This window comes from Anguilla anguilla, chromosome 1 (genome assembly GCF_013347855.1).
Source record: "Anguilla anguilla isolate fAngAng1 chromosome 1, fAngAng1.pri, whole genome shotgun sequence".
Taxonomy (NCBI): domain Eukaryota; kingdom Metazoa; phylum Chordata; class Actinopteri; order Anguilliformes; family Anguillidae; genus Anguilla; species Anguilla anguilla.
This window is the reverse complement of record NC_049201.1, coordinates 49,276,100-49,406,764: the sequence shown is the minus strand read 5'-3', so window position 1 is coordinate 49,406,764 and position 130,665 is coordinate 49,276,100. Positions and strand designations below refer to the sequence as shown.

The 130,665-nt window shown below is 40.6% G+C and overlaps 4 protein-coding genes and 2 long non-coding RNA genes across 10 annotated transcripts in view; 5 read left to right on the top strand and 1 right to left on the bottom strand.

The window, feature by feature from the left end:
• The window catches only part of LOC118226149, a 10,243-nt gene extending 7,548 nt beyond the window's left edge, over positions 1-2,695 (top strand). For 4 of the 5 annotated variants that reach the window (XM_035415556.1, XM_035415531.1, XM_035415547.1 and 1 more), the window contains exons 11-13: positions 1,572-1,839; positions 1,997-2,148; positions 2,543-2,695. In XM_035415556.1, the coding sequence (XP_035271447.1) occupies positions 1,572-1,839; positions 1,997-2,148; positions 2,543-2,547 (425 nt within the window). In that variant the 3' untranslated portion in view covers positions 2,548-2,695. The remainder of the gene's footprint in view (positions 1-1,571; positions 1,840-1,996; positions 2,149-2,542) is intronic. The other variant, XM_035415540.1, reaches the window with a different exon arrangement.
• A 16,099-nt stretch (positions 2,696-18,794) lies between these two features.
• On the top strand, positions 18,795-70,848 carry LOC118228382. The gene is made up of 28 exons (XM_035419903.1): positions 18,795-18,935; positions 19,054-19,130; positions 20,271-20,550; positions 20,653-20,798; positions 21,537-21,584; positions 41,487-41,766; positions 43,099-43,247; positions 43,525-43,563; positions 43,945-44,037; positions 44,873-44,923; positions 46,488-46,550; positions 48,116-48,398; positions 48,556-48,707; positions 54,386-54,462; positions 60,223-60,293; positions 60,414-60,490; positions 61,600-61,879; positions 61,982-62,127; positions 62,901-62,948; positions 63,549-63,828; positions 64,706-64,854; positions 65,125-65,163; positions 65,546-65,638; positions 66,473-66,523; positions 68,085-68,147; positions 69,717-69,999; positions 70,157-70,308; positions 70,702-70,848. The coding sequence occupies exons 1-28, from the start codon at positions 18,886-18,888 to the stop codon at positions 70,704-70,706; spliced, it is 3,525 nt and encodes a 1,174-aa protein (XP_035275794.1). The 5' UTR covers positions 18,795-18,885; the 3' UTR covers positions 70,707-70,848.
• LOC118226170 (fucolectin-like) lies at positions 22,376-27,578 on the top strand. The gene is made up of 6 exons (XM_035415567.1): positions 22,376-22,520; positions 23,354-23,502; positions 24,828-24,890; positions 26,461-26,743; positions 26,901-27,052; positions 27,426-27,578. The coding sequence occupies exons 2-6, from the start codon at positions 23,412-23,414 to the stop codon at positions 27,428-27,430; spliced, it is 594 nt and encodes a 197-aa protein (XP_035271458.1). The 5' UTR covers positions 22,376-22,520; positions 23,354-23,411; the 3' UTR covers positions 27,431-27,578.
• LOC118226181 lies at positions 31,453-33,029 on the top strand. The gene is made up of 3 exons (XR_004764976.1): positions 31,453-31,536; positions 32,031-32,223; positions 32,527-33,029. It is a non-coding gene; the product is annotated as an uncharacterized LOC118226181 (long non-coding RNA).
• LOC118226177 lies at positions 51,867-52,386 on the bottom strand. The gene is made up of 3 exons (XR_004764974.1): positions 52,332-52,386; positions 52,002-52,237; positions 51,867-51,906 (listed from the first exon to the last, which is right to left on the bottom strand). It is a non-coding gene; the product is annotated as an uncharacterized LOC118226177 (long non-coding RNA).
• Positions 70,849-88,426: 17,578 nt separating the features above from the next.
• On the top strand, positions 88,427-90,652 carry lratd2b (LRAT domain containing 2b). Its single transcript, XM_035394989.1, has 2 exons — positions 88,427-88,639; positions 88,831-90,652. The coding sequence occupies exon 2, from the start codon at positions 89,045-89,047 to the stop codon at positions 89,861-89,863; it is 819 nt and encodes a 272-aa protein (XP_035250880.1). The 5' UTR covers positions 88,427-88,639; positions 88,831-89,044; the 3' UTR covers positions 89,864-90,652.
• Positions 90,653-130,665: the final 40,013 nt, after the last annotated feature.

Genomic DNA, 130,665 nt, shown 5'->3' with positions numbered 1-130,665 from the left:
AGGAACAAAACACAAACGGGTAACAAACGCAGGCAGGTACAATGGGTTTGCAAACAGAGATTGGAAACAAACACAAGCAGGCAGGTACATGTACGTCAGGTAACAAACACACAGTCAGGCACAAAATACAAGCAGGTACAAACGGTTTGCAACATCGGAAACAAACACAAGGAACCAGCACCCGAGTCAAGGGAACAGAGAACTTAAATAGACAGGGGTAACAAGACAGGTGAACTCAAAAAGCAATCAAACCAAAAGGAGGGGATAAGATACAGGTGGGAACAATGATGGGATAACGAGACAACCAATAAAACAATTAACAGGGGGGAACAGGACACAAAACAGAAGTGCCACCATCTGGCGGCCCAACAGGGAAAACGCAGACAGGAACACCGAAACATGACAAATGTGTGGAATACCCTGCCAGGTGACGTAGTAGAGGCAGAAACTCTAGGGATTTTCAAGACTAGGCTTGATACAGTGTATACTGAAAGGGTGACTTTTTTACTTTGAAGAAAATTAAATAACTAAAGACTAAACCAAATGGGCTGTTTTATTCTCTGCTTGTGGCAGTACATTATACGGTCTGGTTATGGACTTGATAGCCCCACGGAAGCCCTCTGAAGTGCCTTATTTGGAAATCATTACATGTGTCAGAGATCATTTTAATCCCAAGCCCAATGGAATAGTCTAACATTTTAAGTTTCAGTCCTGTGTCAGAAGCCCTGGGGAAGCAGTCACAGCTTATGCAGCTTGCCTGAAACATCAGGTTTCTTGGCGTGAATTTGCTGCAACATTTGAAGAGCTTCTTCCAGATCAACTTGTCTGGGGCATCGGATGTGAACAGACACAGCGGCACCTTTTGGCCCCGGCTGACCTCTGATTTATACACGAAACACTACCTTTAAAAAAGAAAAAAGAAAAAAAGGAGAGCAGACAAGCCTGCCCTCCTCAATATTTTTTGCTTCATTCAAAGAGGGAGCAAGCAGAGAGGGTAACAGATAGAGCAAGGATGCTAGCTGAGAAGGTGCCATGGTAGAGATCAAGCCCCCATGGCAGGGATTCATTCATGGCTCAGGAATCAGCCACCTTACAGACTGCGCCACATCTCGCCACCATCCACCTTTTTTCAGCAAAAGTAATCAGACAATTTAAGACTTTCCTTTTGAAAATGAGAACGAGACTAGCCATAGCTAGGGAAGGAGGGTTATAGTCATGATCGATCTTGAACCTGCAGTCTGCCTGCAGAACATTCCACTGGAACAATGATGGCATGGTCTACTGAAAAAGTGGCTGCTAGCTACATGCATTTCTGAGGATTCATGTACATGCTAAGCCCTGCTTAACTGATAGATAACATTTCAGTGATGGCGTGAGCCTACAAGTATAACTTTGAATTCAAATTTGAGAGGAAAAGAAAATTTGAGGTTAAAACGATGTTAAAATGGAATGATGTTGAATTACAAAGTGATACTAGGGATAAACAAGCAAAAAAAAAAAAAAAAAAACCATTACTACAATGTGAATAATAAAATTTGGTATGACTTAATTTTTTCCATCCTTTCTTGAAGAGAACCTTGCTACTGGTGGCCAAACTACCCAATCAACGGGGTGGGACGATTCTGGTTATGCAACCAATGCCATCGACAGGAATCGCCAAGGATTGTGCACCCACACAAAAGCTGAAACAAACCCCTGGTGGAGAGTGGATCTGCTGAAATCGTACAACATTACTTCTGTGGCCGTTTCTAACCGAGAGGACTGCTGTTCTGAGAGGATCAATGGAGCTGAGATTCACGTCGGAGACTCACTGGAAAACAATGGCAATGATAATCCAGTGTATGGTGACCCACTGCCACATCCAACACACACAGACAAAACTTGTGTCAGATATATTCACGATGGGCATACCTCCATATCTTTCTACAGTTACAGTAACACCAATAATTCAACACCTGAACCACATGCCTCAATTAAATTTGCTTTTATGTTGTAGGTGTGCTGTGATTCCCTACATCCCATCAGGGCAAACCAGAACCTATCAGTGCAATGGGATGGTGGGACGCTACGTCAGCATTCTTCTCCCTGGGAAATCAAAATACCTGACTCTGTGTGAGGTGGAGGTGAACGGCAATGCGATTGGTAATGGTACTGACCCATCAAAAAAACATACGTTCAGTAAACCATATTATGCCCCATTGGGGCTTTAGCTAGAGGCCTCCAAATCCAACAAAAGAAGTCTGGTTTTATGCAAATAGAACTGAGCAGGCTTGACAAGGCAAGAATAGGATGGAATCTAGTTCTTGCACTCTGGCAAATAATGTGTGGAACATCTGAAGTGATGCAATAGTATAAGAACAGTTGCAAACCACTAACCACAACTTTAACACAGGAATGCAACCAAAATACAAAGAAATTCAAAAACCACCGAACCACACATGTGAATTTTCATAATTGTTTTTAAAGAATGGCATGAATTTTAAACATGTTCGCAAATTCAATTCAAGACTTTTACCCACCAAGGTTTTTTTTTCTCTTTCAGAATGAGCAGGTTTGTCTCACTGGTGCCTGGGCAAGAAACCCTCGAGACTGCTCTGTCGTAACCAACACACTGGAGAACTGTTCAGATAATGAAGAACTGTTTCTGGGAGAGCTGTCTCTCCATGGCTTCCAATAAAATTTTGCAACATATGAATGGCTGAGTCTTTCATATTCACCATTTGCAAGTAAAGCTGCTAGCATGTTGGTATCACACATGTATTATATATACCTATGGAAATGACGTCCTTCCCATAGTTGTTAAAGGGGAATTCCCCCACAAAACAACATTTACATCACTTAACTAGCCAAGGGCTAACTGCATAAAGGCTCTATCTTACACTCAGTGCACAGTGTCTTTGCTAGTTTTAGAATGACGCAGTTGTAATCTTCCTGTCCGCCACCCACATTGTTTGTATTGCAAATGAATTTGCGCCCATGAGGTGGGGTTGGTTGGCATATTGCTATTTTGATGAAGCTACAAGCATTAGTGCTAAGACCGTCAAAACCCTGGTCTTAAGTCATGTCCCAGTTGTTTCATTGTTTTTTTAAGAATGCAATATTACGATAGAAATGTGCGACTACACAATCCGCATACAACTCTCCCGTCTGTTACACGCACACAAGCATTCATAAAAATATCTAGATTATAATGTGAAATATTGCAATTGTGTATATCAAATATGCACTATAAGAAATACAACATGTCATAATGATAAGTCATAACATTGGTCTGAATTAGATAATTGCCGTAATGATTAATAAAGTTGCCTAATTATTCGCTTTATTATACTATACACATCGGTATTTTTTTCATCTCCAATCCAGCCCAAATTTTAAATGCCTAATTTGCAATGTTTGAAACTCATGGTTTCATCTCTATGAACTGTTTTACAGTACCAATTTTTTTGCCACTACGGTTTCTTATTTTGTAACAACTGAGGTGGAAAAACAAGCTTAGAGGTTCCTCACCTTCTTTGCATTTTGGAACTCAATGACACAGGCCTACAGCTCAGTGATGTGAAGTGCTGCTTCAGACAGACAAGTTTCTGTTTCCTGGGATACATTATCACTGCTGATACTCTTCCTGACAAGGAACACACCGAGGCCATCCTGAACGCACCTGTATCTGCTCCTATGCTGCACTCATTCTTGGGATTACTGTCCTGGTACTACAAGTTCCTCCCAGTAGGTGAGCCAATACACGCATGTGTCATTCGAGAAACAGACTTTGAATGGACAGACCGTGCACAAGAAAGTTTCATGGAGGTGAAACGTCTACTGGTCGTGGGCCCTGTACTCACTCTGTTCGACCCTGCCTTGCCTAGAGTTACATCCACTGATGCTTCTGATTATGGATTAGTAGCTGTTTTCACACAGATACACCCAGATAGTACAGAAGGAACAGTGGCTTTTTCATTGAGGACTCTGTGTCCCACGGAGTGCTAATACTCAAATGTTTGGGCCATGAAGAAGTGGTGCACACATCTGTGGGGTTGTCACTTCACACATCAAGCCCTGACTACTTTGCTGACCACCAGAGGACTTGGTAATGTTGGCATGTTGGTCAGCCGGTCATGTGATTTACCACCCTGGTTCTGAAAACTACTTACTACTTAATTATGATGTGATCTATTGTCCTGGTTTGGAAACCTATAGCCTGTCTCGCTTGCTCCTGCTTGCTCATCATGACCCTGCCATGGATATGGAGACTGAGATGGTGTTGCTAATTTCCAATACTGTAAGTACTCTCTCCTACTGACTTTCAGACTGCTTGCTCTGCCTGCATTGTTGGCTCATTTGTGACAGCCAAATGGGACTGTCATTATATGATCACCCACACTGACCACTACAGTAAGTGGTGTGACATTGCTTATACCCCTACTATCACTACTGAGGCTGCTATTACTTTTCTTAAGTGAGTTTTCTGCCGACACAGTGATTGTTTGTCTCTTTCCTCTGATAAAGGACCACAATTCTGTTCACCTGCCTTTGTCACAGTCCTAACACCATCAACCACTGTGTTGCTCTGTCTACTTTCCATTATCTAATGGAGCTATTGAGCGAACCAAGTGTTAAAAGAATGTGTCCAAACCGTGATTGCTCAGGGTACCCCCTGGAAAGCTGCTGTCACTCACTTCCTACACATCTACCATCCTACAACCCATGCTAAAACTGGTGTATGACCATTTCAAATGCTCCATGTTCACAAGATGCGCACCAGTCTAAATGTGCTACCCCAGATCCCTGCTTCATCCACTACCGGAGCTGGTGCACACGCACGAGTGCACAATCAACAGGCGAGAATGAAACGCTACGTGGATGTGAAACATGGTGCGTGTGCTCCTTCTTTCTGAGGGGGAGAGTGTGTACGTGTCAAAACACCTCTTTGTGCACCCAAAGGACATCCCAAGTATGGAAAGACTGTCACCGCACAGAAGAAAGTGGAACCAAGTGTGTATGTCCAGAGACAGTTGCTTCTCCCAAAGCAAAAGTCAGACCTAGCTGGCTAAAAGACTATGTAACAGACAAAGTCAGTCATGGACTGTGAATTATTGCTCTCATTCACGTGAGTTATTCCAAATGCATAATTTTCTCTATTACACTTGTTGCTATACATCACTCGTGATATTGATTGAGCTGAATAACAGTGAATAATAGCTGATGCTGTCATTGGTTATGCTTGCCTTGCTATAGTACTGAATACCAAAGGTATTGTTGCTATACTGTTATACGGGTTACATTATGTTATTACATAAAGTTGATACTGAGGCTACAGCATAGGCCTTCTGCTATTGCTGATCTACTGGAAGTAGAATTCTTTCATGTAAGATTATTATGGGATGGAGCGTAGCACAGTGGGTAAGGAACTGGGCTCGTAACCGAAAGGTCACAGGTTCGATTCCCAGGTAAGGACACTGCCGTTGTACCCTTGAGCAAGGTACTTAACCGGAATTGCTTCAGTATATATCCAGCTGTATAAATGGATACAATGTAAATGCTATGTAAAAAGTTGTGTAAGTCGCTCTGGATAAGAGCGTCTGCTAAATGCCTGTAATGTAATGTGTCCAATAGTATCCACTAGATCAGTGGTCTCCAACTCTGGTCCTGGAGAGCTAAAGGGTCTGCTGGTTTTTGTTTTCACTTTAAAATCAGCACCCAATTGAGACCCAAGACACCAGGTGAGTTGAGTTAACTGTGTAATCAACTGCTCTAATTGATTCATGAAGTGCAGAGTCACCATGAAACCCAGCAGACCCTGTAGCTCTCCAGGACCAGAGTTGGAGACCACTGCACTAGATGTTGCACTCTAGTGTGCTGAATGTCATGTGTTGCATACTGTTTCCTGTGGCACTTCCTGCAGAGATATACACTCCTGGGCAAAAAAAATGGGCCATGCCCAAAATGGCAAAAAAATTAAGCTTTTAATGGTCGTAACAACAAGTCATTGGTCAGAAAATTAGCAAGAATTAAACAGATGCACTCCTGTGAGAATCACAATCAGGGACTCTCCCAAAGCAGTAAAACATCAACACACTCAAAGAACTAAGTCGTCATTCAAGGGTATTCATTTTCCAGAAATATTTCATAACTATAAAGATCTTTAGGTAAATGGTTAAATTAGAAAAAAATGAAAAATAAAGCACTCACCAGGAAATTTTACAAAGTGTGGTCAAAGGGCTGATGGTAGCAGAGATGACAACAGTATTTGAAAGACAGGCCCACCCACTAAGCAAGAGTTAACTAATAAAATTTCTTCTGCCTCAGGGATAGAACTGCCTTCAGAACATGTTTGATTCTGAATTTGGCCAATGTGTGGATATTTTTTAAAACTACATAAGAAAAAAATTACTCCTAAAAATCATTCCTATGTGAGAGCTCATCTATCAGAAGTAATAACTCCTCTGAACTCAATATTGAATGTGTTTCAATATGCATGTGTGCATCTGTCTTAGAGTGACTGTAATACTGTTGTTCACAAAAAGGTGTCTTTGTGCCTGATAACCTGAAGAAGCTCACAGTCACTGAATTTGAAGTGATGCGTCTTTAGTTTTTTAATGGATTTGAAGAAGGTAAGACTCATTACAAGATGCCACAGGAGCCTCTTTCCAATCAGGAGTGCACCCTCTCTTGCGTAACTTCGGCACCAGCTAATGGTGTAGCGATACGCACGCTCACGCACACACACACACACACACACACAGGGTTCCGTTGCTGATAATGGCATTTTAAGTTTCAAGGTCGAGAGCCGCAGAGGTGTTCTGATTGGACGCCGATGCTCAGGGAAACACAATACTGTTTCTACGCCTCTGTAAGGTGAACTCTGACCCCAACCAACTGAACATCGGTGATTAAATTCTCCAGCTGACCCTTTCTGCATAAGGACATGTGGCTGTGGAAGATTCAATGTCTGTCTGTGTATTCTGTACCTGTTTTGCACTCACTCTCTCCATCAGTCAGGGAGGGCTTTGGTCATTGTATTGGTTTCAGTTGAACTGCAGGGTAATATTGTTAGGAGACAGACACATTACTGCTTTGCTATGATTGTGTTGTCTGCATATTTATAGAGCTTATACTGCTTATGGATATTCTGTTTTGAGCAATTAATTTCATGCCCAGGTTTGTGTTTAGCGTATTTTCTGAATTTGTAGTATGTTCGTAGTACTTTCCAAATGCCAGCCCATCACTGCCGACAAGTGAGCCAGTATCTGTGGCAGCCATCCATCCATTATCTTTACCTGCTTATTCCTAGCCAGGGTCACAGGTGGTGCTGGAGCCTATCCCAGCATGCATTGGGAAAGAGGTAGGAATACACCCTAGACAATTCGCCAGTCCATTGCAGGGGACACATACCGTTCACTCACACACTCATACCTAGAGGCAATTTGGACTCTCCAATTAACTTAGCCTGCATGTGTTTGTACTGTGAATTGTTTGATTACACATCTAAATTGTGGAGTACAGAGCCAGAAAAAAAGTCTTTATGACACATTATGGAGCTTTGCACATACACATTATGTATATGTGCAAATGCCAAAATACCACATGCGGCTATACAGTCTGCCCAACAAGGAGTACAAACTTTCAATAGACAAGGAGAAATTGCCTGGTGTTCTGACAGGGGTATTCTGACAGAGTTGGGCATGGGCCTCTTTCTCGTCTCTCAGCCTTTTACTGACATAATCCTACAGTAGTGACATGGCCCTTCTCAAAGGCCAAACCCGTATGCTTATAGCCTCCATCTGTATCATGTGCTCGCTCAGCCAATGGCCTCCATCCCTCCTGCTGTTTGAGAGGTCCAGGCTGGAGAACCAACTGGGGCTCTACTGGATGAGTCCAGTCATGCTTTATTTCGAAGGCATTTGTAATGAATATTAATCCTGTTTGACCTACGATTACCTGCTTAAAACTGAGTTAGGGTGAGTTGTGGTCAAGCGAGGGAAGGGGGGGGGGGGTCTCCTTGATGACATATCCAGATGAAACGCAGTGTGGTGACAAGTTGCCTTGTTCCCAGCTCCAATCTTGAATATAAGCAGTACAGAATCTTCATGTCTTTGGAGGACATGTCCAATTGCGTGCACCCCCCTCTATCTACAGAGAAGACTTAGTTATGGTTTGGCATTTCAAATGGAGACATACAGCTAAAAGTATTATTTTTAAATAAATAAAATCCTTTTTTGACTTACATTTCCCTCTAAGAGTGACTTAAAGTCTTATACCCGTGGTCCCAACATGAAACATACTGACCACACTCAAGGCTGCCTGACTCATTCTGCTGTCAGAATCATACACCTGCATTTGTGCACCAATTAAGCAAAAAAGGCTGGATGTTGATAGTGGCAGGAATAAACCGGTTGAAAATCCTTGATTCAGTGGGGTGAGCTTGTTTGTATGTCCTGAAGGTACAATTTGTATTCATTGCCTGAAACAGATTCATAAGCAGAGATCAGCATAAGCAGAAGCAAATGGAAATCTCCATCACAGTAGGTAAACATCACAGCAGCACATTTACATACCTTTCATGTCTCTTTCTTTCCTCTTCGAGCGTGAGATCGATAGTCTGATTTCCTATATAAAGCAGGGATCCTGTGAATGGTGGTCTGTAATTCTGACTATCAGTCAGCAACCCGTACATTTAATGGTTCGCATTTTCACCATTGGTTAGTTAAGATTAAAGTAGAAGTTGTTTTTTTTTGTCACATGCATAATTTCTTTTTTAAATGCTCAAAATGAAATAAGATATATTTAATTTTTCAGACACATCAATTGAAACATCATACAGCGCACTTAGAAACTCAAAATTTAAACTTCAGTAAACACTTTCCTTGTTGAAGACGTGACTAAACTGCATGTCCACAACACAGCTTGTGTCTGCAGTCACAGAGGTGCTCCTTCTGCTATCAACATGAAGTAGGAGGTGATGTATGAGTTCACAAGGGGCTTAATCACCCAGCTTCGCTCCACTTATGTGGCTTCCATTCCAGAATTGTGTCTTGACTGTGTCTATACTGACTGTGGCCAGGAGATGGGGCAGGCCATAATAAGTTATAGCTTCACACAGGGAGGGAGGTTTATGGTAGGCAGAGTTTCTTGCAGCACATCACACAATAGACGCTTTCAACGGTAACAACATAAACAAACATTACAACGCATGTGCGTTGTTCTGGCCCTAGCAAAATAAATAACAAGTTACGTTAGCTAGCTAGTTAAAACTATGTCTAACCAGTATTATTTGAGGTTACCAGTCGAAGAAAAGAACCGTTACTTGGCCAAACTCCAATGCGATAACGTTACACTACCAGAATAACAAGTGACAGAAACAGATAACTCTTGACAGTGTTGCACCTTGCTGGGCATCACATTCCTTGCATAATCCATAACTGTTCTGGGTTACATGGACATTCCTGTGTAAAAAGTGCACTCTTTCTACGATATTGCTTAAAAACGATTAGAGACACAAACTGGGGCTAGTGGGCAGCATGTGTACCCAATGCAAATACTGTAGGTTATTTATTTGTATAGCATGCATTGATGTTAAAACATCGTGGCTCTTAATAGTTTGGGTCATCTTGCTACTAGGTTACCACAACAAAAAATGATTAGGCAATGTAAAGCTGTCAAGTCATTGGAAACAGGTATCATAACGTTAGTAAAACGTAGCTAAAGCGTGTCAACTACTAGCATTGATCTAACGTTGCTGTGCTAGCTAGCTACAATCAATTTAGTTAGCTAATTCATAACTATTGCAGGCTAATTACTGGTCAGCTAGCTATCAGCTATCGCTTATCATGAGTTTGTTACCTGAAACGAAGTCAGTGCTAGAGTGAGAGCACCTATTCGACCACCTTCGTTCGAGAGACAGGAAAGCGTGAATTGATTTGCAACTATATATGAAATAGGCGAAATATCGGTAACAACCTGTACCTAGTTATGTATGGATAGAACGCCCTTGTTATCCTCCTGTGGTTATTTTTTCAGTACTTTCATGATTTTTTTCCTGTGCCGGCAAATAAGTCAGAGGTGGTCCAGGGCTAGCGTTTGGTTGCTAGGAGTAAGAGGACGTGTATCGACCACCCAATATAAATGGAACTTTTCTAGTATCCTGTCGCGCGTATTTGCGATCAATATGAGAAAGGATGGTCTCTATCAGCATGTCTAGGAATCCGTACATATTCACTGTTGTAACCCAAGTCGCAGGATGCAAAATAGCCGTTAGGAAAGCAGTTTGAAATTATGAAGCAACGTCTGCGCCATTGGCTTTAATGGGTCGCAATGAGATAATTAAGAGCGCGTTGCTTGTCTTAAAGTTGATATAGTAAATAAGGCTGTATTAGTATTACTAAATGTGTGAAGGGGATTTTTAATACAGTTTATTATGTGTATTTTCACAGGACTTACGTTTTAATAGGTAAGGATGTCCAGTTATTTCTCAAAAATGCAACGTAACAACGGGCAAGCACCAGCTATAATTGATTGGCCAGCCTTGGGACAATCAGTGGACCTGAAGGGCAGCAGTGGGATGGGACTTTCGGCCAACCCGAGGGCTTCATTACACGCCTGGCAGAATCCTCTGATCGCCAGAAGGTAATCTCGGCCCCCTCTTTACCAGGTCCCTTAGTTTGGTTGAGAGGGGTATGGTTCCCCAGCCCAACACAAAGAGATACATGCCAAATGCTGAGCGGCCATAATCCAGCATTGATGGAGAGCAGCCGCTGCAGAAATCCACAGAGAAAGGGGTCTTAAGGGGCTTACTATTAGCTTCTTAAAAGTCTTCTAATGTAAACAAAGCACACGCCATTGGAAACAAAAAGAGCTGTGTGGTGAATTTATTTTGTTGGCTCACGGCCGGCCTCACCGGGCATCTTTTTTTTCTTTTCTTTTATTTTGCAGACCAGCTTTTGACATTCATGAGTACTTCTGAAATACTGTGCAGGGGTACAGCTTGCTGCTGATGTCTGTGGTGCTGCTTTATTCTGGTAATGAAGTAGATCACCAGCCCCATCCCCACACCCATGGCTTCTGTTCACGGCACTAATGTTGCATTGTGCACCACAGGTGTGAAGCAACAACTGCAGGATGCTTTGGTTTAAGGAACTGAGACATTTGCAGTTGCGTTTCTTCTGCCTGAATACAAATGTTTGCATAACACCACAATATGGTGGCCTCTTACAACAGTAAATATCTTCATTTTCTATTTGTCAGCACTTCATCAACTTAATCTCCAAGATAAGCCACTTTCACTGATATTACATTATAGTAGTACAAGCATCATCAGGCAAAATGCTTCAGATAGTGAAGGGACTGAGTGACTCATCAGGCTGGTCTACATGTCTGTGGGGGACTGCAGATCTGCACCAGTACAGACTGGGAAATGGGTTTACACAAAATGTAAATGCATGACACAAACATTATTCTTTTATAATAAGTAAATAGGAAATTATTATAATTTTTTTTAAATGTCATAAATAAAACTCATTTTGTTTTTTTGGAATATATCTTGTGGTCCCTGTACTGCTAACTAAAATGTTATCTTACCAAGCATTCTAAAATGTTCTCATTCTCATTTGATTAGAGAGATGGCTCCATCTTAATAGCACACTAGCATCTGTGACAAATGGGTTAAACACACCTTTCTTAAGAATAAAACACAATTATATGCCTAAAAATGACAATTTAAGGGCGAAATCAGCAGTGTTTCCTTTTAATGGAAATGACAAACACAAAATAAATTTGTTAACATGTGGACATATCTACAATGTATCAGCAGATTTGATGAAGGGAGAGTCAAACCACTCTGTAAAGTTTTCTCCAGCACATCCCAAACACTTTCATTGGGGTTAAGGTCAGGACTCGGGTGGCCAATTCATGTGTAAAAATGATTCCTCATGGTCCCAGAACCACTCTTTCACAATTTGAGCCCAATGAATCTTGGCATTGTCATCCTGGAATATGCACATGCCGTCAGGGAAGAAAAAATCCATTGATGGGATAACCTGGTCATTCAGTACATTCAGGTACTCAGCTGACTTCATTTTATTGCTGCATAATGTTGCTGAGCCTAGACCTGACCGATTGAAGCAACCCCAGATCATAACACTGCCTCCAGAGGCTTGTACAGTGGGCACTGTCCAAAAAAATCCAAATGGCGACTTTTTTTAGCCAGGCAGTGTATATGACTTATTGAACAATACATATAATTTTATAATAACTGTACAATACAATTTGAACAATGCAAGGAACTTATTTTAATATGTTAATAGTAACAGCAAGCTATTCACATTACCTTCCTCACATATGACTGCAGACTTCATTGCAAAATTTGAATGGGTGCTTTTGCCAGTCAATCGTCTGATTGCAACCTACAATCAGACAATTGAATGGCAACAGTGTTACACAAGAAAATGTTCATGGGAGCTTGTGTAACATTTCTCATCTGGAAATAAAAGATTAAAACTGGTGAGCTGGGCTATGGGATGAGTGTAACTTCCTTTCATGTGTGTTTTGCACTTTGAGGAGGACAGCTACTTCTGCATAGGGAGTTTGGTCACAAGGAGCTATCTTGAAATTCAGTCCCATTGAGTTTTTAGTATAACCGGAAGAAAACTAAAACAAGGGACAGAGCAACTTCAAGGTGAGCTGGATTTTTTGAGGTGAAGAAAGAGGGTTAAATGAGCGTCAAATGTACAAAATATAAAAATGATAAATAAGCCTAATCTATCAACATATTTACGTAATCTTTGCATTTTATCTATGTGCACATTATCCATTGACTATCCTCAAAGTTCAATGTGTTCAGTAAGCGCATGTATGCCTGCCTATGTGCTGTGCTAGGCTAAACATCACGTCACTGGCTGCAGGAGTTCATAGAATTTTGTTCTTTCCGTGCTAGTTATGCTGATAGTGACAATGCCTTCGCATTCTGCTTTTAATTGTAAGATACTACTAACCGGATACAAATGTTAATTTTTTTAGGTGAATGTGCAATTTCTTAGCACATATTTCATGATAAATGAGCAGCACCCATAGGACTCCATGGAACTGTTATATGGTAGCTGTCTCCAGTTCTTGTATATCTCGATGTCTGCCCTCCAAAACTCTGACCATGGACTTTTTCCAAGTTAATATTTGTCTCCTCATTTCCCACTCTTTATCTGCTCAGGAGGTTTAGCCAATCAAAAATGTTAGAAAAGAACTTCAAAATGAATAATGTAATTTAACTTAGTTCTGGTTGATTGGACAACACAAAAAAAGGAGACAGACCAGAATCTGCTCTCACGCTACAGTATATTTGCCATAGCCTGCCTGTCATTTGAAAGATAGTAACCCACAGTAAAAAAATTAAATAAATAAAACTAGGAGAGGCTTGTTCAGCTGCATGTTTATCTAAGTTATCTGCATGAGATTAACCCTTGTGTTGTCTTTGGGTCAAGTTTCTATTGTCCATTTTAACTATTTATGAAGCAATCATAATGAAAAGTGATCAGCAAATGTTGTCTTACACATTATCACAAGTTTGACTCTTCTTTTTTGAATTTTTTTAGAATTCATTTAACAAAAATTATACCACCCAATTTTGAGTTAAATAAGCACAATTTATAAATTGGTTTCTGTTTAGTATATACCAATGGAAAACACATTGAGAGATTATCACAGACTGGTATATGTCAAAGCCTACCCAGGATACTTGTTTTGAAACATTTATAATTTTGTAATGGTGGCGCATAATGACATGTGCTGTGTTTCTGGTCAAAACTGACCGATGAAATTTTATTGAGAAAAACTGTCATATCATCAGAAGTAACACTAGATGGCCAAAAGTATGTGGATACCTGACATCCTGCACATCATCATATTTCACAGATTTTTTGTCTTTCAGACATAAGAACGCACACACTAGACGATTTGGCCAAGAAGGAGCATCACACACTGAACGTTTATACTCATGCCCATGAGTCTTGACTCTCAGAACCTGGGATCTCACAGAAACTCACTTTGCATAAAAACAAACATTTCACTTCCCAGTCAGGTTGGCTCTCACTAGCTTTTGTGAGTTTCTGTTCGAATTCCATCACCATTCCCCTCATACTGCAGGATAATCTAGGCAGATAATCAATTTGGACCCGCCCAAAATCGGCAACGTCCTGGCGATTGTCTCGAGGGGTGAATTGGCCCCAAAATCGGCCTGCTTATCCTATAGTATGCACCAAGTGTTTGGAGAGCCAAACAAATTGTCTGTGATTCATCTTACAAATGGAGATCACACTTTATTGGTCTCTGTGAATCTGCAATGTTTCTCACCTCTTCTATGAAATGGTCAAGTGCAAGACGTACAGAACATCAAGCCCACGTTGGGTCGCATTTTATTTGTAAACATCATCAATTCAACCTCAATACAGATTATGGGATAACATGAACAGTCCCATTTGTGTGGGTGTTTGGGTGTGCGGTTGTTTTCCATCAGCTGGATGAACTCTGCTGGATGTCTTACTCACTTGTTTCCGATGGCCAAACATATTTGACCAGAAACACCACAGATGTACAAAATTTGAATAAACAACTAATATGCAATGAAAATGGTGATCATTACTTTCATACGTTCAGAGATATTACTATGTATTCAGTTGACTTTCCAAACATTCACGCAGTTAACAAGGGTTGATGTCTCTAAAGATCAGGCATAAATCAAGGCACAAGCAAGATGGAGACACAGGTATAGGTATTGAAGAGACATTGAGAGAATATTTCCAACAAGAATCATACCATTTAAACTCCCCAAACAAGAAATCATCAAACAGTACAGATTACACAGTCACACTCACTGACCCCCTGTGACAACTTCACGGTCGCAGGAGGGCTATGGAACTGCCAGTCTGCTACGCGGAAGGCTGACTTCATTTCGGCCTACGCATCCCTCCTCTCTCTACATTTCCTTGCCCTCACCAAGACCTGAATCACACCAGACAACACTGCAGCCCCTGCAGTCCTCTCCTCCTCCTTCTCCTTCTCTCACACCCCCCGCCCGTCTGGCCGTGGTGGGGGCACAGGTTTGCTGATCTCTCCCTCCTGGAAATTCTCTGTTCTCCCCCTCTCTCACCTCTCCATCTCTACCTTTGAATACCACTCTGTCTCAATCACCTATCCTGTTAACTTGTATATTGTTGTTATCTATCGTCCTCCAGGGCCCCTGGGAAGCTTCCTCGATGAGCTCGACACCCTGCTCAGCTCCTTCCCAGAGGATGGCACCCCACTGATCCTCCTGGAAGACTTCAACATCCACCTAGATGCCTCCCACTCCGCAGCCTTCCTGCCCCTACTCCACTCATTCAACCTCTCCCTGATGCACTCCCCACCAACACACAAGGCTGGCAACCTCCTAGACCTGGTCATCCTGAGGAATTGCTCCTCCTCCGATCCCACGGTGACCCCTCTGCACCAGTCTGACCACCACTTCATTTCCTTCTCCCTCCCTCTTGGTCCCCTCCCTCCTTCCCTCCCCTCCATCCACTCCTACTGTCATGGTCCACCGTAACCTCCGCTCCCTCTCTCCCTCCTCTCTCGCTTCTAGTGTCACTGCTTCACTCCCCCCTCTTGAATCTTTCTCCAATCTTCCAACTGACTCTGCATCTTCTGCTCTGTCTTCGTCGCACTCCTCAGCACTCAACTCTCTCGGTCCTCTAGTCTCCAGGCCGGCACGCTCGTCCCCTCCCAGTCCGTGGGTGTCTGACCCCCTCTGAACCAACCGGGCCAGCCTACGTGCAGCGGAGAAGAAGTGGAGGAAATCCATGGCTCCATCTGACCTGTCTGCCTACAAGTCTCTGCTAGCTGCATTTTCTACTGCTGTAACCTCTGCTAAAATTAATTATTATCAAACAAAAAAACATAAATCTGCCTCTAACCCTCATCAACTGTTCTCTATTTTCTCTTCTCTCCTCAGCACACCTCCTCCACCACTTCAGTCCTCCCTCGCTGCAGATGACTTCGCAGTTTTCTTCGATGAGAAGATTGCAGACATCTGCAGCACCTTCACGTCCACCGCCGCCCTTCCCCACTCCCCCCTCTCTGTTCCCTCCCCTTGTTTCTCCACTTTCTCTCCCCTCACTGACTGTGATGTTTCCCAGCTCCTACTCTCCCACCGCCCTACCACCTGTGCTCTCGACCCTATCCCTTCCTCTCTCCTCCAGACTATCACACCTGACATCCTCCTGTTTGTCACCTCCCTTGTGAACTCCTCCTTGTCTTCTGGATGTTTCCCCTCTTCCTTCAAGCTGGCCCACGTCACCCCACTGCTGAAGAAGCCCACTCTGGATCCCTCCGTCATCCAGAACTACCGTCCTGTTTCTCTTCTCCCTTTTTTATCCAAAACAATTGAACGAGCTGCTTCTAACCAACTCTCCTCTTTTCTCTTGCAGAACAACCTCCTAGACCCCCACCAGACCGGCTTCAGACCTGGCCACTCGACAGAGACCGCACTCCTCTCGGTCAGTGAGTCGCTTCACGCCGCACAAGCAGCCTCCCGTTCGTCCGTCCTGATCCTCCTAGACCTTTCTGCTGCCTTCGACACAGTCGACCACCCCATCCTCCTGTCCTCCCTGGCAGCTATGGGGATCTGTGGCACAGCACTAGACTGGATCGAGTCCTACCTCTCTGGTCGCTCCTTCCAAGTCGCCTGGGCCGGTGCAGTATCGGCGTCTCACCCCCTTGCCACAGGAGTTCCCCAGGGCTCAGTCCTTGGTCCCCTCCTGTTCTCCCTGTACACCCAACCTCTTGGTCCTGTAATCTCTGCCCATGGTTTGTCTTATCACTGTTATGCCGATGACACCCAACTCTTTCTCTCCTTCCCCCCCTCTGACACACAGGTCTCCGCTCGCATCTCTGCTTGCCTGAGGGACATCCAGAGCTGGATGGATAACCACCATCTTAAGCTGAACCCAGGTAAGACAGAGATGATCTTCATTCCTGCCCCATCCTCTAACCTCCTTGACTTTTTTATTTCCCTAGGGGACACCATGGTGTCATCATCACCCACTGCCAAAAGACTGTCCCCAAAAGACTGTCCCTCTACCAGAACATCGCGGCGGTGAGTCGAACGTGCAGGTTCTTCCTGTAAAACATCCGGAGAATCCGTCCCTCCCTCACCACCTATGCAACCCAGCTCCTGGTTCAAGCGATGGTCCTGTCCTGCCTGGACTACTGCAACTTGCTGCTGGCTGGTCTGCCAGCATCCGCCATCAGACACCTGCAGCTCATCCAGAATGCTGCAGCTCGTCTGGTCTACAACCTCCTCAGACATTCCCATGTCACCCCCCTGCTCACTGACCTCCACTGGCTGCCTGTTATGGCTCGCATCAAATTTAAGACTTTGGTGCTTGCATACCAGGCAGCTGAGGGGTCAGCACCAGGATACATCCAGAGGATCATCAGACCGTACACACCAGCCAGACCTCCGTTCTGCCACCTCTGGACGCTTGGCACCTCCCCCTCTTTGTGTCTGTACTTCCCATTTGTGTCTGCTGTCTGTCCTGGCCCCTCGCTGGTGGAATGACCTTCCCGTGGCGGTCAGAACAGCAGAGAATCTGACTACCTTCAAGCGCGGACTAAAGACTCATCTCTTCAGGCTGCACCTCTCCCCACGCCTCCCTAGCCTCTAGTTTAGCTCAATGTACCTAGTTAGGCTAATGCGATCTCATTAGTTTTGTATTTGGAAGGATTGTTTTGTTGATTCTGATTAGGCAAATGTGATTTCAGTGCTAGTTTTGTACTTGGCAGGATTGTTGTTTATTTGCTGAACAGGTTACCCTACAGGGTTGGAGTCCTGATCTGTGGTCATTTCTGGCACTAAGATCTTTACTTCACTCTAGTGTGTTTTTCTGCACCTCTGCACTTTGAACTGATGCATTTGTTGTACGTCGCTCTGGATAAGAGCGTCTGCTAAATGCCTGTAATGTAACGTAATGTAACAATAATTAAGGCTGGGCGTTTGTCATGAAAAATATTGGCTAAATTCATGAAGCAGTCAAGGCAAATTTGTCAAACTGAAAAAGAAGTAGAAATCACACAATTTTCAAAAACAAAGAATTTGTTAAATTAGCCAATAGATCTCACAAGCAGAAGTGTGAAACCAGTAGCACTGTACAATGCAAGTGGCTGCAAGGGGTTACAAAACTAAGAGCACTGTCTTGCTAGAGGTTTGGCACCTGCAACACCTTGTACTTTACCTACACATGTATAGTGGCCAGGGCTGTATGTCTTCTGATAAATAATTGAAAATGAACTGAGTTAGAACATGCTCATCCAGTATACTCTAACTAAATGTCCTGGGCAGAAACAAAACGAAACAAAAGGATACAATAATCAAAACAACGACGTCTCCACCCAAACAGATATTTTTCAGGATATCATAAGCTACAGTGTGCGGACTCTGTTCCTTATCATATAGTTCAAATAAAATGCAACACACACACAAAATAGAAAACATCTAATGCAAATATTGGGAAATAATATTTACACTGGACAGTTCAGGGTAAAGTTCAGACTAAAGTGCCTATTTAATTGAGCAGGAGTCTCTTCTGACATCAAAATACATGACAAATTCCATCGGTTGACACACTGCTTTTCATTGGGTTACTGAATACATAAATTGTTGTATATTTGTGAACATCTCTTTCTCATAGTAGTCTTTAATCAGTGTCCTGGAAAATATTTGATCTACAAAGCATAAATTGATGGAAAATTAAGGTAGGTTCTAATGCTGATAGTTTTTCTTATTGCAAGGCTACCCATTTTAATTTGGAATTTGATATGCAGTTATAAAAAAATCTGAAATAGGGGGTAGTACAAAAAGGTTGCATGTTGCAGGGAAATTGCATGTTTTTCACAGAAGAGACCTCAACCTTAAGGTAGGCTGGAATTATAACTGTTAACCAGAAGATTTGTTCCCTTATGATATTTAGAACATTTCATTAAACAAATTCATACACAGGTTTGAAAGTGAAGATCATTGTTCTTCTGTTCTAGGATGAAGGGAGTAACAGTAATTCTTCTGACTGCAGTCCTTGCGTTGGGACGATGTGAGCACCACGAACATACACTAGGTAACCATCAGTGAGGGGAGGGGAAATATTTAATTTTCCTGTCCTGGGGCCTCATTTATAAAATGGACTTACAATCAATTTTGATCTTAAGTATGACTTACGCAGAAAACCACATACAAGTAGTTATTTATAAAACCTTACTTTGACGTAGAAATGATCTTATCTCTACACAAAGTCTAGACTTGACGTAAGTGGTTTTCCTGCTGGTATTGTAGGGGTATTGCAGTTTGGGATGTTTATGCGTCCAATGCTAACTTTGCATTAGCTTTTTGCTGCCCCACCTCGTTCACTGCAGCGGCGACACACTCCCAAGCTACCTGTTTGGCTTTGTTTGTCAACCCACTATTTAGTCCGCCGAATAATACGTGTTGCCTGTCTTCAATCTCCTCTACCATCGCCGTGATCTCGTCTTCCAAAAAGTTTGCTTTTCTCTTTTGGTTCATGGTTATTCCTGACTAAACCCTCATTTGTGCTAGCATTATATAAGAGGAAATCGCTGATTGTAAGGCACGTTTATGTGCCGTCAATTTTAAGTTAATTTGAGATTTATAGATCACAGGTGCGTAAGTTACAAATGGGCTTCTTAGAACATGCGTAAGCAAGGTTTTTTATGCTCAGTATTTTTTAGGAATCGAACGGAAGCACACCGTCGGAAATTATCTTAAGACTAAGTTCAAGTATAAATCTAAGAACATTTTTATAAATGAGGCCCCTGATTGGCACTAAGAAGAGCTCAAACAAGCACATTTTGAGCCGTTGTTTTTAATGACAGTTGCAAATAAAAATGTTTCCTAAATGTAAGGAATTTTTGCATTGTTGGCTATGTAACTGTTATTGTTAATAGCTACACTTTATGAATTTTCATTGCTTTAACTTCCTGGTCGACACTGCACTTTAAAAAAGTCTGCATTATTTTCAATGCATTGATAGACTGCATTATTGCCAATGTATTACATTTAGGAAGGTATTAATTGTGAAATGTGGACTAGAGGCTTTCTCTTACACAACTCGGACATATTACTCTTACATATTTCAGGGTTAAACAAAGCAGAATGACGGGCAGCAATGTACGGAAAAGCTATTCATGTGACACAAAATTTTGTTGGCTCTGGCTGTCACAGTCTTTGATTATTCCTATAGAGAATGTGGCCTTGAAAGGAAAGGCTGTTCAATCTTCAACATATGGCAGTGCTTATGCTAGGAGGGCTATTGATGGAAACCGCGATGGTGACTACTATCATGGATCCTGTAGCCATACTGAGGGTGAAACTAACCCCTGGTGGAGAGTGGACCTGCTGGGTGTGCACAGAGTATCCTCAGTGATCATCTCTAACAGAGGGGACGGCTTCTCTGAGCGACTCAATGATGCTGAGATTCACATTGGGAACTCCCTGGAGAACAATGGCAATGACAACCCAACGTATGTCGTTCTCGTTCTTCCCACCACTTTTGGTCATAAAAGATCATTTGTTGGCCATTACAGGACTGAATGATTTGTCTCCCTCCTCAATCTCCATTTCAGGTGTGCTGTGATCTCAACCATTCCACCAAGGGAACCCGTCAGTTTTAATTGCAGTGGGATGGTGGGTCGCTACATCTACGTTCTTCTCCGAGGATACACCCAATTCCTGACTCTGTGTGAAGTGGAAGTCTATGCGAGTCCTGCAGGTATGGACCAGAACATAATATCAGGGCAAAATGACACTGTCGCAGTCGGTCCGCCTGAGAGGCGGATTGGTCTCGGCTGTGTCGGCTGGTGGAGAGAGCACACACACCTGGGCTGCGTTGGCCCAGGTGTTTAAAGCTGTTCTGCTCTCCACAGTTCGGGGCTGAGACCGGGAGCTAACACCGAGAGCGCAATTATGATTTTCGTTTCGTTTTATTTTAAGCACTAAAGACTGAAAAGGAAGTAATCCTCAGCTGGGATGCCGGGAAGGCGGGTCAGATACAGAGCAGGCGAACTGAAGTTGCTGCTCTGTTTTACTTTCTTTTGTCTTTGTTATTTTAGCTTGTTGTTTTAACTAATTGTTTTTGCCCGTAAGAGGAACCCGTAAGAGGGAAGGGTGAAGTGGTCCGTTTATTTTATTTCGTGTTTGCATGTGTGCATTCTCTCTCTCCGTGCGACACAAACGGTGTTCCCGGGTATTGTCGCATCTCCCTGCCCGGTGTGTCACGCCTGACGTGTGACAGTTGGTGCCGAAACCTGGGAGGGAGCGGTTTCGGCATAAGCTGAATTAGCCTTCGGCTGAATTCTTGCGTGGAAGGTGTGTGGCAGTCAGTCCGCGGATTGGCGGATTGGTCACGGCTGTGCCAGCTGGTGGCGCCCCTTGCTCCCGGTTTCGGCCCCGAACTGTGGAATCAAAACATCCCTTTTAATTGACAGTGAATTCATTACATTTTTTTTAGAAGACATCGGAATAGCTTCCACCTTGGGACCCAGTATAACACAAAAAGGTAAATTAATCTTCTTCTGAAAATAACTGGTTTTGGGAATATTCTATCACAGTATATTTGATATTGGTAAAGAATGATGATTATTATTATTAATCACTGTTTATTAATTATTCTTTATTTATCTCTGACTTTTGCTCTCAGTTTTAAATACCCAATTCTATTTATTTGCCCATCTCCTACAAAAGGGCATGCGGCAGTACCACTACTTTTCAGTCCACTGCCCACCAACTGAAACCCTCAGTCCTTGCACTGAAAGAGTACACTTCATGCATGGCAATTACCCAACTACCTACAGATATAACTCTTGATTGGCAGCCTGGAATTCAAGTGATAACCTCAGGAAGAATCAAAACAGCAATCCACGGCAGCATTGTTGTGTGTTCTATATCTGATTGTATGATTTAGTTTCTAAGAACTACCTGTTATGACAAAAACCAATCAAATACAGTTTAAACACTTAAAACTATCCTTTGTGCATTAATCCACCACCTTATCTTGATGTCAGCTTTTCTTGCCATTGTGACATACGCTCAAAACATGCAGCAAATTAAAATGTGCTTTTTATAAGGTTTTTAAGCTGCTATGACATCACACTTTCTTCTTCCTTAAGGGAATGTTGCTTTGCGGAAAAAGACGCGTCAGTCATCATCCAAGTCTCGGGGCCGGGCTAGCAAGGCCGTTGATGGAAAACGCAGCACTCGGTTCCAAATGGGATCTTGCACTCAGACCCGCACTGAAGCTGACCCCTGGTGGAGAGTGGACCTGGAGAAAGCCTATAATGTCACCTCTGTAACCATCACCAGCAGAGAGGACTGCTGCGCAGAGATGATTGATGGAGCTCAGCTCCGAATTGGAGATTCCTTGGAAAACAAAGGCAACAACAATCCAATGTAAGGCAGCAGACCGCTGCTTTACAGCTTTGTCTCAAAAATCCTGGTAATTTAGGCCGCTGAATGTTGCAAACACATCCAGGATTTGATAACACAATGGGCTGTTTTCTTAAAAATTCACTTTGCAATTGTACATTTACTAAATTCTGAAAATAATGTTATTTGAAGTGCTCAAGCATAAATTATAGTAACCTGGACCAAAGTGCCCTTCTTGCTAATTTGCATGTCATGATTGGTGAAAAGACACCAGTTTTACAAGTATGTACATAAAACTCTCAGTGCAGAATGTAGCCTGATGAGACTACAGTATGTTAGTGTGTGTACACAGTCTACTCGTGTTATTTTAAGACTACAGCCAATTATGCAGTCATCAAATGGGAATGCCCATTAATCACATTTTGTACATTGGGCCCTTAGTCTATTGTATTGCAGTGACAGAGCAGGTCCTGATCCAGTATATTTAAATATGATTGTATATTTTTCAGGTGATTTCTCATGTGAAATATTTCTGCATAAACATCCTTCTAAAGAAAGTACACAATAAGTATGTCACTATCCATTATAAAGATCAAGGCTTGCATCCCTGCTAAAGCAGAAATGGGAACCCCACTTTTTTTTATCCCTTAGATCTTAGCTCTTGACAAGATAGTATTGGCTCTTTTTTGACCCCAATTTTAAGCTGGCTGTTTTTACTGATGCCATGAAGTCATTTGCATAGTCTAAGACCAACAGTTGTCCTATCAGCTCAATTTCCTTTTCATCTTAATAAAAACAAATATTTTCAACCTTTTTTTAAATAATGATAAAACTTTTCTTTTTAATAATAGCAATTGGGGATGTTTTATTCACATTGCCTAAAATCTGCAATTCCTCCCACAGATGTACTGTGATTTCCTCTTTTCCTGCATGGGAGACCTTGACCTTTCAGTGTCATGGGATGATGGGACGTTACGTCAACATCTTCCTCCCTGGCTGCGATAAATACCTGACTCTGTGTGAAGTGGAAGTCCATGCAGAACCTGATCCTGGTTCGTACAGAGAAGGACATATCAAAATGTTATATGACAAGAACAGTAGATTCCAGTAGCCTGTTAACTTCAAAAAAGAATGAAACCAAGAGTAAACATCATCAGATATTAATTACACAAACCAATCAATGTTCCTATGCACCAACAAAATTTTCTTGACTTGTACCAGTGTCTCACTGTCAAGCATAGCTGACCTACAGCTGAAGTTTCTTGTTGTGCTTTATGTCTACAGTAATAAAGCACTGCAAAGGGCAACAGAGGACTAAACTGCACACTTCATGACATCTGTGCATTAATTCAAAGTGCAAGGCAAACCAATCGATCACAGATTACCTGACCACAAACTGAACCCGGGAGCAAGAGCAGCCAGTTTCATCCAAAATAGAGATGGCCCAGCAGCCCTTACAAAATCGAGCTGATTTGTAAATATGTACTATTTGTTTGACGTTTTCTTAGAGCATGTGAACATATTTATCTGTGCTTTTCATGGCATATATTTTGCCTTTCATATCAACTATTTTGTTTTCTTTTTTGAAAATATTTTCAGAACAGAGAAAGAGTTTCTCCCGGCCAGCATGTGGCGTGTTGCGAGTTGTTGCACAGGCGAATTGGTATTTCCGCCATATATTTTGACATACTTGAATGCTTTGGTAATTTCGTGACTCGTCCTGTGCTGAAGTGGGGGGTATGTCAGCCAATATTTCATGGCGTAGTGCAATATTGGAAGATAGTCGGAATTTCTGAGTCAGTCCAGTCTTTCACTTGCGCTGTTCGCCACCCGCCTGCCCAGACCATGTCTAAGGTGTATGGCACAGGCCATCCTCCAGCAGGTTACTAATTTCAGGGCTTTCCCATGCAGTGTGTGGATGTTTCACTGTCTATTCAAAAGGCAATCAACGGTTTCCGTGGATCAAATGCTGTCAAATTTGACTTTGATTTAAATCACAGAAGCAGGAAAATTGCATACTTTGCATTTATTGTTCATCGTTCTTTCTTATAAATGTAACTCCTGTGTTTCTTTCCTTTTTTAATTGTTTATGGTAGTTTTTTACTGCATCGTGGTCCTGTATTTCTTTCATTCTTACACTCGTCTGTAATGAGAAAAATGACAATAAATGCAACTCTTTTCATTTCAATTGACTGTAGTTAAAATGTTAGCAACATTAGTGGCATAAATTATGGATAGACTGTCTTTATAAACAGAGTTTGATGAATAATGTGATATTTTGCAATAGTCTCTCTTTTTTGCATAATAAATGTAACAAGTCATCCTGCTTTAGCGTTTATCATAATAAATTCATATTTATTATTGCTCTTTTCCCCAGCGTTCGCTGAAGAGGATGAAGTCACACGAGACAGACAATGTACTGCGAGTAGGACAGTTCAAGGTAGGACAGCTCAACTCAACTCGTATATTGGGCTTATAAGATGTTTTGCCATATCACAGTGTCTTAACTTTGAATGAGTAAGATAAGTGAAATACAAGAGATTCTTCAGGTTGAGTTCTGTTAGTAGAACAAGGGGACATAGATGGAAATTAACAAAAGGTAGATTCCATACAGACATTAGGAAGATTCTTTTCACAGAGAGAGTAGTCAATGTGTGGAATACCCTGCCAGGTCATGTAGTAGAGGCAGAAACTCTGGGGATTTTCAAGACTAGGCTTGATACAGTGTTAGATACTATCTAGTCTGTACCTCTTTCTACAGCAAATCTGCCACCCGCTGGAGGTGAAATGTACTACAATGTAATTGATATTGAAAATCTGGCCAGAATGCCGGAGTTTTGGGTTATATGATTATGGGACTTTTTGGGACAATTGTCATTTTTGACCCAGCTGCTGAAACATGGAGCAGATATACTGAAAGGGTGACTTTTTCACTTTGAAGAAAATTAAATAACTAAAGACTAAACCAAATGGGCTGTTTTATTCTCTGCTTGTGGCAGTACATTATACGGTCTGGTTATGGACTTGATAGCCCCACGGAAGCCCCCTGAAGTGCCTTATTTGGAAATCATTACATGTGTCATCATTTTAATCCCAAGCCCAATGGAATAGTCCAACATTTTAAGTTCCAGTTCTGTGTCAGAAGCCCTGGGGAAGCAGTCACAGCTTATGCAGCTTGCCTGAAACATCAGGTTTCGTGGCGTGAATTTGCTGCAACATTTGAAGAGCTTCTTCGAGATCAACTTGTCTGGGGCATCGGGTGTGAACAGACACAGCGGCACCTCTTGGCCCCGGCTGACCTCTGATTTATACACGAAACACTACCTTTAAAAAAAAAAAAAAAAAAAAAAGGAGAGCAGACAAGCCTGCCCTCCTCAGTATTTTTTGCTTCATTCAAAGAGGGAGCAAGCAGAGAGGGTAACAGATAGAGCAAGGATGCTAGCTGAGAAGGTGCCATGGTAGAGATCAAGCCCCCATGGCAGGGATTCATTTATGGCTCAGGAATCAGCCACCTTACAGACTGCGCCACATCTCGCCACCATCCACCTTTTTTCAGCAAAAGTAATCAGACAGTTTAAGACTTTCCTTTTGAAAATGAGAACGAGACTAGCCATAGCTCCTAGGGAAGGAGGGTTATAGTCATGATCGATCTTGAACCTGCAGTCTGCCTGCAGAAGCAGCGTAAAGGGTACATTCCACTGGAACAATGATGGCATGGTCTACTGAAAAAGTGGCAGCTAGCTACATGCATTTCTGAGGATTCATGTACATGCTATGCCCTGCTTAACTGATAGATAACATTTCAGCGATGGCGTGAGCCTACATGTATAACTTTGAATCCAAATTTGAGAGAAAAAGAAAAATTTGAGGATGAAACGATGTTAAAATGGAATGATGTTGAATTACAAAGTGACACTAGGGATAAACAAGCAAAAAAAAAATATATATATATCATTACTACAATGTGAATAATAAAATTTGGCATGAATTTTTTCCATCCTTTCTTGAAGAGAACCTTGCTACTGGTGGCCAAACTACCCAATCAACGCGGTGGGACGATTTTGGTGATGCAACCAATGCCATCGACAGGAATCGCCAAGGAGTGTATTTAAAGGGGTCCTGCAGCCACACAAAAGGTGAAACAAACCCCTGGTGGAGAGTGGATCTGCTGAAATCGTACAACATTACTTCTGTGGCCGTTTCTAACCGAGAGGACTGCTGTTCTGAGAGGATCAATGGAGCTGAGATTCACGTCGGAGACTCACTAGAAAACAATGGCAATGATAATCCAGTGTATGGTGACCCACTGCCACATCCAACACACACAGACAAAACTTGTGTCAGATATATTCACGATGGGCATACCTCCATATCTTTCTACAGTTACAGTAACACCAATAATTCAACACATGAACCACATGCCTCAATTTAATTTGCTTTTATGTTGTAGGTGTGCTGTGATTCCCTACATCCCATCAGGGCAAACCAGAACCTATCAGTGCAATGGGATGGTGGGACGCTACGTCAGCATTCTTCTCCCTGGGAAATCAAAATACCTGACTCTGTGTGAGGTGGAGGTGAACGGCAATGCGATTGGTAATGGTACTGACCCATCAAAAAAACATACGTTCAGTAAACCATATTATGCCCCATTGGGGCTTTAGCTAGAGGCCTCCAAATCCAACATAAGAATTCTGGTTTTATGCAAATAGAACTGAGCAGGCTTGACAAGGCAAGAATAGGATGGAATCTAGTTCTTGCACTCTGGCAAATAATGTGTGGAACATCTGAAGTGATGCAATAGTATAAGAACAGTTGCAAACCACTAACCACAACTTTAACACAGGAATGCAACCAAAATACAAAGAAATTCAAAAACCACCGAACCACACTTTAAAGAATGGCATGAATTTTAAACATGTTCGCAAATTCAATTAAAGACTTTTACCCACCAAGGTTTTTTTTTCTCTTTCAGAATGAGCAGGTTTGTCTCACTGGTGCCTGGGCAAGAAACCCTCGAGACTGCTCTGTCGTAACCAACACACTGGAGAACTGTTCAGATAATGAAGAACTGTTTCTGGGAGAGCTGTCTCTCCATGGCTTCCAATAAAATTTTGCAACATATGAATGGCTGAGTCTTTCATATTCGCCATTTGCAAGTCTGTTGCTAGCTGCTAACATGTTGGTATCACACATGTATTATTTATACCTATGGAAATGACGTCTTTCCCATAGTTGTTAAAGGGGAGTTCCCCCACAAAACAACATTTACATCATTTAACAAGTCAAGGGCTAACTGCATAAGGGCTCTATCTTACACTCAGTGCACAGCGTCTTTGCTAGTTTTAGAATGACGCAGTTGTAATTTTCCTGTCCACCACCCGCATTGTTTGTATAGCAAATGAACTTGCGCCCATGAGGGGGGGTTGGTCAGGCGCATTGTTGGCATATTGCTATTTTGATGAAGCTACAAGCATTAGAGCTAAGACTGTCAAAACCCTGGTCTTAAGTCATGTCCCAGTTGTTTCATTGTTTTTTTAAGAATGCAATATTACGATAGAAATTTGCGACTACACAATCCGCATACAACTCTCCCGTCTGTTACACGCACACAAGCATTCATAAAAATATCTAGATTATAATGTGAAAGATTACTATTGTGTATATCAAATATGCACTATAAGAAATACAACATGTCATAATGTTAAGTCATAACATTGGTCTGAATTAGATAATTGCCGTAATGATTAATAAAGTTGCCTAATTATTTGCTTTATCATACTATACACATCGGTATTTTTTTAATCTCCAATCCAGCCCAAATTTTAAATGCCTAATTTGCACTGTTTGAAACTCATGGTTCTATCTCTATGAACTGTTTTACAATACCAATTTTTGTTGCCACTACGGTTTCTTATTTTGTAACAACTGAGGTGGAAAAACAAGCTTAGTGGTTCCTCACCTTCTTTGCATTTTGGAACTCAATGACACAGGCCTACAGCTCAGTGATGTGAAGTGCTGCTTCAGACAGACAAGTTTCCGTTTCCTGGGATACATTATCACTGCCGATAATCTTCCTGACAAGGAACACACCGAGGCCATCCTGAACGCACCTGTATCTGCTCCTATGCTGCATTCTTGGGATTACTGTCCTGGTACTACAAGTTCCTCCCAGTAGGTGAGCCAATACACGCATGTGTCATTCGAGAAACAGACTTTGAATGGACAGACCGTGCACAAGAAAGTTTCATGGAGGTGAAACGTCTACTGGTCGTGGGCCCTGTACTCACTCTGTTCGACCCTGCCTTGCCTAGAGTTACATCCACTGATGCTTCTGATTATGGATTAGTAGCTGTTTTCACACAGATACACCCAGATAGTACAGAAGGAACAGTGGCTTTTTCATTGAGGACTCTGTGTCCCACGGAGTGCTAATACTCAAATGTTTGGGCCATGAAGAAGTGGTGCACACATCTGTGGGGTTGTCACTACGCCTCTGTAAGGTGAACTCTGACCCCAACCAACTGAACATTGGTGATTAAATTCTCCAGCTGACCCTTTCTGCATAAGGACATGTGGCTGTGCTTTGGAAGATTCAGTGTCTGTCTGTGTATTCCGTACCTGTTTTGCACTCACTCTCTCCATCAGTCAGGGAGGGCTTTGGTCATTGTATTGGTTTCAGTTTAACTGCAGGGTAATATTGTTAGCAGACAGACACATTACTGCTTTGCTATGATTGTGTTGTCTGCATATTTATAGAGCTTACACTGCTTTTGGATATTCTGTTTTGAGCAATTAATTTCATGCCCAGGTTTGTGTTTAGCGTATTTTCTGAATTTGTAGTATGTTTGTAGTACTTTCCAAATGCCAGCCCATCACTGCCGACAAGTGAGCCAGTATCTGTGGCAGCCATCCATCCATCCATTATCTTTACCTGCTTATTCCTAGCCAGGGTCACAGGTGGTGCTGGAGCCTATTCCAGCATGCATTGGGCAAGAGGTAGGAATACACCCTAGACAGTTCGCCAGTCCATTGCAGGGGACACACACCGTTCACTCACACACTCATACCTAGGGGCAATTTGGACTCTCCAATTAACTTAGCCTGCATGTGTTTGGACTGTGAATTGTTTGATTACAGATCTAAATTGTGGAGTATAGAGCCAGAAAAAAAGTCTTTATGACACATTATGGAGCGTTGCACATACACATTATGTGTATGTGCAAATGCCAAAATACCACATGCGGCTATACAGTCTGCCCAACAAGGAGTACAAACTTTCAATAGACAAGGAGAAATTGCCTGATGTTCTGACAGGGGTATTCTGACAGAGTTGGGCATGGGCCTCTTTCTCGTCTCTCAACCTTTTACTGACATAATCCTACAGCAGTGACATGGCCCTTCCCAAAGGCCAAACCCGTATGCTTATAGCCTCCATCTGTATCATGTGCTCAGCCAATGGCCTCCATCCCTCCTGCTGTTTGAGAGGTCCAGGCTGGAGAACCAACTGGGGCTCTACCGGATGAGTCCAGTCATGCTTTATTTCAAAGGCATTTGTAATGAATATTAATCCTGTTTGACCTACGATTACCTGCTTAAAACTGAGTTAGGGTGAGTTGTGGTCAAGCGAGGGAAGGGGGGGGGGGGGCTCCTTGATGACATATCCAGATGAAACGCAGTGTGGTGACAGGTTGCCTTGTTCCCAGATCCAATCTTGAATATAAGCAGTACAGAATCTTCATGTCTTTGGAGGACATGTCCAAATGCGTGCACCCCCCTGTATCTACAGAGGAGACTTAGTTATGGTTTGGCATTTCAAATGGAGACATACAGCTAAAAGTATTATTTTTAAATAAATAAAATCCTTTTTTGACTTACATTTCCCTCTAAGAGTGATTTAAAGTCTTATACCCGTGGTCCCAACATGAAACATACTGACAGCTTGTGTCTGCAGTCACAGAGGTGCTCCTTCTGCTATCAACATGAAGTAGGAGGTGATGTATGAGTTCACAAGGGGCTTAATCACCCAGCTTCGCTCCACTTATGTGGCTTCCATTCCAGAATTGTGTCTTGACTGTGTCTATACTGACTGTGGCCAGGAGATGGGGCAGGCCATAATAAGTTATAGCTTCACACAGGGAGGGAGGTTTATGGTAGGCAGGGTTTCTTCCAGCACATCACACAATAGGCACTTTCAACGGTAACAACATAAACAAACATTACAGCGCATGTGCGTTGTTCTGGCCCTAGCTTAACTTCCGGCAGACTTCTGCAAACAATCAATAACAACAGAGTCCCTCTAGACAATTTCTGATAACAAGCAAAATAAATAACAAGTAAATTACGTTAGCTAGCTAGTTAAAAAATGTCTAGCCAGTATTATTTGAGGTTACCAGTCGAAGAAAAGAACCGTTACTTGGCCAAACTCCAATGCGATAACGTTACACTACCAGAAAAACAAGTGACAGAAACAAATAACTCTTGACAGTGTTGCACCTTGCTGAGCATCACATTCCTTGCATAATTCATAACTGTTCTGGGTTACATGCAAATTCCTGTGTAAAAAGTGCACTCTTTCTACGATATTGCTTAAAAACGAATAGAGACACAAACTGGGGCTAGTGGGCAGCATGTGTAGCCAATGCAAATACTGTAGGTTATTTATTTGTATAGCATGCATTGATGGAAAAACATTGTGGCTCTTAATAGTTTGGGTCATCTCGCTACTAGGTTACCACAACAAAAAATGATTAGGCAATGTAACGCTGTCAAGTCATTGGAAACAGGTATCATAACGTTAGTAAAACGTAGCTAAAGCGTGTCAACTACTAGCATTGATCTAACGTTGCTGTGCATAATTATACAAAGTTAGCTACGTTTAGCTAGCTACAATCAATTTAGTTAGCTAATTCATAACTATTGCAGGCTTATTACTGGTCAGCTAGCTATCAGCTATCGCTTATCATGAGTTTGTTACCTGAAACGAAGTCAGTGCTAGAGTGAGAGCACCTATTCGACCACCTTCGTTCGAGAGACAGGAAAGCGTGAATTGATTTGCAACTATATATGAAATAGGCGAAATATCGGTAACAACCTGTACCTAGTTATGTAGGGATAGAACGCCCTTGTTATCCTCCTGTGGTTATTTTTTCAGTACTTTCATGATTTTTTTCTGTGCCGGCAAATAAGTCAGAGGTGGTCCAGGGCTAGCTTTTGGTTGCTAAGAGTAAGATGACGTGTATCGACCACCCCATATAAATGAATGGAACTTGACATAGATTTTCTAGTATCCTGTCGCGCGTATTTGCGGTTAATATGAGAAAGGATGGTCTCTGTCAGCATGTCTAGGAATCCGTACATATTCACTGTTGTAACCCAAGTCGCAGGATGCAAAATAGCCGTTAGGAAAGCAGTTTGAAATTATGAAGCAACGTCTGCGCCATTGGCTTTAATGGGTCGCAATGAGATAATTAAAAGCGCGTTGCTTGTCTTAAAGTTGATATAGTAAATAAGGCTGTATTAATATTACTAAATGTGTGAAGGGGATTTTTAATACAGTTTATTATGTGTATTTTCACAGGACTTACGTTTTAATAGGTAAGGATGTCCAGTTATTTCTCAAAAATACAACGTAACAACGGGCAAGCACCAGCTATAATTGATTGGCCAGCCTTGGGACAATCAGTGGACCTGAAGGGCAGCAGTGGGATGGGACTTTCGGCCAACCCGAGGGCTTCATTACACGCCTGGCAGAATCCTCTGATCGCCAGAAGGTAATCTCGGCCCCCTCTTTACCAGGTCCCTTAGTTTGGTTGAGAGGGGTATGGTTCCCCAGCCCAACACAAAGAGATACATGCCAAATGCTGAGCGGCCATAATCCAGCATTGATGGAGAGCAGCCGCTGCAGAAATCCACAGAGAAAGGGGTCTTAAGGGGCTTACTATTAGCTTCTTAAAAGTCTTCTAATGTAAACAAAGCACACGCCATTGGAAACAAAAAGAGCTGTGTGGTGAATTTATTTTGTTGGCTCACGGCCGGCCTCACCGGGCATCTTTCTTTTCTTTTTTTTTTTGCAGACCAGCTTTTGACATTCATGAGTACTTCTGAAATACTGTGCAGGGGTACAGCTTGCTGCTGATGTCTGTGGTGCTGCTTTATTCTGGTGATGAAGTAGATCACCAGCCCCATCCCCACACCCATGGCTTCTGTTCACGGCACTAATGTTGCATGGTGCACCACAGGTGTGAAGCAACAACTGCAGGATGCTTTGGTTTAAGGAACTGAGACATTTGCAGTTGCGTTTCTTCTGCCTGAATACAAATGTTTGCATAACACCACAATATGGTGGCCTCTTACAACAGTAAACATCTTCATTTCCTATTTGTCAGCACTTCATCAACTTAATCTCCAAGATAAGCCACTTTCACTGATATCACATTATAGTAGTACAAGCATCATCAGGCAAAATGCTTCAGATAGTGAAGGAACTGAGTGACTCATCAGGCTGGTCTACATGTCTGTGGGGGACTGCAGATCTGCACCAGTACAGACTGGGAAATGGGTTTACACAAAATGTAAATGCATGACACAAAAATTATTCTTTTATAACAAGTAAATAGGAAATTATTATAATTTTTTTTAAATGTCATAAATAAAACTCATTCTGTTTTTTTGGAATATATCTTGTGGTCCCTGTACTGCTAACTAAAAATGTTATCTTACAAAGCATTCTAAAACATTCTCATTTTCATTTGATTAGAGAGACGGCTCCATCTTAATAGCACACTAGCATCTGTGACAAAAGGGTTAAACACATCTTTCTTAAGAATAAAACACAATTATATGCCTAAAAATGACAATTTAAGGGCGAAATCAGCAGTGTTTCCTTTTATTGGAAATGACAAACACAAAATTAATTTAACATGTGGACATATCTACAATGTATCAGCAGAATTGATGAAGGGAGAGTCAAATCACTCTGTAAAGTTTTCTCCAGCACATCCCAAACACTTTCAATGGGGTTAAGGTCAGGACTCTGGTGGCCAATTCATGTGTAAAAATGATTCCTCATGCTCCCAGAACCACTCTTTCACAATTTGAGCCCAATGAATCTTGGCATTGTCATCCTGGAATATGCACGTGCCATCAGGGAAGAAAAAATCCAATGATGGGATAACCTGGTCATTCAGTACATTCAGGTACTCAGCTGACTTCATTTTATTGCTGCATAACGTTGCTGAGCCTAGACCTGACCGATTGAAGCAACCCCAGATCATAACACTGCCTCCAGAGGCTTGTAAAGTGGGCACTGTCAAAAAAAATCCAAACTGTGACTTTTTTTTTAGCCAGGCAGTGTATATGACTTATTGAACAATACATATAATTTTATAATAACTGTATAATACAATTTGAACAATGCAAGCAACTTATTTTAATATGTTAATAGTAATAGCAAGCTATTCACATTACTTTCCTCACATATGACTGCAGACTTCATTGCAAAATTTGAATGGATGCTTTTAAAGACTGATACTGTTGCCAGTCAATCCTCTGATTACAACCTACAATCAGACAATTGAATGGCAACAATGTTAAACAAGATAATGTTCATGGGAGCTTGTGTAACATTTCTCATCTGGAAATAAAAGATTAAAACTGGTGAGCTGGGCTATGGGATGAGTGTAACTTCCTTTCGTGTGTGTTTTGCACTTTGAGGAGGACAGCTACTTCTGCATAGGGAATTTGGTCAGGAGCTATCTTGAAATTCAGTCCCATTGAGTTTTTAGTATAACCGGAAGAAAACTAAAACAAGGGACAGAGCAACTTCAAGGTGAGCTGGATTTTTTGAGGTGAAGAAAGAGGGTTAAATGAGCGTCAAATGTACAAAATATAAAATGATAAATAAGCCTAATCTATCAACATATTTTACGTAATCTTTGCATTTTACCTATGTGCACATTATCCATTGACTATCCTCAAAGTTCAATGTGTTCAGTAAGCGCATGTATGCCTGCCTATGTGCTGCGCTAGGCTAAACATCACGTCAGTGGCTGCAGGAGTTCATAGAATTTTGCTGAAGTTCTTTCCGTGCTAGTTATGCTGATAGTGACAATGCCTTCGCATTCTGCTTTTAATTGTAAGATACTACTAACTGGATACAAATGTTAATTTTTTTAGGTGAATGTGCAATTTCTTAGCACATATTTCATGATAAATGAGCAGCACCCATAAGACTCCATGGAACTGTTATATGGTAGCTGTCTCCAGTTCTTGTATATCTCGATGTCTGCCCTCCAAAACTCTGACCATGGACTTTGAATAATCAAATATTTTTCCAAGTTAATATTTGTCTCCTCATTTCCCACTCTTTATCAGCTCAGGAGGTTTAGCCAATCAAAAATGTTAGAAAAGAACTTCAAAATGAATAATGTAATTTAACTTAGTTCTGATTGGTTGATTGGACAACACAAAACAACACAAAAAAAGGGAGACAGACCAGGATCTGCTCTCACGCTACAGTATATTTGCCATAGTCTGCCTGTCATTTGAAAGATAGTAACCCACAGTAAAAAAATTAAATAAATAAAACTAGGAGAGGCTTGTTCAGCTGCATGTTTATCTAAGTTATCTGCATGAGATTAACCCTTGTGTTGTCTTTGGGTCAAGTTTCTATTGTCCATTTTAACTGTTTATGAAGCAATCATAATGAAAAATGATCAGCAAATGTTGTCTAACACATTATCACAAGTTTGACTCTTCTTTTTTGAATTTTTTTAGAATTCATTTAACAAAAATGATACCACCCAATTTTGAGTTAAATAAGCACAATTTATGAATTGGTTTCTGTTTAGTATATATCAGTGGAAAACACATTGAGAGATTATCACAGACTGGTATATGTCAAAGCTTACCCAGGATACTTGTTTTGAAACATTTATAATTTTGCAATGGTGCCGCATAATGAGATGTGCTGTGTTTCTGGTCAAAACTGACCGATGAAATTTTATTGAGAAAAACTGTCATATCATCAGAAGTAACACTAGATGGCCAAAAGTATGTGGACACCTGACATCCTGCACATCATCATATTTCACAGATTTTTTGTCTTTCAGACATCGGAACGCACACACTAGACGATTTGGCCAAGAAGGAGCATCACACACTGAACGTTTATACTCATGCCCATGAGTCTTGACTCTCAGACCCTGGGATCTCACAGAAACTCACTTTGCATAAAAACAAACATTTCACTTCCCAGTCAGGTTGGCTCTCACTAGCTTTTGTGAGTTTCTGTTCGAATTCCATCACTATTCCCCTCATACTGCAGGATAGTCTGGGCAGATAATCAATTTGGACCCGCCCCAAATCGGCAACGTCCTGGCGATTGTCTCGAGGGGTGAATTTGCCCCAAAATCAGCTTGTTTATCCTGTAGTATGCACCAAGCGTAATAAACAAATTATTTGTGATTCATCTTACAAATGGAGATCACACTTTATTGGTCTCTGTGATTTTGCTATGTTTCTCACCTCTTCTTTGAACCTCAAGCCCACGGGTCACATTTTATTTGTAAACATCATCAATTCAACCTCAATACAGATTATGGGATAACATGAACAGTCCCATTTGTGTGGGTGTTTGGGTGTGCGGTTGTTTTCCATCAGCTGGACGAACTCTGCTGGATGTCTTACTCGTTTCCGACGGCCGAAAACATTTCCCCAGAAACACCACAGATGTACAACATTTGAATAAACAATTAATATGTAATGAAAATAGTGATCATTACTTTTATACGTTCAGAGATGTTACTATGTATTCAGTTGACTTTCCAAACATTCACACAATTATGATGGAGACACAGGTATAGGTATTGAAGAGACGTTGAGAGAATATTTCCAACAAGAATCATACCATTTAAACTCCCCAAGCAAGAAATCAAACAGTACAGATTACACAGTCACAATAATTAAGGTTGGGCGTTTGTCATAGAAACTATTGGCTAAATTCATGAAGCAGTCAAGGCAAATTTGTCTGAAAAAGAAGTAGAAATCACACAATTTTCAAAAACAAAGAATTTGTTAAATTGGCCAATAGAACTCACAAGCAGAAGTGTGAAACCAGTAGCACTGTACAATGCAAGTGGCTGCAAGGAGTTACAAAAACTGTTTTGCCAGAGGTTTGGCACCTGCAACACCTCGTACTTTACCTACACATGTGAGGGAGTTGGAGTTTTGGGAGACCAACCGCGACTGAACAGGGGGTTCTTTAAGCTATTAACCAGAGGTAAAATGGCCACAAAGTCTCAAGAGACAAGGGAAAGGAAAACAATACTCCTTAGGGAGAGTATCCCAAAGAAAAGCTCTACACAACCCACGTACTGGGTAAAAAAAGAACTAAGGCTTAAGGAGTATGAAAATAAAACAAAACTGCCAGAGCAGAAAACGGGGCAACTCAAAGAAAAGACCTCAAACCGAGGCTGAAAAAGTAAAACCCTAAAGAAAGAATACTGAGCTTAGATTGTGGCACTAACTTGTTGCCAACAATCTAAAAAAGCTAAAGACTGTTGTGCTAATTTTATAGCCACAACAATCCAATATCGCAGCTCAATCCTTTACCTTTACCTTTACCTTTACCTTTACCTTTACCTTTACCTTTACCTTTACCTTTACCTTTACCTTTACCTTTACCTTTACCTTTACCTTTACCTTTACCTTTACCTTTACCTTTACCTTTACCTTTACCTTTACCTTTACCTTTACCTTTACCTTTACCTCGCTTGACAGAATACCAGCTCTCGTGCAACATAAGTGACACTGAAGCAAAGCTTATCGGCTTGCTCAGGGTTTAAATAGAACACCAACAGGTGCAAATTGTAAAAGGAAATTTGCACGTGTATAATTCAATCAACTCAATGGCCGTAATAACTGAAGAAAAGGTGAATGAAAAAACCAATGGCCGTAATAACTGAAGAAAAGGCGCAGGAAGGAAAAGAAATGGTGGCATCAGCCAAAACCATGACAACACATGTATAGTGGCCACGGCTGTATGTCTTCTGATAAATAATTGAAAGTGAACTGAGTTAGAGCATGCTCATCCAGTATACTGTAGCTAAATGTGCTGGGCAGAAACAAAACAAAACAAAAGGATACAATAATCAAAACAACGACGTCTCCACCCGAACAGATATTTTTCAGGATATCATAAGCTACAGTGTGCGGACTCTGTTCCTTATCATATAGTTCAAATAAAATGCAACACACACACAAAAAAAGAAAACATCTAATGCAAATATTGGGAAATAATATTTACATTGGACAGTTCAGGGTAAAGTTCAGGCTAAAGTGCCTATTTAATTGAGCAGGAGTCTCTTCTGACATCATAATACATGACGAATTCCATCGGTTGACACACTGCTTTTCATTGGGTTACTGAATACATAACTTGTTGTATAATCGTGAACATCTCTTTCTCATAGTAGTCTTTAATCAGTGTCCTGGAAAATATTTGATCTACAAAGCATAAATTGATGGAAAATTAAGGTAGGTTCTAATGCAGAGAGTTTTTCTTATTGCAAGGCTACCCATTTTCATTTGGAATTTGGTATGCAGTTATAAAAAAATCTGAAATAGGGGGTAGTACAAAAAAGTTGCATGTTGCAGGGAAATTGCATGTTTTTCACAGAAGAGACCTCAACTTTAAGGTAGGCTGGAATTATAACTGTGTTAACCAGAAGATTTGTTACCTTACGATATTTAGAACATTTAATTAAACAAATTCATACACAGGTTTGAAAGTGAAGATCATTGTTCTTCTGTTCTAGGATGAAGGGAGTAACAGTAATTCTTCTGACTGCAGTCCTTGCGTTGGGACGATGTGAGCACGAACATACACTAGGTAACCGTCAGTGAGGGGAGGGGAAATATTTAATTTTCCTGTCCTGGGGCCTCATTTATATAATGGACTTACAATCAATTTTGATCTTAAGTATGACTTACGCAGAAAACCACATACAAGCAGTTATTTATAAAACCTTACTTTGACGTGGAAATGATCTTATCTCTAAGCAAAGTCTAGACTTGACGTAAGTGGTTTTCCTGCTGGTTATGTAGAGGTGTTGCAGTTTGGGACGCATATGCGTCCAAGCCTGTGGTAAACTTTGCATTAGCTTTTTGCTGCCCCACCTGCAGCGGCGACACACTCCCAAGCTACCTGTTTGGCTTTGTTTGTCAACCCACTATTTAGTCCGCCGAATAATACGTGTTGCCTGTCTTCAATCTCCTCTACCATTGCCGTGATCTCGTCTTCCAAAAAGTTTGCTTTTCTCTTTTGGTTCATGGTTATTCCTGACTAAACCCTCATTTGTGCTAGCATTATATAAGAGCAAATCGCTGAATGTAAGGCACGTTCACGTGCTGTCAATTTTAAGTTAATTTGAGATCTATATCTATAGCTTCTTAGAACATGCGTAAGCAAGGTTTTTTATGCTCAGTATCTTTTAGGAATCGAACGTAAGCACACCGTCGGAAATTATCTTAAGACTAAGTTCAAGTATAAATCTATGAATAAACGAGGCCCCTGATTGGCACTAAGAAAAGCTCAAACAAGCACATTTTGAGCCGGTGTTTTTAATGACAGTTGCAAATAAAAAATGTTTTCTAAATGTAAGGAATTTTTGCATTGTTGGCTATGTAACTGTTATTGTTAATAGCTACAATTTATGAATTTTCATTGAACTTCCTGGTCGACACTGCACTTTAAAATCTGCATTATTTTCAATGCATTGATAGACTGTATTATTGCCAATGGATTACATTTAGGAAGGTATTAATTGTGAAATGTGGACTAGAGGCTTTCTCTTACACAACTCGGACATATTACTCTTACATATTTCAGGGTTAAACAAAGCAGAATGACAGGCAGCAATGTACAAATTTTGTTGGCTCTGGCTGTCACAGTCTTTGATTATTCCTATAGAGAATGTGGCCTTGAAAGGAAAGGCTGTTCAATCTTCAACATATGGCAGTGCTTATGCTAGGAGGGCTATTGATGGAAACCGCGATGGTGACTACTATCATGGATCCTGTAGCCATACTGAGGGTGAAACTAACCCCTGGTGGAGAGTGGACCTGCTGGGTGTGCACAGAGTATCCTCAGTGATCATCTCTAACAGAGGGGACGGCTTCTCTGAGCGACTCAATGATGCTGAGATTCACATTGGGAACTCCCTGGAGAACAATGGCAATGACAACCCAACGTATGTCGTTCTCGTTCTTCCCACCACTTTTGGTCATAAAAGATCATTTGTTGGCCATTACAGGACTGAATGATTTGTCTCCCTTCTCAATCTCCATTTCAGGTGTGCTGTGATCTCAACCATTCCACCAAGGGAACCCGTCAGTTTTAATTGCAGTGGGATGGTGGGTCGCTACATCTACGTTCTTCTCCGAGGATACACCCAATTCCTGACTCTGTGTGAAGTGGAAGTCTATGCGAGTCCTGCAGGTATGGACCAGAACATAATATCAGGGCAAAATGACACTGTCGCAGTCGGTCCGCCTGAGAGGTGGATTGGTCTCGGCTGTGCCGGCTGGTGGAGAGAGCACACACACCTGGGCTGCGTTGGCTAATCAGCCCAGGTGTTTAAAGCTGTTCTGCTCTCCACAGTTCGGGGCCGAGACCGGGAGCTAACACCGAGAGCGCAATTATGATTTTCGTTTCGTTTTATTTTAAGCACTAAAGACTGAAAAGGAAGTAATCCTCAGCTGGGATGCTGGAGGAGCTCGACCTGGCCGAGAAGGCGGGTCAGATACAGAGCAGGCGAACTGAAAAGTTGCTGCTCTGTTTTACTTTCTTTTGTCTTTGTTATTTTAGCTTGTTGTTTTAACGAATTGTTTTTGCCCGTAAGAGGAACCCGTAAGAGGGAAGGGTGAAGTGGTCCGTTTATTTTATTTCGTGTTTGCGTGTGTGCATTCTCTCTCTCCGTGCGACACAAACGGTGTTCCCGGGTATTGTCGCATCTCCCTGCCCGGTGTGTCACGCTTGACGTGTGACAGTTGGTGCCGAAACCTGGGAGGGAGCGGTTTCGGCATAAGCTGAATTAGCCTTCGGCTGAATTCTTGCGTGGAAGGTGTGTGGCAGTCAGTCCGCGGATTGGCGGATTGGTCACGGCTGTGCCAGCTGGTGGCGCCCCTTGTTCCCGGTTTCGGCCCCGAACTGTGGAGAGCAGCGCCCCTTTAAGCACCTGGGCTGATTAGCCAACGTAGCCCAGGTGCGTGTGATCCACTGATTTTACGCTCATATGTCTGGATCTACAATATTTGAAAAAAAAAAAAAAAAAAAACGTGGAATCAAAACATCCCTTTTAATTTACAGTGAATTCATTACATTTTTTTTAGAAGACATCGGAATAGATTCCACCTTGGGACCCAGTATAACACAAAAAGGTAAATGCATCTTCTTCTGAAAATAACTGGTTTTGGGAATATTCTATCACAGTATGTTTGATATGGGTAAAGAATGATGATTATTATTATTAATCACTGTTTATTAATTATTCTTTATTTATTTCTGCATTTTGCTCCCATTCTATTTATTTGCCCATCTCCTACAAAAGGGCATGCGGCAGTACCACTACTTTTCAGTCCACTGCCCACCAACTGAAACCCTCAGTCCTTGCACTGAAAGAGTACACTTCATGCATGGCAATTACCCAACTACCTACAGATATAACCCTTGATTGGCAGCCTGGAATTCAAGTGATAACCTCAGGAAGAATCAAAACAGCAATCCACGGCAGCATTGTTGTGTGTTCTATATCTGATTGTATGATTTAGTTTCTAAGAACTACCTGTTATGACAAAAACCAATCAAATACAGTTTAAACACTTAAAACTATCCTTTGTGCATGAATCCACCACTTTATCTTGATGTCAGCTTTTCTTGCCATTGTGACATACGCTCAAAACATGCAGCAAATTAAAATGTGCTTTTTATAAGTTTTTTGAGCTGCTATGACATCACACTTTCTTCTTCCTTAAGGGAATGTTGCTTTGCGGAAAAAGGCGCGTCAGTCATCATCCATCTCTCGGGGCCAGGCTAGCAAGGCCGTTGATGGAAAACGCAACACTTGGTTCCGAATGGGATCTTGCACTCAGACCCGCACTGAAGCTGACCCCTGGTGGAGAGTGGACCTGGAGAAAGCCTATAATGTCACCTCTGTAACCATCACCAGCAGAGATGACTGCTGCGCAGAGATGATTGATGGAGCTGAGCTCCGAATTGGAGATTCCTTGGAAAACAACGGCAACAACAATCCAATGTAAGGCAGTGGACCGCACCCCTACTTTACAGCTTTGTCTCAAATTCCTGGTTATTTAGGCCATGGAATGTTGCAAACACATCCAGAATCTGAAGACACAATGGGCTGTTTTCTTAAAAATTCACTTTGCAATTGTACATTTACTAAATTCAGAAAATATTATTATTTGAAGTGCTCAAGCATAAATTATAGTAACCTGGACCGAAGTGCCCTTCTTGCTAATTTGCATGTCATGATTGGTGAAAAGACACCAGTTTTACAAGTATGTACATAAAACTCTCAGCGCAGAATGTAGCCTGATGAGACTACAGTATGTTAGTGTGTGTACACAGTCTACTCGTGTTATTTTAAGCCAATTACGCAGTCATCAAATGGGAATGCCTATTAATCACATTTTGTATATTGGGCCCTTAGTCTATTGTATTGCAGTGACAGAGCAGGTCCTGATCCGGTACATTTAAATATGATTGTATATTTTTCAGGTGATTTCTCATGTGAAATATTTCTGCATAAACATCCTTCTGAAGAAAGTACCGTTAGGATATTTTACCCTTATTCGTGGAGTCAAATGCAGGACGATGAAGAACACGCTGACAAAGTTTCCTCAGAGGATTTGATGTTTAATTCAATGCGCAAGGGAGAGACAGACCCAGCACATTCGGGCGCTGCGCTGAGAGAATCTCTGCCGATCACGCTGTGTGGTGTCTGGATATACAGTTTGCAGTCATGGCCTACATATCAAAAGGTTGAGTTAAGTGGCGGGCCGGAGACAAATGGTCTTGTCCCTTCCTGGGGACCCTCGCAGCCATTTAGCATAGGAATGTGACATCCTTGCCGCAGACACTAGAGGTGTTATACTGAGACACACTACAGAGGGGCTAGACACAGAGGCATGCAAACTACAGACACAGTAATGGCAGAAACGGAAACACAATACACTACATATAATATATATATGTATACTAAATAAAACTGGGAACCTATCAGTACACAATAAGCATGTCACTATCCATTATAAAGATCAAGGCTTGCATCCCTGCTAAAGCAGAAATGGGAACCCCACTTTCTTTTATCCCTCAGATCTTAGCTCTTGACAAGATAGTATTGGCTCTCTTTTGACCCCAATTTTAAGCTGGCTGTTTTTACTGATGCCATGAAGTCATTTGCATAGTCTAAGACCAACAGTTGTCCTATCCGCTCAATTTCCTTTTCATCTTAATAAAAACAAATATTTTCAACCTTTTTTTAAATAATGCTAAAACTTTTATTTTTAATAATAGCAGTTGGGGATGTTTTATTCACATTGCCTAAAATCTTCAATTCCTCCCGCAGATGTACTGTGATGTCCTCTGTTCCTGCATGGGAGACCTTGACCTTTCAGTGTCATGGGATGATGGGACGTTATGTCAACATCTTCCTCCCTGGCTGCGATAAATACCTGACTCTATGTGAAGTGGAAGTCCATGCAGAACCTGATCCTGGTTCGTACAGAGAAGGACATATCAAAATGTTACATGACAAGAACAGTAGATTCCAGTAGCCTGTTAACGTCAAAAAAGAATGAAACCAAGAGTAAACATCATCAGATATTAATTACACGAACCAATCAATGTTCCTATGCACCAACAAAATTTTCTTGACTTGTACCAGTGTCTCACTGTCAAGCATAGCTGACCTACAGGTGAAGTTTCTTGTTGTGCTTTATGTCTACAGTAAGATAACTTTTAAACCTGTATATTTTTCTCTTCACAAAATCAGTCTCCCTGCCAGAAGTCACGACAGACGGTCCACCATTGGGTAAGTACAGCATCAACGCTTTTGGTTTTTTATTTTTGTATTTATCAAAGGAAATTATTGTTCTTTCCATATACTGATTACTCACATACATTCTTCAGATCAATATACTATCCATGGTATTACCACAATAATGTAAACTATGCTTAGTTCTTGATGTTACATTATGAGAGCGCATGTGGTGTTGAACAGTCAGATGCTTGCAGACACTTTCTGAAGGAGCTCTTTCAAGAACATTACACGCAATTCATCTCTGCAAGTGTATATCATATGAACATGATCATGTGAACTGTTAATATAATTACAGTCTATCTCTGCATTTTTTGGAACATCTGAGGAGTGAAATAACAATTACGTAAAATTCATGTTTTTTGCTTTTGACAGTTACTGAACCAGACTCATCAGAAGAATTTGAAGAAATCCTGTCATTCGCCTTTGACTTCATGCAATCCATTCAACAATTATTTGGCACAATATGTAATTGCATGTTTACATTTTTGACATTTATCAAAGAAAATTATTAAATGTGATTTACTCTTAAATGTGAAATCAGGCATTTCAGGAATTTTTCACTCTTGCCTTGTGGCAAGAATGCAGTTATTGTTAATTTCATATTCAAATTATATGTACACAATAGGGATGAGTCAGAATATTCAAATAGTTATGAATGTGTACTCTGTTCAATTACCTGACAATCATCAATTTAATTTAATCATCTATTTTATTTCTTATTGTAAATTGAACTGTACATCCCTTTTTAATATTGAAAGTGTTAAGAGAAACAAACACCTGGTCTTAAAGGAATAGTTCACCTACGGGAGCTTTTCTACATTTATTTCAGTTCTCCATTGGCCCAGACAAATTTTGCGTGAATTTTCTCAGGGGCATTTGTGGGTTTGAGGTCTAAGTTAGAGGTGGGCAACAAGGGCCTTATCTGTTTCTATCTGTTTTTGCCATTGCATTACTGGCATTAATCAATTTGGCATTACTGGCAAGATCAGTTTTGTCAGTTAGCCTATTGATACATCAGCTACATGCTTGTGTTATTTTATGATGACCATACATTTTTAGTAATAAGACAATGTTTATATTAGTCATTTAAAACCAAAATATTGAAATAATATTGTATACATATTAGTGTTTTTGCTGACTTAGTAATGGTTTATTTAGACTGGAATGCTTATTTTCTGTTTGATTAAAAAAGGATGTGCTCTTCCAGCAAGCATAATGAGTCAGCTGTAGGATGTGAGGAATAAAGTCACATTAAGATAATATAGTAGTAGAATGATTCAGTCTTTCTTTCTCTTTATAGATCCCGACTCTACCCAAGCAACTGAACACCTGAAAGAAAATGTACTCTTGGGTAAGCATAAAATATTTATTTGCATTCAAAATTCTTTACACTCCCCTGCAAGAGCTCGTACATAGTCATTACCAACAATCATCTACATGGGCCTATGAACACTGGGTTGGTAGGTAGGGGAAAAAAAGTTGGGAAATTTGAAAATGCCTCCCCAAGGATTCAAGAGAGATTTTCTGCATTGTTATAACATTCAAGCTGTAAAATAAGCTTCAGTTGGAAAATTGCCAGTGAACAAAAATGTAAACTAGGAAGAATAATGCTACCACACACATAGGTAATCAGGTGATGTTGATAATGCTGGACATGCCTGGATGGCGATAATTATGGCTAAAATGGCTGCAAGAAGAGGCCTCAGTCACTGAAAGAGGGGTGATAGCTTGGGCAGAATCTTGAGTGACCAGGACAACTCAGCTTGCTGATGCTTCTGAGGCATGGAACTCTGAGGGAAAGGCATCATCAGCAAAGGGCAACAGAGGACTAAACTGCACACTTCATGACGTCTGTGCATTAATTCAAGGTGCAAGGCAAACCAATCGATCACAGATTATCTGACCACAAACTGAACCGGGAGCAAGAGCAGCCAGTTTCATCCAAAACAGAGATGGTCCAGCAACCCTTACAAAATCAAGAGCTGATTTGTAAATATGACTATTTGAAGATATTTTTTGTACCTTACATATGTTTGACATTTTCTTAGAGCATGTGAACATATTTATCTGTGCTTCATGGCATGTATTTTGCCTTTCATATCAACTATTTTGTTTTCTTTTTTGAAAATATTTTCAGAACATAAAGAGTTTTTCTCCCAGCCGGCATGTGGCGTGTTGCGAGTTGTTGCACAGGCGAATTGGTATTTTCGCCATCTATTTTGACACACTTGAGTGCTTTGATAATTTCGTGACTCGTCCTGTGCTGAAATGGGGGGTATGTCAGTCAATATTTCATGGCGTAGTGCAATATTGGAAGCTAGTCGGAATTTCTGAGTCAGTCCAGTCTTTCACTTGCGCTGTTCGCCACCCGCCTGCCCAGACCATGTCTAAGGTGTATGGCACAGGCCATCCTCCAGCAGGTTACTAATTTCAGGGCTTTCCCATGCAGTGTGTGGATGTTTCACTGTCTATTCAAAAGGCAATCAACGGTTTCCGTGGATCAAATGCTGTCAAATTTGACTTTGATTTAAATCACAGAAGCAGGAAAATTGCATACTTTGCATTTATTGTTCATCGTTCTTTCTTATAAATGTAACTCCTGTGTTTCTTTCCTTTTTTAATTGTTTATGGTAGTTTTTTACTGCATCGTGGTCCTGTATTTCTTTCATTCTTACACTCGTCTGTAATGAGAAAAATGACAATAAATGCAACTCTTTTCATTTCAATTGACTGTAGTTAAAATGTTAGCAACATTAGTGGCATAAATTATGGATAGACTGTCTTTATAAACAGAGTTTGATGAATAATGTGATATTTTGCAATAGTCTCTCTTTTTTGCATAATAAATGTAACAAGTCATCCTGCTTTAGCGTTTATCATAATAAATTCATATTTATTATTGCTCTTTTCCCCAGCATTCGCTGAAGAGGATGAAGTCACACGAGACAGACAATGTACTGTGAGTAGGACAGTTCAAGGTAGGACAGCTCAACTCAACTCGTATATTGGGCTTATAAGATGTTTTGCCATATCACAGTGTCTTAACTTTGAATGAGTAAGATAAGTGAAATACAAGAGATTCTTCAGGTTGAGTTCTGTTAGTAGAACAAGGGGACATAGATGGAAATTAACAAAAGGTAGATTCCATACAGACATTAGGAAGATTTTTTTCACAGAGAGAGTAGTCAATGTGTGGAATACCCTGCCAGGTCATGTAGTAGAGGCAGAAACTCTGGGGATTTTCAAGACTAGGCTTGATACAGTGTTAGATACTATCTAGTCTGTACCTCTTTCTACAGCAAATCTGCCACCCGCTGGAGGTGAAATGTACTACAATGAAATTGATATTGAAAATCCAGCCAGAATGCCCGAGTTTTGGGTTATATGATTAAGGAACTTTTTGGGACAATTGTCATTTATGACCCAGCTGCTGAAACATGGAGCAGATATACTGAAAGGGTGACTTTTTTACTTTGAATAAAATTAAATAACTAAAGACTAAACCAAATGGGCTGTTTTATTCTCTGCTTGTGGCAGTACATTATACGGTCTGGTTATGGACTTGATAGCCCCACGGAAGCCCCCTGAAGTGCCTTATTTGGAAATCATTACATGTGTCATCATTTTAATCCCAAGCCCAATGGAATAGTCTAACATTTTAAGTTCCAGTCCTGTGTCAGAAACCCTGGGGAAGCAGTCACAGCTTATGCAGCTTGCCTGAAACGTCAGGTTTCTTGGCGTGAATTTGCTGCAACATTTGAAGAGCTTCTTCGAGATCAACTTGTCTGGGGCATCGGGTGTGAACAGACACAACGGCACCTTTTGGCCCCGGCTGACCTCTGATTTATACACGAAACACTACCTTTAAAAAAGAAAAAAGAAAAAAAGGAGAGCAGACAAGCCTGCCCTCCTCAGTATTTTTTGCTTCATTCAAAGAGGGAGCAAGCAGAGAGGGTAACAGATAGAGCAAGGATGCTAGCTGAGAAGGTGCCATGGTAGAGATCAAGCCCCCATGGCAGGGATTCATTTATGGCTCAGGAATCAGCCACCTTACAGACTGCGCCACATCTCGCCACCATCCACCTTTTTTCAGCAAAAGTAATCAGACAGTTTAAGACTTTCCTTTTGAAAATGAGAACGAGACTAGCCATAGCTAGGGAAGGAGGGTTATAGTCATGATCGATCTTGAACCTGCAGTCTGCCTGCAGAAGCAGCGTAAAGGGTACATTCCACTGGAACAATGATGGCATGGTCTACTGAAAAAGTGGCAGCTAGCTACATGCATTTCTGAGGATTCATGTACATGCTATGCCCTGCTTAACTGATAGATAACATTTCAGCGATGGCGTGAGCCTACAAGTATAACTTTGAATCCAAATTTGAGAGAAAAAGAAAAATTTGAGGATAAAACGATGTTAAAATGGAATGATGTTGAATTACAAAGTGACACTAGGGATAAACAAGCAAAATATATATATATATATATCATTACTACAATATGATAATAAAATTTGGCATGAATGTTTTCCATCCTTTCTTGAAGAGAACCGTGCTACTGGTGGCCAAGCTACCCAATCAACGCGGTGGGACGATTTTGGTGATGCAACCAATGCCATCGACAGGAATCGCCAAGGAGTGTATTTAAAGGGGTCCTGCAGCCACACAAAAGGTGAAACAAACCCCTGGTGGAGAGTGGATCTGCTGAAATCGTACAACATTACTTCTGTGGCCGTTTCTAACCGAGAAGACTGCTGTTCTGAGAGGATCAATGGAGCTGAGATTCATGTCGGAGACTCACTGGAAAACAATGGCAATGATAATCCAGTGTATGGTGACCCACTGCCACATCCAACACACACAGACAAAACTTGTGTCAGATATATTCACGATGGGCATACCTCCATATCTTTCTACAGTTACAGTAACACCAATAATTCAACACCTGAACCACATGCCTCAATTAAATTTGCTTTTATGTTGTAGGTGTGCTGTGATTCCCTACATCCCATCAGGGCAAACCAGAACCTATCAGTGCAATGGGATGGTGGGACGCTACGTCAGCATTCTTCTCCCTGGGAAATCAAAATACCTGACTCTGTGTGAGGTGGAGGTGAACGGCAATGCGATTGATAATGGTACTGACCCATCAAAAAAACATACGTTCAGTAAACCATATTATGCCCCATTGGGGCTTTAGCTAGAGGCCTCCAAATCCAACATAAGAAGTCTGGTTTTATGCAAATAGAACTGAGCAGGCTTGACAAGACAAGAAGAGGATGGAATCTAGTTCTTGCACTCTGGCAAATAATGTGTGGAACATCTGAAGTGATGCAATAGTATAAGAACAGTTGCAAACCACTAACCACAACTTTAACACAGGAATGCAACCAAAATACAAAGAAATTCAAAAACCACCGAACCACACATATGTGAATTTTCATAATTGTTTTTAAAGAATGGCATGAGTTTTAAACATGTTCGCAAATTCAATTCAAGACTTTTACCCACCAAGGTTTTTTTTTCTCTTTCAGAATGACCAGGTTTGTCTCACTGGTGCCTGGGCAAGAAACCCTCGAGACTGCTCTGTCGTAACCAACACACTGGAGAACTGTTCAGATAATGAAGAACTGTTTCTGGGAGAGCTGTCTCTCCATGGCTTCCAATAAAATTTTGCAACATATGAATGGCTGAGTCTTTCATATTCGCCATTTGCAAGTCTGTTGCTAGCTGCTAACATGTTGGTATCACACATGTATTATTTATACCTATGGAAATGACGTCTTTCCCATAGTTGTTAAAGGGGAGTTCCCCCACAAAACAACATTTACATCATTTAACAAGTCAAGGGCTAACTGCATAAGGGCTCTATCTTACACTCAGTGCACAGCGTCTTTGCTAGTTTTAGAATGACGCAGTTGTAATTTTCCTGTCCACCACCCGCATTGTTTGTATAGCAAATGAACTTGCGCCCATGAGGGGGGGTTGGTCAGGCGCATTGTTGGCATATTGCTATTTTGATGAAGCTACAAGCATTAGAGCTAAGACCGTCAAAACCCTGGTCTTAAGTCATGTCCCAGTTGTTTCATTGTTTTTTTAAGAATGCAATATTACGATAGAAATTTGCGACTACACAATCCGCATACAACTCTCCCGTCTGTTACACGCACACAAGCATTCATAAAAATATCTAGATTATAATGTGAAAGATTACTATTGTGTATATCAAATATGCACTATAAGAAATACAACATGTCATAATGTTAAGTCATAACATTGGTCTGAATTAGATAATTGCCGTAATGATTAATAAAGTTGCCTAATTATTTGCTTTATCATACTATACACATCGGTATTTTTTTAATCTCCAATCCAGCCCAAATTTTAAATGCCTAATTTGCACTGTTTGAAACTCATGGTTCTATCTCTATGAACTGTTTTACAATACCAATTTTTGTTGCCACTACGGTTTCTTATTTTGTAACAACTGAGGTGGAAAAACAAGCTTAGTGGTTCCTCACCTTCTTTGCATTTTGGAACTCAATGACACAGGCCTACAGCTCAGTGATGTGAAGTGCTGCTTCAGACAGACAAGTTTCTGTTTCCTGGGATACATTATCACTGCCGATAATCTTCCTGACAAGGAACACACCGAGGCCATCCTGAACGCACCTGTATCTGCTCCTATGCTGCATTCTTGGGATTACTGTCCTGGTACTACAAGTTCCTCCCAGTAGGTGAGCCAATACACGCATGTGTCATTCGAGAAACAGACTTTGAATGGACAGACCGTGCACAAGAAAGTTTCATGGAGGTGAAACGTCTACTGGTCGTGGGCCCTGTACTCACTCTGTTCGACCCTGCCTTGCCTAGAGTTACATCCACTGATGCTTCTGATTATGGATTAGTAGCTGTTTTCACACAGATACACCCAGATAGTACAGAAGGAACAGTGGCTTTTTCATTGAGGACTCTGTGTCCCACGGAGTGCTAATACTCAAATGTTTGGGCCATGAAGAAGTGGTGCACACATCTGTGGGGTTGTCACTACGCCTCTGTAAGGTGAACTCTGACCCCAACCAACTGAACATTGGTGATTAAATTCTCCAGCTGACCCTTTCTGCATAAGGACATGTGGCTGTGCTTTGGAAGATTCAGTGTCTGTCTGTGTATTCCGTACCTGTTTTGCACTCACTCTCTCCATCAGTCAGGGAGGGCTTTGGTCATTGTATTGGTTTCAGTTTAACTGCAGGGTAATATTGTTAGCAGACAGACACATTACTGCTTTGCTATGATTGTGTTGTCTGCATATTTATAGAGCTTACACTGCTTTTGGATATTGTTTTGAGCAATTCATTTCATGCCCAGGTTTCTGTTTAGCGTATTTTCTGAATTTGTAGTATGTTTGTAGTACTTTCCAAATGCCAGCCCATCACTGCCGACAAGTGAGCCAGTATCTGTGGCAGCCATCCATCCATCCATTATCTTTACCTGCTTATTCCTAGCCAGGGTCACAGGTGGTGCTGGAGCCTATCCCAGCATGCATTGGGCAAGAGGTAGGAATACACCCTAGACAGTTCGCCAGTCCATTGCAGGGGACACACACCGTTCACTCACACACTCATACCTAGGGGCAATTTGGACTCTCCAATTAACTTAGCCTGCATGTGTTTGGACTGTGAATTGTTTGATTACACATCTAAATTGTGGAGTACAGAGCCAGAAAAAAGTCTTTATGACACATTATGGAGCTTTGCACATACACATTATGTGTATGTGCAAATGCCAAAATACCACATGCGGCTATACAGTCTGCCCAACAAGGAGTACAAACTTTCAATAGACAAGGAGAAATTGCCTGGTGTTCTGACAGGGGTATTCTGACAGAGTTGGGCATGGGCCTCTTTCTCGTCTCTCAGCCTTTTACTGACATAATCCTACAGCAGTGACATGGCCCTTCCCAAAGGCCAAACCCGTATGCTTATAGCCTCCATGTGTATCATGTGCTCAGCCAATGGCCTCCATCCCTCCTGCTCTTTGAGAGGTCCAGGCTGGAGAACCAACTGGAGCTCTACTGGATGAGTCCAGTCATGCTTTATTTCAAAGGCATTTGTAATGAATATTAATCCTGTTTGACCTACGATTACCTGCTTAAAACTGAGTTAGGGTGAGTTGTGGTCAAGCGAGGGAAGGGGGGGGGGGCTCCTTGATGACATATCCAGATGAAACGCAGTGTGGTGACAGGTTGCCTTGTTCCCAGATCCAATCTTGAATATAAGCAGTACAGAATATTCATGTCTTTGGAGGACATGTCCAATTGCGTGCACCCCCCTGTATCTACAGAGGAGACTTAGTTATGGTTTGGCATTTCAAATGGAGACATACAGCTAAAAGTATTATTTTTAAATAAATAAAACCCTTTTTTGACTTACATTTCCCTCTAAGAGTGACTTAAAGTCTTATACCCGTGGTCCCAACATGAAACATACTGACCACACTCAAGGCTGCCTGACTCATTCTGCTGTCAGAATCATACACCTGCATTTGTGCACCAATTAAGCAAAAAAGGCTGGATGTTGATAGTGGCAGGAATAATCCGGTTGAAAATCCTTGATTCAGTGGGGTGAGCTTGTTTGTATGTCCTGAAGGTACAATTTGTATTCATTGCCTGAAACAGATTCATAAGCAGAGATCAGCATAAGCAGAAGCAAATGGAAATCTCCATCACAGTAGGTAAACTTCACAGCAGCACATTTACATACCTCTCATGTCTCTTTCTTTCCTCTTCGAGCGTGAGATCGATAGTCTGATTTCCTATATAAAGCAGGGATCCTGTGAATGGTGGTCTGTAATTCTGACTATCAGTCAGCAACCCGTACATTTAATGGTTCGTATTTTCACCATTGGTTAGTTAAGATTAAAGTAGAAGTTGTTTTTTTTGTCACATGCATAATTTCTTTTTTAAATGCTCAAAATGAAATAAGATATATTTAATTTTTCAGACACATCAAATGAAACATCATACAGCGCACTTAGAAACTCAAAATTTAAACTTCAGTAAATACTTTCCTTGTTGAAGACGTGACTAAACTGCATGTCCACAACACAGCTTGTGTCTGCAGTCACAGAGGTGCTCCTTCTGCTATCAACATGAAGTAGGAGGTGATGTATGAGTTCACAAGGGGCTTAATCACCCAGCTTCGCTCCACTTATGTGGCTTCCATTCCAGAATTGTGTCTTGACTGTGTCTATACTGACTGTGGCCAGGAGATGGGGCAGGCCATAATAAGTTATAGCTTCACACAGGGAGGGAGGTTTATGGTAGGCAGGGTTTCTTCCAGCACATCACACAATAGACACTTTCAACGGTAACAACATAAACAAACATTACAGCGCATATGCGTTGTTCTGGCCCTAGCTTAACTTCCGGCAGACTTCTACAAACAATCAATAACAACAGAGTCCCTCCAGACAATTTCTGATAACAAGCAAAATAAATAACAAGTAAATTACGTTAGCTAGCTAGTTAAAACTACGTCTAGCCAGTATTATTTGAGGTTACCAGTCGAAGAAAAGAACCGTTACTTGGCCAAACTCCAATGCGATAACGTTACACTACCAGAAAAACAAGTGACAGAAACAAATAACTCTTGACAGTGTTGCACCTTGCTGAGCATCACATTCCTTGCATAATTCATAACTGTTCTGGGTTACATGCAAATTCCTGTGTAAAAAGTGCACTCTTTCTACGATATTGCTTAAAAACGATTAGAGACACAAACTGGGGCTAGTGGGCAGCATGTGCAACATCGTGGCTCTTAATAGTTTGGGTCATCTTGCTACTAGGTTACCACAACAAAAAATGATTAGGCAATGTAACGCTGTCAAGTCATTGGAAACAGGTATCATAACGTTAGTAAAACGTAGCTAAAGCGTGTCAACTACTAGCATTGATCTAACGTTGCTGTGCATAATTATACAAAGTTAGCTACGTTTAGCTAGCTAGCTAGCTACAATCAATTTAGTTAGCTAATTCATAACTATTGCAGGCTTATTACTGGTCAGCTATCAGCTATCGCTTATCATGAGTTTGTTACCTGAAACGAAGTCAGTGCTAGAGTGAGAGCACCTATTCGACCACCTTCGTTCGAGAGACAGGAAAGCGTGAATTGATTTGCAACTATATATGAAATAGGCGAAATATCGGTAACAACCTGTACCTAGTTATGTAGGGATAGAACGCCCTTGTTATCCTCCTGTGGTTATTTTTTCAGTACTTTCATGATTTTTTTCTGTGCCGGCAAATAAGTCAGAGGTGGTCCAGGGCTAGCTTTTGGTTGCTAAGAGTAAGATGACGTGTATCGACCACCCCATATAAATGAATGGAACTTGACATAGATTTTCTAGTATCCTGTCGCGCGTATTTGCGGTTAATATGAGAAAGGATGGTCTCTGTCAGCATGTCTAGGAATCCGTACATATTCACTGTTGTAACCCAAGTCGCAGGATGCAAAATAGCCGTTAGGAAAGCAGTTTGAAATTATGAAGCAACGTCTGCGCCATTGGCTTTAATGGGTCGCAATGAGATAATTACGAGCGCGTTGCTTGTCTTAAAGTTGATATAGTAAATAAGGCTGTATTAGTATTACTAAATGTGTGAAGGGGATTTTTAATACAGTTTATTATGTGTATTTTCACAGGACTTACATTTTAATAGGTAAGGATGTCCAGTTATTTCTCAAAAATACAACGTAACAACGGGCAAGCACCAGCTATAACTGATTGGCCAGCCTTGGGACAATCAGTGGACCTGAAGGGCAGCAGTGGGATGGGACCTTCAGCCAACCCGAGGGCTTCATTACACGCCTGGCAGAATCCTCTGATCGCCAGAAGGTAATCTCGGCCCCCTCTTTACCAGGTCCCTTAGTTTGGTTGAGAGGGGTATGGTTCCCCAGCCCAACACAAAGAGATACATGCCAAATGCTGAGCGGCCATAATCCAGCATTGATGGAGAGCAGCCGCTGCAGAAATCCACAGAGAAAGGGGTCTTAAGGGGCTTACTATTAGCTTCTTAAAATTCTTCTGATGTAACCAAAGCACACGCCGTTGGAAACAAAAAGAGCTCTGTGGTGAATTTATTTTGTTGGCTCACGGCCGGCCTCACGGGGCATCTTTTTTTTTTTTGCAGACAAGCTTTTGACATTCATGAGTACTTCTGAAATACTGTGCAGGGGTACAGCTTGCTGCTGATGTCTGTGGTGCTGCTTTATTCTGGTAATGAAGTAGATCACCAGCCCCATCCCCACACCCATGGCATCTGTTCACGGCACTAATGTTGCATTGTGCACCACAGGTGTGAAGCAACAACTGCAGGATGCTTTGGTTTAAGGAACTGAGACATTTGCAGTTGCGTTTCTTCTGCCTGAATACAAATGTTTGCATAACACCACAATATGGTGGCCTCTTACAACAGTAAACATCTTCATTTCCTATTTGTCAGCACTTCATCAACTTAATCTGCAAGATAAGCCACTTTCACTGATATTACATTATAGTAGTACAAGCATCATCAGGCAAAATGCTTCAGATAGTGAAGGAACTGAGTGACTCATCAGGCTGGTCTACATGTCTGTGGGGGACTGCAGATCTGCACCAGTACAGACTGGGAAATGGGTTTACACAAAATGTAAATGCATGACACAAAAATAATTATTTTATAACAAGTAAATAGGAAATTATTATAATTATTTTTAAAATGTCATAAATAAAACTCATTCTGTTTTTTTGGAATATATCTTGTGGTCCCTGTACTGCTAACTAAAATGTTATCTTACAAAGCATTCTAAAACATTCTCATTTTCATTTGATTAGAGAGATGGCTCCATCTTAATAGCACACTAGCATCTGTGACAAATGGGTTAAACGCACCTTTCTTAAGAATAAAACACAATTATATGCCTAAAAAACGACAATTTAAGGGCGAAATCAGCAGTGTTTCCTTTTAATGGAAATGACAAACACAAAATTAATTTGTTAACATATCATGGACATATCTACAATGTATCAGCAGAATTGATGAAGGGAGAGTCAAACCACTCTGTAAAGTTTTCTCCAGCACATCCCAAACACTTTCAATGGGGTTAAGGTCAGGACTCTGGTGGCCAATTCATGTGTTAAAATGATTCCTCATGCTCCCAGAACCACTCTTTCACAATTTGAGCCCAATGAATCTTGGCATTGTCATCCTGGAATATGCACGTGCCATCAGGGAAGAAAAAATCCAATGATGGGATAACCTGGTCATTCAGTACATTCAGGTACTCAGCTGACTTCATTTTATTGCTGCATAACGTTGCTGAGCCTAGACCTGACCGATTGAAACAACCCCAGATCATAACACTGCCTCCAGAGGCTTGTACAGTGGGCACTGTCCAAAAAAATCCAAACGGCAACTTTTTTTTTAGCCAGGCAGTGTATATGACTTATTGAACAATACATATAATTTTATAATAACTGTATAATACAATTTGAACAATGCAAGCAACTTATTTTAATATGTTAATAGTAATAGCAAGCTATTCACATTACCTTCCTCACATATGACTGCAGACTTCATTGCAAAATTTGAATGGGTGCCTTTAAAGACTGATACTGTTGCCAGTCAATCGTCTGATTACAACCTACAATCAGACAATTGAATGGCAACAGTGTTAAACAAGAAAATGTTCATGGGAGCTTGTGTAACATTTCTCATCTGGAAATAAAAGATTAAAACTGGTGAGCTGGGCTATGGGATGAGTGTAACTTCCTTTCGTGTGTGTTTTGCGCTTTGAGGAGGACAGCTACTTCTGCATAGGGAGTTTGGTCACAAGGAGCTATCTTGAAATTCAGTCCCATTGAGTTTTTAGTATAACCAGAATAAAACTAAAACAAGGGACAGAGCAACTTCAAGATGAGCTGGATTTTTTGAGGTGAAGAAAGAGGGTTAAATGAGTGTCAAATGTACAAAATATAAAATGATAAATAAGCCTAATCTATCAACATATTTTACGTAATTTTTGCATTTTATCTGTGTGCACGTTATCCATTGACTATCCTCAAAGTTCAATGTGTTTAGAAACGCATGTATGCCTGCCTATGTGCTGTGCTAGGCTACACATCACGTCAGTGGCTGCAGGAGTTCATAGAATTTTGCTGAAGTTCTTTCCGTGCTAGTTATGCTGATAGTGACAATGCCTTCGCATTCTGCTTTTAATTGTAAGCTACTACTAACCGGATACAAATGTTAATTTATTTAGGTGAATGTGCAATTTCTTAGCACGTATTTCATGATAAATGAGCAGCACCCATAAGACTCCATGGAACTGTTATATGGTAGCTGTCTCCAGTTCTTGTGTATCTCGATGTCTGCCCTCCAAAACTCTGACCATGGACTTTGAATAATCAAATATTTTGATCCACACTTTTTCCAAGTTAATATTTGTCTCCTCATTTCCCACTCTTTATCTGCTCAGGAGGTTTAGCCAATCAAAAATGTTAGAAAAGAACTTCAAAATGAATAATGTAATTTAACTTAGTTCTGATTGGTTGATTGGACAACAGAAAACAACACAAAAAAAGGAGACAGACCAGGATCTGCTCTCATGCTACAGTATATTTGCCATAGCCTGCCTGTCATTTGAGAGATAGTAACCCACAGTAAAAAATTAAATAAATAAAACTAGGAAAGGCTTGTTCAGCTGCATGTTTATCTAAGTTATCTGCATGAGATTAACCCTTGTGTTGTCTTTGGGTCAAGTTTCTATTGTCCATTTTAACTATTTATGAAGCAATCATAATAAAAAGTGATCAGCAAATGTTGTCTTACACATTATCACAAGTTTGACTCTTCTTTTTTGAATTTTTTTAGAACTCATTTAACAAAAATTATACCACCCATTTTTGAGTTAAATAAGCACATTTATGAATTGGTTTCTGTTTAGTATATACCAGTGGAAAACACACTGAGAGATTATCACAGACTGGTATATGTCAAAGCTTACCCAGGATACTTGTTTTGAAACATTTATAATTTTGTAATGGTGCCGCATAATGACGTGCTGTGTTTCTGGTCAAAACTGACCGATGAAATTTTATTGAGAAAAACTGTCATATCATCAGAAGTAACACTAGATGGCCAAAAGTATGTGGACACCTGACATCCTGCACATCATCATATTTCACAGATTTTTTGTCTTTCAGACATAAGAACGCACACACTAGATGATTTGGCCAGGAAGGAGCATCACACACTGAACGTTTATACTCATGCTGTCAGGGTCTGGGGTGGGACTCAGAAGCGGACCAGAGTTAGTAGAAGATGCGATTTATTTTGCGAAGCACAGAATCAGAAGCAGTCTCTTAATCAAGTACAGGCAGGGGTCAAAATCCGGGAAATCAAATAGACAGGGCAGAGGCACAAAAACGGGAACCGAGGGGCAGGTCGATTAAACAGGCAAGGGTCAAAATACCAAGGCAAGGAATAACACGGGCAGGCTAAACTCGAGGTCGGAAACAAACAAGCAAAAGTCGAAAAACCAGGAAGGACAAAACACAATACAAGGCTGGAAAGGCTACTCGAAAAATCACGATCTGGCAAAGAAAAAAGGTGCACACAGAAACTAAATAGCAACGCCAATGAGTGAAGATGGGATGCAGGTGAGGAAGGTAAGTGGAGGCTTGATTGCAGATGCGGAAACCGGTGGAACTGGGGCGGGGCGTGGGCGTGGACAGGAACCAGGAACCTAAGGGGGAAAAACAATAACAAACGCACACCCAAGCACACGAACACAGAAAACACAACCGCAAGCGAAAACAAGTAAACTGAAAATAAAAATAAATAAACACTAGAAAATAAAAAATAAACAAAACTAAAACGGAACACAAGGAGAATCAGGCAGGATTCCTGACACATGCCCATGAGTCTTGACTCTCAGACCCTGGGATCTCACAGAAACTCACTTTGCATAAAAACAAACATTTAACTTCCCAGTCAGGTTGGCTTTCACTAGCTTTTGTGAGTTTCTTTTCAAATTCCATCACCATTCCCCTCATACTGCAGGATAATCTGGGCAGATAATAAATTTGGACCCGCCCCAAATCGGCAACGTCCTGGCGATTGTCTCGAGGGGTGAATTGGCCCCAAAATCAGTTTATTTATCCTGTAGTATGCACCAAGCGTAATAAACAAATTATTTGTGATTCATCTTACAAATGATCACACTTTATTGGTCTCTGTGATTTTGCTATGTTTCTCACCTCTTCTATGAACCTCAAGCCCACGGGTCACATTTAATTTTAAACATCAATTCAACCTCAATACAGATTATGGGATAACATGAACAGTCCCATTTGTGTGGGTGTTTGGGTGTGCGGTTGTTTTCCATCAGCTGGACGAACTCTGCTGGATGTCTTACTCACTCGTTTCCGACGGCCGAAAACATTTCCCCAGAAACACCACAGATGTACAAAATTTGAATAAACAATTGATATGTAATGAAAATAGTGATCATTACTTTTATACATTCAGAGATATTACTATGTATTCAGTTGACTTTCCAAACATTCACGCAATAAACAAGGGTTGATGCCTCTAAAGATCAGGCATAAATCAAGGCACAAGCAAGATGGAGACACAGGTATAGGTATTGAAGAGACATCGAGAGAATATTTCCAACAAGAATCATACCATTTAAACTCCCCAACCAAGAAATCATCAAACAGTACAGATTACACAGTCACAATAATTAAGGTTGGGCATTTGTCATAGAAACTATTGGCTAAATTCATGAAGCAGTCAAGGCAAATTTGTCAAACTGAAAAAGAAGTAGAAATCACACAATTTTCAAAAACAAAGAATTTGTTAAATTGGCCAATAGAACTCACAAGCAGAAGTGTGAAACGAGTAGCACTGTACAATGCAAGTGGCTGCAAGGGGTTACAAAAACTGTCTTGCCATAGGTTTTGCACCTGCAACACCTCATACTTTACCTACACATGTATAGTGGCCATGGCTGTATGCCTTCTGATAATAATTGAAAGTGAACTGAGTTAGAACATGCTCATCCAGTATACTGTAGCTAAATGTGCTGGGCAGAAACAAAACAAAACAAAACAAAACAAAACAAAAGGATACAATAATCAAAACAACGACGTCTCCACCCAAACATATATTTTTCAGGATATCATAAGCTACAGTGTGCGGACTCTGTTCCTTATCATATAGTTCAAATAAAATGCAACACACACACAAAATAGAAAACATCTAATGCAAATATTGAGAAATTATATTTACACTGGACAGTTCAGGGTAAAGTTCAGGCTAAAGTGCCTATTTAATTGAGCAGGAGTCTCTTCTGACATCAAAATACATGACGAATTCCATCGGCTGACACACTGATTTTCATTGGGTTACTGAATATATAACTTGCTGTATATTCGTGAACATCTCTTTCTCATAGTAGTCTTTAATCAGTGTCCTGGAAAATATTTGATCTACAAAGCATAAATTGATAGAAAATTAAGGTAGGTTCTAATGCAGATAGTTTTTCTTATTGCAAGGCTACCCATTTTAATTTGGAATTTGGTATGCAGTTATAAAAAAATCTGAAATAGGGGGTAGTACAAAAAGGTTGCATGTTGCAGGGAAATTGCATGTTTTTCACAGAAGAGACCTCAACCTTAAGGTAGGCTGGAATTATAACTGTGTTAACCAGAAGATTTGTTCCCTTACGATATTTAGAACATTTCATTAAACAAATTCATACACAGGTTTGAAAGTGAAGATCATTGTTCTTCTGTTCTAGGATGAAGGGAGTAACAGTAATTCTTCTGACTGCAGTCCTTGCGTTGGGACGATGTGAGCACCACGAACATACACTAGGTAACCATCAGTGAGGGGAGGGGAAATATTTAATTTTCCTGTCCTGGGGCCTCACTTATAAAATGGACTTACGATCAATTTTGATCTTAAGTATGACTTACGCAGAAAATCACATACAAGTAGTTATTTATAAAACCTTACTTTGACGTGGAAATGATCTTATCTCTAAGCAAAGTCTAGACTTGACGTAAGTGGTTTTCCTGCTGGTTATGTAGGGGTATTGCAGTTTGGGACGCATATGCGTCCAAGCCTGTGGTGAACTTTGCATTAGCTTTTTGCTGCCCCACCTGCAGCGGCGACACACTCCCAAGCTACCTGTTTGGCTTTGTTTGTCAACCTACTATTTAGTCCGCTGAATAATACGTGTTGCCTGTCTTCAATCTCCTCTACCATTGCCGTGATCTCGTCTTTCAAAAAGTTTGCTTTTCTCTTTTGGTTCATGGTTATTCCTGACTAAACCCTCATTTGTGCTAGCATTATATAAGAGCAAATCGCTGATTGTAAGGCACGTTCACGTGCTGTCAATTTTAAGTTAATTTGAGATCTATAGATCACAGGTGCGTAAGTTGAAAGCTTCTTAGAACCTGCGTAAGCAAGGTTTTTTATGCTCAGTATCTTTTAGGAATCGAACGTAAGCACACCGTCAGAAATTATCTTAAGACTAAGTTCAAGTATAAATCTATGAACATTTTTTATAAACGAGGCCCCTGATTGGCACTAAGAAAAGCTCAAACAAGCACATTTTGAGCCAGTGTTTTTAATGACTGTTTCAAATAAAAAATGTTTTCTAAATGTAAGGAATTTTTGCATTGTTGGCTATGTAACTGTTATTGTTAATAGCTACACTTTATGAATTTTCATTGAACTTCCTGGTCGACACTGCACTTTAAAAAAGTCTGCATTATTTTCAATGCATTGATAGACTGTATTATTGCCAATGGATTACATTTAGGAAGGTATTAATTGTGAAATGTGGACTAGAGGCTTTCTCTTACACAACTCGGACATATTACTCTTACATATTTCAGGGTTAAACAAAGCAGAATGACAGGCAGCAATGTACAAATTTTGTTGGCTCTGGCTGTCACAGTCTTTGATTATTCCTATAGAGAATGTGGCCTTGAAAGGAAAGGCTGTTCAATCTTCAACATATGGCAGTGCTTATGCTAGGAGGGCTATTAATGGAAACCGCGATGGTGACTACTATCATGGATCCTGTAGCCATACTGAGGGTGAAACTAACCCCTGGTGGAGAGTGGACCTGCTGGGTGTGCACAGAGTATCCTCAGTGATCATCTCTAACAGAGGGGACGGCTTCTCTGAGCGACTCAATGATGCTGAGATTCACATTGGGAACTCCCTGGAGAACAATGGCAATGACAACCCAACGTATGTCGTTCTCGTTCTTCCCACCACTTTTGGTCATAAAAGATAATTTGTTGGCCATTACAGGACTGAATGATTTGTCTCCCTCCTCAATCTCCATTTCAGGTGTGCTGTGATCTCAACCATTCCACCATGGGAACCCGTCAGTTTTAATTGCAGTGGGATGGTGGGTCGCTACATCAACGTTCTTCTCCGAGGATACACCCAATTCCTGACTCTGTGTGAAGTGGAAGTCTATGCGAGTCCTGCAGGTATGGACCAGAACATAATATCAGGGCAAAATGACACTGTGGCAGTCGGTCTGCCTGAGAGGTGGATTGGTCTCGGCTGTGCCGGCTGGTGGAGAGAGCACACACACCTGGGCTGCGTTGGCTAATCAGCCCAGGTGTTTAAAGCTGTTCTGCTCTCCACAGTTCGGGGCCGAGACCGGGAGCTAACACCGAGAGCGCAATTATGATTTTCATTTCGCTTTATTTTAAGCACTAAAGACTGAAAAGGAAGTAATCCTCAGCTGGGATGCTGGAGGAGCTGGACCTGGCCGGGAAGGCGGGTCAGATACAGAGCAGGCGAACTGAAAAGTTGCTGCTCTGTTTTACTTTCTTTTGTCTTTGTTATTTTAGCTTGTTGTTTTAACTAATTGTTTTTGCCCGGAACCCGTAAGGGGGAAGGGTGAAGTGGTCCGTTTATTTTATTTCGTGAGCGGTTTCGGCATAAGCTGAATTAGCCTTCGGCTGAATTCTTGCGTGGAAGGTGTGTGGCAGTCAGTCCGCGGATTGGCGGATTGGTCACGGCTGTGCCAGCTGGTGGCGCCCCTTGCTCCCGGTTTCGGCCCCGAACTGTGGAGAGCAGCGCACCTTCAAGCACCTGGGCTGATTAGCCAACGCAGCCCAGGTGTGTGTGATCCACTGATTTTACGCTCATATGTCTAGATGTACAATATTTGAACAAAAAAAAAAAAAAAAAAAAAATGTGTAATCAAAACATCCCTTTTAATTTACAGTGAATTCATTACATTTTTTTTTAGAAATCACCGGAATAGCTTCCACTTTGGGACCCAGTATAACACAAAAAGGTAAATGCATCTTCTTCTGAAAATAACTGGTTTTGGGAATATTCTATCACAGTATGTTTGATATTGGTAAAGAATGATGATGATTATTATTAATCACTGTTTATTAATTATTCTTTATTTATCTCTGACTTTTGCTCCCAGTTTTAAATACCCAATTCTATTTATTTGCCCATCTCCTACAAAAGGGCATGCAGCAGTACCACTACTTTTCAGTCCACTGCCCACCAACTGAATCCCTCAGTCCTTGCACTAATTCATGCATGGCAATTACCAAACTACCTACAGATATAACTCTTGATTGGCTGCCTGGAATTCAAGTGATAACCTCAGGAAGAATCAAAACAGCAATCCACGGCAGCATTGTTGTGTGTTCTATATCTGATTGTATGATTTAGTTTCTAAGAACTACCTGTTATGACAAAAACCAATCAAATACAGTTTAAACACTTAACACTATCCTTTGTGCATTAATCCACCACTTTATCTTGATGTCAGCTTTTCTTGCCATTGTGACATACGCTCAAAACATGCAGCAAATTAAAATGTGCTTTTTATAAGTTTTTTGAGCTGCTATGACATCACACTTTCTTCTTCCTTAAGGGAATGTTGCTTTGCGGAAAAAGGCGCGTCAGTCATCATCCATCTCTCGGGGCCAGGCTAGCAAGGCCGTTGATGGAAAACGCAACACTTGGTTCCGAATGGGATCTTGCACTCAGACCCGCACTGAAGCTGACCCCTGGTGGAGAGTGGACCTGGAGAAAGCCTATAATGTCACCTCTGTAACCATCACCAGCAGAGATGACTGCTGCGCAGAGATGATTGATGGAGCTGAGCTCCGAATTGGAGATTCCTTGGAAAACAACGGCAACAACAATCCAATGTAAGGCAGCGGACCGCACCCCTACTTTACAGCTTTGTCTCAAAAATCCTGGTTATTTAGGCCGCTGAATGTTGCAAACACATCCAGAATCCAGAAAACACAATGGGCTGTTTTCTTAAAAATTCACTTTGCAATTGTACATTTACTAAATTCTGAAAATATTATTATTTGAAGTGCTAAAGCATAAAGTATAGTAACCTGGACCGAAGTGCCCTTCTTGCTAATTTGCATGTCATGATTGGTGAAAAGACACCAGTTTTACAAGTATGTACATAAAACTCTCAGCGCAGAATGTAGCCTGATGAGACTACAGTATGTTAGTGTGTGTACACAGTCTACTCGTGTTATTTTAAGCCAATTACGCAGTCATCAAATGGGAATGCCTATTAATCACATTTTGTATATTGGGCCCTTAGTCTATTGTATTGCAGTGACAGAGCAGGTCCTGATCCGGTACATTTAAATATGATTGTATATTTTTCAGGTGATTTCTCATGTGAAATATTTCTGCATAAACATCCTTCTAAAGAAAGTACACAATAAGCATGTCACTATCCATTATAAAGATCAAGGCTTGCATCCCTGCTAAAGCAGAAATGGGAACCCCACTTTCTTTTATCCCTTAGATCTTAGCTCTTGACAAGATAGTATTGGCTCTTTTTTGACCCCAATTTTAAGCTGGCTGTTTTTACTGATGCCATGAAGTCATTTGCATAGTCTAAGACCAACAGTTGTCCTATCCGCTCAATTTCCTTTTCATCTTAATAAAAACAAATATTTTCAACCTTTTTTAAATAATGCTAAAACTTTTCTTTTTAATAATAGCAGTTGGGGATGTTTTATTCACATTGCCTAAAATCTGCAATTCCTCCCACAGATGTACTGTGATTTCCTCTGTTCCTGCATGGGAGACCTTGACCTTTCAGTGTCATGGGATGATGGGACGTTACGTCAACATCTTCCTCCCTGGCTGCGATAAATACCTGACTCTGTGTGAAGTGGAAGTCCATGCAGAACCTGATCCTGGTTCGTACAGAGAAGGACATATCAAAATGTTACATGACAAGAACAGTAGATTCCAGTAGCCTGTTAAAAAGAATGAAACCAAGAGTAAACATCATCAGATATTAATTACACAAACCAATCAATGTTCCTATGCACCAACAAAATTTTATTGACTTGTACCAGTGTCTCACTGTCAAGCATAGCTGACCTACAGGTGAAGTTTCTTGTTGTGCTTTATGTCTACAGTAAGATAACTTTTAAACCTGTATATCTTTCTCTTCACAAAATCAATCTCCCTGCCAGAAGTCAAGACAGACTGTCCACCATTGGGTAAGTACAGCATCGACGCTTTTGGTTTTTTTATTTTTGTATTTATCAAAGGAAATTATTGTTCTTTCCATATACTGATTACTCACATACATTCTTCAGATCAATATACTATCCATGGTATTACCACAATAATGTAAACTATGCTTAGTTCTTGATGTTACATTATGAGAGCGCATGTGGTGTTGAACAGTCAGATGCTTGCAGACACTTTCTGAAGGAGCTCTTTCAAGAACATTACACGCAATTCATCTCTGCAAGTGTATATCATATGAACATGATCATGTGAACTGTTAATATAATTACAGTCTATCTCTGCATTTTTTGGAACATCTGAGGAGTGAAATAACAATTACGTAAAATTCATGTTTTTTGCTTTTGACAGTTACTGAACCAGACTCATCAGAAGAATTTGAAGAAATCCTGTCATTCGCCTTTGACTTCATGCAATCCATTCAACAATTATTTGGCACAATATGTAATTGCATGTTTACATTTTTGACATTTATCAAAGAAAATTATTAAATGTGATTTACTCTTAAATGTGAAATCAGGCATTTAGGAATTTTTCACTCTTGCCTTGTGGCAAGAATGCAGTTATTGTTAATTTCATATTCAAATTATACGTACACAACAGGGATGAGTCAGAATATTCAAATAGTTATGAATGTGTACTCTGTTCAATTACCTGACAATCATCAATTTAATTTAATCATCTATTTTATTTCTTATTGTAAATTGAACTGTACATCCCTTTTTAATATTGAAAGTGTTAAGAGAAACAAACACCCGGTCTTAAAGGAATAGTTCACCTACGGGAGCTTTTCTACATTTATTTCAATTCTCCATTGGCCCAGACAAATTTTGCGTGAATTTTCTCAGGGGCATTTGTGGGTTTGAGGTCTAAGTTAGAGGTGGGCAACAAGGGCCTTATCTGTTTCTATCTGTTTTTGCCATTGCATTACTGGCATTAATCAATTTGGCATTACTGGCAAGATCAGTTTTGTCAGTTAGCCTATTGATACATCAGCTACATGCTTGTGTTATTTTATGATGACCATACATTTTTAGTAATAAGACAATGTTTATATTAGTCATTTAAAACCAAAATATTGAAATAATATTGTATACATATTAGTGTTTCTGCTGACTTAGTAATGGTTTATTTAGACTGGAATGCTTATTTTCTGTTTGATTAAAAAAGGATGTGCTCTTCCAGCAAGCATAATGAGTCAGCTGTAGGATGTGAGGAATAAAGTCACATTAAGATAATATAGTAGTAGAATGATTCAGTCTTTCTTTCTCTTTATAGATCCCGACTCTACCCAAGCAACTGAATACCTGAAAGAAAATGTACTCTTGGGTAAGCATAAAATATTTATTTGCATTCAAAATTCTTTACACTCCCCTGCAAGAGCTCGTACATAGTCATTACCAACAATCATCTACATGGGCCTATGAACACTGGGTTGGTAGGTAGGGGAAAAAAAGTTGGGAAATTTGAAAATGCCTCCCCAAGGATTCAAGAGAGATTTTCTGCATTGTTATAACATTCAAGCTGTAAAATAAGCTTCAGTTGGAAAATTGCCAGTGAACAAAAATGTAAACTAGGAAGAATAATGCTACCACACACATAGGTAATCAGGTGATGTTGATAATGCTGGACATGCCTGGATGGCGATAATTATGGCTAAAATGGCTGCAAGAAGAGGCCTCAGTCACTGAAAGAGGGGTGATAGCTTGGGCAGAATCTTGAGTGACCAGGACAACTCAGCTTGCTGATGCTTCTGAGGCATGGAACTCTGAGGGAAAGGCATCATCAGCAAAGGGCAACAGAGGACTAAACTGCACACTTCATGACGTCTGTGCATTAATTCAAGGTGCAAGGCAAACCAATCGATCACAGATTATCTGACCACAAACTGAACCGGGAGCAAGAGCAGCCAGTTTCATCCAAAACAGAGATGGTCCAGCAACCCTTACAAAATCAAGAGCTGATTTGTAAATATGACTATTTGAAGATATTTTTTGTACCTTACATATGTTTGACATTTTCTTAGAGCATGTGAACATATTTATCTGTGCTTCATGGCATATATTTTGCCTTTCATATCAACTATTTTGTTTTCTTTTTTGAAAATATTTTCAGAACATAAAGAGTTTTTCTCCCGGCCGGTATGTGGCGTGTTGCGAGTTGTTGCACAGGCAAATTGGTATTTCCGCCATATATTTTGACACACTTGAGTGCTTTGATAATTTCGTGACTCGTCCTGTGCTGAAATGGGGGGTATGTCAGTCAATATTTCATGGCGTAGTGCAATATTGGAAGCTAGTCGGAATTGCTGAGTCAGTCCAGTCTTTCACTTGCGCTGTTCGCCACCCGCCTGCCCAGACCATGTCTAAGGTGTATGGCACAGGCCATCCTCCAGCAGGTTACTTATTTCAGGGCTTTCCCATGCAGTGCGTGGATGTTTCACTGTCTATTCAAAAGGCAATCAACGGTTTCCGTGGATCAAATGCTGTCAAATTTGACTTTGATTTAAATCACAGAAGCAGGAAAATTGCATACTTTGCATTTATTGTTCATCGTTCTTTCTTATAAATGTAACTCCTGTGTTTCTTTCCTTTTTTAATTGTTTATGGTAGTTATTTACTGCATCGTGGTCCTGTATTTCTTTCATTCTTACACTCGTCTGTAATGAGAAAAATGACAATAAAAGCAACTCTTAATTTCAATTCACTGTAGTTAAAATGTTAGCAACATTAGTGGCATAAATTATGGATAGACTGTCTTTATAAACAGAGTTGATGAATAATGTGATATTTTGCAATAGTCTCTCTTTTTGGCATAATAAATGTAACAAGTCATCCTGCTTTAGCGTTTATCATAATAAATTCATATTTATTATTGCTCTTTTCCCCAGCGTTCGCTGAAGAGGATGAAGTCACACGAGACAGACAATGTACTGCGAGTAGGACAGTTCAAGGTAGGACAGCTCAACTCAACTCGTATATTGGGCTTATAAAATGTTTTGCCATATCACAGTGTCTTAACTTTGAATGAGTAAGATAAGTGAAATACAAGAGATTCTTCAGGTTGAGTTCTGTTAGTAGAACAAGGGGACATAGATGGAAATTAACAAAAGGTAGATTCCATACAGATATTAGGAAGATTTTTTTCACAGAGAGAGTAGTCAATGTGTGGAATACCCTGCCAGGTCATGTAGTAGAGGCAGAAACTCTGGGGATTTTCAAGACTAGGCTTGATACAGTGTTAGCTACTATCTAGTCTGTACCTCTTTCTACAGCAAATCTGCCACCCGCTGGAGGTGAAATGTACTACAATGAAATTGATATTGAAAATCCAGCCAGAATGCCCGAGTTTTGGGTTATATGATTAAGGAACTTTTTGGGACAATTGTCATTTATGACCCAGCTGCTGAAACATGGAGCAGATATACTGAAAGGGTGACTTTTTTACTTTGAAGAAAATTAAATAACTAAAGACTAAACCAAATGGGCTGTTTTATTCTCTGCTTGTGGCAGTACATTATACGGTCTGGTTATGGACTTGATAGCCCCACGGAAGCCCCCTGAAGTGCCTTATTTGGAAATCATTACATGTGTCAGAGATCATTTTAATCCCAAGCCCAATGGAATAGTCTAACATTTTAAGTTCCAGTTCTGTGTCAGAAGCCCTGGGGAAGCAGTCACAGCTTATGCAGCTTGCCTGAAACATCAGGTTTCTTGGCGTGAATTTGCTGCAACATTTGAAGAGCTTCTTCGAGATCAACTTGTCTGGGGCATCGGGTGTGAACAGACACAGCGGCACCTCTTGGCCCCGGCTGACCTCTGATTTATACACGAAACACTACCTTTAAAAAAGAAAAAAGAAAAAAGGAGAGCAGACAAGCCTGCCCTCCTCAGTATTTTTTGCTTCATTCAAAGAGGGAGCAAGCAGAGAGGGTAACAGATAGAGCAAGGATGCTAGCTGAGAAGGTGCCATGGTAGAGATCAAGCCCCCATGGCAGGGATTCATTCATGGCTCAGGAATCAGCCACCTTACAGACTGCGCCACATCTCGCCACCATCCACCTTTTTTGAGGAAAAGTAATCAGACAGTTTAAGACTTTCCTTTTGAAAATGAGAACGAGACTAGCCATAGCTAGGGAAGGAGGGTTATAGTCATGATCGATCTTGAACCTGCAGTCTGCCTGCAGAAGCAGCGTAAAGGGTACATTCCACTGAAACAATGATGGCATGGTCTACTGAAAAAGTGGCAGCTAGCTACATGCATTTCTGAGGATTCATGTACATGCTATGCCCTGCTTAACTGATAGATAACATTTCAGTGATGGCGTGAGCCTACAAGTATAACTTTGAATCCAAATTTGAGAGAAAAAGAAAAATTCGAGGATAAAACGATGTTAAAATGGAATGATGTTGAATTACAAAGTGATACTAGGGATAAACAAGCAAAAAAAAAATATATATATATCATTACTACAATGTGAATAATAAAATTTGGCATGAATTTTTCCCATCCTTTCTTGAAGAGAACCTTGCTACTGGTGGCCAAACTACCCAATCAACGCGGTGGGACAGTTTCGGTAATGCAACCAATGCCATCGACAGGAATCGCCAAGGAGTGTATTTAAAGGGGTCCTGCAGCCACACAAAAGGTGAAACAAACCCCTGGTGGAGAGTGGATCTGCTGAAATCGTCCAGCATTACTTCTGTGGCCGTTTCTAACCGAGAGGACTGCTGTTCTGAGAGGATCAATGGAGCTGAGATTCATGTCGGAGACTCACTGGAAAACAATGGCAATGATAATCCAGTGTATGGTGACCCACTGCCACATCCAACACACACAGACAAAACTTGTGTCAGATATATTCACGATGGGCATACCTCCATATCTTTCTACAGTTACAGTAACACCAATAATTCAACACCTGAACCACATGCCTCAATTAAATTTGCTTTTATGTTGTAGGTGTGCTGTGATTCCCTACATCCCATCAGGGCAAACCAGAACCTATCAGTGCAATGGGATGGTGGGACGCTACGTCAGCATTCTTCTCCCTGGGAAATCAAAATACCTGACTCTGTGTGAGGTGGAGGTGAACGGCAATGCGATTGATAATGGTACTGACCCATCAAAAAAACATACGTTCAGTAAACCATATTATGCCCCATTGGGGCTTTAGCTAGAGGCCTCCAAATCCAACATAAGAAGTCTGGTTTTATGCAAATAGAACTGAGCAGGCTTGACAAGACAAGAAGAGGATGGAATCTAGTTCTTGCACTCTGGCAAATAATGTGTGGAACATCTGAAGTGATGCAATAGTATAAGAACAGTTGCAAACCACTAACCACAACTTTAACACAGGAATGCAACCAAAATACAAAGAAATTCAAAAACCACCGAACCACAGATATGTGAATTTTCATAATTGTTTTTAAAGAATGGCAATTTTAAACATGTTCGCAAATTCAATTCAAGACTTTTACCCACCAAGGTTTTTTTTTCTCTTTCAGAATGACCAGGTTTGTCTCACTGGTGCCTGGGCAAGAAACCCTCGAGACTGCTCTGTCGTAACCAACACACTGGAGAACTGTTCAGATAATGAAGAACTGTTTCTGGGAGAGCTGTCTCTCCATGGCTTCCAATAAAATTTTGCAACATATGAATGACTGAGTCTTTCATATTCGCCATTTGCAAGTAAAGCTGCTAACATGTTGGTATCACACATGTATTATTTGTACCTATGGAAATGACGTCTTTCCCATAGTTGTTAAAGGGGAGTTCCCCCACAAAACAACATTTACATCATTTAACAAGTCAAGGGCTCTATCTTACACTCAGTGCACAGTGTCTTTGCTAGTTTTAGAATGACGCAGTTGTAATTTTCCTGTCCACCACCCACATTGTTTGTATAGCAAATGAACTTGCGCCCATGAGGGGGGGTTGGTCAGGCGTATTGTTGGCATATTTGCTATTTGATGAAGCTACAAGCATTAGTGCTAAGACTGTCAAAACCCTGGTCTTAAGTCATGTCCCAGTTGTTTCATTGTTTTTTTAAGAATGCAATATTACGATAGAAATTTGCGACTACACAATCCGCATACAACTCTCCCATCTGTTACACGCACACAAGCATTCATAAAAATATCTAGATTATAATGTGAAAGATTACTATTGTGTATATCAAATATGCACTATAAGAAATACAACATGACATAATGTTAAGTCATAACATTGGTCTGAATTAGATAATTGCCGTAATGATTAATAAAGTTGCCTAATTATTTGCTTTATCATACTATACACATCGGTATTTTTTTCATCTCCAATCCAGCCCAAATTTTAAATGCCTAATTTGCACTGTTTGAAACTCATGGTTCTATCTCTATGAACTGTTTTACAATACCAATTCTTTTGCCACTACGGTTTCTTATTTTGTAACAACTGAGGTGGAAAAACAAGCTTAGAGGTTCCTCACCTTCTTTGCATTTTGGAACTCAATGACACAGGCCTACAGCTCAGTGATGTGAAGTGCTGCTTCAGACAGACAAGTTTCCGTTTCCTGGGATACATTATCACTGCCGATACTCTTCCTGACAAGGAACACACCGAGGCCATCCTGAACGCACCTGTATCTGCTCCTATGCTGCATTCTTGGGATTACTGTCCTGGTACTACAAGTTCCTCCCAGTAGGTGAGCCAATACACGCATGTGTCATTCGAGAAACAGACTTTGAATGGACAGACCGTGCACAAGAAAGTTTCATGGAGGTGAAACGTCTACTGGTCGTGGGCCCTGTACTCACTCTGTTCGACCCTGCCTTGCCTAGAGTTACATCCACTGATGCTTCTGATTATGGATTAGTAGCTGTTTTCACACAGATACACCCAGATAGTACAGAAGGAACAGTGGCTTTTTCTTTGAGGACTCTGTGTCCCACGGAGTGCTAATACTCAAATGTTTGGGCCATGAAGAAGTGGTGCACACATCTGTGGCGTTGTCACTTCACACATCATTGTTGGCTCATTTGTGACAGCCAAATGGGACTGTCATTATGTGATCACCCACACCGACTACTACAGTAAGTGGTGTGACATTGCTTATACCGCTACTGTCACTACTGAGGCTGCTATTACTTTTCTTAAGTGAGTTTTCTGCCGACACAGTGATTGTTTGTCTCTTTCCTCTGATAAAGGACCACAATTCTGTTCATCTGCCTTTGTTACAGTCCTAACACCATCAACCACTGTGTTGCTCTGTCTACTTTCCATTATCTAATGGAGTAATTGAGCGAACCAAGTGTTAAAAGAATGTGTCCAAACCGTGATTGCTCAGGGTACCCCCTGGAAAGCTGCTGTCACTCAGTTCCTACACATCTACCATCCTACAACCCATGCTAAAACTGGTTTATGACCATTTCAAATGCCCCATGTTCACAAGATGCGCACCAGTCTAAATGTGCTACACCAGATCCCTGCTTCATCCACTACCGGCGCTGGTGCACACGCACGAGTGCACAATCAACAGGCGAGAATGAAACGCTACGTGGATGTGAAACATGGTGCGTGTGCTCCTTCTTTCTGAGGGGGAGAGTGTGTACGTGTCAAAACACCTCTTTGTGTACCCAAAGGACATCCCAAGTATGGAAAGACTGTCACCGCACAGAAGAAAGTGGAACCAAGTATGTATGTCCAGAGACAGTTGCTTCTCCCAAAGCAAAAGTCAGACAGAGACCTAGCTGGCTAAAAGACTATGTAACAGACTAAGTGAGTCATGGACTGTGAATTATTGCTCTCATTCACGTGAGTTATTCCAAATGCATAATTTTCTCTATTACACTTGTTGCTATACATCACTCGTGATATTGATTGAGCTGAATAACAGTGAATAATAGCTGATGCTGTCATTGGTTATGCTTACCTTGCTATAGTACTGAATACCAAAGGTATTGTTGCTATACTGTTATACGGGTTACATTATGTTATTACATAAAGTTGATACTGAGGCTATAGCATAGGCCTTCTGCTATTGCTGATCAACTGGAAGTAGAATTCTTTCATGTAAGATTATGTGTTATGTCCAATAGTATCCACTAGATCAGTGGTCTCCAACTCTGGTCCTGGAGAGCTAAAGGGTCTGCTGGTTTTTGTTTTCACTTTAAAATCAGCACCCAATTGAGACCCAAGACACCAGGTGAGTTGAGTTAACTGTGTAATCAACTGCTCTAATTGATTCATGAAGTGCAGAGTCACCATGAAACCCAGCAGACCCTGTAGCTCTCCAGGACCAGAGTTGGAGACCACTGCACTAGATGTTGCACTCTAGTGTGCTGAATGTCATGTGTTGCATACTGTTTCCTGTGGCACTTCCTGCAGAGATGTACACTCCTGGGCAAAAAAAGATGGGCCAAGCCCAAAATGGCAAAAAAATTAAGCTTTGAATGGTCTTAACAACAAATTATTGGTCAGAAAATTAGCAAGAATTAAGCAAGTGCACTCCTGTGCCACCATTTGCTCGTTTACTTTTGCTGCAGTGAACTGTTCGGGGAAAAACTAGAAACAGGGAAATTCACTTATACAGTAGACAAATTGTGTACATGTTTTGTATTTGGTTGCATATCATTTGCATGCCATGACTTCCTGATGTCTGTGACCTATCAACATCATCAGAGTCTGGATATCTTATTTTCAGGTTGTCCTACAAGCGACACAAGAACTCTTTGCATTTGAATGGATCTCTATGGGAATTGGGGGGTGGGACTAGATTCAGCTGTAAATTATGCTGATACAGTATGGAACACATTTGTTGACTAAATGGCTTTAAGTCATCAAGGGTCCAAGGTATCAAATGAGCCTCAAACCACCGTGCTTCTGCCAGATATGCAGTAGATACTACAAACATTATATTATATTGAGTTCAATAGGAAAATTAATCAGGAGAAACAATGATTGTAGTATCTACTGCATATCTGGCAGCAGCACGGTTTGTTGGTTTTATTTTGCTTCATCCTTGTCATCAAATGTGAAGCACTCTGCCGTGCATTTTGTGTATGAAACAAATGTACAAATTAAGTTTAGTATTAGGCCAATATTTTCAGCACCACAAACAGCATATAGAAATGTACCAGCATGAGGAAGCGGAGCTCAGTACAGTGTCTGTTTCAGTGTTAGGGCTTGCTTTGCTCTGAGTTGGCAATGCCCACTCCTATTTAGTCTTCATATCCATCCATTATGTCCGTCCATATCAGTCTTTTTTCCTCAGGTGAGAAATATGCAGCTTGATTATGGTCCATGCTGTACTGCTATAGGCAATATATGTACTGTCACTTTTATGGGAAGGTGCACAGAGTTTGATTAACAAAGCCAGTGTTCACTTAGCAAGTTGTTAACCTCAAATCCTAAAAACCATAATTGGGCTCAACTGGGGAGCCCAATTATGGTTGTTCGGTTTTGTGAAGCCAGCTAACGCAAAGAAACCCTGGGTCTGTTACGTTTTCTTCTAAGTATCCACTGGAATTCTATGAAGTTGGTATAGCCTAGCAGATAGCATGCCCTTTTTATAATTGCAAAGTTGAGGTTTAGATCCCAGGTGAAGGCTGTCTGCTGTCGACATCCCAAAGAATCATACGCAGTCCCTCTGCTAAAAGCCTAAAATGTGTATGAGGATCACAATCAGGGACTCTCCCAAAGCAATAAGACATCAACACATTCAAAGAACTAAGTCGTCATTCAAGGGTATTCATTTTCATTCAGCAATATTTCATAACTATAAAGATCTTTAGGTAAATGGTTAAATTACAAAAAAATGAAAAATAAAGCACTCACCAGGCAATTTAACAAAGTGTGGTCAAAGGGCTGATGGTAGCAGAGATGACAACAGTATTTGAAAGACAGGCCCACCTACTAAGCAAGAGTTAACTAATAGAATTTCTTCTGCCTCAGGGATAGAGCTGCCTTCAGAACATGATTGATTCTGAATTTGGCCAATGTGTGGATATTTTTTAAAACTACATAAGAAAAAAATTACTCTATCATTCCTATGTGAGAGCTCATCTATCAGAAGTAATTACTCCTCTGAACTCAATATTGAATGTGTTTCAATATGCATGTGTGCATCTGTCTTAGAGTGACTGTAATACTGTTGTTCACAAAAAGGTGTCTTTGTGCCTGATAACTTGAAGAAGCTCACAGTCACTGAATTTGAAGTGATGCGTCTTTAGTTTTTTAATGTATTTGAAGAAGGTAAGACTCATTACAAGATGCAACAGGAGCGATGCCAATCCTCTTTCCAATCAGGAGTGCACCCTCTCTTGCGTAACTCGGCACCAGCTAATGGTGTAGCGATATGCACGCTCGCACACACACACACACACACACACACACACACACACACACACAGGGTTCCGTTGCTGATAATGGCATTTTAAGTTTCAAGGTCGAGAGCACTGTGGTGTTATGTGAGCCGCAGAGGTGTTCTGATTGGACGCCGATGCTCAGGGAAACACAATACTGTTTCTACGCCTCTGTAAGGTGAACTCTGACCCCAACCAACTGAACATCGGTGATTAAATTCTTCAGCTGACCCTTTCTGCATAAGGACATGTGGCTGTGCTTTGGAAGATTCAGTGTCTGTCTGTGTATTCCGTACCTGTTTTGCACTCACTCTCTCCATCAGTCAGGGAGGGCTTTGGTCATTGTATTGGTTTCAGTTTAACTGCAGGGTAATATTGTTAGCAGACAGACACATTACTGCTTTGCTATGATTGTGTTGTCTGCATATTTATAGAGCTTACACTGCTTTTGGATATTCTGTTTTGAGCAATTCATTTCATGCCCAGGTTTCTGTTTAGTGTATTTTCTGAATTTGTAGTATGTTTGGAGTACTTTCCAAATGCCAGCCCATCACTGCCGACAAGTGAGCCAGTATCTGTGGCAGCCATCCATCCATCCATTATCTTTACCTGCTTATTCTTAGCCAGGATCACAGGTGGTGCCAGAGCCTATCCCAGCATGCATTGGGCAAGAGGTAGGAATACACCCTAGACAGCCCATTGCAGGGGACACACACCATTCACTCACACACTCATACCTAGGGGCAATTTGGACTCTCCAATTAACTTAGCCTGCATGTGTTTGGATTGTGAATTGTTTGATTACACATCTAAATTGTGGAGTACAGAGCAAGAAAAAAAGTCTTTATGACACATTATGGAGCTCACTCTATGTGTATGTGCAAATGCCAAAATACCACATGCGGCTATACAGTATGCCCAACAAGGAGTACAAACTTTCAATAGACAAGGAGAAATTGCCTGATGTTCTGACAGGGGTATTCTGACAGAGTTGGGCATGGGCCTCTTTCTCGTCTCTCAGCCTTTTACTGACATAATCCTACAGCAGTGACATGGCCCTTCCCAAAGGCCAAACCCGTATGCTTATAGCCTCCATGTGTATCATGTGCTCAGCCAATGGCCTCCATCCCTCCTGCTGTTTGAGAGGTCCAGGCTGGAGAACCAACTGGGGCTCTACCGGATGAGTCCAGTCATGCTTTATTTCAAAGGCATTTGTAATGAATATTAATCCTGTTTGACCTATGATTACCTGCTTAAAACTGAGTTAGGGTGAGTTGTGGTCAAGCGAGGGAAAGGGGGGGGGGGGGGGGGGGCTCCTTGATGACATATCCAGATGAAACGCAGTGTGGTGACAGGTTGCCTTGTTCCCAGATCCAATCTTGAATATAAGCAGTACAGAATCTTCATGTCTTTGGAGGACATGTCCAATTGCGTGCACCCCCCTGTATCTACAGAGGAGACTTAGTTATGGTTTGGCATTTCAAATGGAGACATACAGCTAAAAGTATTATTTTTAAATAAATAAAACCCTTTTTTGACTTACATTTCCCTCTAAGAGTGACTTAAAGTCTTATACCCGTGGTCCCAACATGAAACATACTGACCACACTCAAGGCTGCCTGACTCATTCTGCTGTCAGAATCATACACCTGCATTTGTGCACCAATTAAGCAAAAAAGGCTGGATGTTGATAGTGGCAGGAATAATCCGGTTGAAAATCAGTGGGGTGAGCTTGTTTGTATGTCCTGAAGGTACAATTTGTATTCATTGCCTGAAACAGATTCATAAGCAGAGATCAGCATAAGCAGAAGCAAATGGAAATCTCCATCACAGTAGGTAAACATCACAGCTGTGATGTTCTGTGCAAGGACCCAAACGCAGACCAGGGAAATCCAAAAAACGTTGTCTTTATTCAGTCCAAGGTTAGAAGCCAGGTAATCAGAGAAAGGACGGTGCAAAATCGAGTTCCCAAAAGAATAGTGAAAAACAGGCAAAAAATCAAAAACCAGGAGATCAGAGCGGCGAAGGTACAAAGGGACAGGCAAAAGAGAAGTCAAAGCAAAGCAAAGGTCAAACCAGAAGCAAACAAACCAAAAGGGGCAGGCAAACTCAAAGTCGTACAGAAGGGGTGTCTCAGGAATCTCCATAAACAAAGGCTTACTAAATATCGGCACAATGAATTCAATCAACGTTCTGACCGTGAGCTGGTGGAAAAGACTGACATTTATACACTGGGGAAGGTAACAATCAAGGAGGGGTTAAGTGAGTGAGGGAGGAGTAACAAACAACATCCAGGTGAAGAACATTAGGATAACTAATTAAATGACAGGGGACTGACAAAACGCGGACTGGAATCAAATAGACAACAATGATAATAGACGGCCTGGGTTAAGCAGGTAAAAACGCGTGCAGAGAGAGAGAGGTGCAGTCAGAGCAAGAGACAGGTGCAGGCAATTGCAGAACTCAGCGTTAGAGCAGGCTAGAAAGAAAAGGGGCGGAGCTACAGCGCAGCATGGAAAAGGGGAGACTGGTTAATGTATTAGTATAGTGATCTAAACTATCAAAAACCCAAAACTAGTGTGTGTTAGTCCATTAGTAATATTCACATGTTAGTATATTAATGAGGTTAGTACTTTACAATCCATAAGTTAGTAAGGATTAGTAGAAATTAGTAAAACTAGAAATAAGTAGGAAGTAAGTAAAAACGAGACTGGAAGGAAGGGGGGGAAAACACGAAAACCCGGAACCACCCGAATAGTGAAATCACACAAATGCAGGGGAGTGAAGCAGCTCAGGGAACACAGACACAGAGACAGTACTGGGGAGACAAGTGACCGGGAGATACAGACTACAACAACAGCAGCACATTTACATACCTTTCATGTCTCTTTCTTTCCTCTTTGAGCGTGAGATCGATAGTCTGATTTTCTATATAGCAGGGATCCTGTGAATGGTGGTCTGTAATTCTGACTATCAGTCAGCAACCCGTACATTTAATGGTTCGCATTTTCACCATTGGTTAGTTAAGATTAAAGTAGAAGTTGTTTTTTTTTGTCACATGCATAATTTCTTTTTTAAATGCTCGAAATGAAATAAGATATATTTAATTTTTCAGACACATCAAATGAAACATCATACAGCGCACTTAGAAACTCAAAATATAAACTTCAGTAAACACTTTCCTTGTTGAAGACGTGACTAAACTGCATGTCCACAACACAGCTTGTGTCTGCAGTCACAGAGGTGCTCCTTCTGCTATCAACATGAAGTAGGAGGTGATGTATGAGTTCACAAGGGGCTTAATCACCCAGCTTCGCTCCACTTATGTGGCTTCCATTCCAGAATTGTGTCTTGACTGTGTCTATACTGACTGTGGCCAGGAGATGGGGCAGGCCATAATAAGTTATAGCTTCACACAGGGTAGGCAGGGTTTCTTCCAGCACATCACACTATAGCAACTGTTTTTGCCAATCGCAGGCCTGTCTCAGATTCATTAGCTGCACAGTCTTCTGGTGCAGTAGCTTTGCAGCAGCTGGCGATAAAAAATCCATCCAGTTCCCTGGCATGCGGCATTGTACTATATAAACTTCTTTGCCTAAATACTTCTTGTGATACTAATGGAAGGCCAGTAAGGGATGCCCATCTCCTATGTGAGTGGATGGGTTTGCCAATATCACTTATCAATCCTGGCCATGGACTTCATAGGATGGGCAACAAATGTTCAGAAGGATAAGGGGCAAACTGGACAACTCTCAAGGAAATAACATTGGGTCGGAACTAGTTAGCGACATTATAAAGTGAAGTGATGGTGCTGTACTGTGATAACATGCATTGAGAGAGTGTTTAGAGTACGTTTGATCATGTTTTTAAGGTATTCAAATAAACTGGCCTGGTATGGTGGCTACTTCGTAAGATGATACTACAGGACAGCTAGCACTGACTAAAGGAATGGTTTGTCTGTTCACTGACTACAACTGGTAACTTTCAGGTGAAGGGTGAGTATCTAGGTGCCACTGATGCAGTGGTAACCTGAAGAACCCTGGCCAAAGTAAGCCCACCAGCCCTGGGGGGAAAAGGCCAGTCATCTCCTGCTGTTGGATTCCTTGTCACGATGGCTAATGGCTGATACACTGCATAGATTCAAACTATGTATATCTTGGTTACAAGGCAGTGGTCCAATCCTTTAAATGTTCTGACTTGCCATGGGAGGAACATCAAAAGAACAAAAGTAGATACCCAAACCAACTGGGTACAGCAAGGGAGGGAATGGAATTATTTTGGAATTGAACCACATTGCACTTGGACATTCATCAGTGCCAAAGATGATAAAGATGCCTGAAGGCCATTGACAAATGAGACTTCAAAACTTTACAATAAATTGCAGACAGCAAGCTCCAACCAATCGCAATGTCTATTCTGGTTAAAAACATACCTCCCAATCAAATATATTAATAAACTGAAATCAAAATGGTGGATGCATAGATTGCTTTGCAGGTGGCACAGAAGTATAAAAAACACAAGCAACCCATACTAAATATGAAATACAAGCAAAATGTAAATATGTGAAATATTCCCCATTCCTGTTTTTATACTGTAAGCTCGCATTGGCTCATTTGCTGGCTATTAGCTGCTAGCTGAACTGCAGCAAGATGATTGTGTAGCTAGTTAATGTTAGCTAGCCTGAGATAATCATTCTAAAACTGCATCCTAGCTGGCTATTATGAAACAAGTTGCTGGTGAACCAATTTAAAGCATTTTTATTGAAATGCAAAATGAAAGTTATTTCTTAAGTTTATTCAACATTTCAGTTGTGCAATAAATATACTTTTCAAATTACACTTGTATGCCACTTTTTCTATTTTTAGGATTTTCCCCTGGGGAGTTTAAATCTGGCCCTCCCACTGGCATGTGATGTCACTAAACAAACAGGCTGAAGCTGCAGTGAGTTTACATGTGTTTGTATGCGGCGCCATGTTCGGCTGTGGTTTGATTTCAGCCGAGTTTGCCTTCTTATCAAGAATGCTCCCGGCATAACCCTGAACTAGGGGGAAACATACAAATCGCTTGATCAGCTCTTTTGGTTACAAACGCTAACAAACTGAAACATTGTGTTGAAATTTTAATTGAGCAGTTAACGCAAGGTCATTTGTCTGTTTTGGTTTTTTTTTTTGGCTGAAAAGAACAATTGAACTCAGCAGCTCATCACAGACCAGAAAATGAATCAATTCTATTATGCTAACATTGCTCAAACTTCTCACTTCTCAATGCTCAGCAGTATGTGTGTGTAGGCCTCTTATATGGCACATAAAATTGATGTGCCTTAAGACCTGTATCAAACAATGTCCAAGCTCCTAACTGTGGTTCAGAGTTCTTCAGGGAGACATAATAGGCCATAAATCACTCAGGTGGGACGGTTTTCAGTCAGCAGAGCATTTCCCCACCTCTTCCTTCTCTCCTGGCCCCAGTCAACTGGGGGCCAGCTTGGTCAGTTGCACTGTCCTCTGGCACAGTTACTGCATGACATTAAAGTTCCAGGCTTTTTTCAGTTATTCCGGGTTAGAACATTCTCCTGTCTCACTTCTAGTTCCTAAATGATCCAAATAAATTAGTCAATGAATTTTCTTAGACCTTACAAAGGGACCTTACAGGATGCCTCATTTGGATTGAAATAAATCTTCCCTTCTATCTATACTGGATATTTGAGATTTTTGGGGCAGTATTGAATGATATACGTATGGGGGTATTATTGTCTCAAAAAATAACTAATTGATTAATTAAGTGATCCACGAATAAATGTAGCTGATCCACAAATAAATGTAGCTGATCCACGAATAAATGCAATTGAACAACAAATAAATGCAGCCGATCCATAAATAAAAGCAACTGATCCACAAATAAATGTTGCTGATGCACAAATAAATTCAGCTGATCCACAAATATTGTAAATGCAGCTGATCCACAAAGAAATGCAGCTGGTTTATATTTGTGCATCGCCTGTCCCTTGCATTTATTTGTGGATTTTTCAGACAATCCACAAGACACAATTTCCAAAAGAATAGTTAGTGTTTCTCAAGCCTTGGTTCACTAACGAGACTTCAGCACTATAATGGCACTAGCCCTATCTTTCTTTTAAAATTGGTGTTTGTGCAGGGCCTACTGTAAGCACGCTACCTAGTAAAAATAGAAGTTGTGTTGCAAGTCTTTTCAGGTGGCCATGCTGACATAAGTTACAGCTTTTTTGTCACCCCCTCTCCAAATCTAAAGGAATACAAATATGAGATGATGTGGTTTCACTATGGTTCAAGGTTTGAAAGCTTCATTCATTTGACAAAGATATAGCCATTACCGCAATCTTCCCAACCGAGCGGTTGTCTTGGCACTACATGACACAATCGTGAATCCTGTATACGTGCTGATTGATCAGAGTAACGTGGGAATTAGCGAAAGGTCTTAAAATCGGATTGGCTGGACTAGACTCTGAAACTCTGATTCTAAAACTGTTTGTGTATTTTTTTGTAAAATGTGCTGCAAGGATTTTCTCAAAAATCCACAAATAAATGTGACAGTTGATACACAAAGTGAACCAGCTGCATTTATTTGTGGATCAGCTACATTTATTTGTGGATCAGTTGCCATTATTTGTGGGTCAGTTAAAATTATTTATTTTGAAACAAGAATACTCACATATATACTGCCCCAGTGCCCAACCTCACTAATGCTCTTGTTGCTGAATAGAAGCGAATCCCTCAAAATCTCCTGGAAAACCTTCCCAGAAGAATGGAGGTTGTTATAGCAGCAAAGGGTGGACCAATTAGTGCCCATAATTTTGGATGAGATGTTGGATGTCAGGTGTCCACATACTTTTGGCCATGCAGTGTACATACATACATACATCTATATTCTTAGAGTTATTCAGTTCTTTGCAGTTTTTCTAAAGCGACTGTCCTCTTTGTATTAGTATACATTTAATGGTCTTTAATAAAAACCTATTCATGAATAAATGCAAAAAAGGGACAATCCCCCGAGGCATGCTTTGTGTGAGCACTTTGTAGTTCTTCCTGCTTTATTCTGTGGGCGTGCACCTCAATCAGGTCCTGACATTTGAGTTCAACAACTGCAGTAATGACTATGCACTGCAAATGCAATTATGGCTTAGTCAAGCAATGCAGAACTTGATCAATAAAAACTATAAATATGAAACATAAATGGAAACTATGTCCTTTTTGCATTAGCTGGTAAATTTAGACACTACTCCAGGATTGTATTCAGCGCGTATCTATTTTAATGCCAACGCCTCCACTGCCAAAACCACTGACTCCACCTCTTCTGTTTTCTACCTTTTTGATGATGTTTTGAGCTAAACAGGATCTGCTTTTCTGCTCCAATAACCACTACAGGAAGGCACCAAACACTACTGCCTTTAAGATCAAAACTGGAATCTTTTTGACTACAGGTATTCTAGTTACCTCTCAGTTTATTGCCAAGAAACTAAATGATGAAAATATGGAATTTAACAAAAGAAAAAACTACAGTTTGAACAACACTGTGTACACAGACATTTGTTCATCAATCATTTTCTACTTCACTTTAAGAAACGATCATGATCTAGACACCTCTCCCCTCAGGAGACACGTTAATGAGCGCATGATCAAGTGTGAGACCCGTCCCAACCCTTGAGACAATACCCCGTACTGAGCTGTCCTCTCCCAACACATAGGCAGTCCTCCAGTGGGCAGTCCTCTCCCACTGTGAGCCTGGGGGGTTGTGCTGACGGATTGGAGCCACTCAGAATAAATCCAGTAACTGGCATAACAACACAGAAAATCTAGTCTTGGCAAGTACTATTCTACAGCGACATACATAGAGGATCACCATGCTCCACTAGGTGTCAGCCAAACACAGTGCAATGAGCACAAAGTGTTAATGCCCTCTTTGGCCTTACAGTTTAGCTTCACAGTATAAGATGCACCAGTATGCATGCTTAGAGGACAAGATGTGAGTGAGGGTGCAGCCTTATTCTGCATAAATGCAATTCCCTGTGCAGGTTTGGTGAATTGCCCTCAAACGATTCTACACTAATATATGGTAATCCCAGTGTGTTCAAGAGAATTCCAATCAAAACACTAGCCTAACCCTCAACCCGAACTTCATAGTAACTTTATTTGAACAGGGGATTTGCAGAAATTGATTGAGGTGTATGTATGTTCTTCTTCAAATAGGTTACCAAAAGAAGGAATGAGATTAGAGGCCCTCATGGTCTGGGTGTGTACAGTAAGTGTCAGTTGGGACCTTGGAGGGGGGGTTACCCTGCGGAGTACAAGTCTGGCAGTCTCCGCTCCCATTGGGACAGAGTTTGAGAAGGGTTTCCCTCTTGGCTTGAGAACAAGGCTGTCCTGCCTGCTCTCTATACAGGCCAGCCTTGGGCCAATCAGTGGACCTGAAGGGCAGCAGTGGGATGGGACCTTCAGCCAACCCGAGGGCTTCATTACACGCCTGGCAGAATCCTCTGATCGCCAGAAGGTAATCTCGGCCCCCTCTTTACCAGGTCCCTTAGTTTGGTTGAGAGGGGTATGGTTCCCCAGCCCAACACAAAGAGATACATGCCAAATGCTGAGCGGCCATAATCCAGCATTGATGGAGAGCAGCCGCTGCAGAAATCCACAGAGAAAGGGGTCTTAAGGGGCTTACTATTAGCTTCTTAAAATTCTTCTGATGTAACCAAAGCACAAGCCGTTGGAAACAAAAAGAGCTCTGTGGTGAATTTATTTTGTTGGCTCACGGCCGGCCTCACCGGGCATCTTTCTTTTCTTTTTCTTTTTGCAGACCAGCTTTTGACATTCATGAGTACTTCTGAAATACTGTACAGGGGTACAGCTTGCTGCTGATGTCTGTGGTGCTGCTTTATTCTGGTGATGAAGTAGATCACCAGCCCCATCCCCACACCCATGGCATCTGTTCACGGCACTAATGTTGCATTGTGCACCACAGGTGTGAAGCAACAACTGCAGGATGCTTTGGTTTAAGGAACTGAGACATTTGCAGTTGCGTTTCTTCTGCCTGAATACAAATGTTTGCATAACACTACAATATGGTGGCCTCTTACAACAGTAAACATCTTCATTTCCTATTTGTCAGCACTTCATCAACTTAATCTCCAAGATAAGCCACTTTCACTGATATTACATTATAGTAGTACAAGCATCATCAGGCAAAATGCTTCAGATAGTGAAGGAACTGAGTGACTCATCAGGCTGGTCTACATGTCTGTGGGGGACTGCAGATCTGCACCAGTACAGACTGGGAAATGGGTTTACACAAAATGTAAATGCATGACACAAAAATTATTCTTTTATAACAAGTAAATAGGAAATTATTATTTTTATTTTTTTATGTCATAAATAAAACTCATTCTGTTTTTTTGGAATATATCTTGTGGTCCCTGTACTGCTAACTAAAATGTTATCTTACAAAGCATTCTAAAACATTCTCATTTTCATTTGATTAGAGAGACGGCTCCATCTTAATAGCACACTAGCATCTGTGACAAATTGGTTAAACACACCTTTCTTAAGAATAAAACACAATTATATGCCTAAAAAATGACAATTTAAGGGCGAAATCAGCAGTGTTTCCTTTCAATGGAAATGACAAACACAAAATTAATTTGTTAACATGTGGACATATCTACAATGTATCAGCAAAAGTGTTAGCTTGTAATAGGGTATAATACAATTCAAGCTTTACTGTAGAAAACCAACAACAAGGCAAATAAACAACCCGTACTCAAACAGGATTTGTACACTTGCTCTGATTTGTATAGTGACGGGATATTGTAACCTGAATAAGATTAAGCTAGAGCCATGTGCAGGGGATATAGTGCGGAGGGGGGGGGGAAGAGAAATCTGGGCCTGTAGATGAAGGTGAGGAAGGCTGAAGTGCTGCCTGCAGAAAACTAGTGAGACATTTTATTTTTATTTATTTATTTATTTGACAGGAACAATACACATTGATCAACATCACTATTCTGTGATGTGCCAGATTTAGCCAGATCGCTAATTTCCATTTGTTGTCCCTGGGCAGGCTGATGTTAACACGGTGACATAATTCTCCTTGGTGGAAGGATGAACACACAAACACACTTGGGCACAAATATTTGGGCCAGGTGTTTTCAGAGGGGTAATTAAAAGCTGGGCTGTCGTCCTGTGGGAGGGGTGCTTCTGCACTGAGGGTGACAGACAGACAGCGCATAAACCCCATACCTCAACATGGCAGAGTACGAAGCCGGACAAGGCTACAGGGCTGCAGCCAGCTGCCCTACTACACACTGAACCATCCCACATGCTGTAATACTCTCTCTCAGACTCAGCTCCTCTAGGACTCGGCCTCCTGCATTAAGGTCATTAACACCCTGCCGTACAGCTCAACACAAAAGATGCAGTTGCGCGCACAGTACAGGTTGTGCTGCCTTACGGCTGTGAGATGCGGGTTGGCTTGATGTGGGACACGCGGCTTTGTTTTGTGCCGAGACTACTGGGCGTAATTGGTGGGTTGCTGATCCGCTCATTACAGTATAAGCCACATTCAATTTCACTCAAGGGGTTATTATCCATGTACCACACCACATGCTGTCCGGATGTTCCTACATTTAAATAGGATTCACAAAAGAAACAGCCACTGTTATAATAATTAGACACATCATCTGATGCTTTGCTTTGTGGCATTAGAATTTAGCCTTAGCAGGCCCTATTTTCAAAACTAGAATGCAACATAATACCATACTGCTACATCACACAAAACTATGTGTCTTTGGTGAATGCATTACCTTACTACAGTATTCCACTGCATAATAGATAAAAAAACTATGATCCATAAAACCTGAGGTTTGAAGTAACTGAGCACCTATGCAACAGCCAATAATGTGCATGTGAAATGTAACCATTCATGTTTCATATTATCATTCTCTCTAGCAACTGCTCAAGTGTAATGACTGCCCAAATTACAATTAAAGTAATGACATCATCAATGATTTCACATTAAGATCTGTAGACCACACGCAAGACTATCATAGCTCAAATTTTTTTTAAAGTGTCTAACATCAGGAGTACTGCACTAGCTGATATCCAGGTTTCACTTGGGACTGGGAGAAAATGTCACATATTTTGTTTTCTCTGAACCTACAGTTAAAGGCACTTGCCTGTCAGTCAACTCCACTGGCCCCTGTTGAGTATCTCAGAGAAAAAAACAGGTTGACCATGGCAAACCTGCTGCTCGACTGCCAAGAACCCAGCCTGTCTGCATTGTTAGAACTCAAATGTAAGCATGACAGATGTCAGTAGAAAAAATGCATAAATATTCATGCGATTAACATAGCTCCTTGCATGGTGCACTTTTGTCACTTCCTGTATAAAAGGAAAAAGTACCAATGCTGCAAGTGCTACCCGCCTCTTTATTACGAAAACCATTGAAACACTTTCCAAAATGCTAAGAGTAGAAATGCACTCAAAGGCACTCTGAAAAGACTGTAAACTAATACACATCATAGCTGAATAGCTGGTGCTTCTCTGAACAAATTGTCACATGAAAAGACAACCATAAAGTCTCTTGTAGATACCTGAGGCAGTAGGCTTCTGTGGTTTCCTGTTTCCCCTCAAAACGAAACACTTTTTGCCTTTGTCTAGTTTTAACTAGAAAAAACATGCATAGATTACAATCACAAGTCTTTACTGAAGATGGGGAACTTAACAGTCGTCTCCTGCGACCCACGCATTTTCTCCATGAGTCATAATTGAAGTGAAACAACTCTCCACACACGAACAACAGGCTATAACTGATATGATAACAGTTCAATAGTTAATGATTGTTCTGCTGGTCTTCGTCTGCTGAAGGTTTTCACTCCGTTTTCTTATCGAGTTCTGTACGTTATTTTTAGGTTCACAAATGTATGCAGTACTGTGAGTCAAATGTAAAATGAATGGCTATGAACAATTGGCTACCATTTATATATATTTTTAAAGCCAGTACTAAATATGTGAGAGTATGCTGTCTTTGTTGCTGAACCGTGTCATGTCATACAGTATGTTATATGGCAACTGCCATACAACAAATAACGTGGTGTCCAGTAACAGTTGACCTCGTATGTCCCAGAAGTTCCTCATATTTAACTTACTAAGAGATTCATACTTCAGAGAATACATGTTAATGCAACGCATTTCATTACAACAAAACATTGTTTATGGTACATTTATGAAGATGGTGTCCTGTTAGAAGAAACGATACAGCATGACTGATTAACTCTATGAGAATGAATGATTAACTCTATCAGAAGGTCGATTTTTGAAGTTGTCATAAATACTTTGTTTTTGTACCTTGAAATAACTAAAGCTAGCTCTTGCTTACATCATTTGGCCAATAGGTTCTCTACACATGACCACTTTTTCTTGCCATAGATAATTATTTTAGCCTATATCATTTTTCTAGGTACATGGCTTGACACACAGGAGGCGTATTCACAAACTGAACCACAGACAGAGACAGGCCTACTCTGGTTACTGCATTTAGTGTGTTTAGTGTACCACTCCCAGTAATTACCAGCGGAAGTATGATATTTATTTACACAAATGTAATCGGAAAACGGACAAAGTACAGTAAAAAAAAAACAAGAGTAACAAAACATAAGCTCAATTACATTCACTGGAGAGAATATATGTATTCGATTAGGGGAATTAGGCTATGTGTAACAGGTTTGGGTGTGCATAAATGTATTGTATAAAAGGGGTAGAAAGCCTTGTTAATCTTGGTTTCCCTGTTGAGGAAATAATTCCTCAAGGTCTCGCGACGTGGAGGAACAACATATATGGAAGTCTGAGCTGTGCTGATAAAATGAGCACTGGCTCTTTAAACGACAAGCCGTGTGTAATTACTGCTGTTGCGAGTTTCTCCGCTTTAGGAGTCGCGGTTGCACAGGGCTCTCGTGTGACTCTCCGGAGTGTTGGAATAATGTATTAGGTAGTCAGTGAGGCTAAAAAGTAACATTCTTTTTAGTATCTTATAATCGACGATCAGCTGCTTGTATCCGACGATGTAATATTAAGTGTTGCGGGTGAGTTACCGCGTTTTGAATGTCTCTTAGTGTTAGCCATATTTGTGTTTGTGGACAATGTCAGGTGAAACACACCTGTTTGGAACGTACTATAGGCTATACCACGGCAACTTGAACATTGATCTCATTTGAGGTTATTTTATATTAAGTGTTACTTCTTACTAACATAACCTATTCTTATGTCTGTGCAGGTCACATACTTTGTTCCGTGGATATAGCTGTCTTTTATTGGCAATATCTGACTTCCCGCTGTTCAAGATGGATTGGAACCCTTTCGCACAGAGGACTTAGTTTTTCCCAGGTCGTATTACGTGTTGCGTTTTCACAAGCTCTGACCCCTGCCTTTAACAGGTGGAATCGCGTCCTCTTTCCCCGTCACATTTTATCCGGCTACCGGGAAGTGGCATGGGGAATCAGGTAGAAAAACTCACTCATTTAAGTTATGCAGAAGTTCCGACAGCAGATCCGAACGGGTTGGATCCCGAGGAGGACTGTCCAAGGATTGGAGTTTCCTATATCTTTTCCAATGATGATGACGATCTAGAGGATAATCACGAAATTGAAAACGACCAAAATCAGGAAGAGAAGCAATTTGATAAGCGCAACGAGCTGGAGTGTGCCGTTTACTATCGGGACGAATGCGTTTACGAGAAGAGTACCAAGAACATAGACATGGGTACGTATTCTCCGGAGAATCTGTCGAACAAATGTAAGCCGGGTGACTTGGTGGAGTTTGTCGCAACCGGTCAGTACCCACATTGGGCTGTTTACGTGGGAGACTTTCAAGTTGTTCACTTGCACAGAGCCGAGATAAGGAACAATTTTTTGACAGATGCCAGCCAAGGCAGAAGAGGCAGAGTCGCCAACGACCTGTACAAATTCAAAGCTCTGAACCCTGACGTAGTGGTACAGAACGCAATGGAGCAAGTCGGAGCGAAAGACAGGGAGCTAAGTTGGAGAAACTCAGAATGTTTTGCCGCTTGGTGCAAATTTGGTAGACGTGAGTTCAAAATCGGAGGTGAAATACGCATTGGAAAGCAGCCTTATAGATTAAAACTCCTATTGTCTGATAAAAGGAGCCACGTTCTTGAATTTCAAAGTTTGGAGGACTTAATTATGGAAAAAAGGAGAAACGACCAAATAGGCAGGGCTGCGGTGATCCAGGAGCTAGAAAACCATCTCAACAGTGGGGAGGAAATCAGCAATGAGCACAATAGGAACTGATGGATTAAAACGCCGGATTTGAAATAATAAGCAAGTGAGGAGTAGGCAAGAATTCGAGAAAAATTAAAGCTAAGACGAACCGTTTCATCCAATTACCTCTACGATTATTCAACAGTGCGTGAACCAAGCCTAGCCACCTCCTTGAACTGTTTGAAATTGTTGAATAATTAAGCAATTCGCTCACATGGCTACATCGGTGGTTAGTGCTTTGGAACACACATTGCCTTTCATGAATGATATGACCTTTCTGTGTCCTTCAAGTTCAATTTATGTTGTACTTTTAATTCAATTTGAAGTGTGGAAAGGGGAGGTGTGTGTCGGCTTGCATGCATTATGACTGGGTGTGTTGTGGGGTGGAGGAACTTGGTTGGGTGTGTGAGCATCAGCACGTTTTTACTGAAGCTCTGTGCTCCCCCCCCCCCCCCCCCCCCCCCCCAAAAAAAAAGAGTCCATTACTGGTACTCTCTTTCTTCAGCTGAGGCCCCTGTGCAATTCCTTGCAGACTGTTGCTTGTGCAATTCATGCTTCGGGCACAATTTAGGCTTTGGCCACAAAAAGACAATATTTAAGGTGTATATCATAATGTTCTATAAATATATATATTTTTGTGTCAAGATACTACGTTTTCCAGCTTTACATACCTGTTTTACTTTCTTGTTTGTTCTTTTTCACCACAGCTTCAAGCACTTTAAATTGACTAATAAATTATTTGTTTTACCAATTAATATCTGGGCAATATTATTACCTGAGGTATACATTGCAATAAAATGCTTTTTTTCGCCAACAATACTCTGAACATTTCATGATATGATGTCTTTCCTCCAGTTGATGTGCGGAATGCAGTCTTGCATGGTGCAAATTTGAATGTGGATATTCTAGCTCCCAGAAAAACTGTATTCTTGGGAAATGTATCCATTGCAGGCACACTAAAGTAGAAGCTAACCAGTGGCCATGATAAAGAATTAACGTCCACTCTGTTCATATTTGCAAATTCCACTTTTACTGGCACTAATGTTTTGGTCTGTAAACTTTCAGAACATTCTGGTTTGCTGTGCCAGAGAGAAAAATAAAACACTTATGTTCAGTTGGCGTCAGAGGGAAGCAATTGCTAGTAGCATAGAGTCAGGAAAAATAAATAATGAACATTTTAAAAATAAATACACATTTAACTCTATTTTATACTATAAAAATCAGTTTTTAGTTCGGTAATTCAGCAGCAAGTGCAGCTGCTATACTAATGTACCAGTGTGATTTATAATTTCCAAAAGTGCCAAAATTTCTGTGAAAAACCCACTTTAAGGTTTTCTTTACACTGTGTGAGTAGGCCTTATCTGCTAATCTGGAGACTTATTTTGCATGAGATGATTAAAATAAAATGAATGCCAAAGAATGTGCAAATAAACATTGCTAAATTTCATTTGTAAGTCAAAAAAGTTCTATTTGAAAGCTTCGAGAACCATTCTACTAGTTTTAGTGGTAATGTAAAACAGCAAAACACTATTTTAAATGAGTTGGTTAAAAATTTTGTACTTGTTAAGTAACTCCCAAGCCCATTATCCTGAGAGTTATTCCAGTCATATTCATACGTAAAACAAATTTCTGCTGTTGTGTTTTAAGAGTTGCAATAACAAAGTTTTTTTTTTTTTTTTTTAGAAAAACCTTGTGAGCAGGTTTGGTGTAGTCATAATTTTAAGAGACATATCTCCTGTAATCGAATTCCTTGGAACATTAAGCTGCTTAACACAGAACAAAAATTAAACATGTCTGGAGTATATGGGCAGAATTAGCATTGCAGGGATTGTGGAAGTTATTCTGAATTGGTTTACTACTTTATCTCATTGGATTGTTTATTGCCAAAGAGTTGAATATGTTCATGTTTGTATCAATTGCACCCTTACCTTCTCTGTCATTGTACTGATAAATGGGGAGGAAAGCAAAAGCCTGTCTGTACTTCTCTGTTCATCCAGAGTAAGGCCTGTGTTAAACGGAGAACCACAAAGCTGTCAGAAGAAAGAGACACAGTTAGAGTCATCATGCAAAGATGCAATGCTTTTCAATACTTTTATCTGGCCTGTCACAGTCACTAAAGCAACCAATCAAATGGCACACTAGCAAGACTTGCCTTTGGAATAAATACTGGAATTTAGGTAAATGGCTATATTCCAGCATTTTGCACCAGTGTGCTCACTTGTCAAATTGACTAGAAATTAAAGTTTCTGTGCACTTAATCTGGTGCCTGATCTGGAAAAGACGAGTTTTTGGCCTCCTCTGACTTGGAGCCCTTCCACGGATAAATGTTTTCTGAAATCAGGATCATTGTCCCTCACTTCAAACCTGTGTAGACAGACTGAGGCTGGGAGACCGTGGTTTTCTGATTAAAAAATTAAGCAACCTTAACATGCATTGAGAATAATATCAAATTGTTGTGAAGCCAGGGTCCTCATTTGTAACTCACTGCTTCAGCTAAATGTCAGTGTCCTGCTGTTCCCTGATGGACTGATCTGTCACACACAGGCTATACTTGTCCTCTGAATTTCCTGTTCAAAGATTTTCACCTAGATTCAATCAAAAAATACTTTTATATTTTTGATAGTGTCAAATCAATGCTCATAAGGACTTTGAATCCTGGAAACAGGAAAAGTGGTGGCTTGAAATCTGTGATACCTGGGTTGGAGGTGGGACATTTCTAAAGTGAGGTTCTGTTCAAACAATCTGTTTGCCTGTGTTCAGCATTCCCACTGGTTTAATAAAAATAAAATATACTATAAGAAAAAATGATAATTAGTAATGCCGTTATACTTAATTTATTCAGTATTTTAAATAAATTATTCATGTGGTTACATCATTTCAAATTGTCTCCAAACAAAAGTTGGGGTATAGAACATCTATAGAAATTTATTTTTTATGTAATACTTAAAAGCAGTTTTGCAAGGAAATGGAATGCACCCCTTGTAATGAATAGAAGGGCAATAAACATTGGCAATTCAAAATAATAATGGATCTTATCATGAACTTGGCATTACATATGATATAGATAGAAGTATTTGTTATATTTGTTGGAAATGTATATTCTGGTGTGATAAATGATTATCAAGGAGTTCCAAATTTTAGTACTGTTTATGTAATGTAACCATGCAATGGTTAAAATGGTTAGTATTGCAGAACCATTGCTGCCTGAAGAAGACTGCTTTTTCTGAGCCACATTTCTGCAGATTGTATATAAAGTGCCATCCATAATGTTTAGGACAGACTTTTTTTTCTTCTTTATTTGGCTCAGTACTACACAGATTCTCAGTTTTTATTAAAGGGTAATTTATACATGTTGGTTTCACCATGTAGAAATTACGGCACTTTTTATACATAACCCCCCCCCCCATTTCAGAGTGCCATAATGTTTGGGACATGGGATATACTGTAATGTTATGTAAATGAAAGTAGTCAGGTTTAGCCGATTGTCACATATAATTTGAATTCAATGACCAGTTGAAGTCTGTGACCCATAGACATCGCCAGGTGAGTATCTTCTCTGATGATGCCCTGCCAGGCGTGTACTGCAGCCATCTTCACCCTCCTGTTTGTTTCAGGAGCTAGTTGCCTTAAATTTTCTCTTTATATGAAATCCATGTTCAGTCGACTGGTGACTGTGGGATCATTGTAATTCTATAGGATGCTGCGCTGTCCAATGAGTTTGGAGGCATTTGCTTGCAGATAAGATGTTTCTGTACACTTCTGTTGCTACTGTCATTAGTGAATAGAAGTGAGCCAGTACCTGTGGCAATCATACATCCCCAAACAGTAACACTCCCATCACCATGTTTTGCAGATTAGGTGGTATGCTTTGGATCTTGGCCAGTTCCCTTTGGCTTCCACACTTTGCTCTGGCCATCACTCTGATACGAGTGAATCTTGGTCTTGTCTTGTGGACAGATGAGACCAAGATTCACTTGTATCAGACAGATGGTAAGAGCAAAGTGTGGAAACATCTTAGCACTTCTTAGTACTTCGCAAACTGTGACCTGGCCATCCTGTTTTTGCGTCTAACTAGTGGCTTGCATTTTGGAGTGCAGTCTCTGTAGTTCTGTTTGTGAAGTCTTCTATGGACAGTAGTCACTGACACATCCATGTCTGCCTTCTGAGGAGTGTTTCTGATCTGTCAGACAGGTGTTTGAGGTTTTATTTTTATTATGGTGTGAATTCTTCATCATCAAATATAGAAGTCTTCCTTGGCCTACCAGGCCCTTTGAAATTATTGAGCTCACCAGTGCTGTCTTTGTATGATGTTCCAAGCAGTTGATTTAGGTAAGCCTAAGTTTTGGCCTATATCTCTGACTTTTTTCCCCTTATTTCTCAGCCTCATATTGGCTGTTTTGATTTTCATGTGCACAACTCTGGTCCTCATATTGACAGTCGGTAATACTGTAACAGACTCCAAAAGCAATCAAAGGCCTAGAATCAAGACTAGATACTGAAAGCTCTCTTATACCTGTACAAATGAAGCAACTCACCCAACTAATCAGAAACACCTGTGAAGACATTTGTCCCAAACATTACGGTGCCCTGAAATGGGTGGTCTATGTATAAAAAGAGCTGTAATTTCCACTTGGCAAAACCAAAATGTACTCTAAAAAAACTCTATAATAAAAGCTGAGAATCTGCACTCTAACCACTGACACTTTAATGCACTGACATTTGGTGACACACCATTCGAAATAGAATTTAGATTTTTCATTTTGGCAATCTTTTTTGGTTTTGTATGTTTGGCACTGTTTATCGGTGAATCAATTACATCCGGACTGCAGTGGAAGGACAACATCAAAAGGCACAAATTGATCTGTTAATTTAATTTGTGATGGAATAGCAGCTCTTGTGTGTAGATTCATTTTGGAAAATTATTTTTTGTAAACAAAACAGGTGTGTTTTGACATTCCACACCTGTTCAGTCCTGCATCTGTAAATCAACCAATGGCTTGCTAGGTCTGTGTGTCTGTCATAAAAAATGTCTTACAATCAAGTGAAAGTCAAAATTATGAAATTAAGATGTCATAAATTAAGTCCAAGTACATTAAACAGATGTGATTGGTCTGGCTCTATCATATCCAGGCTCTAATATCAATCTGCAAAAAAATATTTAAATATTTACATGAGTGATCTGGGTGTTTGATAAAATATTTTTTTAATGTGTTTTGTGTTTACTCAGGGTCCCTTTGTCTCATATTACTTTTGGTGTAAAGATATGAAACCATTCAGTGAGACAATTATGCAATAATAGAGGAAATCAGGAAGGGGGCAAGTACCTTTTCACGGTGTTGTGCCATTATATTGTTTTGTAAATATTTTTTATACTTACCATATACAGTATACATATACTACCCCCCCCCCCCCCCCAAAGTGTAGTAACAGTACAGTGAAAATAATTATTTTGCTAAATACTTAAGGCATTTGGATTTGAGATCAAAAGATGAATATGAAACAAAAGTATAGACAATCAGTTTTTATTTCATGATATTTACGTGCATATATGTTTTATAATTTTGCAGAAACAGCTGCTTTTGTGTTGAGTCTCCCTATTTTCAGCTGTGCAAAATAGTAAAACATACATGCATGTAGATACCATGAAATAAAAGCTGTGTACTTTTGTCTCGTTGAAATAGTTGAAAACCATTTTTAATTAGCAACCATCTATTTCCCCACTGCGCGATATCGTCCTACTGCTGCACCATGGAGGCATGACCATTCAGCATGATACCAATGTATGACCCAAAGAGACTCTTTCAGAACAAAAACGATCCAAACAGATCCAACTCATGGTGCCAATCACGTGGTGAAAACTAATTTTCATTGGTTAGAACCTCTTGATTTCCTGTGTTGCATCTGAACACTGAAAATTAAACTGACGTTATTGTGATTTGGTGATGATTATTCCAAGGAGGTTTGTTTTGCTTTGATTGACTTGCACGTGCTCTAAAAGAGCCTGTGAGTTTGATATTAGCCAATGGCCAGGAATGACATATTGTATGATGTGTCCAAGTGACTCTGCAGCCAGGGACACAATTCCATATCGCCAGAAAACTTCTTTACTTTTCTTTTATGTTTAGTTCTGTTTTGGACATTTATTCTTTCACTATATCCATAATCTCATCTCGATTAAGATGAGGCCACTGATTCAACATTTCAGTGAATTTATGTTGCTTATTCCAGTCTTTAATGACTTCAAAATGTCACTACAGGTTAATTGGAGAAGAACTGCCAATATTTAAAGAGTACTTAACTCATAGCAGCAAATCTAAAAATTAATATACTTTTTAAATGGTTTTTCGTTCTTCGCTGCTTTGGCAGTAAAATAAAATTTCTTTACTCCAGAATGTTCCGTTTCACAAGTCTTTTCAAAAGTACTCAGGGGAGTTGATCTAACTGAAGCGGCAATAAATTGAAAATGAAGTTGCTGAGTGGGGAGTTGTGCCTCTAAAAGTCAGAATTTTGGCACAAATGGTGTACTGCTCGTTATAATACTATCTATTTTATTTTCTAGGACAATAATCATTTCCCCCTTTCCATAGTCTCAATTCTGTTTCTGATCCTGTCCAGTTCTCTTTGTGAATGCTTCTTGTAGACTTGGATATTCTGATATCAGATAAGTTCCCACGGTGGTTATTACTGGCCTTAAATATTTTTGACTTGAAAATTGTTCAGAAACAATTCTGAAACAGCTTTTTCTGAGCTGAGCCCAGATCAATGGTCCTCTGGCTAGCACCTGGGGAGCCCATTGCTCTTAAAAAAAAAAAAAACTATTATGCCTTAAGCCTCTTTTCCACTGTAGGGCCGAATGCTTCTGAGCAAAAAGAGGAACGGTTCCAATGGTGTTTCCACCTGGAAACGGTTTGGCGTGGAATGCTGACAAACCGTGCCCAGCACGGTTTTCTTGGCACGGTGAGACAACCGTGCTCAGTGCAGCAGAACCGTTCGGTTGGGCGGGCTTATTGACGTAGGTATTCACTGATTGGTTTCACATTTACGTCAGTTTTGTGACTCCGCATATGGTCTCTTCACATCCTCTTCCGTAAGCGAGGTCGGCAGAGAAGCTAATATAAATAAAAATGCCCAAAACTGTGTCATGGTCAGTGGAAGATACGCTAAAAAGAAAAACCAAAAACAGACCAAAATACACAGAATCCTCGTCCATATCATCAGCCAACAAAACAGAACATCATAAAAACAAAACAGAATGGGGAGCGACAACAACTGGCGCATATTTATTACATACACAACGGGACACCGTCGCTGATCCACTGCGTCACTTGCTGTCGTCGCTAGTTTTTCTTGGATACTTCCTAGTCCTGGTTTTAGCAGCCCGACAGATGGAAACAGAAACAGTAACCGTTCCCACGAGTCCTGAGCAGCACGGAACGGCACAAAGCGCCCCTGGTAACCATTCGGCCCTACAGTGGAAAAGAGGCTTTAGTTGCCAACAGAGCAACAGGGCTGAACAATAATATTTATGCAAACATAGGACATTGTTAGAGTGCATGAGATCAAAGAATTAGTAAAACTAGGTCATGCTGTCATATCTTAGTTCAGTTGAGTCAAAAACAATATTGTACTCTTTGACACAATTAAATGCAAATGTGAAAAATGGTGATTGTGACTCTTGCCACAAGTGATAACCTAGTTGCTTCACCATGGTTGCAGACTGTTCCCCTGAATGAGATACGAGAACTCAAATCCCCTTCAGGGATGCTGAGGAGTAACCCGTGAAGGCAGTCACATTTCCAGTCACCCAGTTCTCTGGGTAATCCCTTGGGACCAGGATTGAGAGACTTCAGCATTCCACCTCAGATCTGAGCACAGATACTGAGAGCCCTTGTGCAGAGTGCTCTCCACCAGCACCGAAGACTCAGTAACACTTGCCTACCGCAGGAATTAGAAGATGGGTCACAGCTTTATCTGGTTTCCTGATGGTATCTGTCAAGGAAGGCTGTTTTGGGACATCGCAGTGCTGTGATAAGAGCACTGCCTGGATTTGGCTTCGTAGGAGGGATTTGCTCATTGCTACTGGGAAAGTTTGTGTTCACTAGATAAGATGTTTGGAAAGATAATTATGGAGACTGTTTTTAATTAGGTTTACCATCAATAAACTGTGGAGCTAATTTTTCTGTTGTCCAGTTGATTCTTTTCCCAGTTCAAAAATATTTATATTGATTAAATGTGAACTTCAATTAGGAAAAGGTTATTGATCAACCTGATTGCTGCATATAAAAATATTTGAATATTAAATCATTATTTAGGACCTAGAACCATTGAATACTTTGTATAAAAATGTAAAATGGATCAAAACATAAACCTTTAAAATGACAAATATGTGCCTCTCTTTCTCCTGAACCTAACCTGAAAAATGACAGTACTTTGTAAAGGCTTATTTTCTTTTAATATCTCATTACTCATTACATTTTCTAATTTACTTCTGGAAATAGTCAGTTCATCAAGAAGGATGATAACTGGGACATACATGCTGTGAAGTAATCTCTTGTGTCTCCTACAGCTTTCACTTCTCATTTGAGTATTGTAACTACAAGCGAACCATACTCTCTGCTGCTCGATTTGCATTGCGTTTCAGAATCACTGACTGCAGCTGATCTGTCAGAATAACTGACTGCTTTTTAAAAGCATCTCATATCAAATGTTTTCTGCTTTTTTGTTTTCTCTGTTTTGAGTTTTCTAGTTTAAAAGGAAGTCCGTATTTCATTGTAAAAATCTTTATTCAAGTATGCACAATCAGTCAATGTTCAATGTTGGCCCTGCATTCTAAAATGATAGTTACAGTATGTGTAAAATGGGTACATCTATGACCCATTGCCCTTAATTTGCTTGGTTTCAAGGTAGTTATATGTCTGAAGGCGGGGGGGGGGGGGGGGCATGTTTTCTCATTATTTGAATGTTGCATGTTATGCATGCTGTTCAACTCCTGAAAATAGTTTTCAAGTATAGCGCATGAAAACAGTCTTGTTCTGCTATGCTTCTTGGATATGGCTAGAGTTTGATATTAAAAATGCATTTGTGTATAATGTTACTGACTGCCTGAGTAAAAGACGAAAACTCAGAGACTTTAATATCATATGATTATACGTACAGTTAAATGATAAATTATTGGGACACTATTGTTTACTGTACAAAAAGGCCTACACAATCCACCTGATTTGGATGTAACTACCCTCAAATTAAAGCTGACAGCCCACCCTTTAACCTCACATTCATTGTTTTAATTCAAATCCAATGTGCCGGAGTACAAAGCCAAAACAAAAAAAAAAATGTGTCACTGTCTCAATACTTTTGAAATTCTGACTTTAGGTATGTGTGTATTTGTCTCTACTTTCATTCTGAATATAGCATTACCGTTTGAATGCATCAGAAAGAGGAGAGTATGTGGCAATGGAGTCTCTTCCTGTCCCTTGCAACACAGCACACAGAGCTTATGTTCTACACATTAGTTACAAAAAATGTTAAGAGGGCTCAAGACCAAGAAGGAAATACTTCAGTTCATGGTAGTTCCACTTTTATAAACTGAAGATTTCCTGACTGCCTCGCCTACTGTTGACATTAAATGATTTGTTGGCAGCCTGGGTAATTACTTGTTATAATGGAGATGTTATATGACTTCTTACTAAAAAGGATTATTATCACAGTGCTCTCTGTTGGTGGTTGAGAATTGTATTAAAATGCTTGAGGATAATGAGAACAAAGCCATTAGTTCATGAATATGGCTTTAAAAATACAACATTCAAAGTGATTATTATGCTGTTGCAAAATAATATGGTGGCAGTTTTTGGTTGAGCGATTATATAATATGTGAAAGCCTGTGACTGAATATGATTTCGATACATAGGCTTGTGTCTCATTTCTTTGAAGACCACATGCAGGACCCATGTTGGCAAGAACTCAGACTATTTGTGTGTACACACAGGTTTAAGATACTGTTGAAAGAAGTATCTTAAATCTCTGAGGGACCCCTAACACACACACACACACACACACACACACAATCACATACTTGTGCGACAAACCAAAAAGCAAGTTTGAGATTCATACAGTCCCAGATGGGCTAGTTCTCATGCAGGGGACATTTTATGTTGCTTTTCTTTAAGAAGTGACACTTCAGGTTGAGAATCTCAAAGTTGCTGGGATTGAGTTTGTGTCATAACCAGGCTTGTGTTGTCAGGCATGTCTAGAATTAAATCAAACAAAGAAGTGATAGGGACCTTTGCATGATGTGGTGATAGATGATAGATCTTTGCATAGATGCCTTTTCAGAAATGTGTCTGTGCCTACTTTCTAAACTCACCCTTCCATATACTACCTCAATTGCATGCAAGTATGGATGTGTGTTGTTGATGTATCAAGTGCTGTTTCAAAGCTTAAGTTATGCAGGAGCAAGTATGGGTAGACATTCCCCAGATGTGATATTTTATACGTGGGTGTGTTGAACATTGTAACATGCTCTCAGGATACTTCATCCATACTAGTAATTCTGACCCACTTAGGAAGGACATACTGTGAGTGGGTGCTACTTATTCAAATTACATTGTGATTCAGTTATTTTTCTACTACATTTATTAACCAATGAGCATTTTAGTTTTGTCTATGTACTTGATAATCCATTTTTCCAACGGTATGAAGGGAATCGTGAAACACACCAATCTTATGAATGCACTTAATGTATATAATGTGTATATGAGTCACAGTTCATTGTATGGTGCTGATGTGAAAGCGTGTTCCCAGTTGAATAAACTGCCGTACACACTGTGCACTCATGACCTCCGTAGTTCATACCTACTGATCAAATGCCAGAGTCTAGACATCTAACAGGGTGAAAATCTAGGCTGAGAGATGGTTAGACATAAATTAAGTAGGTTAACCCCTTAAGTCACGCCAGCCCCAGTGGGTTTATTTCAATTAATTCGTGTTTTTTTTTTTTTTTTTTTTTTTTTTTTTAACAGTGAAATTTTCAATCAATCTGGTCACACGATATACTGTTTGACAGTGTTAAAACTCACATGCTAACTCAGAGAAAAATGGCCCATTATTTACTTAGCAATTCTCCTGAGGAATTGTTGTCCGTTTTTCCATTACATACAGTACACACCAAAACTAAAGTGTACATAGAAATGTTATTTTTGCCGGTTTGTATAGACTCTCTGAAACAAGATGAGCACAACTACAAGCTTCTCTGAAGAGTACTGACCAAGCAGTCCCTTAGTGTAGCCAATGGGACCCACTGTGTGTTGGGAATGACTCAGCCTGGACAGTATAAGTTCTGCCTGTTACAGAAGTTCAGAAATGTTACTGTGTGTCAGAAGTCTGTCGTGTTATCAGAGACTTCTAACACACAGTGTGGCACTTGCTTAAAATACAATGAGTCGAGTCATGGGAGAAATGCTGGAACATTTTCACAGCTTTAAATCCTCTGATACAATATGCTATGTGAGAAGGATTACCTGCTTCCCTTGTTTGTGGTTTAGTTTACCAAATTTCAAAACACTACCATAATCATTCTAACACTGGCACAAAAAATGAAAGTGGTTATTATGTATTGAAAATTGTCTTTTAATATTTGGCTGCAGAAAGTTATTCCTGTGCATTATATTATTTACCACATACTTTTTTCTTTAATCTGACTTTTCAGATACCTGTTTTCCTATTCTTCTGTGTCGCCAGAAGTTTGTTTCGTTGGCCTTTAATGGCTAGCTTCCCTTTCACTTCAGTTCCATGAAATGGTAAGCGTTGTTTGAACTAATAGATCCAGTGACTCTGGGAAGACCTGCACATTATACCGGTTGCTATGATTTCAAATGCTTGATACATTTGTTCCCTCAGTACTCAGTGCCTCTGCAGTACTTCTGGGCCTACAGCCAGTTAAAAGCAGATGTTAGTCAAAATGTGGCAACAACAGTTCACTCACAGTTTTTTAAATAAACAACATTTAAATCCAGGACCCTCCTGCTTTTTCCTATACCATTAACATCCATGACAAAACAGAGGTTTTTGTCCCATGCAGGTGTGCCAGCTTGTTGCTAAGAGTATGATATTTGTTATGTGAAATGTGTCAGAATTCTAGGCAGGTTGTGTGTTTACTTCTAGAGCCATCATTTCCACTTAAGAGCTACAGGGTGGCCAGATGCCTATGATTTTACTTCCAAATTTTTTCTTCAGTTGACTCTGAAACACATTTTCAAGATTGCCTGAAAAACACTCCTTTAAAAATCTATCACAAACTCCCATACAAATATGCTCCCATTATCTATTTTAAGTTCACCAATTTATTTTTTACAGGCAGCCCTTTGAGGCTACTACACAAGTGCTGACCGCTTAGCCTGTGCTGAATTGTAATTGTTAAATTGTGTTAATTTTGGCCAGATTCAGGGAAATATTCTGAGTTGGTTTGGCAAAAAGGCCTCGCTTGGGTCAGAGGAAAAATGAAGTACTATTATTATTATGATTGATTGTTTATTTTATGATTTTGCAGGTTCTCCTCATCCAGAACAGCTTAACAGTGCATGTGTATGCATGTATGCAGAGTGAAAATCTAAATAACCAATGGAGGAACTGCAATTTGGGTACAAAGTAGCCTACTATAAGATAAAAAGCCAACAGCAACTACATGTACATATCAATACTATCAAGTAAAGAATTTATAATTCACAGTTACACTATGTGTATTGATATTACTTTTTCGCTCTTTTGGTACCACACTGCATATAGAAACATCAACAAGCTCCAAACACATAAGATCCAAAATTGCATGTGTAAATGCAAAGAAGCACATACTGTATCTTCGTACCAACAGTTAACAACAGCTTCATGCTTTGAGCACAGCATGCAAAATAACTACATGTATGTATGTGACAGGGACAATCCAGAGTGTGTTTGTAGGTGTCACATTTTGGAGGGAGAAGGTTGTCCTGCTGTGTGCTGAGTTGCTCTTATACCTGCATCCACTGAATAAGAATGAATTTGGTTACTGTGTTGCAAATTTATCCTCTGAGGTATGTGGGAACACGCCTTATTATGATAACAACACAATGTAGTTTCTGGCCTCTGAGTCTCCATACTGTGCTGTGGACACAGTGTTGATTCATTCTCTAGCTTGAGCAAAGTACATTCTGATAACAGTTTCCCACCTACAGGTTTTGCTTGCCTCAGAACAGTTACATGGTGTGTGTGCGTGTGTGCGTGTGTGTGTGTGTGCGCGTGTGCGTGTGTGTATGCGTGTGCGCGCGCGTGTGTGTGTGTGTGAGTGTGTGTGCGTGAGTGTGCGCCTGTGTGTGAGTGCATTTACTTCTAAGCAGAGGAGGTGAATGACATGATTAAAGCTTTTGGTATGACTAAGATAGGATTGCATCATGCGTCTGGCAACTGATGATACAACCAAAAAACTTTGCTGCCACTTGAATAAACAGACACATGAATCATATTTCAGGAGACTACTGGCAGGCATAATGATTGACTGTTCAATGGGTCCCTCCTCTCAGATGTCTGTCCGAGCTCTGTGGTGTCATCGTATCAGAAGGCAGACGGCTTTGTATTGCACACACGTGCATTTGCAGACTAATTTTCGGCCCCAAAAAAGGAAGCAGAGAGCCTTCACAGATATGTGAAGTATCACTTTTTCTGATCTTGACCGTGTCAGTGCTGACTGTGGCCAGGAGAAGGAGGTTTATAAACAGCAGTGTCTGTCCTGTCTCATCATGGAGGAGTGCTGCCTGCAATCTGCCTGTGCCAACTGCAAATGAGCTGCAGTCTGCAACGCAGTGACAGTTTATCAAAAAGCAGAAATATAGTCAATAAATTATTATATGTATTTACTGCATTTTAAAGTGATGTCAGTTTCTCTGAATTTCAGACAACTGAGATGAAACAATGTAAAACAAAGTGCATAAAGTGTTCACTTTTTAACACACAAACTGACTGCAACATGTACACCTGTACCATCAATCTAATGTAAAAGAGACATAAACTAGCAATAAGCTGAACAAAAAAATAACATGCATCGTAATATATTTTGAAAATGTATTGTATTGCAGAAAAAGGTATCGTAATACTATACTGTATCAATGTTTTCCCCTACCCCTAGTCTGAATCTAATGGTTTCCTTAAGGACAAATGGACACCCCCCCCCAGTGAATGTGACTCACTCAACACAATGACAACAGCTGCACCTGACATCACTTCGAATTCCACGCTCCACAATTAAGTGCAGAATTAGCTGAATTAATTTGTCTGGGCTGCTAATGGATTGCCACAAACTAAACTTGCCTCTGTGTCATTATTATTTTTATTATGGACTGTTACCTCCTTTACAGACTCATTTCAGTTTTTTTCCATCTCCCTCGGTAGTTCAAATGACAAATTCAAAGCATAAATGAACAAGGAGTATGCAGGATTCCCCTAATGGCATCGTGCTTATCCGGAAATACCCCCCACTTTGGAGAAAAAGTGAACTAAGAGGAATATAATGGGGCTGTATTGTGCCTCTTCTAATTCCACTGCCAATTAATGCTTCACCTTCTCTTTCACTGTAGATGTGCATTGAGTGCTCCAAATTCACCCAGTAATAACTTTGATAATCTTTGGGCAAGCTTTTGTTTGAAATTAATAAGCTCTTGTGGCTGTTGGCTCTGTTTTTTCTGCAGTCCAGGAAGTCTATTGAATCAGAAAGTCTGTCTTTGTTCCCTCTTTCCTGTCTAATTTTTATCCACACAGGCCTTTTTCTGTCAATTCACAGAAGGTCCACAGGATCTGCTTAGTTTCCCTTTTCATCACATAAACCCAGTCTGCTCGTGAGCCATTCCCTAATTAGTATGACCCGCTAAAAAGCACACACTGCTTTTTTTACACTGCCCATAGATTTTGTTCTTCCCAAAATGTAAGCTAATATAGCCAAGGTCTCCCAGATCTTATCATCTGAATTGATTTGTGCCTTATATTTGTTGCCTGTGGTGATGGGATGTCAGACGTTACTCGGAACAGTACCTGGTTGATATTTGACCACTGAGTCAACAGAAGTCCCTCACGCCACACAGGACCGTAAACAAATGTATAGACAAAGGCCAACAGGAGAGCTCAATGTGAGCGTGCTCAGACCGTGACAGCAAAACGTCAATCGCTCTCCGTGTTTGCACACATTTTCTACACAACAAGCGTGGCCTTCCCACTAGTTAAACACGACTGTCCTTTCCATGCCTGTCATCTGCCTCAGGAACAACAACATTTAAGGTTGTAAATATGTTTGATCACTCTGTCCCCCCTGCTGAAGAACCTATTATGCTTTCTCATTATCTGTTACCTAGGCAGATGTGCGCAGCTGACTAGGAGTACCTGCTGAGCCAATCAAAGCTATGGAAATTATTTCCAGTTAGAAGGCCTCTGGGCAAGATGCTGGGCAGTGGTAATAATCACATTTAAAGTAAACTGAGCTAGAGTCAATTCTTACCGTTTTCTTTTTAAATCAGATTAATTTGTAACAAGAGTTTAAAAAAATACATTGTGTTATAGAATATATGCAAAATAAATTCCTTTCCCCACAATTATAATTCAATTGGTAAGAAAGGTAAATGTATTAGGTATGTTTTCACTGATAACTGTCTGTTGGCGGGGGGGGGGGGGGGGGTGAAGTTTAGACAATTTTGATAATACTTAATGTGAATGTGTATCAAAGCTCTTCGCTTTGTCTCTAACAGAAATATGAAGAACCTGTTATAAAATGGCACTGGGGGGTCCACAGCTGTCATTTTCACAAGAAAGCTCACCATACTTGATCTGAGATGGACAGGTAGGGGATTGATATGCAAATCTAGACGAAGTATAATTGGTGTAACTTGACAAGCCCACAACCTCCCAATTTCAGGGCAACCATGAGTCCATCCTCCATAAATCATTTTAAATCATGTTACACATGTGAATAGTCTTCACTAGCTCTTATCTTTTACATATGACATGTTAAGCTTGTAAGGCTACTTAAGTTTTACTCAAGTTTTCACGAACACCAACGTATTAATAACGTAACTGCGGCCAGAATGGCTTTCAGTGATATTGTACAAGCTCTTCACAATAAACAGCATTGTGCAACTTTATTTATGAAACTTTCTAAGGCTTTTGATATGGTTGAGCACACTTGTTTGACTGAGAGACTGTAGAATATTGGACTAAGCACCAAGACAGTTTAGGGTTTTGAAACTACCTATTGGATAGAATACAGTGTGTAAATGTAGATGGCCAAACAGCTGCATTTATGAAGGTCACTATAGGAGTTCCGCAAGTATCTGTTCTGGGCTAAATCTTATTCACATAAACAACATTTATTATTATGTACATAACACTGTATATAAAATTAATTCAAATTTCATTAATGTTGAGGACACCATTGTTTCTTCCTGTACCCCAACTCCAAGAGTTGTCTTAAATTTCATTCACCATTCTGAAAAATGTTTTTTTTTCATGATTTCAATGGACATGAGAAACACTTCTAATGGGACATTTATTGGAAAAGCCTCATCTTATAAATATTTAGCTTTAAGGTTGAGTGACAAGCACATCTTTCCAGCATACATGCATGAACTGGTGGAAAAGTAGAAGGTAAAAGTAGAACATTTTGTATTTTAGAAAGAAATCATGAAATTCTCATGAGGACAAGAGATGGCTGATTCTAGTTATCTTCCTACATGTCACTGATCATTGAAACAAGCTGTATGTATGCCACTTCAGCAACATTACAGGCTATAGATACAGTATACATTGGTGCATTGTATTTTGCTTAAAATGCAAAAACACTAAACGTGATTTCTGTATGAATGGGCTGGACTGACTGCATTAAGTCACTGGTATTACGTAGCCTACGAGGCCATAATAGGAAATTCCCAGCCTAGATGTGTTTTCTTTATGTAAAGGACAGCAGACAGACCACCCTCCTTTTAAATGTTTTTCTTTATTCAGACAGGCAGCAAGCAGAGAGGGAAACTGATAGAGAAGGGACCACAGCTGAGAAATTGCCATGGCAGGAGATCAAACCTCCGCCTGTGTGTGGGGGATGGGGGGTGGGTGAGTGGGGGGGGGGTTACGGTACTCATATATGACTCAAGAGTCAGCTACCCTATGGACTGCATCACACATATCACCACCTGTCATTGCTTTGAATCTGGGATGTTTTCAGACTGATTAAACTTTTAACCTGTTACTTTTTTTAAGTATCCCATACTTGCTCTGAATTGATAAGATAGCTTTTAATTATTATGCACCTTGGTGTCGAAACATATTGCAGGAACAGATGAAATTGGACCTGCTAATTTTTGTGAAGTTCAAAGGTTTAATTTTTATAACAATAACTAAATAGTGTGGGCCCTGCAATAGATTGACGACCTGTCCAGGGTGCATTTATACCTCTTGGCTAATGCACGCTGGGATAGGCTCCAGCACCCCTCGCGACCCTGACAAGGATAAGCGGGTATAGATAATGAATGGATGGATGGATGGATGGATGGATAGATGGATATTTGTATTGGCGTATTTTGCTTTCTTGGCCAGGTCTCCTTTGAAAATTAGATGACAAACTTAATGGGGTTGTCACTGGGATAAATAAATAAAAGTAATGGCTTGCTTGTAAAATGTGATAACACGGACGGCCGTATACATTAGCAACAGAACAGTCATTGCAGACGTCTAGGCCAAACTGGCTACATTTCAATTTAACTATCAAGCTTTGCCTGTGCTTCATAGTCTGAAATCTGCAATCTGCTGACTCAGAATGAATAGTCAGGTGAAGATGTCGTTGTGGTGGGTCTTTTCTGCACAACTGGGTGATGAGCAGGAGAGACTGACAGAGCTGCTCCCCTCTCCTCCTGCCAGCACTCCAGGTCCGATTCACCCTCAGCTGGCTCCAGACGCACACGGGTGTGAAACATCTCCAGCAGATTCAAGGTGTGTACACGGAGAGGCACGGAAACTGCTGCCCCTGCCAGCACCACCAGGCAGGTTTATAAGTGATAAGCACACGGGGACAGGGTTTACATGATGGAAAAGCATATCTGCTGCAGATGGCTTAACACTGCAAACAGGAAGACATAGGCTGAAGATTTAAGTGAAAATAATATTTTGTAAAATATATATTTTTTTTTTTTCATTTTTTGGAGGAGAGAAAAAATTATCTAAACTTTCTCAAGTTGGTGGAACGGTATAGACTGTACTTGCAACCCACAGCTTTCTAATCCATGGGCACTATGAAGAACCCCCCCTCTCAAAAAAAAGAATAAAACATTTTTCACAAGCTATCATGTCAATATGAGTATGGCAAGGCACATCGCTCTGTTCACATCTCTTTGACACCACTTGTCTGAGAGCATTATTTACTTGAGAGCTTGTGGAGGACATTAAGAAGAAGGAGGTCCACATTTGACTCTTCTCACGGACTTTCTTCATCCAATCCATCGCTTCCCGTCGAATTCCAGCACCAGCTCCAGTGAATGTAAAACTGGGATGTACCACATTTTTCTATGAACTAGAAAACCTAGCCCACCAGCATAATTATTACTGCATTTTATTTTTTTGGGTATCATTACAATTACTATTATATGTTTCTAATTGCATGAAGCACCATGGGAAGAAGTAAATTAACAGACATACTGTAAGAATCAGCTGTTTCAAGGCCTCTATACAATGCAGAGAAATTACACAATAATATGAGCCCAGAGGCCACTTTATTAGGTACTGTTGCTCATTAATGCAAATAATTTGCCCCTCCAAACAATGAATCATGTGGCTGCAATTCAATGGTGCAGACATGATGAAGAGGTACAGTGTAGTAGCCAACCAAACATCAGATTGCGGAAGATGTGTGACCTAAGCTACTTTAACCATGATGTGTTTGAAGGTGGCAGATTGCAGTTACACCAACTCAGAAACAGCTGCCCTCCTGGGATTTATATTTTGTATGCACTACAGTCTTTAGAGTTCACAGAGAATGGGGCAATAGACAAACAACATCAATGGCAGGTCTGAGGGCAAAATACCCTATTAATGAGAGTGGTCAGAGGAGAATTGGCAGACTTGTTCAAGCTAACAGAAAGGCCACAAATACTCAAATAACAGCTGTTTGTAACAGTGGTGTACAGAAGGATAATGCACCATGTCACAAAACACCCATAATTTCAAGCTGGCTCCACAAACATGACGATGACTTTAGTTCAAACACAGCATTCACAGTCTCCCGATCTCAATTCATTAGAGCACCTTTTGGATGAGGTGGAACAGGAGGTTCTTAGCATGAATGTGTGGTGGAAAAATCTGTAGGAACTGTGGAATACTTCCAGAATCTAGTTTAATGCTTGCTGCAAATAATTCAGGCTGTGCATCAAGGCAAGAGGGGTCCTACCTGGTACTAGATAGGTGTACCAAATAAAGTGGTTACTGGGTGTATGTAAAAATAGATGTAATGTAATTCTAATATTCCATCTGTTTTGTGGCAATTCCTCTCGTTATTTTAATGCTGCATTTTAATATTAAGCGGCAGGGAAACGGACTTCTGAGGAGGACGCAGATGGACACAGCAGGAGAGCGGGAAAGCTCTTGGTGGAACGGCTCAAATTAGCTTTTCATAAAGGATGTCTGGTGACCCCACCTCTGCGTGAAGCGGGAAAGAGGGGACAATGAGTCTGGGAGCCTCACCCAGCATGCTCATTCTGATTCCCCTGCAGGTCAGATCAGAGCGGCCCACAACACCTGGTTCTGAGCAGGCCCCTGTTGCATTTCAGCCCTGTTCTTGCAACCCCTTAGTCCAGTGATTTTAAAGACTCAGTTTGAGATAATTCCACATTTGCACCCAAGACATTGTCTAAACTCTGGTTGATCTGTAGTGGGGAAGTGCTGTATGGAATCCTTAATTATTTCTTTCCTTTAAGAAATATGCCATAGAAACAATTTCATACTTATTGAAAAAAGAGGGAGCGCAGCAATAAAAAAATGGCAGGTCTGGAATTTTTATTTGCTCCTAGCAATAGCGGCCCCACGTGATAGCCAGTGATGGACAGTGTTTTTCGGACAACGTGGTCGATGCAAAGCAACGTAGTGTCGCCCGGGTAAGTGTGAAGTGTGGCGGGATATTGTGAAGTTTGTGCATATTGACCCCACAGCCATTAGCATTCTTTACTCTCGTGCTCCCCAGAGTGTTGTGGTCACTGTGATACAAAGCCTTCGGTTATCAGCCTCAGGTAAATCATTCCTGTGGGTTAGTTTCACCATAGGGGGCCTTTCTTGTCCTCAATATAAACCATTTTGGTTTTATGTCAATTGTAGCGGAGAACCATATTTAAATCATCCTTATTAGATAAGATAAGATAAGATATACTTTTATTGAACCCCGTGGGGTGACCATAAACACCAAATGACATAGGCCTCATAAGCAGCGCACGTGGAATGCGCAAAGCTGGTTCTGTTAGTAAATTCAAAATTGTAGCCGACCAATCGGTCGGTCCCAGTAACCACATACTCACATGCTTCCATAATCAAACAATTGCATACACACAACGCTTTTCTCTTACCCATCCAATCACAGGCACACATCACCAATTGAGCACCTTTTTAAACCAACAATTGGACCTCTCAGTGCTGCTGCTTGCCTGTGCTGCTTGGCATGCTTCACTGCTGCTGCTCAGAATTGCCTCCACCACCCCAGCACCACCTATTGTTTGGATCTGCTTCTAGGTACTGGGGAGTTTTCTGCTATTCCTTTTGTTTAGTAGGGGAGATGTATAGTACTCTCCATTAGATAGGGTAGTGTGTGCACTAATACTTGAAGCAGATCCAATTAGCGCCAAACCAAAAATGGTTTTGCATATTCATGTAAATATTTTAATACGTGTTCTCCTGACAGAAATTATAATTTGGATACTCTTTTTTATATAGTTTTCTTTCTTTGAAAGTAGGCAATTTTACCATGCTCCCTGTGCTGTTCATTCAACTTCAGTGAGAGCAAAAAGAACAAATGTTTAAAACATTATTTCTCAATTCATATGCATTTCATTTTCTGATAATAAAATAAAAGATTTTGTGTCCTTCATATTGCTGTCCACCCTGTTATATTGTGGTATCTGCCCACTGAAGAAAAGACCCCTTTTCTGCAATGACATCACAGCTGGGCAGTTTCTCTTCAGTAGTGGGAAAAGTGGTGCCCTTTGCTATTACTCAGCTCACCAGTGCTCTCTTTGTTATTAATGATGTGCCAAACAGCTAATTTGGTAAGCCCAAGGTTTGACTTATGTCTAAAATGCTGTTATTTCTACATCTTGAAACCCAAATGTATGAAAATACCCTTTAATAAAAGCTGAGAATCTGAACTTGAAGCACATGTGCATTGTTTGATTGCATTTGTACAGTGCAAAATCAAGAAAAAAATATGTCTTTGTCTGAAGCATTATGAATTTCCTGTATATCACACTTTGAATTCAAAATTTCTATTGCAATGTATGTTTAAAAAACATCCTTTAGTGTTAACAGGGGCATCATTTTCAGAAACATTTTAAAAAGAAAGGCCTGGTTTGCCTCTGAATAATTACCTGGCTTTTTCCAAATAATTTCATTAGCCAAGTTTGTGAGTGTTCTGAAGCACGCACTGCTTGCTAGCAGTGAGACTTCCAGACAGCCTTGCGCTTGAAACTTTTTCTTATCAGATGTCTGAGCGACTTCCAGGATATCCGTGCTTTCAGGCATCCAGATTAGCAGTGTTTACTTTACCTCAGGTTTTGTTCTGCCAAAAAAAACCAAAAAAAACGTTTGAACTCGCTCGGCAGATAATTTTCATTTTTGTATAGCACTTTCGTCCACCCTTGAGCCAAGTTTATCAGCCAAACATGCTTTCTCAGCACAACAGGGGACATGGCATGAACCTCCACAGCTTAATATTGACGGGGTTTCTCCTTGTACAGAAACAGCTACTCTGGTGCGTAATCCTAACTGTGGGCCATATGAAACTACATTTCTAGACAGCCAGTGCATACCACAAAGCTGTGAAAAGGATTATACTTGCAAAGGTCAATCAGATGCAATTTTTTCTCTAATCATTGACAATCTAAATTGTGTGTTTACAGGCTCAATATGCGCTCCACCAAGTGTTGTCCTATGTTTAATAAACAGTGTTTGGTTGGAGGGTCTAAGTATGTAATGTAGAAGAGGCATATTTTTGTGGATATACTCAGTGCATCAGACTTGCATTGAAGCTATTCATATACTTTTTAGATTTTTCTCAGAATATGTAGCACATAGTGTATGTAGCATATTTTAAAACATAGACACTTACATTCAGTGATCAGTTTGAGCTGCATAACCAAATGGAAAAGTATATATAAAACAGCTCATGTGCCCTGGCTTTAACATATTCTGTGTGCATTACTTAGCATTTTTGTGAGCTTTTTGTGAAGTCAGGGAAAGATTAACTGCAATGCATTCATAGGTAATTTGTGTCTGATACAGCTTGATGCATCCGCAAGTGGCCCTCACATTCTAGCAGATTGGATTTCTTCATTTAGTTTTCTGAGCGGCTGACTTAAATTTTTTAAAAACTTTCAGAAGCAAGTACATTTTTTTTACCTCAAAAATAAACCCTAAGCATAACCCTAAAGCAAAGACATCTTATCCTAAGTAGAGCATTCAGGAATATGAATTAGGAATAATCATATTCTGGCAGATCTTCTAGTGTCACCTATATGGCACTGGTTTATGTTCAAAACTACTGCTGAAACAGTACTAGCGGATGTATACTGGATGGTGTAATTGCTGAAACAGTACTAGCGGATGTATACTGGATGGTGTAAGGCATCTTGCACCACTTACACCAAGACTCCCACAAAGGCCTTACAGTGTGGCTTTACTTCTAATACTGCTGTCCTATAAGCAGAACAAATCTCAGTCTCTCTCTCTCTCTCTCTCTCTCTCTCTCTCGCTCTCTTTCTCTTTCTTTCTCTGTTATGTACTATTAAGTATCATATATTATATAGGTTTTTACTCTTTTCTCATTCTCTTTAATTTTAAAACACCTCATACTAACTAACATACTAACATTCTACTGCTCCATCAGGTAACGTTGTTGAAATATAGTGCCCCCCCTTGATAAAGATGAGCTTAGTAGTTTTGTCCTTGCAATGGGAGGGTACATTGAAAATGGTGACCTTTTGTCACCCATAACCAAACATTTTTTAAACTCATTTGAAAAATGTTCAAAGGGAAATTGTAATTGTAATACAAATATTACGTTCCCATTCTTTTGAGCATATAATACAGATCGTTACCTATTATTTTATAGTCTGTTTGCTCATCTGTATCAAGTGTACCAGTAATTTTGGAGAGCACTGTAGATTATTTTGAAATCCATATCTCCCAAGAGTTGCTGGAGGGCTGAAACTTCAGAACAAAACATCACATGCTGAATAACTAACAGGTTATTCATGTTTTACATAGTAAAATGTACAGTTATGAAAAGTGTGATAATTTGAATAGTATTTTGCCTTTATTGACCTTTTATAAAGTAAATAACTTTATGAGGGGCCCAGAAGGTTTTATTACCACCATGTTTGTTGATGTCCTCTAAAACAGCCTCGCAAACAGACGTTTCTCTTCTTTGAAGTCTCACAGTATGCAGAACCTACCGTATCTGCGTTGAATTATGGGTTTAAAGAAAAGTTAAAATAAAAAAACTGCAATCCATTCATGAGATTCGTGGCCCATAACAGGCCTTAATGAGTGTCGCAGGGTCTGTTTAATCCCTCGGTTGCTTTTCCTCCTGCCTGTGACACTCATCCCCTCAGCGGCAGGCACTGAGAGCCACTAATCCGCTCTGAAGGCCCAGCTGTCTGCTCTGATGCAGTATGTGTCTTCTCAGCCTTGTCCGGGGTCCATTCAGGCGCCACTGGTGTGTTCCCTGATGAAGAAACCAGAGCGGTGAAAAGCCCAGACAAGCTGCACTTAAGGGACAGCCCTTGTGTTTCTTCCGTTACTGCTGCTCTTCATAGTGAGGCGTTCTCTCTCGTTTATGGATATTTTATAAGTCATCATTAATGGGTGAGATATGTAATTAGATACACTGCATACGGACTGCTGTGCTGTGCTGCAGCATGCTTGTTGCATATTAGGATGTAAATTGAATACATCCAGCTAATAGTATCAAGCAAACCTGCACTGACAGTTTTGTTGCAATGGAGTGAGCTCAGAGGTACTGACTTTGCTTTCCCTAGTGAACCCAGCAGAGCATAGAACCAGGGTTAGCTGCTGATAGGAAAGGTTACAGTGGTTGGCTGCTGTTGCATCAGTAGGCCCACTAGCATCCATGTTATTATTCTGGGACAGCGTTAGCATTGAACTGAGCCCTTTTGTGTGTGCTTCCAAAGCTAATGGGTATTGCTAATCAAATTGGACATTTCACGTCCCTCCTTACAAGGTTAGAATTTGAAGTTGTGTCATCTAACTAAACAGTAATAGAAGAACTTCCAAAGAGATAGGCTGACCAGTATTTAAAGGAGCAGTCCTACTAGGGTTTGCAACATTCTCTTTTGCTATGTGCAATGTTTTTCATTTGATCTTTGATACTATAATACTATAATACTAAAATTGAATAAATGGTTATTTCATCAATTAATTGCATTTGCAGTGCTCACTAACCAAAACCGCAAACCCCAAAATGTAGGACACAAGAACGAGATGTAAGGGGACACACCATTTGTGGCTTAAATACAGTATTGGATATCCTGCCGAAAATAGGACAGTTGGAAACCAAACCAGAACAAAAATTTCCAGACCAAATATTAAGTTTCCTTTGAGTAAGGAGAAAGGCATGAGAAGAGGACATTCGGCTCATCTAGATTTGCCATTTTGCCAGCAGTCTAAAGAGCATTCAGCACTGCGTCAAATCTGGTCTTAAACAACCCCAAGCATCCCCTTTTCTGCTTGAAGTGAACAAGCATTCCAATAACTGTCTGAGCACTCATTTTTACACCAAACCTGAATTCACAAGAAAAGAACCCACATCAAATAACACCCTATGACAATAGTCCCTGATCTGTTATACTATTACTGAGTATTGTTTTGTGCTACCGCTATCATTTGACATGATTGGGGAGTAGATGAGGAACATTTTAGAGGTCAAATAAATGAAACTGCTCTTCGGGAGTTGTGTGTTACACATCCTATAAGCCCAGTAAATGCGACTCAATTGGCCCAGTGTTGACCCAATGTCATTTTTGTCAGTGGGCCAATTTTAGGTTTGCTCATTAGCAACCAAAAGAACTAACAAGAACATTTACCAACAGAAATGATTCAACGAAACTCATCCAAGTTGGCCCTTAGTGCGGGCTACCCTTTGGTAAACAACATGTGACTAATTGGGCTATTCTATTGTACTAATCTCTGACCAACATAGGCTACAGACTGACCTGCTGGGTCATGCTGCCAATTATCAGTTTTAGTCTTTTGTAGTCTAGCCACAACTTGCTCCAGTTAAAGAAAACAAATGATTTAGAAAACTGTAAGACTATAAGAATGCCCACGTAGGCTTACACATTGTTGAGAAACCGAACCACAGAATTTTTTTAAATACAGAAAAGTATGGTCTCAGTGCACACTGGGCAGTATGTGTTTTCTCTCATTCCATTTGTGAATCATTTTCTCTTTTACAGTCAATCACAGACTGCAAAGGCAATCAAAATGCTAGACACTGAAAGGTCTCTTACACCTGTACTAAGAAAACAATTGAAAACGCCTGACTAATCAGAAACACCTGTGAAGTAATTTGTCCCAAACATTATAGTGCCCTAAAATGGGGGGGGACTATGTATAAAACATGTTGTCATTTCAAGACAGTGAAATAAAAATGTTTAAAAATACAGTTTAATACAAGCTGAGAATCACTTTAGCCACATGTTTGATTTCAAATCTAGAATTGTGGAGTACAGCGCAAACATTATGGAGCCTGCTGTATATTTTTTTATAATAATACAATAAATTGATTAGATTCATAAAGCTGAGAGGTCTGTTGCATAATGCACTCAGTATGCTGAGGTGGGAAGATTGTAATGATAAGGATTCAGAGGGATGAGAGCAATGGGAAAGATGAAACACAGTCAATTCAATTCAATTCAATTCAATTCAATTTATTGTCATTATACCATTCCAGTATAACAAAAAAGCAGCCAGCAGACTCACCCAGTGCCAAGCTGTCTGGGAGACTGGGTGAGGCCGTGACCCCTTCACAAACTCTCCATCTGTTTATTGTTGGGACAACAGTATGTCATCAAATAGTGTAACAAAAATGGCAGGGCTATGCCAGCTATTACCAGTGAAATACTGCATAAATGCTCAAGTATTTACCTTGTTTCCTCCATTTGATCCCATCCAGAGTGAATGTATGCTTATCATGACGTTGTCTTTCCTGCAAATATCATTCAGCAGGGACAGATTTTATACATACTACTAAAAAGCAAAACCTTAAAAGAACAGAGCTGCACTTTGTAATAGTGAGCCATGACCAATCACAAATTGCCCCTTTATTTTAATGAAGTGTGAGGGGTTAAAGTCTGATTATCAAGACTTTACCTGCTCACACTTGAGCACAAGGCCAAGGTACTTTGATCTAATTTTTGGACAAGGAAGTGTTTCCTCTTTGGACCCAAAAAGTGTTCCAGCACCATCATTGAAGGGTGTGTAGACAGACAGACAGGCAGGCATGCATGCAGGCAGGCAGGCAGGCAGGCAGACAGACGGACAGACAGACAGACAGACAGACAGGCAGTCAGGCAGGCAGGCAGGCAAGCTGGCAGGCAATCAGGCAGGCAGACACTAGTCCTGAGCCTAGTACTCACTTAATATTCAACACCATGCCAAGGACAGCCTGCCAGCACTTATTTAACTGTCTGGGGCCCTTTGTGATGAGAAAAAGTCAATCAGGGATCAGGTTAAGAGCATTAAACTCTGTCCATGCCTTCTAACCTGGACATGAGCTCAGCTGTGGCCATCAACACCATGAGAACAACATGCCACACAAATCTTCCCCTTCTGAATCCTAATTACTCAAGTTATGATGTGGTCTTTTTGTTTAAAGATTAGGGCTTTAGAACTCTATCAAATCCAGCTTAAACAACAGCCCACAGGGCAGCCACGCGCTTCACGGTCTGAAATGGCAGCTGGGGCGTCCGGTAGAGCAGTGGCACTTGAGCGCAGTGATGCTCAAAGTGAGGAGCAGTGGGCACTGTACAGTGTTCCCTGCCTCATTGCATGGTCCACCACAGGATGGACTCCTGTCCTTCTATCTCAATCCTCAGCTAACAAAATTTTAAATGGAAAGGTGACTGCACATATGCTTTGGAGGACATGCACTTAAGGTGTGGCCGTTCTGACTTGCAGGATGCTGCTGGTGCAGATGGTGGTATGGGTGTGTTGTACATTCCAAATCGGGGTGACAATGGAAATGGATGACATGAACAATACAATATCTTTTACCCCAACAACATCCACCAAGAGTATTTGAATTTCAGGATTACTGCAAATTATCTGAGATTCATTTCCTATTCTTGTGGTGCTGTTTTTTTTAAGATGAAGTAACAATGATAAGCTGACTGTCTCTTCAATGTATTAAAACTACCTTTACTGAAAAAATCAGATTCCACATCTATCTATATGGCCTAAAATGTTTGCACTTTTTGATCATTTCATCCCATTTCCAAAATCCCACCTGCACGGTCTATTTTTCCAGTGGCTGTTTGTTACAATTCTTTGAAACAAAAACCACTTCAACCCCAAAAATTCAGTCATGCTGAACTATGCTCTGTCATTGTCTTTTTCAGTCAGACATCTGCAGCACATGCCACAAGATAAAACATGAAAAATGTACTTGTGGGAAATGTACATGATGCTAATCTAACATGGCTGCCGAGCGGCTAGTGGAAGTTATTGTATTGGTTTTGTATAAACACGCAGCCAATGGGAATGCGTGTACTGGCCAAGATCCCCCCCCCCCCCCCCCTTACATTCCTACCGTGGTCACATGTCACATAATGCCTAAAAATATAAACAGCAACCTTGCAATGGTTGAAACCAGGCCAAATGTTTTACATATTCCACCCTTTCTATCTCTAAAAAATACACCCCAGTTGCCCAGGGCATCTACAAATCATCTAACGATGCCAGGTATGGCCATGTTTCTGCCCTATCAATGACCTCACTGACAGGAAGTCTGAAGTCATGCATGCTTCCGGCATGTACCAAGCATCTCTTCACTCTGCTGTGACTGGGTCATGAGTCACCACGCTTCTCATCAAAGGCCTCACTCACCCATATTTGATCATCCTAGGTTTATTTAGTTTGGTTAATGTTTACAGATACTACTGTGCATTTTAATACCAGGAAGTAAGCATATTAAATAGGTCCCAGCATGCATGATAGAAAGTTGAAAAATGGAGTTTTGGCACCTGTGGAAAATTTCAGCCTTCTGAAATATGTTTTTGCCACAATTAAAAGGGTTAATGTAGATCTTCTAATAGGTGTGGTTAGCACACAGGGGTAATAGAAAGACTTTAAGGACAGTCACTGCACAGCTGCATTCACAAAACTCCAGAGCTCTAATTTCTGATACACCTAAAAGCAAACATTTTCCTGTTGGAACGTGGAACTTACTGGATATCAGTGTGGATAAACCTTGCTTTGATGAACTCCCAGAAGTTTGAGTGAGCACTGAAACGTGCCCCCCTCCCCTCCCCTCCCCTCCCCTCTCTTCCCCCCCAAACTCACACCCCCCCCTCACGGACACACATCCTTTTCTTCTCTACAATCGCCTTCATGTGTGACAGGTGCAGCTTTACAGTGGGCGGAGGGGGAACAAAGGCCCTCGTAGGTAGCTTGAAAACCCCCCTGTCATACAAAATGAAATGGCAGTCAGACAAGCCTTGTGAAGGGGACTGTGGGTTGCTGATGAAAGAGACTGTGGAGAAATGGTGGGGAGAGTGGGGTGATGAGGAAGGCATAAATAATAGAGGCTCTGGTGAGCAGAACCGTAGACTGCTGGCAATATGGATCATAGCTGCTGGTTCAGGGGATTACGTGGTGAAGAAGACTTTGCCCTGGTAAAGGGGATTTTGAGTTGCTGGTCTGTTCCAAGGTGATAATTTCCTATTATGAAGTAATAATGATGAACAGCTGGCCTTATGTCTGTTAGCGGACATTTGCATTATAAGTTTTATAATCATATTTTTGCCTGGAAGAGAATCATATTGATTTCTGCTGTCCTCCTGGATATCAATATGTGCTGTTGGTAAAATATGTATAACACAGTGGTTCTAAAACTTGGTCCTGGGGGCCCCTGTGTATGCTGAATTTTGTTTCAACGACAATTGCAATTTTTCTTGATTAAGTGCTTTCATGTTTTAGAGCAGGGGTGCCCAAACTTCCAATGGCCTGTGTGGGTGTTAGTTTTTGTTTCAACCAAGCACTAACACACCTGGTTCTACTAATCAACCATTAGAGTCTTTGAGAAGCATCTAGATTAGTAGAATCAGGTGTTTTACTGCTTGTCTGAAACAAAAGCACCCACACAAGCCCTTTCTGGATAAGATTGGGGACTCTAAGACATGAAAGCACCTAATCAAGAAAAATTAACAACCTGTTAAAATTCTGGGATTGCAATTGTGGTTGGAACCAAAACCAGCAAACACAGGGGCCCCCAGTTTGAGTATTATAATAATAAGGTATTGTCTTTATATGACACCAGTAATTACATGATCAAAAATTCCTTGACAGTGGAGGGAGGATAAGGCAGGTACATGTACAGAAACAGGCAAGTTTGAAAAAAAAGCCTTTATTTCTGCATGCATTTTAGATCATTTGTGTAGGGAATGACAGATGGGACTCACATTTGCATATTTTACTTGCCAGTTAGCAGCCTGCAGCATGTCACTTCCTGCTCATAATTTGGACCGTCATGACTCCCTTCACCAACACACATGCTCCAACACCTCTGCGTCCTGAGGGTATTAAACTTGTTTTACTTTTTGGGGGTGTTTGAATTTCCAGCTCTTAAACATTTCAGATTTTGAGCTTATTTAAGATAATCAAGCATCTTTAATCGGTGATAATGAGGTCATGGGTATGAAGGCTGACAGGCCAATTAGAGACTGAAAAGGCATATGATGAACGGTAATTAATTATTTTTTGCCTTTGGTGTTACGGCTGTTAAGCTCGGTGCATGCTAGGCGACAGGCTTATTAAACATCTCCTGACGATGTTTTTTTTTTTGACGAAGTTGAGAATTGTGTGAAAATTCCTCCTCCAAATTAGCTATATATCAAATGGGCTTTTCAGCAATAAGATTTTGAATGTATTGAGGCACAGGATGTCTGTCAAGATACTATTAAACAGGCCAATCGGCGGTGCTTTAATTCTATGTGACTTACTGACCTGGTGCTATTAGTTCACTGCCACTAGTTTGTGAAGAATTATTAGCATTCCATACTGAGCCAATCAAACAGGTCATCATTTTGAGAAAGAAATGCATGGCATGAAATATGAAAAGGGTTTAAAAGTGTGACACACATTTTTATGCTTTACCCTGGACATTTTTTTTAAGTACCCTGTCTCAGTTTATTTTAGTTATAATTTGGATTATAGCTTTTATTAAGCATTTAATTTTGTTCAAGTGGACTAATTTAGATCCCATTCAAGTGGAGAAAAAAGTCCACGTACTTGTCTGTGTACCTTAATGGTTTCTCTGAGAAAATTTACATGACTCTCTCAAAAGCTTTTGCCTGTAGTCCAATGGATGAAAGCTAATGGCAGCTATAAGCAGTGGCTAAGTATTAACTTTGTCGTGTGCACATGGGGGATTTTAGAAGGGGCTTAATTTTTCCAAACTAGCTCAAGCCTGTGCACCATGTGAAAGGTTACGGATGGATTCTATTGGCTGTCCTATATCCAACAGGGTTGGGGAGGGGATTTGGAGTTTCACTTTCATGTGTTATGCATTCCAGAAAGGAAGGAAAGCCAACACCCCCCAGTCCCTGCCCTACCCCAAATATTCCATTCCTGCTATTGTTAAAAGATAAACAGCCCTGATTATATAAATAAAATGAAGTGGTTCTCACACGCGTTTGATGCATTGTGCAATCCACTGAAACGTATCAGGATTTGCAATTTAAAAATAAGGTTTGGTTTGTACAAGGTTTTGTGTGAACTGTGGGGGGAAAAAGAGAACCAAACCGTCAAGTTACGTGACAAAAAAAATACATTCCTAGATTCACATATTACATGTGTTTAGCATTAGAATGAACCAACCCATGGTGAGTCCTTTTGGCATGGACCATGGTATGTGTACTTTTCATACCTTATTTTAATATCCTGGCACTTTAATCCCAAGTCAAACAGTAGCCAAAACAGTTGCCGAGACAACTGATCCCTGGATTTCTGGAATATAAAGGAGGCAATGTACTAAGAATCTAATCTAATAACTGAGCAGCGCCATTTCTAATGCACCTTATCAAGGGAAGTGCAAAGTGTTAAGTCCTAGGTATGTTCAATCTTACATAAGGCACATTCTACTAGTAAGACAGATTGACAGCTATCCTGATTAATTTTTAAGAAACTTTATGTTAAATCTCACACACTGTGGTTTGGGTGAAGGAGAGAGATTAAAGGGAATGTCATCACAGTGGGACTTTTGGTTTTTGTTTTGCGCATGAGGCTCAAATCTGCAAAAAGGAAAAAGCCGTGCACAAAATCATTTTTATAGGAAATAATTGGACACTTTTTGTTCATCATTGTCATCATCATTATCCTTGAAAGTTTTGTGAGGTCATCATCATTGTCATCATTATCATCATCATCATCATCATCAGGGCCACAGCCAGCCCTGGGCCACACAATTTAGCTGTGAAGTGATTTAAGTGGATATGATTTATGTTGGAGTGCTTTGGGGCCGCGACATTGTTCAGGGCCGCCAAAACTCCAGGGCCAGCTCCGATCATTATCATCTATCCCCAACAATTCCAGAGGTCTATGACCATCGCCACTCAGTTAAACCTTTCTTTCCAGTCCTCCTCTGCTCCCCCCAACCCCCAGTTCCACCCCATCGGGCTCACTGCTGTTCATTTTCATTCTGGAAGAAAAGGGCCGCATTATCTTCCGCTGTCCAAAATAGCAGGTCCCAGACGGGCCTGTGTGGCTTTTGTCTCCGAGTTGCCTGAGCAAATTTACCTAAGCCTGTAAATTTTAATAGCACTGTCACCCACGGGGGAGACGAGCTGTGTCTCTGCGTCGGCCCACATCAAAACTGCGCACCACCCCCCTCCACCGCCAGCCTCACCCTGTCCCGCGGCTCCTCGCCTGGTGCCCCATGGGACGTGACGAGGTCAGGCCAACGCTCTTAATGAATGCCTTTTCGCTGAAAGCTGCTCCAAATTGTATAAAAAACCTTGTCACGGCAAGCTAAGAAAAGCAAATAAAGTCTGAAGACTTTGCTGAGGAGTGTACCGGTACAAGGCTGTGGGAGACTTCACCTGATTTAGCACCAAGCTGAGACTGTGTGGAACCTGCTGAGGGGATGTGACTGTTCAGGGGAGCTCAATCTGTTGTCCTTATTATACGCTGGTAGACAATCAAGCCTTGTATTCACCGAGGAGGCTAGACAAACGAAACAATTAAAATGTTCTAAAAAAGTGTTTCACCGTTGACACATGTGTCACCAGTGTGTATCTCTCATCCACATTGGCCATTTAGCACCAAACAGTCAGGCACAGCCACTTAGGTGCAGAGATAATGATATACTCATCAAATAAAGGAGGATCAGATGGCCAGTGTGATAGAGTCTAATTGGGATTTGTATCCATTTTTTCCTCAATAGAGCTTTTTTGAGAATGCTGTCTGTGAAACAGTCCTCGAGCCCTTTTGATGAGTCTGTGGACTGAAGGCTGGGAGGGAGAATTCTCGGTCCTGACGCATTTGTCTATAGACGCAATGACCTGTGGCATAGAAATCAGAGGATTAAACCTATTTTTTTAAATGATTATTTTTCTTTTTACTCAAATTTGGAATCATTGGTTATGACTCTAGGATAAGCGCTGTGCTCCTTGACACTCACAACTAAAATATCAATTTACCCACAACAGGCCATGCAGCTCTAGCAGGAAAAGGTAGCACTGATTAGAGGAGAGTCTGGTCTCCAATATCTGGCTTAAGGCTCACAAAGAACTGCTACATTTGAGCCTTGAGCAAGGTCAATTCAATTGGTGAGAAATGATTAAAGCAAGCACAGTAAATTGCCTTGGCTATGCATATATGCTAAGCAATTATGTATGCAGCTGACACCTGAACCTTGTATATCAACTTTGTGAGAAGCAAAAAACAATGAAGTAGGCCTACTGAACACAGCTGAATGACCGAACACTGTTGGAACATTCACAAAAATGCTTTGGGAGCTGCCTGCAAAGGAGCTGCCCAAATTTTTGATCCTTTTCATCACTTGAAATGCATGGAGGAAATTAGTGTAATCTGACTGTGGTCCCTCCCCATTGTTCTAAATGTAAACTCTGCCATTGTGCACGATTGAAATGGCCGGCAATAGGAGGGGAGAACGCAGCTCAATGACTCAAAATGAGAGTCCCATTATCAAAGTAATGCCCGACAATAGCGGTCAGGGCAACAGGCTAACTATTAGCTTGATTAAGACAGCAGCAGTGCACAAATGTTCTTGATGCTTTTACTTTGGACTGAACAGTCCGTGTGTCTTTCATTTCTCTACGATCTACAGTATTGTGTTTCAAGAGATGTCAAGAGATGTAATATGCATGGTCCAAAGCAAGGTGCCAGTAATTCATATTCTGTATTTTAACACCCCCATACACACAGATACACACACACATACACTGAAAAATATATACATTCCTGGTTTATTACAGTTTAAATGCATTGTGCAAATGTCAACACTAAATCCTGTGCTATGAACTACATACATTTCTATTCAAAGGAAATGCTGACAGGAACCCGAGTAGAGAGAAAGAGTTGACATATTGCCGAGCCTATTTCACTGCTTCACGGCGATATAAGAGTTTAACTCTGAACAGGCCCAATCTTTTCCCTTTGATTAATGTGCTTGGATCCATAATTTTCTGCTTTGCTGTCTGGCATGTTTACAAGCTGCAGCGTCAGATGAGAATCTTCAGGTATCCTCCCCTTGCCTGGTACTGCATTTTCACATTCTAGCATACAGTGTAGACAGTTATGAAAATGTGTGTGTCAGGAGTGCGTGCGTGTGTGTGCGTGTGCGTCTGCATGTGTGTGCATTTGTGTGTGTGGTCATATATGTGTGTGTGTGCACATGTGTGTTTGTGTGTGTGTGTGTGTGCGTGCACTCATGTGTGTGTGCATACTGTATGTGTGCATGTGTGTGTGTGTGTGTGTGTTCATTAAGGGTATAAATTCACTGAACAATGCATGTCACTGAGACAGAAACTGTGTTCATCATGTGAAGCAGCAATTCAGTTTGCAACAGTAAGTTGTTCAAAGGGACTGCAACTGACTGTCCTTTTCATGAAATAATTTTCAGAAAGCAGTGCCAGGTGAGAGGGGATGTGCGGTGTTCAATAATGGCAGCAGTGTGGAGGAAAGGTTAGGAAATAAGGCTTTATAACCTCTACATTTGTGGTTAAAATCGAGAGTTATATGTCACTACGACTGTGAGCAGCACACCTAACTTTCATTTGGCTGTCTCAGGAAACAATGAACAACCATCGGGGAATCCTATTAAAATGACCGTTCTAAGATTATTAAAAGATTAGCTTCACCTAGTTCCATCTCAACATGTTCTTTGTTTGTTTCCATGTCTCGTGGACAAAGAGCCCATGGGGAGACTGGAGGGGTGGGGCGGGGAGGGGGGGGGGGGGGGCTTGCAAGATATTAAATCCTGGCTGTGTTCTGCACATTTTGCACAATATTTTCCACTCTGACACTGCAGCATAAAAGAGAGAGCTGCTGAAGACGGATTGTTACCCAGCAGCCCCTGGGGTGGCCACCTGTCAAGTCAGGTCCCTGGCTCTTGTGTGTGAATCACCACACGTTCTGTCCACAAGGATCTTTGTGAATTGAAATGCTGTCTTTGTTCGCGAAAATAAACCTATTATAGGAGAATTACAGTAATACAATTTTTCTGTTCCTTAGCATTTTTGGTCCTGCTCCTTATACCAGATGTTGAGGTGTGAAACGGATTATGTGTTATGTAGTATGTGTCACCTCTTTCTACAAAAAAAGCTGTGATTGCAAGCACCTGACTTGGCAGTAGCCAGTGGGCCAATCCATTCTCCAAACCAGACCATCACCACTCTTCCACAAATGGAGCCTATTCAGGGCAGAGGAGCCCCAGTCATTTTTGGCCTCAGAAATGTCATCCTATCATCAACGTGATTCAATCAGTTGACATCTCTGTGAATCAGTGATTCAACCTGATACTGGCTTTGTATTAAAATTTCCAAGTTTTTACATGCATTGCTTTTCACTGCTGGAGGTGGACCCTTATAAACATGATCAGATTTTCAAAGGCACCTCAAAGGCACCAATTGTGGGAAGAGTCAAGTGTTATGGGTCAAGCATTTACTCATTTGCCCTGAATAGGTCTTTTATTTGTCTGATACGTCTTTAAGTCTAAATAATCAGTTACCAGCTCCAATTACAAAAATGTTAGATGACAATGAGCCATGATAATAATGATTTACTAACATATAATTATTATTAATTATTTAGAGAGCAATTCCCTTGCATGTCCTGTGAGAACATGGTTGTGCCCCCAAGTTCTGCAAGACAGGACTTGCTGGGATGGGGCTGAGGATAGGAGGTGGGAGTTTGAGGAGTGAAGAGAGAGCCAGGAAGAACAAGCCTTGATGTACTTTTGATTCAGAAAAAGCATCAAAAAACAGCAGGGGTGCTGTGCATTTTGAAAAAGGCTGAGGGGAATTATTTCAGCGCCTGTCAGTCTCCACTGCAGGTGGTAACTGCAGGTGCTCACAACTGTCACTAAATCAGTGCTGGAGCAGTGCATGGAGGTGTCCCTGCACAAAACATGCAGCCATGGCCCCCATTTCAGTCCCTCAGTTTGATAAAGTATTAAATTGCTTCTGTGCTGCATGCAGATATTTGCTTGTTTATAAAAGGAAGACAAAGCTGGGAAAGACCAAAATGGGGAAGCAAACAAGATTGCAAGCCGAATGAGCTATAAATGCCCATGTCCCATCTGAATCAAGTAAATGAGTCTTCCATGTTCAGTCAGATATATTTTCAAAGGGAAATGGTTTTCACATTGTTGTCAAACTGAGGCAACATTTACCCTCCTCTTATCTTTTTCCCTTAGGAGCCTTGGCAATTAGTGACATTCTGGTGGGAAGACTGCCCTCTAGTGATAAATAAAGTTTCCTGCAGATTATGGCTCATGCACATACAGGTACAACCATGGTACTCCACAGGTAGACAGACAGCCCTGGTTTTTTTTTCCTTGATTTTGCTCTATACTCCACAATTTTAGATTGGCAATCAAACGATTCACATATGGGAAAGTGCACATTCTCAGCTTTTATTACAGGGTATTTTTTTGGTTTCACATTTCACATTGTTTGGTTTCACCTTGCAGAAATTATGGCACTTTTTAGACATAGTCCTCCCATTTCAGGGCATCATCATGATTTGGACAAATGGCTTCACATGTGTTTCTGATTAGCCAGGTCAGTTTAAGTGCTTCTAAGTGATTTTTCAGCATCTAGCCTTGATTCTAGGCTTTTGATTGTCTTTGGGGTCTGTTATTGGCATCGATGACCAGAGTTGTGCCAGTGTAAATCAAGGAAGCTATTATGAGGCTGAGAACTAATAATAAAAAAAATAGTCTTAGACATAGGTCAAACCTTAGGCTTCCCAAAATCACCTATTTGGAACATCATTAAAGAGAAAGAGCGGTGAGTTGGTGAGCTCAGCAATCACAAAGGGCCGGGTAGGCCAAGGAAGACCAGCTGAATGAACAATTCTCAACATAATGAAGAAAAAAACCCTGCTCAACAGGTCAGAAACACTCTTCAGGAGGCAGGTGTGGATTTGTCAGTGACTACTATCTGCAGAACACTTCACAAACAGAACAACAGAGGCCACACTGCAAGATGCAAACTAGTTAGCCACAAAAACAGGATGGCCAGATTACAGTTTGCTAAGAAGTGCTTAAAACAGCCTGCTGAGTTCTGGATAACGGGCTTGTGGACAGATGAGACCAAGATAGACTTGCTTCAGATTGATGGCAAGGATCTAAGAATGACAAGGATGGCAAGAACCCAAGATCCAAAGCACCCCCCTTATCTGCGAAACATGGTGGGTGAAGAGGGGAGGGGGGTGGTGGTATGGTCTGGGCATGTATAGCTGCCACTGGTACTGGCTTACTTGTCTTTATTAATGATGTAACTGCTGATAGTAGCAGCAAAATTAATTCTGTACAGAAGCATATTATCTGCTCCACTTCAAGCAAATGCATCTAAACTCATTGGATGGCGCTTCATCCTACAGCAAAACAATGATCAAAAACATACCGCTGAAGCAACAAACTGGAAAATTCTTGACTAGCCAAGTGATTCACCTGATCTGAATCCAACTGAACAAGTGTTACATATGTTGATGAGAAGAATTAAGACAACTAGCCCCTGAAACAAGCAGGAACTAAAGATGGCAGCAGTACAGGCCTGGCAGAGTATCACCAGAGAAGATACCTAGTACCTGGTGAATGTCTATGGGTCACAGATTACAAGCAGTCATTGCATGCAAAGGATATGGTACGAAGTACTAAACATGACTATCAATTACTTAACATCAATCTGAAGAAAACACGTTTTCAATGTACAAAAATGACAAGTTGCTCACACATATGAAGCACTGTCTATGAGTCATTAATTTAAACTGGCGAAATCTAGGCCTGCCATTAAAAGCACTGATATGAAAAGTAGGCTTAGTTACAAGAAAAAATATTAGATATTTTACCTCACCCAAATTACACAAGCCCTCTTCCAAGGCAATGTTACCCAATGCTGCCTGAGACTTCATTTTTTATGTTTAACACTTGCCTTGTTCTATGTACTTGTAAGTCACTAAGAGTAGATAAGAGTGTCTGCTAACTATTTAACTGTAATCGTAAATCCAAATGACAGTCATAACTTCAGAGAAATAACCAGAAGTTTAGGCAGAAATTTGTCTACCTTCAGTTTAGTTACAATTGTCTTGTAAAATCACTCATATGAATGATCATTCATTGCATACAATAATTTTGCAAACAATTCAAAGCCTGTCATTTGGTCAGTGACAGTTCACTGCAATATCCTCTGATACCACTAGATGGTGAACAAAGTCCTTTAGGACATGCACACTGAAGGAAACTGCCAATGTCTGGTGGTTGACTGGTCTTTCAAAATACTTTTCAAATGAGTGGAAATTGGTGATCTCAAGAATTATGCTGGCATGTATTTTGTCATCCATTCCCCAAGAGAAAATGAGTTGAATTATTTGATGAAATTAAACTAATTCATAAAAAAGTATTTTGTGTATATTGCACTCTAGAAAGTCCAAGGAGTGATGGCTTGAGTTTTGACATTTGATCTGCCTTCTACTATGAGAGACAGGTACTTCCACTCTACAGACTGGCCCCTGGGACAGCAGTTTACTGAGCTACCCCCCGCCCCAGGCTAATGTGCTTGACCTGGCTGGTTGACCAGGAGGCTGAGGGTGTTCTGCTCGCTTCCCTCTCCCTGTTGTGCTATGTCTGTGGCTGCAGTACATCTGCATTCCTTTGGGTTTCCCCACTTGTGAGGCAGGCTGTGCTCTCAAGCTAGTTTTTTCCACTGCGATTGGCTCTTTGCTGTGGCCACGCAGCTCATGGCTGTACGATGTTCAATTGGAGGATCTGGCTAGATTTTTAAAAGAATGAATGTTGTTAATATTAATTTGGGAACCGCGATAGTCCATATTATTAAAGGAGGCTGTTATCACTTGTCCAGTGAGAATTTTCCACCAAGACTTCATTATGCAATTACTAATAACACAAGCGTAACACATCCCTGCTTAACAGAATGCAACTGCCAAATTTCTGTTTTCGATTACTGGACCTGCCCTGGGTCCTCCCTTCAATGTAAATTATTATATTAGTCAAGAAGTCCATTATCTGTTTTACTAATCCACTAACAGCATATGGAGAGAATTAGCCCGAGCATTTTGACCATGTTGTGTGAAGCCTGTCATCGGTGCCATGCCTTTCTTTTAGAATGTAACATCACCATCTGTTCACTGCTAAATGTTTTGAAGAATCTTTAATGAAGTTTAATGAAATCAGAATCAGTATTTGTCCAAATAAATGCAGAGGCTGTTCTAAATCATTTTAAATTTGGTTTCATTATGTAATCAGTTTCATAATGCTATGTAAGGACAGCAGCTTTGTGAAAATGTGAGAAAACTATCCCAGATTTCAGGTCAAACGCAATGCCACTTTTTTAAAAAAAGCATTTTTTAAATCATATTTCAGCAAATGATTGGAAAGACAAGACAATGGAAGGTTTGAGAATGCTGTGTAAGTTGTGTAACATTAAACACATTCCCCTGGTTTCAGTCCCGCAGTGAGTTCCTCCTGGGCCAGGCGCATGCTTTTAAAGGCGATGAAAGTGTGGTGACCCCCAAGTGGAGCAGTATTGTATGGCCTCACTCAGCACGGAGCCTGCCAAGCATTACTTCTTCTGGAACCAATCACAGAGATGGAAATCAATACAGAGACTACAGAGCCTGTCACCAGTGCAGACATCCCTTTACATGTCACTTAGATTGTGACTAAAGATGTGAGTCACATTAAGACACCCAGAAAGACCTAACAGCACAGAATGGAGGATTTTATTGCATAACATGCTAATAATATTTCTAATGGATTCAGCCTTTAGTGTGATGGGGTGTCAGAATCCAACTGGAGGTTCGCAGTATCTGCTGGCTTTACGCACCCTGCGTGAAGCCAGCACTTAAGTAAATTAAGTTGGCTAAAAAATCCACGCACCTTATTCCCAGGGCCTTAACTGCCTGCTGTTTGAAAGGAAACCACAAATACCTGCAGTCACTGTGGCCCTCCAGGACTTGAGTGTGATACCCCTACAATAACATGCTAATGAGCTGTATGCCCCCTTAGAGATGGTGCACGTTTATATGTTGGAACTATGTGGCACAGCAGTGGAATGTTTTTTTATTTTATTATTTTGTTTTTTGTTTTTTTGTTTTTTCTTGAGGGAAGCATTGGCAAATGAACAGCATCAGTCTATGGGTGATATGGCTTTCATACAGACCAGAGAGTCTGCAATCATGGCCCTGGGTAGCAGCAGGGCCTGTTGTTTCCTTGGTGAGGCAAAAGTTGGTTCCTTTTTCACATTGCCTTGTTCGCTATTCGTGGTCCACCTTAAATCTCTGCGGCCGATTTCTGCAATCAGGGCTTCATTTTCAAAATTCAAATATAACCAGGATAACCCCTTGAGATAATCATCTCATTTTTTGAAGGGGGGTCTTGTGACAATGTACAAGGAGTTAAAAGGATATAATTAATTTTCATACTGATGTGCAAAGGTAGGGAGATATACCAAGTCTCGCCAAAAATGATTTTCCATTTCAAAATGGAGATTAAATTGGTTTCCTATGGCAATTAAGACAATATATACATACTCCATTTAAAAATGAAAACTAAACTTTAAAAAAAAAAAACTTTGTCT

Excerpts from the sequence above, each read along its gene's own strand:
- LOC118228382 (XM_035419903.1), top strand. The coding sequence starts at position 18,886 with ATGTTGCAGGGAAATTGCATGTTTTTCACAGAAGAGACCTCAACCTTA. Across the intron at positions 61,880-61,981 it reads AATGGCAATGACAACCCAAC|GTGTGCTGTGATCTCAACCA; the intron begins GTATGTCGTTCT and ends TCTCCATTTCAG. Across the intron at positions 65,164-65,545 it reads GACAGACTGTCCACCATTGG|TTACTGAACCAGACTCATCA; the intron begins GTAAGTACAGCA and ends TGCTTTTGACAG.
- LOC118226170 (XM_035415567.1), top strand. The coding sequence starts at position 23,412 with ATGATGGGACGTTACGTCAACATCTTCCTCCCTGGCTGCGATAAATAC. Across the intron at positions 23,503-24,827 it reads CCATGCAGAACCTGATCCTG|CGTTCGCTGAAGAGGATGAA; the intron begins GTTCGTACAGAG and ends TCTTTTCCCCAG. Across the intron at positions 26,744-26,900 it reads AATGGCAATGATAATCCAGT|GTGTGCTGTGATTCCCTACA; the intron begins GTATGGTGACCC and ends TTTATGTTGTAG.
- lratd2b (XM_035394989.1), top strand. The coding sequence starts at position 89,045 with ATGGGGAATCAGGTAGAAAAACTCACTCATTTAAGTTATGCAGAAGTT.